Source organism: Mytilus trossulus, chromosome 1 (assembly GCF_036588685.1).
Source record: "Mytilus trossulus isolate FHL-02 chromosome 1, PNRI_Mtr1.1.1.hap1, whole genome shotgun sequence".
NCBI classification, from domain to species: domain Eukaryota; kingdom Metazoa; phylum Mollusca; class Bivalvia; order Mytilida; family Mytilidae; genus Mytilus; species Mytilus trossulus.
In genome coordinates, this window is record NC_086373.1 from 104,294,794 (window position 1) to 104,438,972 (window position 144,179).

Consider the following 144,179-nt stretch of genomic DNA (forward strand, 5'->3'; position numbering starts at 1 on the left):
ATTTAACCTTGAAAAAAATAATCGGAAGTGACCTTGTGTAAACCGGAAGTAGCTATTTTTTGTACTTTATTAATAAAAAGTATATAGAACCAGATCTTTTTGGAATCACTGTCAATTAAATATTCAAATATTATCGGAAGTAACATTTTTCAAACCGGAAGTAGCAAATTATCTCCCTTATTTAAAAAAAATGTATAGAAACCATATATTTCTGGAATCAGCGTACAATAATCTATCAGTTGACGATTGAAATGACATTTTAAACTTAATTTTACAACTTTCATATTAAAAAACATTGTTTTCAGTGGAAAGACCTTCAATTGTTCTCTGAACAATTGGTTTTTAATTACAAAGGCATTTATTCTCCTGATACTTTTGAACACAGTGTCGAAAATAACAGTACAGATAATTGTGATAATTGATGAAGAATACAATCCTGACACTGCCGTAGAAATTTTACATGGGGAAACAAAAACACAAACAATCGTACTAACATTTACCAGGACATATCAGTAGAGATGAAATTTTTTTTCTGAAATCGATGCATAACAACAATATTCTGAACATAATAATCAAATTTCAATTGCTGTGTCGTAAGTGTCACGAACTGCGATGAATATTCATTTCTTCTTTGTTGTTATGTTTTAAAATGTGCTCCATACTCATTATTACGTAACATAAAGATCCGTTCATTATATTCATAATTCCATTAATTGTCTATTATTTAGGAAATCGCCAACGGAGAAACGGAGTTGTATTTTAAAAGTAAAATAAAGTAAAATATTGATTCTGAGTTATGTCTTAAATAATTTCAGTGATTGTGTTGACAAGGACTACGCAACAATATGTATAATGTTCTGAATACCATAATGATATTTTTCTTTTTTATAAACTGTTTATTGTATTATAATTATGTTTATTATTGTATATTTACCTAATGTTACACACTTATATATATATGTGTGTCTGAGCGTAGCTAAAATATTTGAATCCTAATTTTTCATATGTAAGAATATCGTTACTAAACCCTTTAACGAAATGTACAAATCAATGTCGATCTATGCATAGATGTATAAATTCATGTATTCATTTCTTTGTGAGAACAATTTTTATTGATTTAAAATCCTGAGTGTACTTTCTTTTATATTACCTAGTCATTCTAAAATAGATATTTTCATTCAGACTTTTAACGTGCTGAGTATCTTTTATGTGTCTTTTGCCTGTTATCTGGATTATCATTCAACACCTCATTGACAAACTGGTTCATGTCATTATCAGAAAAGTGTGTAAGCCATGACAACTAACATATAACCTTTGAAGTCAGTCTTGAGCTTCATCTATGGGTATGTACATTTAACTAACCAACAGTCGGTACACATACCGTATAGCGGGTTATTTTCGTGGGGTGCAAATTTTCGCTTATTTTCGCGGACAGAACTTTATCGCCAAATTAAATTCCGCCAAATTAAAAGTGTACATACAAAGGTATTAATAAAAGTTTTTAATCCGCCAAAATAATAACCGCCAAAATATTTCGTATACCTTGTTCAATGAAAATCGCGAAATTTTACACCCGCGAAAATAACCCGCTATACGGTATATTTTATGAACTACTGCAAATGCTTTTTATACTTTACTCACTAACTTTATAAATTCCTATTTGAGTTTAACTGTATATATTTTATATACTTCTTTGTAAAGGAAACATATAAGAAGCCATTTTCAATTGATTAAGAAAATGTATTTTTCTGGTAGAAATTGTTTGCATTTTTAAGTATCGTTAACATTTTTAATCAATTAAACATAACTCATTTAACTCTAAAACATTTGTAGTTTTAATTCAGTAATAAACATTATAAAGGGCTTATAGCCTTTGTGATATTTTTGACATATAGCTCTTCAAAGGTTTCGGTACCTATACATCTTCGGATTTCAGATGATTGACTTTGAGCGTTCCTTATGAAGGTAAATCAAGAAAAGCCCTTCGGACGCAAGAAATTATGAAACGTGTTGTTTTCAATTTTTTACATCACTGGGTCGATACCTCTGCTGGTGGACTATCAGTCCCATAGGATATCATCAGCTCAGTAGTCAGTACTAAGCTGTTAATTTCTGTCTCATTTAATTCTCGGAGTTGATTATGACGTCCAGTATCACTGAAATAGTTCACGTTTTTGTTAAGAGGCCTGCTGAAGCACGCCTTTGGGTGCGGTATATTCTCGTTGTATTGAAGACTCATTGGTGTCCTTTTGCAGTTTTCTGCTCTTTGGTCGAGTCCTTGACACATTCCCCTTTTCCATTCTCAATTTTATGCTGAAAGGTATGGTTAGCTATTAAGGTGAATGCCGATTTTTTTCTGCTTTGTAAAAAATACTACATTTTTTTTCAATATCTTGTTGGTTTCTTTTGCCTATCCTTCAAAAAGAGAAAGCTATAGGCTAATGTATGATAAGTTTATTTCAGAAAATGAATTGAGAAGCAATGAAGAATAATATAAAAATATAAAGCACAAATAATGTGTATGAATATATGTTTTCTCGCTCACTTTTAAAAACCTTTTCTTCTATCGAAGAATAAAATATTTGAAAATAAGACAATTTACTTGAATGTAATTCTATTTATCCATTATAAATTGTATTTAAAAATGTCGTCGCTTACTGGAAGAATTTTCTTTTTTGTCTGAAAATTAAAATTTGAAACAACAAATTAAATTTTGGCTTCAATGAATAGTTTTTCCAAGCTTAATCAAAATTTTGATAAAACTGACGTGCTTTGTATGACATTTACAAAAAATAGTATTACTTGTTGGCAAAATTAGAAATTGTTGATGTGTTGTTTCAGACCAACGCTTCTTTGAGGCTAGAAAGATATTGATGAGACACCTCAAAGTTGTAGAAAAAAAAGCTTTAGGATGTGGATATATAGAATAGTGTCCCTTCCTTACATGTTAAAATTTAGTTAGCTGAATTTGTCTGGAACGGACACTAGCTACGATATATAACATATATCTTTTGTAGAGTTGTCACTGGTTCAGACGTACTTATAGATATAATTATTTCTGTGGCTGTATCTTGCATTAATTTCTAGGATCCTTTATATTAGACACTTCAGCTGATCTGTAACAATTCCATTTGCATGCCTTATGTATCATGTACTGTATTACGACGCTAGATTAAAACTGACAAGGAAAGGTAACAACCGGCCACCGAAAACGTTTGTTTCTGTGAAGCCCAGGTGGTCGAGTGGTCTAGCGCGTTGGATACAGTGCATTGTTAGGCTGATGTTAAGACGAATAATATATAAGTCTAAATTGAAAACTACGTTTATATATATGTTGTGAATAAGATGTAAGGTAGCACAATACAAAGATATCATAACTCCAACTCCCTAGTTTTAAAAGGCTGTAACTTTTTTTTAATAATGCTTGAAAATTCATAGAAGTTGTTGTTTTGGATAGCTTACAGATTACTCTTTCAAATTAATGCAATGTTAGTATTATGCAACAATTATGTAACCAATTATAATGTTAACTGTGTCTAAAATATTTTTCACCAAATTTGCACAAATAAGCTTCTGCATAGGTATTTCTAGAGGGTTGATTTTATCATATGTTGTTCCTATGGCCATTATCTACAAAATGATTTCAGATAAAATGCATAGAACAAATTTTACACCTAATTAAACATTATCTTTTTTATGTGGTTAGAATGTTTACACTCATTACAGATTTTTGAGAGAATGGAATCCCATAGGGACAATTTGAGACATCCTTTTGAAGCCCATGATGTGTTGGTTAAGATTTCGTTAAAATTTTCTGTATAGTTAAAGAGATGATAGAGTTAAATTCATTCAAGTGAACTGACCGAGATTTTGCCACTAATTATATAATTATTGATTACATAATGATTACATATTAAAAATATTGCATTCATATAAAAGATTAATCTTTTATCTATCTATATACACCTCTTTTATTATTTTTTATGCATTCATAAGAAAGTTACAGCATTTTAAAGGTTGTTGATTGGAAGTAAAACAATCTTTGTATTGTGCTACCTTAGTTTGTACAAATTATAATTTGTAAAGGGTTTTTGTAGTTCTAAGTTCTAAGTTTTTTCAGACATACCTTCTTGCGCCAGATGATACAGATTTATCTTATTAAATGTGTCAATATAATGTTTTATATTCAAATTTACATACTTAACAACCTAACATTTAATGACATTATCCTTGTCTCCAAACTAGAAATAAGGACACCTGAATTGATTAAATTCTAATTTCATTTTTCTCATTGTACCAAATTCATATCCATAGAAAGTCTTTTTTTCTTTTTGTGTTCTGATAATGTTTTCAATATTAATGTTCATAATTAGTCTGTATCATGTAGTTGTGGAAATATGTCAGAAATATACGAAACAAAAAATTTTGTGCTTGCATCATCAATTTGTGTTAAGCGGTTCATTAAACAAAATTATAATTTGTACAACATTACAACTTGTACACAACATATATGTACAAATGTATATATAAAGTAGATTAAGATGTGTTTTGTTTAATCATTAATGCAGTGTACTAATAAAATAATTATTCGCTTTTAGCAGGATGCAAGATTCAATTTTGTCAAAATAAGCTGATGTTAAAATATTCACTTGCGAGTTAAAGTAAATAATTCGAACTCATTGAATCTGTTATCATATGTACTTCAATTTAACCCCTCAGCTAGAGATGGATTACGCATGATTTATGCTTGTAACGTTATTGAAAGAAAAGAGAGTCAACACTGAAAGTGATTCGATCCAAAGAAATCATTTGATTATAGATAAAATTAACTTATGTTTATGCCCCATCTAGTAGAGGGGCATTCCGATTTCTAATATGTGGGTCCGTTCGTCTTTTCGTGCGTTCGTCCGTTCGTCCTTTCGTCTGTCCTGCTTCATGTTAAAGTTTCAGTCAAGGTTGTTTTTTTGAAGTTGAAGTCCAACCAACTTAAAATTGAATACACATGTTTCGTTGTAATTTAAATGCCAAAATCACTTAGAGTTTTACCCCAATTTAAAGGTCCACTGAACATAGAAAATAAAAGTGCGAGTGGGGCATCCGTGTACTATGGACACACTCTTGTTATAACTTATAACATGAAATCAGACAGACATTAAGAAAATCGAATTACACGAGGTCGTTATCTATTTATATTTATGTTTATGTTTAATTCGTGTTATTTGACCGTCATTGGTTTTCAAATGTCATCTTATAATTAATTAAATGGCGTGTAGACTTAAATGCACACGGAACTCTGATATATGCTATCTAGTATATGCATGGTTACCTTGTTATTTAAAGGGGGAACCAGATATTTGAAAAATCTAAGATATGATTTTTTTTGTTCAATCATTAATGAAAGTAAAATAAAGAAATATAATTCGCTTTTATCAGCCAGCAGGGTTTAACTTTGTCAACATAAGCAAAAAAAAACATTGATAAAAGAGGGACGAAAGATACCAAAGGGACAGTCAAACTCATAAATCTAAAACAAACTGACAACGCCATGGCTAAAAATGAAAAAGACAAACAGAAAAACAATAGTACACATGACACAACATAGAAAACTAAAGAATAAACAACACGAACCCCACCAAAAACGAGGGGTGATCTCAGGTGCTCCGGAAGGGTAAGCAGATCCTGCTCCACATGCGGCACCCGTCGTGTTGCTTATGTGATTACAAATCCGGTAAATAGTCTAATTCGGTAGGTCAAATTCATGAAAGGGAAGGAGATTGTAGTTACGACGTGAGGAACATATCCGATATCATTTGTGAAATGGTTATTCCATAACGGTCAACCAACTCGTGATGGCGTCCGTGAAATTTACGAAGGGATGATTTCAACTTCACCATTTGGAACTCTTGATTTAATAGCTTCCTTGTGAGCAGTAACTGTATTATTCACTTACTAGTGAATAATTCGAACTCATTCAATTCGTATTCATGTGAACTTCAATTTAACCCATTAGCTACAGATGGAGAACGCATGAATAGTCCGTGTATAGTTAGTTAAAGGGAAAGAATGTCAATATTGAAAGTGAACTAAAGGTAAATCATTAAATTGACTAATTCGATCCACAAAACAAAATCATTCTTATACAGGTAAAACGACGATTAATAAACATATGAAACTAAGCAGACATAGAAAAAACCAATTGCAACATCTATTTTATCTTAATTTATGTTGTTATCACTAATATTACCATCGGAGGTCTTCGGAGGTAAACTCGATAGTTAATTAAATGGTGTCTAGACTTAAATGCACACGAAACGAAGCTGCATGTTCTCGAGCCCGTGCCTTGAAAATTGTTTATTTCAGACTATGTAGGATAGTTAACCAAATAGGTTAATATAAATTTGACAGCTAATGCCCCTTCAAGAATTATCATGATTTGGATATGAATTTTATTCTGTTATAAATCAAATATGAGACAAATCGGTAAACATCACCGTGACAGCTAGTGCCCGGATAAGTCTATTCAAGATATATTGTCCAGCATGAAATTGCTTCGTATGTTTAATCATTATATCGTATTTGTCGAAAGCTATGACAAAATCTTTCAATATCATGCAACTGATACTTTGTTATAGTTCATTTCTATTCCCTTTCGCAGTTATGATGAATATACACTACCTTCCTAACCACTCTTAAATGCTAGATTTTGACCAGGAAGGAAATAAACAATAAAAAGAGGACTTGTGTATTCTTTGATATACTGCAGTTTTCGCGTCACCTTTTTTTGTTTGAAATTTATTCTTTCGTATTGTGCCCGATAACACTACACAATGTAAATGACGCATTGATGTGTGTTAAACATTTCAAATATACATAGTTTCTATTTGTTCTTATGTTATTAATTTTTATTTTAGATTGATATATTACTCTGGAAATTAAAGCGGTATAGTAAGAAGGAGTTTACAAAAAAATACTGACTCCTCAGCAAATTCAAAAGTAGAATTACATAAAAACTGACAAAATCAAATGCTATCAATCAACTGACCAAATGAAAAACAACTGCCATGTCTTTTATATTTGAATTTCTAAAAAAAAAGGAGCCATGTCGTTGTTTAGTACGAGAAATAACTAAATGATGGCGACTCAAGATAATTTACGATGTGTACGATGTTGCATGGTAGTTTTTGAAGTATTTTCAGACATTATGCAAGAGCTCTTAGAACACAGAAGGCTACCTGCCCGAAATATATACGATATTGTAATGAATGATGTACCTTTCTTACAAAAATTGAGAGACAAAGAAAAAGAAACATTACTAACTTTACGAACAGATGGGTTTTCGAAGTTGGATGCTTCATTAATATATAAAATTATGATTTATTTCAAAAATAAGCAATTCATTCCGATGCCAACAAAACGTTGGGGAGAAAGACCGCTACCGAACCATATTGATATTGGTGATGATGTAGAACGGATCCATTTCACAAGAAATGACTTTGCACATAAAACAAATGCATCTACCAGTGAACCGGATTTTGAAGAGTTTTTTAATACATTTCTTGATGTAGGACAACGAGTGGATACATATCTTAAAAAGGATCCTATCTTTGGGCATGCGAGGAGGATTCGAGATTTAAAAACCACTCAACTGGATACTGGAACATCAGAAAAAGTCCTAGAGCAAAGAATAGAAATAGAACAACTTCAAAGTAAGTAGAAATATCATTGGAAGTATATTAGATATAAATTTTTTTTAATTCATTTTCCTTTATACTATTACATGACTCGAGAGGCTTTATTTGTATGTTCTCGAACATATGTTATGATATTTAAGTATAAACTTCTGATTCACACATCTCTTAAAAATGTAGTAACTTTGGAGCCCAGTTCGATTGCTCTTAAAATATTTACCAACGATGCCAGGCTTATTAAAGAATTGATAATTGAAAAAGATGACTAGTTAGCATTAAGTAGACCCTAAATTGGTGTACCGGATTTGTTATCACATAAGCAACACGACGACGGGTGCCACACATGGAGCTGGGTCTGCTTACTGTTCCGGATCACCCCTAGTTTTTGGTGGTGTTCGTGTTGTTTTTTCTTTAGTTTTCTATGTAATTTCATGTGTACTATTGTTTGTCTGTTTGTCTTTTCATTTTTAGTCATGGCGTTGTCAGTTTATTTTCGATTTATGAGTTTGACTGTCCGTTTGGTATCTTTCGTCCCTCTTTGGCAACAATATAGTTTTGTTTGTAATGACAACTTAATACACTTTGATTACATATGGTTTGCTATGCACTTCGCAAATTATTTTTAATTCCATTTTACATCCTTACAGATTGTGGTGAATTCCATTGTCGTCTCATATTTGAAATGAAAAAGAATCAAAATTGATAACTATTTATCAATATACACACTACAAAAGCCTTACCATTAAACAGTAAAACACAGATAAAAAAAATCATTAAAGTGAAATATTGAATTTTGCATTTTGCGTAAACAGAAATTATTTTTTTGGCATCTCGTTCGTAGTGTTATATTTGATTTCTATCCCCACTGCATTGTTAATTTTGGCACATTAGTATTTGAAAAAAGAACGGATAATTGTTGAGGCAAAGCCTAATCGTTACCTTGTTCGTAAATTTCTAGCTTTGCAAATGGTTATAGGTCATCAAGATTATTTTAACAATTTTGTTACTTAAAGCATCATTTAATTATAATTCTAATTATTTCAACATGACATCGGAAAAGAAGGACAAGTCGGCGTATTGGTTAACCTTTTGCACAATAATTTTCAGTAGGTGAGTTTCCCTGAACTCATTTTGCATTTTAATTGTTCCGTATCTTCTAAAGTCGTAAGCTGAATCCGCATTAAATAAAAAAAAATCATATAGACAAATAGAAGAAATTCAAAATAGTCTTCATCTTATAAAGGCCTGCCATTTTTTTAAACGTTTCCAAAACGACAAGGAAGAAAATGAAAACTGACGAATAATATAAGGCTCTAACAAAATTTCACAAAATATATGAAACAAAAGCAATTCTTTAGTACCACACATAATAAAACAAAATCTAGAATTCAAGTTACCCAAATCCTAACCTCATTGTTGTCGGTAGTTTCAATAAAATCGAATACTCTGTAGATTCTATCTTTCACCTCATACTTATACCCTGCTGATTGCAATCATAATCAGAGTTTAAACCAAACCAAGGGATACAATCAAAATCACGTGATGGATATACACACACCGGAAGTTACAGTCGAACTCGCCGCTTGAAAGGTTAGTAGTTGCATTTTCTTGTTTATATCAATTAAATTTTGATTAATAAGTTGACACACCGAATGTCGGATAGTATGTAGTTTTAAAATACACAATTGTTTTTGCTAGAAAGCGTGCAGTTATTGCAAACACTTCGACACAGTTATCTGGTGAAATTTTGGAACTGTGTCGAAGTGTTAGCATTAGCTGCACGCTTTCCAGCAAGGATAATTGTGTATTTCAAAACTAGATAGATAGTATCCGACATTCGGTGCACTACCTTATTTATTAAAGTTTATTGATATAAACAAGTAAATACGACTTCTTACCTATCAAGCGGTCTACTAGACTGTTACTTCCGGTGTGTGTATATCCATCACGTGATTTTGATTGTACCCCTTGAAAACAAAAGGTATAAAACTCCAAAGACAAATTGCGCATAAAACCGTGTATCATTACTAAACTTTTTCGCTGAAAAGATTTTTTTAAATTTTACATTGTATGAATTTCTTATATTACATGCTATAGTTAACATATTCAGTTTGAAGTTTACCTTTGGTAGTGCAAACTTTTATTTTCGAAGTGAATAGACTAAACCATTTAGGTTGTTAGGGTTGTCGTATAGTTAGTCGTGCCAATTTGACATACTTAAATCTCATACGATCTTTTCGGATTGAAAACAGTACCTGGTACCTTTAATGAATGTATTAAAATTTCACAAGTGATATATAAGTGGTATAATATTCATCACATTAGTTTTGTTTTCCACAGAGATATAATGAGCGAAAATATCGTTATGCATATAAGTTAAACTTACATTTAGGCCAAATATACCAAAGCTCATTCGTTTTTACACCAGACGCATATATATTATCTACCATAAATTCACCAATGACGCTTGAATTAATAAAGTTAAATATAGAAGACGTTGATGATCATTGAAGGCAAAAAAAAAAACCCATGGGTCTTGCAAAATAAGTTAAAGAGGCACTAGCTGTCAAATTCATGTTCACCGATTCTAATCGAATTCTCATATTTGATGTTTAACAATCCAAACTATAAAAAGTATTTTTTAAAAAAACAATAAACCAGGCACAGGCATGGAATTACGTAGCTCCGTTTCGTGTGTTTTTTAGTATAGACGCCATCTAATTATTTATCCGATGACCATATAAGCAATGTTAACATAAATATTGATATAAATAGATTAAGCAAACACTTGCTGTAGAACTATTCTAGGTCTATTTATTTGCATATTACAGATAAAAAATAAATGTTTATCGTCGTTTTTACCTGTATTAGAATGTTTATTTGTGGATCGAATCAGTTAATGAAATGATTTCTCTTTGTTTCATTTTCAATGTCGACATTGTCTTCCTTTAAAAAACTTTACACATACAATTCACATGTTATCCATCTCAAGCTAAGGGGTTAAACTAAAGTTCACATTTATACGGATTCAATGAGGTCGATTTATTCACTTGCAAGTGAATAAGTCATAATCAAAAATGTTTTGCTTATTTTAACAAAATCGAACCTTATTATCTATTAAAAAGGAGTTATTATTGCACTATTTGTATTTTAATACTGATTGAGCCAAAAAAATGATATATTAGGTTTTTCCTATATCTCCTAGCAAGTGCCCCTTTAAGGTAATCTGTTCCTGGGGAAAAAAATCTTTTCTTATTTTAAACCATTCAATTTTTCAAACAATTAATTTTTATATATTACAATATCAATAATAAGTCATACAATTACAAATGTGCTTGCTATTGGGCTGGTTTTTCCCTCGGGGATATAACTCTACCATCTATATAATCGATCGAGTAATTGTAAGGACACAATTTAGATTTCAGGCTTATAACTTCGTTTCAAAGACGCGTATTTAATCTGACGCCTAAATGACAAATTTAAAAGGGCAAAATATAGTCCGAAGTTAAAAAGCACTGCGGGTAGAAATTCCGAAAAGTTTTGCCAAATACAACTAAAGTAATCAATATCTGGGATAAAAAAATCCTTAAAATTTCAAACCATGAAAAGTTTTGTAACCAGTTTACTGATGAAGATGGAGATATTAATAATAATAATAATTCATGTGAATAAAAAGTGCCGATTACTTGCCTGGTGATATCATCATAGCGGAAAACAGCAGTGGCATCGACTCTGCGACTGCAGAAACTCATAAAAGATACTTTAAAAGCTTTTAAATGTGTACCACAGATATGCGATTCCTGTACAAAGACATAATGAAGCTGAAATAAAAAAAAGTTATATGACAAATATAGAACGAAGTTGAAGAGCATTTAGGGCCATACATACCATGAGGTTTTGACGTATCAACTTGTTTTTCAACAGTGTCATAATGAGCACATAACTTGTTTTTCAGTTCGAAGTTACATAGAAATTCTGCTTACATTTACGAATATTGGTAACGTCTACTTTTCTTTATAATAGACACATGCTTCAGTAGAATATTTGTTTATTTTTTACCATTTTAATCGAATGCATTATGTATGAAGATAAAATTGAATAAAACTGTATACGAAAGCTTCGTTAATTTTTTTTCTTCTGATTTTCCCGGGTAATTTGATGATCAATTATCTGACAGAAACAAAGTTAAGTACAGGGCGGTTTAAGGGTATAATGCATGAACTCTATAACATTTCTAGAAACCTAGTTTCACCCTGTAATTTGCAAATAATACGCCGTCGTTGCAACAATAAAGCAATGACGACACAAAGCAGTTACTTTTAATCAGTTCGGTTTTAACAATTTCGATGTCACAGCAAACGAAAACGTTTAGAAATTTTCACAATTTATTACTCAGTTGGATAAATTTCACTGTTTAATCAAACACTGTCTTTTTTGCTTTAACTTTTATTTCCTCTCTTTCTTTGTTAGTCTTTTATAGTGGTTATTATGCTACTTATTAATTTCATTTGCAATAATGTTTTGATATCATATGAACATAGCTCTTAGGAGTTGCATTGTACATTTAGTTTATTTCTATCTATTTTGTATTTAACAAATAAAATACATTTAAAAAAAAATAACTGATGCAACTTTTCTTAATAGAACAATTGGTAATTAATCACAATAAGAAGGAAATAGAGATCTACTGGGGCATTGGTTTAGAAGAATTGAGAAAAAGATTGACAGAACTAAAAGATCTTGGAGGTAAGGATATTTTCCTTCTGTAAAATGGTAAATAACCATATACAAACGTATGTAATCATATCCACTTGTGTTATACAGATAGGTTTGATTACTTTCAATGTAAATGATTTAATTACAATTGTTGTCAATTGTACGATAAAATGAAAAATAATGATTACACCATTTGTCAAAGTGAATGATTAAATTAATGATTACATTGGCAAGAAATCCCGATTACATCTTAAAACGCAGGTCGTTCGTATGCACGAAAATCAGTATCATGATTTTGTTTGCTTCAGTATATTGCGACACTATCTTTCAGCTTTATATGAAGTATGAAATTAAAAGCAACGAAGCTCGTCGTGAGAGAAAGGCGAATGTCAGACCGATGTATCAAACTATCTGTAATTATTTAACGAACTGTTTCTTGTTTTCAGAAAATAGTCCAACCCGATTGAAGTTGATTGTTGAAAACGTTATGGATAGCGATGAACAATTAAACATACTGAGAGAATTGGTTGATAAAATCAACACAGAATCAACCATCCAATTGATCAGTGTCGAAAAACAGTGCATTGAATTAATTGTCGAAGTCAACAGTAATTATTTGAAGAGCAAAGATTTATTGCTAGAAGCAGTAACAAAATTTTTCAATTTTCTACTGGAGGAAGAAGCATTCATATGGAAAGGCAATATTACAGTAACAGTAGTAATAGTCATTGATGAAGGTATTACATATAACTAGTACTTTTTATTACATTTCATACTATTTTTGATCAATTTGCTCTTAATTCTATTAGTTTAAGTTGATGTTTTAAACTATTTTTCTAGCGATGCAATTTATGCCAGTTGGTAATATTTCAAATACAAGATCTATGCCTTTGCTTATTTGAATGTACTCAATGAGATTAGATCAGACAGTTAACCATTTATATATAAGTTATCCTGCGTTCATGCGCCGAAAATGTTACTATGTAATTATGTTCATCGAATTGTCATGAGAACAAAAATGCGAGATGTGTGCCTATCAATTTTAATACACGAACCGAAACTCATCCATGAAAAAGAAAAGAAAATAAGATGTATCGTTCACACTAAAGTATGTATATCCTTAATATTACTGGCGCAATAAAACGTGACGAACCTGTATTGAACTAGTTGTCCAATATGACAAACAGCAGGAAAAGGTCGACAATATAAAAAATACAATTAAATAGTTTTGAGACTGACTGGTTTATTAAAAGCGTTTTAATAAAACATGGTTGTTTTTACTTATTTTCATACTATCAAATGTAATAATAATTGTATCAGCAGCAAAGTTTACAAATAGATAAGATAAATCTGACAGGGAAAATTATCAAATGGTCTATAATTTGTTCATTCTACCAACGTTGATAGATGACACCTTTTAAGTTTCCCTATCAAATTACGATTTTTGCAGAATTGTGATTTCTGGGTTCTATCGTGAGGCACAAAGGGAAACTTATCACAGCAGTGCGAGATCTACAAAACTTTAAAACATTGTTTATATCATCAGCCGATTACTTTTACTATTTTTGCAACTGAATGGCGAAATTTATTCGTTCTCTGTGGGTTTTTTTCAGAATCTGAATAATTTGAAACATATACAGAAACTGTGAATGTTTAAAAAATTTGCAAACTAAGACGTACAAATAAGAAAAATATTGCACACTCTGTGTAGAAGTTAATGTCCCTGAATCCAATTTTTTACACATCAATGAGTAATTTGAAAAACGAAAATAAGGTTCTAAATCTTTGAGTCAAATTTTGACCTTCTCATTCTAGGCTCAATTTAATCATACAGCTATGGAGGTAACTAGGTGTTTTACATCCTTGGTTTTATTTTTTAGGTAATGAACATTCCTGGTGCAGTTTATCCTCAAATTAAAGCACTTTTGACGCAACAAATTCATTCATTGTTATATTCATAATGTTGAGTTATTTCTTAGAAACTTTAAAACTGTATGGTAATGAAATGATCAGCATAATAACATAAACTAAAGAGTTGAACCATAATTGTTATCCATTGTTGTTGGATTTTAGAAACTAGATTAGATAGATAAAAACTATTAATAGCATAAATGGTCAGAGTAATTTCCCTTGGATGACGATTTATGAATTAAAAGTTTTACACAATTTAAGACAAATATTGAGAAGAAATAGCAAGCAAATAAGCTCATAATAGATACCAGGATTGAAATTTTGTATTTGCGCCAGACGTCAAAAGACTCATCAGTGACGTTCGGAAAAAAAGTAGTTGAAAAGGCAAAATAAAAACATTGAGGACGTAAAAAAATCCTAAGAGTTTTGCCACAACGGAAAGTCCCTATTCAAATGAAACAAAAATAAAACGCATCAAACGAATGGATAACTAGTCCTATAAAGCATGCTTTAAATATTCTACACAGACAACCATTCAAACGCCCGAACACACTACATGAGATGTAAAACTTTCATAGAGAAGATGTCTCTGATTGTGGACATAAATTGATAGAGAGAGGCAATTCGTACTGGTAGAAGTACTCATTGATGAATAAATTCGTATAAATTCTTTATAGTTCTAGTTCTCGGTGAGCAAGAATCATTGGAAGAAATCCAAGTAAATGCGTCTTCAGTTGTGGAAGATACAAGGAACTTTGGTAACTATACATTGATTATGAGTAATAATAGTATGCTTCATCTGATGCACATCTATAATGAATAATGATATAATAATGCATTTAATGCACATCTTCTATGTATAGTAATAGTATACTGCATCTGATGTACATCTTTTATGTATAGTAAATAAGATTATGCATCCGATGCACTATTAAAATGAATAATATCCAATGCAAATTTATTATGAATAATAATATTACACTGCATCTGATGCACATTTATTTTTGATAATGATATTATACCTCATCTGATACACATTTATTATGAATATTTATATAACACTGCATCTGATGCATATCTATTATGAATAATACTATTATACTGCATCCGATGCACATCTATTATCAATAATAATATTACACTGCATCTGACACACATCTGTTATGAATAATAATATTACACTGCACCCGATGCACATTTATTATGAATAATAATAGTACACTGCATCTGATGCTCATCTGTTATAAATAATAATATTATACTGCACACGATGCACATCTATTATGAATAATAATATTAAACTGCATCTGATGCACATGTATTATGAATAATGATATTATACCTCATCCGATGCACATTTATTATGAATAATAATATAACACTGCATCTGATGCATATCTATTATGAATAATACTATTATACTGCTCCCGATGCACATATATTATGAATTATAATAATAAACTGTTGCCGATGCACATCTATTATGAATAATAAAATTACACTGCATCCGATGCACATGTAGTATGAGTAATATTATTATACTGCATCTGATGCAAATATATTATGAATAAAAATACTATACTGCATCCGATGCGCATATTGTAAGAATAATATTATTATACTGCATCTGATGCACATATATTATGAATAATAATATTAAACTGCATCTGATGCACATATGTTATGAAAAATAATATTATACTGCATCCGATGCACATCTATTATGAATAATAATATTTTTCTGCATCTGATGCAAATCTGTTATGAATAATTATATTTCACTGCATCTGATGCAGATCTGTTATGAATAATAATATTATACTGCATCCGATGCACATCTATTATGAATAATAATAGTATAGTGCCTCTGATGCACATCTGTTATGAAGAATAAAATTATACTATATCTGATGCACATTTGTTATGAATAATAATATGCATCCGATACAAATTTTAAGTCCAAAATATCTACAAATCCGAAACAAAAACATAGATTTGAGAACTGACATTAACGAAAAGTGCAAAGGGGATACCAAACGCACATAAGTAGTCAGACCTTTAGATTAGGTGCTTTTATCCTTAATATTATATGGCTACCTTATTTTATATCAGATAAGTCAATCAAACAATATACGTATTTTATATGCCAGTACCGAAGTCCGTAGCATGATACCGGTGCATATAAGTAAATCACCAGAAGTATTGAACCAGTGGTTGAAATAACATTAAACGGTTTCGTATCACTACACCAGATGGGCATTTCGGCAATTTATATGTATTTAGTACTTAGCGAAACCACTTTTAAAACTTTACACTTATGAAGAAGATCGTCACCCTATTTTGAAGGTATTAAAAGTTATAAGTGGCCATTTTTTGTAAACAATCTTACGATTAAAATCACAATATAAAAATAAACACATGTGGTATGATTTTCAATGAGACAACTTTCCACCAAAGTGGAAGTGGAAGTCAGTAGTTATATGCAACCGTACGACATTCAACAAAGAGAAAACTCAATACCGTATAGTTGGATATGGACATGGACTTAAAAAAAAATTCAATAAAGAAAACTTAAGGCCTATTTATAACAAATCAATTATCACAACCACGTCATGTGTATGAATTTTTTTTATTATACTTTTAGAGTCGGAGAAATATCCTTTACGTAAAAGCTCTGTGACCCTGAATCTAGAGATGAAAGCCCGAGATTTGCGAGATGGAAAATTGGCACAACAACTAACGTCGTTTGTCGAGAATTTATCAAGAAAAAGCAATGGGCGTGAATTATTCAAAGAGAAGCAGATTAATGCGTCTCTTGTGGTAGAAGATACATGGACATTTGGTAAATGTTACAACTAGTAAAAACTATATATGGTATATAACGACTATTTACAAATGTTGAAGACTTCATAAATAAGAGGCCTGATTGCTAATTTTCGTTCTTCGTGATCGGCGCATTTTCGCTATCGTGATCCGTTTTTCTACAGATTTTTATATATTTTTATATTTTCGTAATTCGTGATTTTCTGTGAATTGCAATTGACAAAAAATCATAGTGACATCATCAAAATAATAATCACAGCAGTGACACTACACATAAAAAACCCAGAAAGACAATTACGTATTAATGATTTGAAAGGAACTAAACAGCCAAACGGACATATAATTAACAAAAACATCTTAAGTCACCATCGCCTGATTACATTTCTGCACTTAAGGGTCCAGTTTTAACGTCGTATTACTAATAGCCGACCGTGCAAGGGCTGTATAGCCAGTCAAGGTCGTTAAAAACTTCCATTTGTTGTTGTATTACTAATCTATAAATCAACATGATTTGGGAATAATTTAAAAAAAGTCTAATGCAGAAAACTGAATTATGAGAAATTATGCTACTGGATTCGAGTGCTGAGAAATTGTAAGCAATATCTGCACTAATGTAGTGAAACTGCGATCTTGGTTTACTGAAGAGACAAAATTGGCGTCAAGTTGCCCACATTTGACTGCTTGAAGAAACCATTAAATTATATATTCAGTAGATATTTACTGCAATATTTTATGCAACTGTTTATAGCCAAATTATTTGAAAATCTTTAACCTAATACAAAATACAAATATGAATGATTGACATGACTGAAAAAGAAAAAGAAAAACATAGCCGAAACACGGAGAGAGAAAGAGAACTTTGCATGATGGAGCTACATTCCTTAATCAAAATAAGTTGTTTTTTTAATTTATGAGAGCAAATTTTATAAGTCTTTTCTTTCCACTTCAGAGGTTAGTACTAAATTTAAGAACTGGTTACTGGTATATCATTGCAGATTTATAAGAAATCTACAAATGTATCGACCCAGTGGTAGAACTAGCAATATCGGTAAAATTACATGAACATTTCGAAAAATAATATCTGTTCAATGATAATCTAGGCCAAAGCACTAGACAAATCAAAATGTAATACCACTTTAGTCTTGGATTTTATGTATAAATCTTATATCTTTTTATTGTCTTGCTGATAGAGGCCACAACTATCAGTTAGATGATTGATTTTTTCCTTATGTGTGAACGTTTTCTTTCTTAAATTTTAAAAGCAGAAGGAGCAGAAAATGATGCGTTACTTGAATTGGCTGATCGCCAGATAAACATTGGAAATAAACAACATGCCAAAGTTACCATTGCTCAAATAGAATCCAGATTAGACCAAGTATTTAACGTAATAAGAACAAGCAAAAATACTTATAAAATTGATAACATGTTGGAGGAAAATATCAAAAGAACTGGAAGACAATACAAAATGTGTTCAGAACTTCTAATAAAGGTGTGCACGTTTATGTTTCAACGAAGGTTACATTTAACACTGTATAGTATTGTTTTTAATCATGCGATGGTCAATCCCTCAATCTAGAATGTGTATGTTTTCGTTTATAGTATCTACTAAAACCTTTAATTGAACATCAAAAAATGCATTGTTTGTGGATATCTGTGAAAAAGTTGCCCATTTTATATATTTCAAATATTTGGCTGGCAAGCGCTTTTATATTTCATTCTTTGTACAATTGGGATAGCTCCTTAGATATTATACAATAATCTTTATAAAGTTCAACTCTAAATGTTATCGAAAAGATAACGCTGCATTATCATTGATTTAACCACCAATAGATCATTATTAACCACTCCCCAAACGAAAAAAACAGAACTATTTATTTATTAGTTTATCAAATCAACCAAAGAACCAATTACGTGTTTTTTTCTTGAATTTTTCCCAATGCACTGTGGATTTCCGTAATTACACCATGTATTATGTATATATAGTTGTGCCAGTCACATTACGGAAGAAATTAACCTTTGATATGTGTATTTATTCCGATCTTCTATATATTGATGATAGTAGATTAAATTGAACAGAAAAAAATTTATTTCAAGTTTCATGAAAATTTTACAGTTTCTCTCACATAAAACTTTTTTCTAACTGATTCAACTAACGGCTACCCGTCTGTTCGTCCGTCCCGCTCAAGGTTCAAGTTTTTGGTCAAGGTACTTTTTGATCAAGTTGAAGTCCAATCAACAAGTACATATATTCACCTATGATATGCTCTTTCTTATTCTAATGCCAAGTTAGAGTTTTTACCCCGACTTCACGGTCCACTGAACATAGAAAATGAAAGAGTGAGTTGGGCATCTGTGTACTGGCGAGACATCCTTATTTTTATTGTTTTAATGGATAAGTTCTGACCACTTGTCTTGGAAAATTCTAAGATTCTAAGATCCCTTTTAAAAACGAAAATTTGTTTGAACTAGGTCTTGATTGGGCGAACATAGTTTCAATTGTGACAGAAAAGTCTACGTTGAGTGTATACCATAGCTATTTCTAGACTTTTGATCTGTTACTTTTTCTTCTTACGCTTATCTTGTAATCACAGCTTTGGGAAATAGGATTATAAGAATTCCTTGATATATTCCAGATGCCAGGAAGTGTCTTTGATGCTGTAAGATGTTTTTATACAGGTATTTATTAATTTAAAGATAATAGAATTAATGACGCAACAATCATTGAGATAAAACAAATATATAGATATCATCATATAGTCGTCGGAATATACATCTGATAGACATTTTTTTGTTTGCAATGATGTTGTGCCTTGAAAAGAAAATCCCATCTAAAATGTCATTTACAGCTGTTGATTATTGTAAATGATTAGGATAAATTCGGTAAAGAAAAATAGGTTGAGAGAATTAATTGTTTGTATATTAACGTCCGCTTATGTTTCATTTTGAAAAAAAAAATGAAAACCGAAAACATTAACCATTAAAATAATACATCTTCCAACACTGTATATACATTAAGAGTCACTATGGGAGTTTTATTTTCACATTAGATATTTACAATTGAGACATTTAGGAAGATTGTCTATTGTTAATTTGAGGGGAGTAAACCTTTAATTTCAAAGAACATTTTATATCTCTTTAAACATATCATTCTAGTTATTGTAAATATATTATATTGTTTACTTATTTGTGACAATAATTATAAAGTAGACTTAAAAATTACTCATATGCGGGCAAAGAAAAAATAAAACATACCTTACATCTAAAATTGAAATGACGTTTGCATCTAAAATCAATCAAATCGGGAATATATTCAGTCTAAATGTTACTTCTGGAAATGCACCATTTAGGATTGATTTGTTACGGGAACCCAGACTTGTATGACCACGAAAAATTAAGTTCAGCTATATGGGAGAAAACTCAAGTGGAAGCAATACAAAATGAAAAGGTAATTGGAAGAAAAGTCATGTAAGTATTTTATGTTTTATATAAATGAAAACAACAGTTTATATGATTTCGGGTGTTCGGAGCCCTTATGGATGATTCAACTTCATTTGTAAACAACTATAGTAGATGTTGTTATTGTATAGTTCTTTAGCTTGCAGAATATATTTTGAACACTGACTGAACGAAGTATGCTAATGATTTGAGTTAACCTCTCTTTTAACTCTGTTTCTTCTTAAGATTAAATTGTGTACGAGAAAACTTAAAATTAACCTAGATGTGTCAAATAAGACAGCAAACCCACACTCATGTACCTAACCTAACTTCTTTAACCCCGCCACATTATCTATGTATGTGCCTGTCCCAAGTCAAGAGCCTGTAATTCAGAGGTAAGCGTTTGTTTATGTATTACATATTTGTTTTTCGTTCATTTTTTTTATATATAAATAAGGCCGTTAGTTTTCTCGTTTGAATTGTTTTACATTGTCTTATCGGGGCCTGACTATGCGGTATGGGCTTGGCTCATTGTTGAAGACCCTATGGTGACCTATAGTTGTTCATGTCTGTGTCATTTTTGTTTCTTGTGGACAGTTGTCTCATTGGTAATTATACCACATCTTCTTTTTTTAACTTGACAATTGTTAATTTTTTACGTGTATATTTTCGTAGAAGTCAGGTGTTGGTTGTTAATGAATTCTGTTGTATCCTATATATTTGGTAAATATTGTTCTTTTTTATAAAGCAACCCAAAATGAGACAAAAGTTAACTGCAGATTAATATACATTTTAAGGCTATATTTAATTGTATCTAGAATAACCAAACATCCAAACATCACTGGCTGTAGTAAATCTTCTAAAGTTTATAGATGGCCATCATTATCTATTAAATCAACAATTAGCAAGACTCTATTTTCAGTCATTTTTTTTTATACAGAACGAATTGATTACCAATCTCAATTGGTTTATTATTCCAAAGATTAGATGCGATTAAATCATATTCTTTCTCGTTTGAATTGTTTTACATTGTCTTATCGGGGCCTGACTATGCGGTATGGGCTTGGCTCATTGTTGAAGACCCTATGGTGACCTATAGTTGTTCATGTCTGTGTCATTTTGGTTTCTTGTGGACAGTTGTCTCATTGGTAATTATACCACATCTTCTTTTTTTAACTTGACAATTGTTAATTTTTTACGTGTATATTTTCGTAGAAGTCAGGTGTTGGTTGTTAATGAATTCTGTTGTATCCTATATATTTGGTAAATATTGTTCTTTTTTATAAAGCAACCCAAAATGAGACAAAAGTTAACTGCAGATTAATATACATTTTAAGGCTATATTTAATTGTATCTAGAATAACCAAACATCCAAACATCACTGGCTGTAGTAAATCTTCTAAAGTTTATAGATGGCCATCATTATCTATTAAATCAACAATTAGCAAGACTCTATTTTCAGTCATTTTTTTTTTATACAGAACGAATTGATTACCAATCTCAATTGGTTTATTATTCCAAAGATTAGATACGATTAAATCATATTCTTTCTTAATAGCTACTTTAGTTTGGAGTTCTGTCCCAACATTAAAAACCTCCTGCCAAAAGGATTTCTTACTTGTGTTCTTGGACCTACATAGAGTAATTTATTTAATGTAATTTGTAAACGCGAGTATGGCGTATTAGATTATAATCCTGGTACCGTTGATAACTATTTTTTACATTTTAACACTGAGTACGAATTTAGTCGTGGATGATGTTAGTACGACACTCGTTCCAATAAGTAATTGACGGGGTCGATATTTAGGTTCCTTGATTATGAATTATTTCAACTCTAGGTCTTGTAAAAAACATGCTGCCATTTATGTATTTGGAATTACTATAATTTCACTGTCACTGATATTAAAACATCTTTACACAGCTCGCTATAAGTAAACACATATTTCCGGGCAGATTTATATAGTACACTTAACAAATAAGAAGGAATTCAACATTATCAAAATGACCAGGACTTTTTTCTTTTACGGAATGACCATTTAGAATGTTCGTCTATAAATCAAAATCTTCATGGACATATTTGATATTCATAAAATTATTAAAGATCTTCAGGGCGATCAATTTTAGAAACAGTTTAGGATAACAATTTTCAATAATGATTTGAACGATTTCATACTTCAATATGGAATTATGTTGCAATCATTCAGATTTTTATGTAATTAATCAACAGGTTAAGAACAGAGCTTGGTTAACATTAATGTACGCCGTTGGTTTTTTTTAATATAGTAACAAATCCAAATATTTGTTTGTTATTACAATTTTTTGATTGCAATTTAGTCTACATCAATGAGAACGAGTTTTAACAAACAGTTTTAGAAACTATATCCAAAATATTTTCATGATCAGGACTTGATATATCACTAATTCCCATGAAATTATTTTTAAGACTGTCTGACATTTTTAGTTCAATTTAATTCAATAATTGTTCGCATAAATTTTGAATGAGATTTTCCAGTGCTTAAGAATTAACAGATAGAATTTGAAACAGGGGATGCATGAACTTAACGGACTATCATAGCTTGTTCTATATAATTCGAAACTTCATCTATTTTTTTTTGTATTTTATAGGCAGCATATCAGGTGATGGAAGATTTGGTTCGTATATGCTATGACCTTTATGAAAGTCATACAAGGATTATTGTATTCCTTGCCTCTCAATTTGCAACCAAGTATTTTCAACTTATGTCAGAGTTACCACATGATTTCAAGATGGATGTTTATACATTAGTACATAGATGCTGGCTAATTTGTGCTAGATGTCATTATAAACTGGTAGGCATAATATTATGTATTGCTATGTAAATGTATAGACAATGAATTGCAGAAGACATAGTTTCAACTGTCGAAAGAATATATATAAAAAAAAATGATGGAATAAATTACAAAATCAGGATTTCTAATGCGGCAATTTGTAAGCATACATAAGGTCTATGATATTTTTTCAATTGTTTTTATAAGTTGTTATTACGGGAACTTTTAAAGCCTTCTATGTTCTATATTGTATGGGTGTTGTTCATTGTGGAAGGCAGTATGATGTTTTTAATCCCATTCTTTAGTCACTTGTGGATAAATGTCTCGTTCATCTGTTTACATGGTTTACATGGTTTGAAGATCGTTTCACATTTCTTGAAAAAACCTAACTTATAAAAAAATAGTTACCTTTTGCAATATTTGAGGCTGGGTAAAATATTTGATAGTCAAATAAGGAAAAGAAATTATATTTTACTCATAACCATACATCTGCTGAATTATCGCAATAGTTGTTTGATCAAAGTCAAAACAAAGATGTGTAAGGGGTTCAGTGGAACACAGTGTATCGCCTACTTTTGCTGTTAATCGCAGGTCAACAAAAATGAGGGGGGGGGGGAATATTCCTCTTCATACTATCTTTTGATTGTAAAAAGCTTCTGGCCAAGTTGTGTAAAAATCCAGGATATTTTATGAATCTAATAAATGTTTTAAAAACTTTAACTGCAAATATTAACTGGAAGAAATTAGGTCATTTATAAGTAAAATACTATATAATAAAAAGGTACATAATGTTAACAAAATGTCCATCTAGGTACTAGCTTTTAATCATAAACAAGTTTTAGTCCAAGTTCTTGATACAAATCCAGGATAGTATTTAAAGATTATTAAAAAAAATAAAAACTTTAACCACAGAGTGAATTATTGTATCCTGGCAGAAAAACATAGTTCATCTATAATTAAAATACGGCAAAAATGGATTTTTTTTAACAAAATTTACTTTTGGATACTATCTTATAATCATAAACAAGCTTCTGTCCAAGTTTGGTACAATTCCTGGCAAGTTTAAGAAAGTAATTAAAATTTTAAAAACTTTAACCACAAAGTGAAGGTTATGTTTCCCGGCAGAAAAAAAAGTCCATTTATAAATAAAATACGGAAAACAGGTATTGGTTTTTATTTACAAAATTTGCTTTTTGATACTATCTAATTATCACAAGCAAGCTTCTGTCCAAGTTTGGTAGAAATCCAGTATAGTTTAAGAAAGTTATTAAAATTACAAAAATTTAACCACAGAGTGAATATTTGTGGACGCCTCCGACGACGGAATGAAGGATCGCTATGTCTCGCACTTTCGACTAAAGTCGAAGGCTCGACAAAAATACAGAATTCCAAGCAAAATTGAAAACAGAAAGTCCCTTATCAAATGGCAAAATCAAAAGCACTAAAACATTAAACAAATAATAAACAACTGTCATGTTCCTGACTTTGTACAGGTATTTCCAAATGAAAATAGAAAAAAGGGGAATTCCAATGGGGAATGGGGAATTCCAATGGGGACTAACTGTGCACCACTTATTGCGGCGGCCTGTTATTGTATTGCAATGAGTTACAATTTATGACAAAAATAAGCAAAGAGCCATCGAAACAACATCTGATACACAAGTTTAATAATACTTTTAGATATTTGGATGATATTTTGGCTTTTAATAATGACGACTTCAGTACCTATACTAAAGAAATGTATCCTGTTGAACTTACTTTAAATAAAGCTAATACTAACAATGACCACTGCCCTTTCCTCAACCTTGATATATATCTCATTAACGGAAATACTAAAATTTATAATAAATGAGATGATTTCTCATTTCCGATCGTTAATTATCCATTTTTAGATGGTGACGCTCCCTTGTATGTAACAATGTTTTAGATTTTAACGAGAGAAATTTATGTTTTACTGAAAAATTATTACACCAGGGTTTTCGATATCACAAACTAGTCAAAACATATACTAAATTTTATCATCGGTATAAGGACAGCATTCGTAAATATAGCTCAACATGCAGACTTCTTATACGTTCAGGTATTTCACATCCACAATTTTATGGAAATTTTCTTTATAAAGCACAAAAATGTCAGAATTCACCTAAGAAGCTAACAAAACCTTTAAATAGACTTATTTAGAAGGGGTATAGTTACGATACTGTTGTCAGGTCATTAAAGATTGCATATTATGGAGTTAATATTGGTTCACTTATATGGTTTCTGCATCGGAACTTAACACATTTGTTATTAATAAACCAGTTGTTGGCATGACACGAGTTATGTTCTTCTCAGATATGTTATGATGGTATGATAATAAACCCCTCACGGGGAGGAATGTGCCTGAAGTTCATATGATGAAGACATCATTTTTCAATCAGTTTAATTGAAGTCTAAGCTGGCAAGTGAGTTAACTGCTAGTAGTCTGATGTTATTTATGTATTATTGTCATTTTGTTTATTTTCTTTCGTTACATCTTCTGACATCAGACTCGTACTTCTCTTAAACTGAATTTTAATGTGCGTATTGTTATTCGTTTACTTTTCTGCATTTGTATAGGGGAGGGTTAAGATCTCACAAACATGTTTAACCCCGCCGCATTTACGCGCCTATCCCAAGTCAGGAACCTCTGGCCTTTGTTAGTCTTGTATTATTATAACTTTTAGTTGCCTGTGTACAATTTGGAGTTTAGTATGACGTTCATTATCACTGAGCTTGTATATACTTGTTTAGGGGCCAGCTGAAGGACGCCTCCGGGTGCGGGAATTGCTCGTTGCATTGAAGACCTGTTGGTGACCTTCTGCTGTTGTCTGTTCTATATTGTCTCTTTGGCACCTTCCCTATATCTATTCTCAGTTTTAATATATCATAGACAACAATCCGACCAAAGAGCAGATAACAACCAGAGCCCCCAAATGCTTCAATGCAGCTGGAAAATCCAGCACCCGGAAGTGGTCCTCAGCTGGCACTTTATTTTATCTTGAAAGTTTAAATAGATACTTTATGAATACGAAATACCCTTTAAACACAAAGTTCACTATTTTCAAAGATAACAACATTTTCAAGCAGTAGAAAATTGTCATTGGAAGACAGGAACAATTTATTCAAATAACATGGGCTTGTTATTGTAAAAATCAATTCATGTATAACAAAAATTGTTATATAGAATTATTTTTTTTAATTTTTAATGGGCATATTTTTATTCTACAGAAAGACTTTGAAAAAGCAGAAGAATTTTTTAACCTATGTAAGTAGCAACAAATATTTTAGGTCACAGTTCTAAATGTACATGAAATGTTTCTAACTTGCGGAATACATAAATAAAAGACTGAAACTTTAAAGAGAATGAAAAATGAATGTCAGACAAATTTTTGTTGACATTTGGTTCTTCGTCATGCCCGCGTTACATTGTAACGATTTTTATATACGATGGACACCCGAATGCGAAAATTGTAAGTTCGTACGAAGTTGGTCCCGATCTCGTTAAAATACCAAAAAGTGACCGAAGCAAGTACAATGAATAACGAAGTCTAAACGATGGTGCGGAAATTATATACGATAGCAAAAGATGGACATACGAAGATTAACCGAAGACGGGAATTTAAGCTGTATATCTCAGCCGAAGCCTACAAGACGGATCACGAAGGCTACACGATGGATTACGAAGGCTACACAATGGATCACGATGATAGCGCGATGGCCATACGATGTATAAAAGACGTCGTGTAAGCTTACGATGCATTTAAATTATATGTCGAAGGCATCACGCAAATTTAAAGACAATATTAAAGGTATTTCTTTCCAGTTACTGAATGTTTTGGTTGTAAAAAATAGTTGATGTATCAAATATGCACATTCAATTTACCATTTTCTGCATGTGTCATTTACAAATATAGTGTCCATATTTGTCCCCAATATGTTACATACGAGGGGATGCTACGCTCAATGCCGTGTTTTTGTCTGAATAATCACCCATAACTATGCCCATGTTTACTGATCTATCTTAAAGGTAAGGTAATGGGTTCTTTGATCCCTTTTATTCAAAAAGAGCTCTTTCAAGGAGAATATCATTATAACATAGACAAAAGGAAGGATGTGGGGAAAGCAATAAATGCGGCAAAATATGAAATATAGAAAACAAAATGGTTATGGAGTAAACATTCGTGTGACAACAACTCAGAAGATACATTAAAAATCAGAGTAATGAAGAAAAAGTTGGTTTCTCTATATACGTATACCTGCAGTGTTGGTGTATGAAGCGTGTTTATGATTTTCATTATGTTACTTGATATGAAAAATTGAAAAAAAAAATATTTTACTTGTGAAAGTAAATCCTGATCCTGTAATAGCTGCTCTTCTTGTTCAATTTGAATTAATAGAAACAACGCTGTCGCCGTTCTTGTTCTCATAGAATCATATGATATGAGCTCAATGTTTTGTGAACGTCTTTCTTAACTGTCGTATTAGACTGACCAGTACATATCGCGCATGGCACTTTAAATGTATTTTAGCGAGAAAATTAACCTACATTTAGCTGGATTTATTGCCGTCGTAGTTCAATCTAGTCGCCTTCGTACTTTTATTCGTTGGCAACACAACGGGATTACGAGGTCTTTACGAATTCGTGTTGCCATCGTATGACCTTTGGGTAGCTTCATGATTCATTCGTGTAGACATCGTAATGTCAAAACTACCCGATGGAAACGATGGAAACACGAATGCAATACGATGTTCAAAGATGCATTCCCGGTGACATTACGATGGCGAGGATGGTGATACGAACTCAATACAAACCCTCAACATCGGACGCACCTTCAGGGATTTTTTAACATGTTAAAAAATTTAGAACCCTTCCCGAAGTTTTCCCCGAAGGCCAGAACAAGTGGCCGATAGTTCTACGATGGTTAAAGATGGCACTAAGAATAGCCCGATCTGGATACGATCAGTCCCGATTTTGAAAATTTCCATAATCGTGTTGACATCGGCGTAAAAATCGGGACAGTGTGACGCGGGCATCAAGAAAAACACTAACTGTTCAAAAAACTACAGATAGAACGACAGACATTTTGATTAATTACAAAAGAATTGGATTTTTATAAAGTTTTGTTTATAATGCTTTACATAGGTACTTAGATATAGGAAGATGTGGTGTGAGTGCCAATGAGACAACTCTCCATCCAAGTAACAATTTAAAAAGTAAACCATTATAGGTTAAAGTACGGCTTTCAACACGGAGCCTTGGCTCACACCGAACAACAAGCTATAAAGGGCCCCTACTAGTTACTAGTGTAAAACCATTCAAACGGGAAAACCAACGGTCTAATCTATATAAACGAAACGAGAAACACGTATACATTACATAAACAAACGACAACTACTGTACATCAGATTCCTGACTTAGGACAGGTGCAAACATTTGCAGCGGGATTAAACGTTTTAATGGATCCAAACCTTCTCCCTTTTTCTGAAACAATAGCATAACATCACAACATAGAAAAACACAATTTAAAATATCAATTGGCAGACTTAACTCAATCAAAAAACGTATGATTACTTAAACTTGATTTTTATTTCTTAAACTAAAATACATATAATCTTACCTACAATACAAGTTTCGAAAGAAAAGCTGTAGTGATTTTATTTCTGGCAATGTGTACGTGTGTACGTGTAAAACAAAAATCTAATACCTTAGGTAAGATTCTTCATACCATAGACCCACATAAAAACGATTCATGTAACAAGTGTATGTTTTTATTCAGACAATTCGACTGACTAGTTCTCGACCAAAATCCATGAAAAGAACGATTAAAGACTAGTTGGCTTTTGCTATAAGTTTAACCGTTTCGAACGTTAGAGCCTTATGACCCCTAAAATCCGTAATACATACTGTTTAAGGACTTTGCTGTACAAAATGTGTTTGTGTTCAATTTTCTGAGTTTTTTTTTTTTAGATAATTGGTAACTGAATTTGATTTCATAGTATCGGAAGCAGGTGTAACAAAATACTTTAATATGATCATATCCTGATAAAATATTGTTAATTTTAATGGTTTCTTAATAATGGTCAATCTGGTTATTATTGGGTTATTTAACACGTGGAAGTTTCAAAATTCAATGGTTAGGGCTTTAGAATAAAGTAGTTAAAAAAGTGTAGGGTGTATGTACATAAGTATAAAGTATAAAGTTAGAAATGTATTGACATTTTTTCACTTTTCAATTTGGTGTTGAAGATCGAGGACAAGAAAGAGGCGAAAGATATCGTAGGACAGTTCAAACAGAGTCAAAATTAAAACTATCATCGCCATGGCTTTAATCAAATAGAAAACAAATGTTTTATTAAAGCTTAGAGCCTCTGAAATATTCAAGTCAAATCAAAATTGAGAATGGAAATGGGGAATGTGTCAAAGAGACAACAATCCGACCATAGAACAGACAACAACAGAAGGTCACCAACAGGTTCTCAATGCTGCGAGAAATTCACGCACCCGGAGGCGTCCTTGAGTTGGCCCCTAAACAAATATATATACAAGTTAATTGTTCACTTTGAAACATAATGAATTTTAAATAATTTTGAAGACACAAACGTTCAATTTCTAAGACTACTGGATTCTTAGGCAATAAATAAATACTAGAATCTTGTACTCGTGAAAATAAAGGGAAACACTAAAAAAAGTTTACTTGGCTAGTATACAGCAAATGTTTTGTGTGCTTTAGCCTATGTTTATATGAATATTGTAAAGAATGTGGTATAATCTAGACATCATATCACCACTTTTGACGGTCTTAGTTAACGATAAGGATAGGATTATACCTCAGTTAACATTCAAAATTCAGTTAGTTTAACCCGTAGATGTTACTCGTTTCGTTTTTTTTTAGTTCTTGTGATTCCCTCAGTTGCTTTTAATTACTTTACATATTGAAAAAAAGATTTCCAACCTTGAAAATAATAAAAATTTTAATGAAACGCGTCTTCTGATTGACTGACGTTATTTTGATTTACCAGCTCATAATTTTGTAATGTAACCGTGCCGTCATCAACGGTTCGGAATACCAGGAATAGATTACCTTAGCCGTATTTGGCACAACTTTTTGGGATTTTGGATCCTCAATGCTCTTCAACTTCGTACTTGTTTGGCTTTATAAATATTTTGATATGAGCGTCACTGATGAGTCTAATGTAAACGAAACGCGCGTCTGGCGTACTAAATTATAATCCTGGTACCTTTGATAACTATTTACACCACTGGGTCGATGCCACTGCTGGTGGACGTTTCGTCCCCGAGGGTATCACTAGCCCAGTAGTCAGCACTTCGGTGTTGACATGAATATCAAGTGTGTGGTCATTTTTATAAATTTCCTGAATATAAAACTTTGAATTTTCGAAAAACTAAGGATTTTCATACCCCAGGAAAAGATTACCTTAGCCGTATTTGGCACAACTTTTGGGAATTTTGGATCCTCAATGCTCTTCAACTTCGTACTTGTTTGGCTTTATAAATAATTTGATATGAGCGTCACTGATGAGTCTTATGTAGACGAAACGCGCGTCTTGCGTACTAAATTATAATCCTGGTACCTTTGATAACTATTTCATGATTTGCTACAGCTTAAAATATAATTTAGAATTAAATTATAAGGAATGACTGTAATATTTTTTCTGTCTATTCGAAATAACATAAAAAATGTGGTGCACACTTTAAAATAACCCAATACACGGGTAACTCAGTGTGCACCACATTTTTTATGTTATTTCGTTATAGACAGAAAAGAATATTACAGTCATTCCTTAACCCTTTTGCTGCCGACCATTTTTCAAGGTTTAATTTCATTTGCCAGAAAATACGTCAGCTGGGCGTATGTGACGTAACATGCCAAACGATGACGTCATTCGATATATGACGTCACGACATAATGACCGTTACATCTGAGACCCATTGGAGAAAACATTACACTGTTTAATCTTTGATCTTTTAATTGAAAGAGATACAGAGATGATGAGAAGCTTGCATAAATTTAACCGTTGACATATTTGATTTTGATTTTACAAGTCTATCATAAAGTATGATTTAACCCTCTTGCTGCCGGAGGGACACATATGTCCAGACCGGCAGTGCCGGAGGGACACATATGTCCATGGTTAAATTTATGCAAGCTTCTCATCAATGCTGTATCTCTTTCAATAAAAATATCGAAGATAAAACAGTGTTATGTTTTTGTCCAATGGGTTCCAAATGTAACGGTCATTATGTTGTGACGTAATATATCGAATGACGTCGTTGTTTGGCATGTTTCGTCACAGACGTTGAGCTGTCGTATTTTCCGGCATATGAAATGCAAACTTGAAAAATGGTCGGCAGCAAGAGGGTTAAAGAGAAAAGTTGTGATTCGTATGTGATTTGCCAACAAAATTTTGTATGTTATGTGTAGAACGGATTACGTGTCGGTTTTTATCCGGGTGACATTGTCCTTTTACAAAACCTTCAGATGCAGGTAATTGCTGCATGTTTATCTCTTAGTTTGTCGACCATTGACACATGTTTCACTTTTGTACATGTACTGTTTGATGATATACAAGATTTGTGCATATTTGTATACGAGCCTTAAACTATGAATTTCATTTATCATGATTTGAAGACAAAACGTTTTATTTCCAAATTAATTTTGTCAAGGTCAAACACAATGCAACACTGCTGATCTATTGGAGCTCTTCGCCATGTGTTTATTGAAAACAGAAAAGTATAATCTTGCTGAACTTAAAGTTAAACAGGCCATACAAGTAGCAAGCTCTGTAAGTAAAAGTATAATCATAATACGCAAGAATATCTACAAAGTAAGCAATCGTTCGTGTATAAAGCATATTTTTTTTGTTACTTATGTCTTCTGTTGATACACGTTCACATGCTTGGTTTGGTTCACGTTATAATGTTTTAATGCTGTGAATATACACTTAATATGTTTTCTCTCAAGTTTGCCATGATTTTTTTTAAAAAATCAATGACAAAGCTTTCAATGACATAAGTGTTTTTCATAGAACTTCTCTTCCTTTGAATAGTAGGTGATTTTTTTTTTTTATCTATGCAATTCTTAATATGTTACGGAACTAAACACATTTATTCAAAAACCAGTTGTTGGCATGACACGGGTTATGTTCTTCTCATATATGTTATGGTGGTATGATACTAAACCCCTAAGGGGAAGGGTTGTGCCTGATATTCATATGATGAAATCATAATCTTTCAATCAGTTTAATTGAAGGCTGGAGCTGGCATGTCAGTTAACTGCTAGTAGTCTCTTGTTATTTATGTATTATTATCATTTTGTTTATTTTCTTTGGTAATTTCTTCTGACATCAGACTCGGACTTCTCTTGAACTGAATTTTAATGTGCGTATTGCTATGTGTTTACTTTTCCACATTGGGTAGAGGTATAGGAGGAAAGTTGAGACCTCACAAACATGTGTAACCCCGCCTCCGTTTTGCGCCTCTCTCAAGTCAGGAGCCTCTGGCCTTTGTTAGTCTTGCATTATCTTAATTTTAGTTTCTAATGTACAATTTGGAAATAAGTATGGCGTTCATTATCACTGAACTAGTATACATTTGTACAGGGGCAAGGTGACGGACGCCTCCGGGTGCGGGAATTTCTCGCTACATTGAAGACCTGTTGGTGACCTTCTGCTGTTGTTTTTTATATGGTCGGATTGTTGTCTCTTTTACATATTCCCCATTTCCATTCTCAATTTTATTAAAAAATATTTCATTCAGATCGGGTTCATTGAACTTAAACTTAATGTCATGGTTCAGATATGAAGTTCAATTTTTAGCTTTAATGCCAGGTTTTACTATATGTAATATATGAAATCAATTAAAACCATGGTTTAGAGAGCATGCTGAACTGAAAGACTTGACTTGATTTTCACCTTAATACATAGCTTAGTGGTCAACGTCAAGATTTTGTGATTACGTCATTTTCTCATTTTTTTACGTAATAGTTGCTACATAAAAAATAGATGTTGAAAATTGGGAAACTGAAAAAGTAAAATACAAATATAAATATTCAAAACGGAAAGTCCCTAATCAAATGGCAAAATCAAAAGCTCAAACACATCAAGAGAAATCATCTCGTTTGTAGTTCAGTATTCGTTTGTAAAAATCTTGATTAAGATGAATATATGAAGCAGATTCAACTGCGGTGTGTATTCTTTATTTAAGCTAGATGGAATAGATGCATTTCACAAAGTCATCAAACTTTAAAATATTTAGTGTGATGACATCAAATATATATATATATATATATATATATATATATATATAGTGGAACGTGAAGTTAAAATATAATGTATGCTCCTTTTTATTCTTCCTAAGAAGGTCATAAAAAAACTGTTGCATATGAATAAATGAATAAGTAAACAGGAAGTGTAGCACAGTAGATTCCAATTATAATGTCAATTTCATCGAGGCTGCGACTTTTGTCGTAAACGCAAGACATAACGACTCTACATGACGTCGTCGTCGTCGTCGTTTGCAGCGGCTGTGTCCGCAATAATAAGGGACCGTTCAATATTTACCAGATGGATGGGCCGGTGCATTCTTAATATTGTTTCATTAAAAACGTTAATGCCCATCCTTTTAAATTTTGAAAAAAAGTCCTTGACCATCTAAAAAAATATATAAAAAAAGTCCTTGCCCCTCTAAAGCTTTAGGACAATCAAAAATGAATTAGGTGCTTTTTCTATTTTAAAGTTTTTAATTTTTTATGTATTGAAATCAAAGAATAGACTTAAAAATTTTCAAATGTGCTAGTTTAATAATTCTTATATGCATATATTTATGTGTGTATCAGAACCTTACATTTTAATGTTTTTTTAAACCAGTATGAATATACATGTACAGATTTGATTTTAAATGTGCAGCCTCAAATACAATATTGATTTAAAATAAAGGAAATAAAATATTATAATATAAATTAAGGGACAATAACTCTTGGACTAGTAAACATATCATTTGCTGAATTACAAAGTATTGTCCTAATAACAGAGCACCTTTATAGTTCAAATATCAATGTCCCTTTATCTTCTTTTCTAAAAAGAAAAAATGGTCTGTTTAAGCAAATATAGGCAGACATGTTTTTGACTATGAAGCAGTTTTTTCGCCTATTAATTAATTCCCTAGATTTTACAGTTAAACAACAAACAATAAAAAAAAACTATCAAACAACCAGGCATTCTGTCATGTCAATATATAACTGAGATAACTGTACAGTTATATGAAAATCTAACATGAATTGAAAAAGTTATAAATGTTTTTAAAGGTGACCATGCGACTTTAGTCTAAGCTTAAAATTGTAGCTTTTTTTTTTTACCTATTAACTAAATCCATTAAAATGACAGCAAAAACCCAAAGTCCTAAACAGCCTGGCATTTAGTAAGATCAATATAGAAATGGTTTAGCAGTAATACTTTGTGGAAAATTCAAGTTGATTTGAAAATGTTATGAAAAAATTTAAAGGTGACTATCTTGAATTAGCCAACACTGAAATTTTTAGCTTTTTTTAAAAAACCTGTTTATTAAATCCATTAGAATGACAGCAATACACCAAAAAACTTAGCATTCTATAAGATCATTATATAAATGAAATATCTGTGAAGTATTATGAAAATCCATGTTGATTGAAAAAGTAATAAAAATATTTAAAGATGACTATCTGGATTTAGCCTTAACTGAAAATGTGAGCCTTTTTTAACCTTTTTATTAAATCTGTAAGAATGACAGCAATACACCAAACTACCAATCAACTTGGTGTTCTGTAAGATCAATATGTATATGAAATAACTGTAGAGTTTTATGAAAATCCATGTTGATTTAAAAAAGTTATAATTTTTTTTTAAAGATGACTATCTAGATTCAGCCGAAACTTAAAATTTCAGCTTTTTTTTTAAGGCCACATCAATTTAATTTCTTGTTCTACGGATTTTTGGACTTCAAAAATTGGGGCGAGCGAGCGATTTGAAAATTTTAATAAAAAAATATTTAATTTGCCAATTTTTGAGGCGAAGCTTAAAAAGTAAAGGCGAGCGATTATAATTTTTTTTTGTAAATATAAAATAGTAGGTTTTGACTATATTAAAACTTGATTTATCACTTGTACCTTGACATTTCTTTAATTTATGAAATATTTTTTTCCCTGTTCAACAAGAAATAATTGAATAGTTAAATCTTGTCTATGTATGTGTGACTGACAATGAGACAATTCTCCATCCAAGTCAAAATTATTTCAGAACAACCCCTTAATGTAATGAATATCCCTTTTATGAGGGGTCATATAAGTTATAATATATTTTTTTGTAAAAACACTTCAAGTACAAAAGTTCTAATATTTTCCCAAAGAACTATACTATTTGGAATTAAATGGTCAAAACGTCAACATGTCCAAGAATTTTGTAATATTCCTGGACTTTATCCTTGTTAACACATTTACTTTAACAGTTTAATATTATTCAAAATAAAAAATATAAGTGGACCCATCCCTCTTTTAGAAAAGTGGTTTAAAATATGATGTATTTCTCCTCTATTTGAGAAAAACATTCTAAGTTGTCAAAGGTTTTGTATAATAGCACTATACAAATCCTTAGTATTTCTATTTTCTTTTCTACATCAGTAAACATGGTAAAATGACCCCTTCAGGGCCCTTGTCTGAGGGAGGGTTGTTCCCAACCTGATAATAACAAGCATAGGTCAAAGTACGGCCTTTTTCACAAAGCTTTGATCCAGACCAACCAGCAAACTATAAGGGACCACAACTTAGTATTGTACACAATTCGAACAGCAAAACCAACGATCTAATTTATATTTCCAATCGGGAAAATACTAATGAACCACATCAACAATTTGAACAAACGATAACGGCTGAACAACAGGTCCCTGAATAAACCTGGACAGGTGCACAAACCTGCAGCGGGTATGACCGTCACCATACATTATAATTGCAGTTGAAGGCAAATCCTTCAGAAGTTATTTGTACTTTATTTTAACAACGAACATTTTGTTATAAGGAATATAAGTTAGGGGGAAAAAAAACAACGTTTGGTTCTGTACTGGTATTTCCGGTTATATATTTATATCGGAGCACTCCCAGGTGAAATAAATTGGTTTCATGCTGAAACAAATATTCTCGCAGATATTTACAGTGTTGTGGGGTACTGATAGGTTTAAAATCGCTATATGAAGCAAAGACTGTGATTTTATAAACAAATGTTGAGATCTTTTTATTATATTTACAAAAAAACGGTGCGGGAAATGGACATGATTTCATTTCCGGCTGCGGGAAGCGGGAAAATAATAAAAATAAAAATATTCGGTTTTGAAAAAAATAGGTGCGGGCGGGTCCGTCGAACAAGGAAACAAATTGGTGTGGCCTAACCTATTTATAAAATTCATAAAACTGACAGCAAAACACCAAGTTACCAAACAAACTGGCTTTTTGTATAAATAATTGAGATAGTTGTTGAGTTTTATGAAAATCCAAGTTGATTTGGAAAAAAGTTTTAAAAAAATTTAAAGGTGACTATCTGTGTTCAGCCTAAAATACAAATTTGAGCTTTTTTGTCTTACCTATTAATCAAATCAATAAATTTAACATCAATACACCAATTATTAAACAACTTGGTATTCTATAAGATCAAAATAATTTAAAAGATAGTTCGGGCAGAAAATTCTAGATTTTTTATTCCTTAATTAAATCCTTAAAATTGACAGAAATGAAACAAGCTACCAGTTGTTGCGACATGTTTTGAGTGCCCGCAAAAGAAATTTCCTATATACCGATAAAATTGATAGCAAAATTTTCCCTATAAAATATGTCCTGGCCCATCCACTAAATATTTGAAAAAAGTTCTTGCCCATCCAAATATTTCCTTAAAAAAGTGCTTGCCCCGCCCCATTTTGCACCGGCCCATCCATCTGATAAATATTGAACAGTCCCTAACATAAGCAACACGACGGGTACCAAATGCGGAGTAGGATCTACTTAAAAACCTTCCAGAGCACATGATATCACCCTCAGTCTTCCTTGTTGTTCGTAATGCTAAGTCTTTGATTTTCTATGTTGTATATTTTGTAAAATTATTTGTCAGTTTGTCTTTTTCTTTTTTAGCCATGTCGTTGTCAGTTTATTTTCGATCTAATTTGAATGTCCCTCTTGTTATTTTGCCCCTCTTTTCACTCCGAGGTTATTTTTTTTAATCTATCCTGGATTTCTAATCTTTAACTTTGACTTGTTTATAATCATAAGATAGTATCCTGAATTAAATTTTGTAAAAAAAACATGTTAAGATTTATTACCTGTTTTTCCGTATATTACTTATAAATGGACTTTTTTCTTCCAGTTACAATTACAGTGTACAATTAAAGTTTTTAAAGTATTAATTACATTGTGTTTAGCGAGCAATGTTTAATGTGTACTTTTTCAAGAGGAAACATACAATATTGCTTGTAATAATGAACACAAAAAAAAAGGGAAATCCATAAAATCAGACAAAATTAAATGTTTTACTTAGTCTATATCATACCGAATGAAAAACATATGTAATATTTCTAATATGTAATATTTTTTTTTACCATATTCTGGTTTCAAAACTAGTTATGACAGTTGTAAATAGTTGACAAATTAGCTGAACAACCCAATAGCTTAGATCCACCAGTCACAACACTGTTAACATGCATCACAGACACATTGAAGCCCCATTTGATTGCTGATAGCATTTATGTTGAGAATTAAGAAAGCAGCTTCGAGAGTCACTCAGACTACCCAGAAATATACCGTTGTTTTTAAGACACGTTTATGTATACAAAAAAGAAAGATCGATATTGTTCGTCTTTGTGTTAAATTCTATATTAACAAAGAAGAGAACTATGATTACCAAGGATTCCTTGCTTGGCATGTGTCATGTGGGTATATATCCAAAATAATTGTGAATGTTTAAAGTACCGGTACCTTATCACGGCTTCGTTAACGTTAGTATATAGCATTTCAGTGATAAAGTTAGAACTTGTTAGTGCACAATATATATATATCAAGAGTCTTACCTAAAAATGAGGGTACTTTTTCTAAAAATGAGGGTAATTTTTATATGGCTTTCCAAATACCGTTTCGATCCCTAACATCACTGAAGAGACATTCATTGTCGAAATTCCGGATCTGGTGTACTAAAAAAATATTGACACCGTATGTTTGTGACATAACATCGTGGCCACAAGTTAAATTATTTTCTGTTTAGTATTAAATGTATATTAAGATCTATTTTGTTACATCTTGTGATCAATTTTATTTGGCAATCGCCAATGGCAGTCAGCAGGGTTAAAGAACATCAGGTGTTCGACCTATTAGTCAAATGCGTGTGCATGTAAAACAAATTTCGTTGTAGAAGGGTATAAAAACAGCACAAACAACATTTTCCAGAAGACCAAACTTTTAAAAAGTATATTTGGTTTGGCCGTTTTTCAGTGTTAATTGCGGGCCGGTTGCCATATATTCACTAAGACCACATCTAGGGTCATTACATTTTGAAACGTTGTATTGGCATCAAGTTTTCAATTTTTATCTTTGTTGAATAACATAATATGCATTCAATCTAAATTAGTTTATATGGTATGAATAAATTACCACTTATATTTGATACAAAAACACAAGCTTATTTCATGTTCTTACATTAACTACACTGTGAATTGGATAAAAAAATCCTTTTCTCATGTTTTTTATTAGAGAATCCTAAAAGTTAAAAACAGGTTAAGAAATTAATATTGCTATTAGTCTTTTTGTTATGGAAATGGATGTTTTCCCTGAAATAATTAATCATTCAAATGCCAAAAAAAACACAACATTTAGAGATTTTTTTTTACTGTCATTCAGAATTAAAGAAGGCAAGCCAGATCAAGACTATATGTTTTCATACAGGAATTTAATTGCATGTCATATAATTCACTATATTTCCTCCTTAATGTTTTCATAGCCAAATACTGTGAGTGCTTAGATTTCTTGTATATTGTTGAAAAACAAACTTTTTAATATCTGTTTAGCTTTATAATGGGAAATAACTCAAAATAATTTGTTTTTGACATGTTCCTTGTACAAATTGTTAATGAATATTCATATTGAAATATCAAAATCGTATTTGAATAAACTATTTTATTTACTCTACATATCTTATATCTCATCCAGTATTCAATTTTCTTTATCTGAAATAATTCATAACATTTTTATAATTTTTATAAACATGATGAAAGTTTTCGAATATTTGTTCATGCTTTTGACTATATAACTAAATTTTCTCTCTATATCAATATTCCGTTTAAATTTACCGTGATATATATATCCCTAAAACAGGTACAGAATTTTGCAATGTTTGATTATTTCCATTATCACATTGAAAATGAGTATCCTCACATTTCAAATTTTTGAATAAGTCTATCCCAAATTCATGTATTTGGTTTTCATGTTATATTTGTTATTCTCGTGGTGTTTTGTCTTATGCTTGGTCCGTTTCTGTGTGTGTTGCGTTTCGGTGTTGTGTCGTTGTTCTCCTCTTATATTTAATGCGTTTCCCTCGGTTTTGGTTTGTTACCCCGATTTTGTTTTTTGTCCATGGATTTATGCGTTTTGAACAGCGGTATACTACTGTTGCCTTTATTTATTCATATATTTTCACTATATCACTTGATTTTATTATATCCACAGCATTGCATTTTTATTTCATATTCCAATTAAACAATATCAGATCCAGAACTTTACAATGATTATTTCCAATTTCACATTCATATTATCCCAACATTAGAAATATTTTGGAATATTTTACTTTTTCATTTCACTTTATCACTACCTTAGACTATATTCACTTTATGAATTTAACATTTTGTTTCATTTCCATGATAATTCCCATGATATATATTCCATTTAAACAGGTGAATCACTCTTATAATAATGTATCCCAAAATTTATACTGAATGTGTTGAAATTATTTCTCCTACTTGCATTCAAATTTGATCTTTTATAACCTTTTAGATAACTTATTCCATATTTTGCAAATTGAATTTCCTTCAGTAAACACAGTTTTTTTTCCACAAAAATCCTCTTATAATAAATTACAAAGAAAAACACCGCAAATATCATAATCCAAAATGAAAATCTTGAAGGGACATTATAAAGAAATGCACAACACATAATCCAAATAATCCATATGAAAATTGAAACTGATACCAACTGGATAGCTCTTTCATGTGTCACTGACAAATGGACAATACTATGTATGAGGGTTATAAATGTAAAGAATCATTTATTATTTAAAAACAGTTTTAATTTTCATACATATTAATATGCAGTTAACAAAATATTTTACTGATTCAGATTTTATGGTAAATATCAATACTGGGGATTTAAAACAATGAAAACCATAAATAGTTCTACCCTTTCAATTTTTTGATAGAATAATCCTAAGTCAAGAAAAATTTCAGGAAAAAAGCATGCTGACATTTTGGGTTAGGAGAATAAAAATATTTTTACAGGTAGATTTAAATCTTACAAAACCAACTGGTCAATTTAAATGTCCCTATTTTTTAATGTTTAAATCTGGTTGAACAAAATCATTCAAGATCGAGAGGTTAAACACTTTTTTTTAAATTACCAAAATATCGTCCACCATCTACAATAGACTGGAAATCGTGTCGTCAATTCATAACTGACGCTCTTTCGTCGTAGTGTAAAAATAAGTGTAAACGGGGAAAATCTTATAGAAACTCCACACTAAAATATACGACAGAAGGAACGATTTTCGTTCCCTATTGTTAATTTTCTTTTCTTGAACGCGGATGTTCCTTTGGTGCTATCTAACCATGTTTATATATCACAACTCGATATGCCCGTGTCTATTGGTTTTTTTTCTATGAGTTCATGTTTTTCACAACAAATCTTTTATGTCAATTTTCTATACAAAGTACAAAAATGGCGTCATTTATCGTTTTAGAAATTCAAATGTGACTTGGTACTTTGCGCGTTGCGCTGGTTTTGGCTTACACGGCTGTGTATTTTGTAATGTAGCCGTTTTGATTATGTAGCTAGTCACCACTTATTTTCAATCATGTATATCTAGTATATAGTCATTTTACAAAATTTGCTGTTTGCAAAAGTATGAACTATTCTAAATAATAGGGATGTTCTTGTCCCAGGCGGATTACGCTGGTCATATTGGCCCCAACTTTTTGAAACTAGTGGTCCTCAGTTATCTTCAACTGTGTACTTGTTTTGGCTTTCAAACTTTTGTCATCTAAGCGTCGCTGATTAGTCTTGTGTGGACGTGACACGCGTCTAGCGTTTTAAACCTGGTACCTTTTGTTGGCTATTTTTCGTTTGTTTCTCTGTCCTATATTTTCTCCCATTTATTTGTATTGTAGTCCTGTCATGTAATGTTGTCATTTTAATGATATTATTAATATTGCCATTAAAGCGGGAGGTTTGGCATGCCGCAAAACCAGGTTCAACCGACCATTTTTTTTCTTTAAATGCCCTGTACTAAGACAGGAAAATGGCCATCGTTATATTAAAGTTCGTTTCTGTGTTTGTTACATTTTAATGTTGTGTTTCTGTTGTGTCGTAGTTCTCCTATATTTGATACGTTTCCCTCAGTTTTAGTTTGAAACCCTGATTTGTTTTTTCTCTATCGATTTATGAATTTCGAACAGCAGAATACTACTTTTGCCTTTATTTATATCAAAACGAACCTAACCTTTTAACTGACTTATTCAGAAAGGATGAAAGGTCATTAAAGATCTCATTTTCTTTGATTAGATAATATTGGTTCACTCAGGATCTTTGCAACGGAAATGAAGACATTTATGCTAGACCTGTTTTTGGCCTGATACAGGTTAAGTTTTTTCTCATATAGTTTATGATGCTAAACCCCGGGATTGTATTTCTACGCCTGTCCAAAATCGACAGTACACAGCCCAATGCACATTCATGGCTCTACAATCTATCGTTACTTGTACCTTGGCATTGCTCAAGGTCAAGTTTTTTCTGGTCGTAGATGACGTCTTTACACTAAGTCCATCGGATGTTATATTTGTTCTGATTGCTATTTTAGTCTAAGATGCATTGTTTTTTTTCATTAGTTGTAATTGGCGTTGGACTAGTTGTCACTAACTGCTAGTACTCTCCATTAGACGTGGACGTAGGTACATCCCCACATCAAAAAGATACTAGGTACACATCTGAGAGTACTCGCAGTTACTGTCAGATTCAAAGCCAACATCAGCTAATAAAAAAAGCATGCACCTAAGTCTTCTCTGTCGCTATAAACACATTGCCTGGCATAATATGGAATTGAATCCTTCAGTATTTTGGAGTTGTGTTTCTAAATGATGGATTTAGGGTCACGATATTTAAAGGTCACTGGGTAGTTCACTTTGCAGGGAAACGTTATCAACAATGTTTAGGTCGCCAACTGTAACATGATTGTGGAAAATTCATTTTGCTCGATTTGTTAATATATTCATTGTAAGTTTTGATGACGGAGTTTATTGAACTTTGTCCCTTTCCTTTGTTTTGTTTGCTGCCATTCAGATATTATGTCAAAGTAAGTTTCTTAGGTTTGAAATTTAAATGACTTTTATTTTACCATCTTTAGTCTATAGAATGAAAAGGTTCATGTCCAATGAAATGTCATCATCTGCCTTTAGCCTCAATTGTATGCTTCACCTATATTCTTCTTGTAAACGAACACAGACTAACCTTCTATATAAGATAGTCATTTAGATTATATATATGTTGTGTACATTTTATTATTTTGTACACGTTATTACTTGTACAAACATTTTGTAAAAGTAATTAATTGTATGATGCCTTCATACAAGTTATTACTTGTACTGGTACAATTGAACAAGTTTTTATTGAGAAAAAGATAATAACTTGCCCAACTCATTATTCTACCATGGCATATTTGTTGTTCACAACAAATCTTTCCCTTTTAACAATATATTTGATATATAAGCTTAACTAAGCACAAAAGTATAAACTTGTAACATGCGAGTACTTTTTGTTGAATTAATATGTTAGCAAATATGTTCAGTTTAGTAGGCATAATTAAATTTTAAAAAATGGAAAATATCGTTGAAAAGAAATGTAATGATGAAAGAAAGAAATTGTTATAAATCTTTATATAATTTAGTATTAACACGTGAAAGACACATTTAGAATTGAAGCCAATTTAAGTTCCAAGAAGACATCACTTAAAATTAGATTCTTAAGACGGTATGATGTTTTAAATGTAGCAAGAATTAGAAAAACTAATTTGCAAAGGAGACGAAATTATTGATTTTCCTGAGTTGGGGTAATTTATCGTAATTTGATAGACTGATATTGTCCCAATAAGTTTTAGTACATTTTTTTTAATACGTCAATTGAAGGTATCTCTCTTATACCAACGAACTAATAAAAAAAATGTTTCAGTTGCTATATAGTCCTAATATTTTCAATATTTCACTGTTTTTAGATTATTATCTAAACATATTTGATTGATATTGTCATAATATTTGAAAATGAATATGTAAATTTGTAATTTAACAAAATCAGGATAAATTCGTAAATCAGTATGCAATTGACCTAATACGGAATGTATCGCGTCGAAAATATACTCGTAACAGGAAAATTACCGGTACGCCCTGTGTCATTAATATCAATGTATAGTTGTTGAATCTTTTCTTCGGATTAGATCAACACATTCTGAATTTGGGCAAACTTATTTGGAGTAGGAAAAAACAATTTGCCAATATCAGCAGAGAACTTTTTAGACTATTCACTCAGATATGAGAGGCCACCAATGGGTCTTCAACGCAGCGTGAAAATGTTGTACCCGGAGATGTTCCTCAACTGGCTCCTCATAGAATTGTTTACTATTTCTGTGAAAATGAACGTCACACTGGACCCAAAAACATCTGAATGAACTAAATTAAACATCACTGTTAAAATTATTGACAATGACGAAGGTTATTTTTTAAGCCGAAATATGTGTCAACACGATTTGATAACAACATCTTCATATAACACCATCTTATATTAGTGTCGTTGTTCAAGAACGAGGTACCGTAACACCGGTCCACCGAAAGCTTTATATTTGTGAAGCCTATGTGGCCGTGTGCCGGATACAGTGCCAGGCGATTTGGTGTTACGATATGTCAGTAGCATGAGTTCGAATCCCGGCGAGGGAAGAACAAAACATTTGCGAAAGCAAATTTACAGATCTAACATTGTTGGGCTTATGTTTAACAATGTCAGCTCTGTTAATTTGCTTTTGCAAATTCTGTGTTACATATGTGTTTTTTGTTCATTATTTTGTACATAAATTAGGTCATCGCTTCTCCTTTCAGTTGTCTAAAATTTGTCATTTTGGGTTCTTTTATAGATGATTTTGCGGTATGGGCTTTAATTAATGCATATTATAGAGGGCCGGACACATAGTTGTTAATTTCTGTGTCATTGGTTTCTTGTGGGGGTTTGTCTCATTGGCAATCATACCATATCTTCTGTTCATATATCGAGTAAACGGATTAACATGTACACATTTTTTTTTATTACATCCTCTTAGTTAGATACCGCTGAACAGTTTCCAATGGCACTGACCTTTTAATTTATGTAGTCTTACTGTGAAGGGATTAAATAGTCAACAGTTTCTTTTTATTCTTATAAAATATTACATATATCTATAACGGTCATAGAAAGTTGTTCATCTGAATTTGTACCAGTATATATATATATATATCATTTATGTTTTCCATTTGTTTTGTTTTTTTCATTCAAAAGAAAGAACAAAGTACCAGGTTAAAACTATTGAAATGTCATTTAGAAGATAAGATTCAACAGGTAAGCCTGTCTTTATGTGTATTATCTCTTTCCTACTTTTGAGTTGAACAAAAATGAAATATGAAAACAGACAGCAATTGAAGTATTTGTTTTCCGCTAGTAGGGTCTCAACAAAACGTTGAATCTCGTCAATATATATCATGCATTTATTGGTAAAATATTTTTTTAAACTTTTTTTAATATGTATGTAAAATATGGTTGTACACTACCTTTTGATGTCTTGTGTCTGTTTGAAAAGGAAAAGGATTGGAGCAATCGTGATGTGAAATACAGAATCAATCGATATATCAATTCAATTCTTAAACATACTATCGAAAATAAAACATTTAAATTGCTCTTAAAGTAAACATTTTTCATGTGGGATTAACATCGATATGTCCAAAATGAGATCAAATGTATCAGTTATAGGTCAAGGAAGTTGTTTCCATCATTTAAAACTGCAATTAGTTTTTATTATAATGTAAACATGCATCTTTTCAAGCTTTTACAATTGTCCATATGCGGTCAGATGTCATCATCTGCAATTTAAGGCAAACTCATATATCGATAGAAAAAAACAAATCCGGGTTACAAACTGAAACTGAGAAAAACGCATTAAAAATAAGAGAACAACGACACAACATTAAATATAAGAGAACAACGACACAACATTAAATATAAGAGAACAACGACACAACATTAAAATGTAACACACACAGAAACGAACAAAGCATTAGACAACATCCGATGAGAATAACAAATATAACCTCAAAACTAAATACATGAATTTGGGATAGAAAAGTTACGTAACACGTCTTATAATAATGTGAATTCACACTCAAATATAAGAGGAAACAAACGACACAAACGAAATCCAACGTTAAAATGAAACACACACAGAAACGAACTATAATATAACAATGGCCATATTCCTGACTTGGTACAGTAATAAAAGAAAATCATATCGTATATTAGTGTATTTATATTATAATCATTTAAAAACTACTGAATTATTAAGACACTGTTAAAATTAATGCCATGGTTTAATCACAAATTAAGTGAATCAATCGAATTGATATTAAGTTATTGCGAAACAAAACATTTGATTACTCTATCTTTTATCTATACAAATAAAAATGGTTAAACAATTTAACAATACCTGAATATAGAAAACATCGATAAACTATATACTTTTGAAGTTTGAACAGACTATACAATTGGATGTTCATTACGCTTTTTTTGTGTTTTTTTTTCTTTTACTTATAGATAATTGATATTATGAAATTTGAGCAAACCAGGAGTAAATCAAAAGATTTTGAAAAAATTTGAGACTTTTGTTCAAAAATATACCAGAAGGTCATTCTTAAGATAAACTAAATATCTAATTAATGTAATACTATGAATTGTCTATCAACTGTCTTTCAGATAAGAACTATTTTTTATTTTTGTTATAGACATCTTTAGGTGTAAAATTAGGAAGAAAAATGTTTTAAGTCTATGTTCAAAACTGAAATATAAAGTCTTATTGGATTTGACAAATTTTTAGAAAGACATAAAGGTGAAATTAGCCATTCATTTTACACTATATTCTAAAATAAACTAAACTATCTGAGTGATATTCCTTTAAAGAGTATTTATTTTGATTTTGACGAAAAATTAAAAAATGTTTATTCACTAGCTTTTAAATGTACTAAAGAAGTTAGACTTTCAGCTTTCCAATATAAAATGTTACACAGAACAGTCTCACACATTTCTGTACAGAAATAAAAAAAAACAATTTTGTAATTGGTGGTATTTAGTTTTTAGAGTAAAAATATTTTTGAATAAGGACCGTGTCTTTTTTTGTGAATAGAGTTCTGATAACTTATTGTATTCTACAGGCAAAGTATTATATTAATTATGTAAAGAACACACAACTTGACAGATTTTTCTTAAATATATAACTTCAAATAAGATCTTAAAAGAAACTCTACCAATGAAATATTTGTTTGGAATTTCGTAAAACGGAAATGAAATGCATATTCTTGAAAATATTTTGCTCTATTTCTAAATTCTTCTACGTTGGTAAATTGCATTCAAGTTCCTAGCGTATAAAGTTAATCATAAAATTGTATATTTTAGTTGAGTGAGTTTAAAACTGAGAAATGTAAATTTAGTATCAGCACTTCAGAAATATTTGTACAGTAAGTATTATTTTTTTTATAATTCGAAATATCAAATAAAAGTTACGAATACAATTTTTTTAACGTAAATGTACTTCTCAGCTACCCCTTCATTTGTCGTTAAATTAGGCATCTAATGTTTGTGCCACTCACTCAAAGTATAGTTGTATCGAAACTCTCAGAACAAACGTATGTACAACTGCATGTTGCATTACACTATTGTAAAATTAGCAAATACCTGCATTGCACATGTCACCGTAAATCAGTCGTGGATGGTTTGAACTTATAACATTTCGTTACTTTTTTTTTCTTTTCAATTTTTTAATACTTTTTTTTTTTAATATATGAAATAACATAAAATATATACAAAATGTTCATCGTATTATTTTTTTTCACTATGAAATAGATTAATAAAACAGCATACTAGTATTCACTTTTAAATTAAGTGATATTCACCGGGTTCAACGCATTAACATGTTTTAAAGTATAGTAACATGTATGATGAACGTTCGGTTTGGGTAAATATTTGTCATCACAAAAACATTACTTACGGTTTTTTTTCTCTTTAAATATAGAACAAAACAATAACTATTACAAGTTTCCTTTCCGGTACATATGTGGTTTAATAGACTTGAAACAATACTTCTGTTGTTGAATCCTGTGAAAATTAATTTTAAAAAGACAATAAAACCACATATTTACCTCATAGAGACGGTAGTTGTATGAATTTATCACAATCTTCTAAGCAATAGATATTCTTCAGAGCTCCAATGGAAAAAACTGAAAAGGCTAATGTGTGCGACAGGTGTAAGGAGAAACAAGAAGTTATATCACTCTGTGATGTCTGCAACCAGTCCTTTTGTAAAAATTGTATTCAAAAACATCACAAGGCTGTCTCTTGTGGGGCAATGCAGCATATATATCAATGGTGCCAGAATAGCGATATCGAACAATCTCGATATGTACGTATGATAACACTAAACTTAATCATAAGTGATCATTCCCAGACTAAATTTCAAAATCATTCCCAGTCATTTCAGTACAGAAAACGAAAACTATTCTTTATAAGGAATATTTAATATCATACCTGAAGTGGCTTAACAGTATATATAAATTTGCTCACCAGCTACAACTCATCAAAAGCAAGCAGTGCAGATCAAAAATTAAATTACATCTTTCATAGAAGCCTGTTGATTATGTTTTTCTTTCTTTTAGACGGACGGAGTCAGAAAAAAACATGATTCAAACCAACGTGTTTTAACAAAACGAAATACATAAAAGCATATAACAAATAGCAACTAACGACAACCTATGACTTACAGGTTTCTGATTTTGAATTGGCACGAAAAATTCTAGTTGCTAACAGTGTTAGAACAGTATTGCCATATTAAAATAACAGTCATAATCAGTTGGAAATGGCTTAACTCAACATGTCGGTGGTACGCACATAAACAATTTCGTAAAAAAAAAACCCAATAGGCACAAAGTGCCGATCTTAGAATATTCAAATTTATTGAAAGTTGATAAAACAAAATCGTTTCATAAATATATAAATCATCATTGTAACTCCGTCGGATTTTATGTTTAACATGTTTTAGAGTTGTTGCATTTACAAAATACGAACTTCGATGCATCAGATATCTCAATACAAAAAATAATAATAAGAGACTGAAATAAAGTGATAACTCATAATCATAGATTGAAATCAGTGTCAGATGCAACTTATGTACGTATGATAACACTAAATTATAAACAAGACCATACCGGGTCTAGTCCTATAAGTATTTTGTTAGAACTATTTTGTTTGCAATGTGTGATTGTTTGAGTTTGATTACTCTCATTACTGACCATTCCAGGTTCGAGGAGAATATATGGCAACGCATCACTTACACACACCAACCACCGTTCCTGGTGATGACAAGGGAGCAGCCTGTACCTTAGGCATGGTTATTCTACCAGATGGTCGTCTGATTGTCATTGATAATCGTCATAAAAGTATGAAACTGTTCAATTCGGATCGGTACACATATGCTTTTAGACGGAATTTCATGCACGAACCAAGAGGAATTGCTGCCATTTCTGGTAAAGAGATAGCCATTACATTTGCTGATAAACATACCGTAAGGATGTTCATTGCGCGTGAAGAAAGTTTTGAGGAAACCGGAAAATTCAAAGTAGAAGAAAAGCCATTTAGTATTTCATACAGTGAAGGAATTGAAAAAAGCTTGGCAATTGAAGTTGGAGAAGGAAAATATGGGGCAATAATAATCACTTCTTTGTCCGGAGTTGTGCTTAAAGAAATCTCGGGATACACCAGGAGCTTTGGGTTATTCACAGGAAATACCATAAGATTGGTACATGATCATGGTAAACAAGTGCTCTTTATCGCAGATCTAGCAAGGAACTGTGTTAATTGTGTGGATTATGATGGAGCCATTGTGTGGAAGGTGGAAGTAGATTCCCCGAGAGGAATTTATCACCATGGCAACACTTTGTTTATAGCTAGTAAATCTGAAAACGCATTATATCAAATGAAAACAGAACTCGGAGCAGAGGAACTTCCAATTGTGAATCTTCTTTTGGACAGCCGAGACGGCATCATCGAACCAAGATTTCTGTCCTACAATGCCCAGGCTAAAAGACTTGCTGTCGAAGTATCTGGAAACCTTATTCAAACGTACAACTGTTCCAATCGTAAATAAGACGTTTTTAAACAACTAACAAACTAAAGTGTTTTGTACTTTTTTAATGACAGAAGAATCAGCATTTCGTTGCATCGTTCGATTTTCCGTGCTTCTAAAACTTAACATGTAGTGTAAGGTTTCGTTGTATATCATTTCTGAATTCATTGTTTTCAAATTGGGTAGGAGGGTATCAATTCAGTTATGAACAATTTGAAATGTGAATAAGTTATACTTTTCGGCATCAATTTTATCGTGCACAAAATTTCTATGGGCGTTTTACAAGATGTAAAAAACGCATAAAATTAAGAAAATGGACTGAATGAATAAAACAGACCAGAAAAGATCTTTATAGAACTCAAATTCTTAAACTTAAATCTGTGTTAGAAATAATATATATTCAAAATGAAATCGACAGATAGGAATCTTACATCATAAGTTCCATAATAAAACTTTAATCATATGAGTTGCAATCATTAATTAAAATTATTCATCATTTGAAGCATGTAAAAATTATTTCAAAAATGATGTTGATTCGACCCTACCCATTAACATGTTGCAATAGTATGGTCTTACGATAGATGTTTGAGCACAGAGTATATCACAAGAGGGTTTATTGTCGCCTCGATTTGCACCATAAAATGTTCTATATATAAATAAATACATATCGTGAATAAAGCACTTCCTACAATCTGCCTAGTTTAAACCACATGCAAACACATACTAATGCAGTCTTTATACAAATATTAGCTGCCGTTCGGAAGTATTTGTTCGTAAATATATCTAATGAGAAATTTGAACAATTAAAAATAAATGGAAAATGTGTCCATTAGCCACAGATGATCCCACTTTTAAAAATGCGTGAGTCAACATCCACATACAAATACAGGATTCACGTTGTTATTATAGTTTTGTGGATATAAATAGTGTGTATCAGTTTCATAGAATTTGGTTGAGGCAAACTTAAGTAAAAGAACGGAACCATAACAATTTGTATGTTTTATAAAGGGACAAAGCTCATGAACGGTAACAGTGACGCCACTATAATTCGAACTTGATCTGTGTTTTGTGGTTATACGCATTGTGAATAATAATATTTGGTTGAGGCAAACTTAAGTTAGAGAACGGAAATCAAAATCGATTATGTATGTAACAGACAGACGGATGGACATGTGAAATACTTAATGATCCCTCCGCTATGGTGAGGGCTTACAAAATTATCACCTAAACGGTCTGCTCGAAAACATGGGAGATCATACAAAAGTGCGAAAAGTCTGCCTTTTGAAATAGTCTTGAAAATGAAATTTCATAGTGAAGCATTTCCGATTCCTCGAGTTAAGCAACAGATAAGCAGTCCCTACTAAACGAAACATTTAAACGATAAAAAATATTTATATCGACCCAACATACCTATGTTTATTACTCCAAATACTCAACTTTATGGTCAATGACATCACCATCTCATTTCAAAAAATCTGCGAAAAAAACTTTTACAAGCAAAATGATCATGATGAGAAAATTCGCAGCATCATTGACAACACGACATATTATGTAAAACCATGCGTTAATCATCTTCTTTAGAAGAAAAGAGAACTGAAATAAGTAAAATAAAAAGATACTAGATATTTCTTCTGACTAGTATTACTTACAAAAGAAACATAACAGGGATGTCTAAATCTGAAATAAGTACCACTGTCAATTTAAGATTTTTTTTTTATAATTTCTGTATTATTTTAAATGGGAATTTAGTTATGTTGTCACGGTTAATACTTTTCAGTAAGAGTAAACACCATATCAAGAGCAAAGTAAAGAAGGGATGAATATCCGGAATTTTCTCTTGGAATAGTTCGAATAGAATCCCCTCATCTATATTCAAGGAGAACAAGAGCCCATACGATGACAGGGCAGTTTATACGCAGACAGGAGCAAAGAGTATAAACCCAAACTTAACACATGAAATGAAACACTAGGGGGAAAAGGTCGACCAACTATGCCTGTGAAATCGAGTAATTTCTGTTTCAGTCAATAAAGCCTCCAATTTTTTTTCTGATTGTAAGGTTGAAAGTCAATCATATTGATCTGTAGATTGAACCATGGTGTCAAGACATGGTAATATACAAGAATACAGCTTGATTTAACAACACATGATTCTGATTGCTACTGGTAGAACCAACTCTAACAACACGCGTTATAGAAATGAACATGAAACAAAAAGGGATGAGATTAAATACTAAAAGTTACCAGATTTAACTGCTATAAGACACATCCTGAGATAGTTCAGTAGGATCAGAATTTCAAGCAACACCATCGGTGCTTAATAAAGGCACCAGTAGTATATAAAAAAAACCGGAATTAAAAGGTCATAAATCGATTGAGAAAGAAAAAAACTAATTCCGGATTACAAACCAAAACTGAGGAATCCGAACTTTGCATGAGGGAGATGCATTCCTTAATTTATAATAATTTCAAACATTTTGTAACAGCAAATTTTAATAACACAAAAAAAAACCGTTTTTTACAAAATATAGCAACAATAAAAATAATATTATATCTGACATTTCCTTCTGAAATGGAGATGAAGTGATTGACAACAGTCTTAAGCTATTCCATAAATGCTGAAACATAATCCAGGTGATTTTTTATGAAAACTTATTTCAACACAATTTTGACAATAAAGCAGCTAAACAAGATTTGTATATTGTGAACTAATAAGTTTATCAGATAAGAGTGTACTGTGATATAACGCTAAAACTAGTTTTTTTTTTATCCCTTGTGCTTTCTCATAAATATACACTGCTAGGTTTTGTTAAAGACCTGGCCTCAGGGTCAAAAAAATTTCGAGCATGATTTTTGTACTCCAGACTCGAAAATCAACCAATCAAATTGCTGGATTTCATGTTTCGAGCATGATGTTTGTGACCAGAGCACTGACCAAAGTTTTATGCTTTCAAGGCCTGGGCTTCAAGTGCACAAACTTCTTTATCATCCATTATAACACAACTGCACATATACAAACATGATATCATTTAACTCCTAACTATCTTATTGCTTGTCAATACATATATTTATGGCATTGCACAAGTCATTTCTTCTTCAGCAGTCCTTTTTTTTTAAATACTAAATCTCTGAGATGTCGTTTAGTTGATTTTAGTCTTTGATGCATGATTTTAATTATTAACTGTTTTCGGCTTTCTACTAGCTGTCAGTAACTGTGAGTACTCTCAAATTGTACTTGCTTGTTAATTTGACCTGTTGATACTACTTGTAATGCTGTTTTGTTATTTAATGTGGTTTACTTATTCAGTGTTATAGCTTGTCTACATACCAGCTTTGAGAAGTGTTTGGTATTGCTATAAATTTTCACTTCTTCGTATTTTGAACAGAAAAAATATTTCCATTCTCCATTTAAACTGTATACCTTACAACAAAATTATTTTCATTTACTCATGTATATTATTATATTTGGTGTTTTTTACTTCAAGGTTATTATTTTTTTGTGTAATTGTTTAAAATCTCACAGTGGTATACTACTGTTGCCTTTATTTCTTCTTCTTCTTCCCTTAAGGAGTTGACCCCATATTTGAGTGTTTTAATAACTTCGCTCTATTTAACCCTTATTGAATGATTTTGTATTTGTAGCATAGATCAAATTTATTCATTCAGTGTATGTTCACTTGTGTTAATATGTCTTTTGATTGAGTTGAGCCATTTTAATTGGTATTTCACAGTGGGTCTTTCTATGTTGTGATGTTAACACTCTTGTTTCAGATAAGGGTGCAGGTTGGTACCTATTAAAACGTTAAACTCAGCTGCATTTGTTTGCACTTGTCCTTACTTGGGAATCTGATTTCACTAGTTGTCGTTTGTTGATGTGGTTCATAAGTGTTTCTTGTTTTTTTTTATATATATTAGACCATTGGTTTTCCCTTTGAATGGTTTAACTAGTCCTTTTTTTTTACCCTATATAGCTTTCTGTTTGGTATGAGCCAAGGCTCTATGTTGAAGACTGTACTTTGACTTAGATGGAGAATTGTCTTATTTTCACTCATACCACATCTTCTTATATCTATGAGCCTCCTTCACTTAATGAACTAGTTGTTTTTTATGCTGCATACTAAAAATATGAACTATAAAGTGAAAACATCTAAACAACTGTAACAAATCATTATATATTTTATATACTTGTTTCTGTAAAACAAGACAGATACTATTGCATGTCTACTCTCGTTTGAGACTTCAGGATAACTGTTATTATTTACAGAAGACATATGCATACTGCGTTATTCACAGATGAAATGAATGTCTATGTTCTTTGGAGTCCTCATGATGGTATTTTTCATCTTCAGTAGACGTATGTTACATTCTTCAGATTCCTCAGAGTAATATATTTTATCTACAGTAGACATATGCTACTGCCTCAGTCTCATATGAAATGAATATCTGTGTTCTGTTGAGTCCTCAGGATAATATTTGTAATTAACAGTGAACATATGCTACCGCCTCAGCCTCAGATAAAATGCATGCCTGTGTTCTTTAGAGACATCAAGAAAATACTTTTCTTTTACAGTAAATATATGCTACTGCCTCAGTCTTAGATGAAATGAATATCTACTCTCTATTGAGTATTCAGGATAATGCTTGATATTAACAGTAGACATATGCTACCGCCTCAGTCGTAGATGAAATGAATGTCTACATTCTTTTGAGTCCTCAGGATAGTATTTGTCATAAAAGTCTAGTATGAACTCTTCTGGTTTAAATCCAAACTTTTGGTAGAGTAACATGGCAGAGTTTGTGGCTGACACATGAAGTCGGACATCTTTACCCATACATGTCTGTAAAATAAATGTATTCAAATCTATAAATGATAGAAATATGTCATAATGAATATCACATAAGTAAGGATATATCAATACATTACAGTATATACACACAATTTGTTACTGTAGAAATTGAAAATATTACAATATGTTTGGTTGGAAAAAGGTAAAATCAGATTGTACATTCCTAAATGTATATAACAATATTTCAATAAAGCAGCAGGATTACTATTTCTGTCCCTAGAATACACGAACATTAAGCAAAGAACAATCAACCTGAATACATATAAATATTTATAATGAAATATACTCATCTACCAAAAGTCAAAGACAGCTGTGCCTATAAATGACATGTTTATCTGTACCATGAGTTTCAATATGATAGTAACTGTTATTAGTATTGTGTGAAAGAAACTATTATACAGATATAGGAAGATGTGGTGTGAGTGCCAATGAGACAACTCTCCATCCAAATAACAATTTAAAAATTAAACCATTATAGGTTAAAGTACGGCCTTCAACACGGAGCCTTGGCTCACACCGAACAACACGCTATAAAGGGCCCCAAATTTACTAGTGTAAAACCATTCAAACGGGGAAACCAACGGTCTAATCTATATAAACAAAACGAGAAACGAGAAACACGTATATATTTCATAAACAAACGACAACTACTGTACATCAGATTCCTGACTTAGGACAGGTGCAAACATTTGCAGCGGGATTAAACGTTTTAATGGACCCAAACCTTTTCCCTTTTTCTGAAACAATAGCATAACATCACAACATAGAAAAACATACGATAAAATATCAATTGGCAGACTTAACTCAATCAAAAAACGTATGATTACACAATGAACGAATAAATTTGATCTGCGATATCTGAATACAAATGCACAGTTAATAAAATATATGAGACAAACATTCATGACCAAAAGGCTAACAAACAAATTCAAACACACTGAGAAATATTTAACCAATCAATGTTCACTTTAGAAAAAAACCGGTTTTTTATAATCTTGAAGTTTATACAAATGTTGTAAGAATAAGTGAAAAATTGAAGATATTACAAATAATCAAAGCTGGTATACAGACAAGATCCAAATAAATAAAAAATGACAAAAAAGCATTATAAACAGTATCAACAGGTCGAATTAACAAGAAAATATAACAGACCTGAATTAAATGATACAACATAAACTTGGCAATCCCTGCCCCTCTCCACTCAGGATGTGTGAAGATAAAGGATATGTAGGCTTCATTATATGACACATCTGGCACCATAAAGGCAAATCCTATAACAATCTTTCTACAAAATATTCAAATATCAAGATGGTTAATTTTTTCTTCTTTGTTAATGATTTTTCATTGAATACATTTTATAAAGCATATATTTCTTCAATGGTTAACTGTAATATACATTTGTCTGCAAAGCCAATTTTCAATGAGCTTGATTTCAATCGTTTAGGACATTTAATAAATCCCTTTTTATCTCTCTCTGCTGTTACCAGCTACAATTAGCTTGGTATATTTTCTCTTCACCATCCTGTACATCTAAGGTGTGTCAAACTAAATATATTTCAATGATTTATAAAGTCTAGTTTTAAAGGTGAGATAAAAAAACAAATATATTCATGTTTCTTTTTACCTGAATAAAGCAATAATACTGAAATCTGGATATTGAAGACACTCTGACACTAAAAAACAATATAAAAGGAAATTTATTGTTTAATTAACTTGAAATAAAATGATAATGTGAATATACTGTCTAGTATTATATGATAAATAACATTCAATGCTTAAAATCTTATATTTTAACAAAACAATTCAAGTATAATTATTACAGCTCACGGTTTTTATACCTTATGCTTCGGCTAGAATGGTTGAATTTGTCATCAAATAGAGTCAGAGATGTTACACAGTCAATACAGAAAGACAACTTTTAACAAAGGTAATATGTGAATAAACTTCTGCCTCCTAAATATAACCATCTATAAAATATAAAGCATTTTAGCATAGGATGATCTTCACATGTATACAACAGTGAAACAATGCTTTTATCTGCATCATTATTTTGCAGTGTATGACACTTTACAGTATAATATACAATTAAGATATACAAACCATTAATTTACTAGCCAAAATTTCAAAACATTTTTCAGAAATCATATTTACTCTACGATCAGTCCTTTACAAATAGTATAGATGTATAAGAATTAAACTTAACTTACAATCAACTCCTGGCCAGAAAAACTCTCGACACAATGTGTTTACTGATGGTATGTGCTGTGGACGTACATAACAATAATCTATTGGTGGCAGTTTCCCAGGTATCCAAGAGGGATCATTTCTATGAATAAGCAGAAAAAACAAATCTTAATTTGATAAGATATATTATGAATTATGAACAGGGGTCGAATTTAAGCTTTTTTGGTTACTGGCCAGTCGAACCAGTGGGCTGAAAATCAACTAGTCCGGCTTTAAATCTACTGGTCCTGCAAACATGACATTACCGTAGATTCTTTGTGCTGTTCTGAATTATGTACAAAATCAAGCAAGTACATAATCTAACATGATATTTGAAGATTCCATAACAAAAAAATATTTCTTATCTAGGTCTGTCACTGCAAATTGTTCACATGTTTTATAACCCATAACATTGCAATGGACTACTATATAATTAAACCATTTACGTTCTTTTTCCCAAGATTTTTGATATTTGCGTTTCCTTTTGATCAATTGTAATACCTTATAGCTCCAGTACAGTGTAATTGAATTTTTGCATGTATTTATCATGTAAACAAACCTCAATAGCAATGCAATCAGTAAATTTCTACTGGTGCGATGCAAATTGTACTGGTCTCGGACCACCGGACCAGAGCTAATTTCGACCCCTGCATATGAATGACATTTAAGGTAGATCTGCCTGCAATTAATATGCTATTAAATATAATGCATGAAGTAATTTTGTTGTTGAATTGATTTTTAAACTAAATAACAACTGATATAAAAAGTTAATATTTGGCTTGATAAACTTCTTATACAACTTTGGTGTGAAAACTACTTAGTACCTGAGAAATAATATTTGCCATACAACTTTTATAATTCAATAAATTAAAAATGCACAGTCAAAAGATAGAGACATATAGTCCAGCGGATATCAGCATAATTGATCACTTTATGGTAAAAGCATGAAACTTGGCATAGTGAAAGATTAAGGGGTATAGACAACATTCAGATATGGAGCCACGAAAAAAAATCCAATATGGCCGCCAAATTAAAGATGGCCGACATAAGTATAACATAATTCACTTGATGAAGTCTTCCAATTTTAATGAGTTCAGAAGATGTCACAAACTTAAGGAAATACAATTAAGATATGCGAATTTTATTTTTTTAAACCTTATAATACAGAAATCATCAAAATGTCTAAGTTTGACAGTATTCGTATGTATACACCATCATTGTGTGTTAGAAAGTTACCAATCCGTGAAACTGGATAGTTTGATATCGACAAAAGCCTACAATGTATCCTTAATATCTGGTGCATAGATACTATTTTCAAAATGGCGGCAATATTCAAAATGGCGCCGTTTAACATGTGAAAATTTGACATTTATTTTTAAATATGGGATAAAAATAATTAAAAAATAATAAATCAATTATTTCAATACAAGCACGTATATACAAACATATTATTATTATCTAATGTAACAGGTGACATTAACTATGAAATAAAAATGGCCGATACAACTCAAAATGGCGTCTTTGACGAGTTCTTCTTTTTCACAGCTACGAGTCACGTATGACCTTAGAAAATTTCACAATTTTCCTGAAATCAAAAAATCCAACATATGCAGTATTGAATCAGTGCATAGAGTATTTTTTTTTTAAGAAATGAAATAAGAAATAAAAAAAACTCACAAGTAACTATTTAACTATATAACAGATCAAAATTATAATTAAAATATGATACTAATGCAGGAAAATCATAAGAAAGCACAGTCTTAATCAGTTTCTCTTTCACAGTCCGTTGAGCAGTTTCATAATGCTGCTTTCAAGAATTTACATGCATGAAATTGAAGCTTCAGCAAGCACAGATTAGAATTATACCATAGATTTTTTGCCAACCAAATAAATCTGGTGAAGGCATACTTGGATTTGCAACTAAACAATTGCCCCAAAAAACACTACCTTTGTAAGCTGCACGTTTCGTATGTTCAATGAAGAAGTGCATCTCGTGTTGGAGGAATATTGTCAATTGTTCTTGTCTAACTGTTTTCCTAACTCATTCACCATATTAGCTGTACTAGACCGATCATACAAATGCACAATATATTGTTCTATTACTGTTAACACTTTTGAAATTTCCACTTCATTTGGAATCTCGATAACCTGCAGAAATGCTTCTGACAACTCCTTATATACGAACTATGTGTCCCAAGATGATTTCTTACCTTTCCCAGAAAAAGCTGGGACTGTGTCACAACTGATAAATGAATGGAACAGTGGAAAGACTTTCAATTTCAATGGTCCTAGATCAAGGCACAATCCATAGATTAAAATATATCGAAAGTTCTTTCCAGTGCCAAATCCTATCCACAGCTGTTTAGCCATTTGAATTCCCCTTTTAATGCAGCTGGAACTAAGGACATGTCAATTGAAAGTTCTCCTTCAACTAATGGGATATCTGGTTCGCTGAATCTTATTACAGCTGGTTGAAGATTTGAATAACTCTCTGGTAAAAGAGGCACTCTCTTTGACTGGCATTTCAACATAGGTTCAGATTGGTCAAATGTTTGAAAACACCTTAAACATCCTCTGAAATATGTTGGAATAAAGATATACTTGTACCATGGAATGAATCTTTTAACGAGATACTGCTTGGATTGTGATCAATGTTGTCTACAACAGATGAAGTAAACACATTTCGTAGTAGATTGGTAGGGTAAACAATACCTTTTTGGACATAACGACTACAAGCATCATTGGACATGGAAGTAGAAATTTCTAACACTCGGTCGTAAGAGACAGACAGTCCAAGTTTGAAGAAAGTATCTACTAGATCACGTTTTCTAGTCTTACAGTCAATACAGTGGATCATGATTCCCAAATAAGCACAAAGTGGAGGTTCATGATCTTTCATGTGACGGTTGGATAGTTTCTTTGTACAACTATACATCAGAAGCTGTAATATTGTTAATGTCGACTGAGAATATGAACGATCCTGAATGTTAGGTCCAAACTGAATCATACTGACCAAAGAAACTTCCTGTCATCCATTTGGGAAGGTTCCTTTAAATTCTAAATTTGATGCGAAACTATCTTTACGAACAAACTAAGCTGCTTTTGATATGTTGACAAACTCATTATCATAGGGTTCTAATCATACTCTCTTCAATGCAGGACCAATGTCATCTTTGAAAGCAAGAATGTTTTCAAGGCCTTGTTTGTAAGCATCTAAGTTAGGGAAATTCGATACAATTCTGTGTTTTAGTCGTGTACTATTAACTGGAGATTAAACATCTGCACCTAGACATGTTATTCTTTCCGTATAAAGTTTACATAGATCTGACAACTTGTAAACACTTATGATGTCATCGCATGATCTTGTTCCATTTATATAAGAGACTAGTTCTGAAAATGCAATACCATGGATTTAACTTTCCTTCTTAGATTCGACATTATGATTTTTCATTTCAACTCGCGATCGAGATGAACGATTATAAAGGGAAACTATGCATTCAGAGTGGTACTTTGCTTCGTGTGTAATAAGATCAACAGTTCTTAACTTTGCAAGTAACAATGTGTCATTTTATTTTACTGCACATTCTCTCATACGTGTATCTTATCCAAACGTTTAGGACTCATGATGGGCTTCTTGGCTATTTTCATTATGGAAAAAGCACACAGACGGGTTACTGCTGAACTGAAAGTAAAAGCTATGTATAGTTTTCTTTACGATGTGGTTGCTTTATTATATATCCTCTCGTGTGAGGTTCGTTTTTCTGCTCTTTTCAACTTTGTCCTGTTCAGTTTTAAGTTGCAAGATTTGTGCGAACATGCCTTTTGGTCAATGAAAGACTGTGCTTTTCCAGATCCCTCGTCTAAGTTTTCAATGCACACATTAATGCCTTCAGGCATCAATCGTTATTCATGAACCTTCTTAATATTGTCAGCTAAAGATTGATAACCAGCACCAACATTCAGATGTTTAGAATCAAATGGGCATATAAGTTTTCATCTATGATTTCATGGCATAGGATGCAATTTGCCCAATCAATATTATTTGATTTAGTCGGTTTGTCATATTCTACACTTCATACCCTGAATGTCTTTTTAGTTTAGTAGCCATGTTGTAAAAACTATGATCGTAAATTGGTTTATATTTTCCTTATGGATAACTTCTGTATGCCAGATGCGTGTTTTGTCTGCAAATGACGTATCAGTGACTCTAATTGCTTTCTAGATATACCCGACATATTTTCTGATAATAATACTTTTGGCGGCCATTTTGAATTTGTCGGCCATAAAGAATTATTTTTGATTGTTCAATATTTAGAAAAGATTAATTAGCATCATAACTAGCAATATGCAAAGTTTTGTGCTTTTATTTTCAAATGATCAATTGTACCATATTTTTTTACTCTGCCTCATGACTGTTGGCGGCCATTTTGAATGTAGCGGCCATTATGGAATTATTTTTGATTGTTCAATATTCATTAAAGATTTATAAGCACCATAACTAGCAATATGCAGAGTGTTATGCTTTTATTTTCAAATGATAAATTATACCATATTTTGGGACTCTGCCTCATGACTGTTGGCAGCCATTTTTAAAACTGGCGGCCATTATGGATTTTTTTTTATTGTTCCATATTCAGAAAAGATTAATACTCATCATAACTAGCAATATGCAAAGTTTTGTGCTTTTATTTTCAAATAATAAATTATACTATATGTTTGACTCTGCTTCATAACTGTTGGCGGCCATTTTGAAATTGGCGGCCATTGTGGAAATTTTTTCGATGGCTCCATATCCAAAAATGTTTATAAGCATCATAACTAACACTGTGCAAAGTTTCATGCTTTTACCATAAAGTGATCAATTGTCCAAAAATATTGGACTTAGCTGCTGGACTAATATAGATTCCAAAAACTGCAACAAGTGTGTTACAATATTTCTCCAGTCGAGACAGTTAAATTTTAATATTTAAAGCTTGAGGCTCTCTGATCATTTAAATAATTTAAATTTAACTGTTGAGAGTGGAGAAATATCGTGATACACAAGTTATAGTGGTGGAATCTGTTTTTCTAATGATTTTATTCTTTCTTTGAAAGACTTCAAGAATGTTGTGTTATTTAGATGTGATGTCATCAGGCATGGTTGCCTTTTTTCATGACGTCAATAGGAATATTCAGAAGAAACCAAGAAAATCATGTCATAATTTAATTTTGACCAATAATATGCAGAGAACAGATATTTTACTAGTGAAAATAGCACAAAAATTAGATAACAATGTTTGTTTTAGGTCATTGTCATACTTCGCTGGATGTATCCTTATGCCACATTATCTGAATATAAGTCAAATAGAACTAAAATCAGTCTTAAAAAACTACAATGTGCATAATAGCTTGAGGAAACAGTCATACTGATAAATTTAATATGGTAGTTTGAGAAATGACACATAAAATATCTGCTCATTAAGTATTATAGATTATGGAATGATATTTACCTGTGAGGGTAGGCTTTGATCTCTTCTAATAATAACATCTTTTTTGCTTTGGTTTCATAATCTCTTCTGATAAAAGGCTTCAGTATTCTATAAGAAAAAAAATATCCTGATGTGCAAATAGTTCCCATAGAAAGGAGTGTTGATTAAAATAAAGTGAAAACATAATAAACATTTAAAAAATGAGATCAGTATTATGACAGGGTATGCAGTTGAGTAGTATTTCTCTGTTATCATACATCATTTAGGAAATATGGGGAACGAAATTGTATATACTTGACAATAAACAAAATGTTTTACACCTTATCTATTACACTAACAATATCCCCCCATTTGGTAAAATCAAGTAACTCTTTACATGTTGACACTGGTGTCGATTCTATGTTCAACTCCATTTTTTTGGTACCTATTTTCAATGTTAAATTTTAGGCCGCAGTAAATGATTACAAACTCAAAGCCAGCATTGTTTTAAATGTTTACCAATGTTAAATGCAAGATAATTCAAAATATTAGAAACATATCAACATAATCTAGCCACAAAATTAAATCTCCAACAAAACAACTTATCAATTAGCCATACACAAACTTACCTTGCTGTATATGGACTAATGATACTCTGTAGCTGGTCATCCTCTGTACCCACTAATCTATTCAGAAAAGACGGTTTATGTTGTGTTAATAGTTTAGAACTGTAGGCAACAGTCTGAAATGTAAAGACAAAATATTTTGTAAATGTATATACATACACAGTAAACACCTGATGCAATGTCCTAAAAAAGAAATATAAACATGTTTGACCCCGCCGCATTGTAGCGCCTGTCCCAAGTGAGGAGCCTCTGGCCTTTGTTATAGTCTGATATTATTTTTAATTTTAGTTTCTTGTGTATAATTTGGAGTTTAGTATAGCATTCATTATCACTTACCTAGTATATATATTAATCTAGGGGCCAGCTGAATGACGCCTCCGGGTGCGGGAGCTTCTCACTGCATTGAAGACCTATTGGTGACCTTCTGCTGTTGGCTGTTCTATGGTCAGGTTGTTGTCTCTTTGACACATTCCCCATTTTCATTCTCAATTTTATTAAAACTAAAAGTCCAATCCCTTCTTTATGAAGGATCTATTCATTCTACTTCTATATTTCTTTCTAACAGAAGATGTAGATTCTTATTTTTAGAATCCTTGTGATTCACGTAAATTAGCATTTTGGCTTTGGGATACATATATTATCAATGATAGCAACCAACAAAATAGTCTTGTGCTACAATCTTATTCAAGATTATTTTCAGGTTTGGTTTCTGTAAGACAGTCTCATTGAAGATGCAGATAACATATATGCCTATCCCTATGAATAACACAACAGTCCTTATTTTAGTAGAGTCCTAAGAAAGGATATTTACCTCTTTCCTGATCCTGTTTAGTTATTTTTCATGAGTAGCATTAGAAAAGTTACATACTAGAGAAATTGTTGATATATGGACAATAATACAGGATGACACTGGTTGTACCCATAAACTTACTTGAAATCTGTCAAGAATTCTGATATCACCTGGTAAAAATCTGTTTGTAGGTAAACCATGTGGATTCAATCTGTTAACATCCTATAGTAAAGAAAGAACCATATTGTTTATAGACTATTCAAAGTAAATCTCCCATATCTAATATTCTCTTCAGCAATGTTGATCATTCAAACAAAATGTTCAACTGTAAGTCTGCTTTAAAGTTATATGAAACTTTAAATTAAAAAAAAGGTTAAATATGTTTGAATTCTACCTCAAAACAAATCTATCAATTCACTCGTTTTTCATGCTTCATGCTCAACAATCATTAAATGACGAAAATAACTAACAAAGTCTGGTAAAATGAAATCAAAGTTCTTTGAACTGAATGTCTCTCCAAAAACCACTTAAAACTATTTGTTATCTGTTTATAAAGTACTTTGACAGTATTAGTATGTACCTCTTGTATCCAGCTATCTCCCCAACATTTCCTTGCCATTTTGTTCATCTCCATGTCAATATCAAATATTGGTTGACCTCTTTCTCTCTTCAGCTGCAAATAGATAATCAGTTAACATATTGTTATTGATATCTATTTCTATTCTTAAGATGAAAACCGTCTTGGTAAAAGTAAAAAAAATTAAAATTATTTAAGTAATTATAATCAAATGACTTCAATTAAAATAACAAACTTAAATCTACACAATAGTTTTGTAAAGGGTCGCTACAACATGAATTAGATTACTCTAGATGATATTAATTATACACTCAGAGGAATGATCTGTGAGAGATTTTCTAATATTAAAAGATATAAACTCACAATGCAAAAAAAAATTGTGGACTTTGCGTCATTTTCTTCTTAGCCCATAACACTTTATATGTTACCTGTCTTATAATTAATTTCCTCCGCAGTCTGTTTATTTCAGGAGGGAGCTGACATGTGTTTGAGGCATCATTCAATTTCTTCAAAAGTTGTCTTTCTTCATACAAGCTCATCAAAGTGCATCTAAAAACAATCATTAGTCAGAAAATACATGTACAAATATTGTGTTTATTTCTATGTACCTGACAGATTATGATCTTTTTACTGACATGATTACAGCCGTTCAAGAATGTCTACTACCATTTTCATTTTGTTTCAACAGTTGTTTAAGTTTACCTGTACTTTTGGATTTAAGTCTATACAATTTGTGCATGTATTGTTACCTTTGTGCCAAAAATAGTGTAATCAGATTCAGAAATAATTTAGAAAGGATAAAATTATCTTACTGCCTAATCTATTCAAGATCATGGACAGGATTTGATACTAATAAATATATGGCAATGACGTCATGTATCAGTGCAACAATGTCGCCTATCTAAATCCATCTTATCAATTCATCAATGAACGGCACACAACTTTATTCATACAACCAAACAACCATCCCAATGTTTTGTACCTGTACAGTCATTTTACTAACTATTCTTAACAGAAAAAAATAGTTATATCAGATTGCTGAAAAACAGAATAATGGCATTTTATTTTTTTATACTGACTTCATAAGCTCCAATATCAGATCACCCTCACATGCTTGCTGATAAAGTAAGTATTAAAAAAAACATTATCCCTGGTCATCTCTATCTAGGTTCATATTATTTCTGCAAAATAATTCAAATTTTGTAATTACTTTTCTTCTTGTATATTTTCCTTGTTTTCTGTCTTATTTTCCTTTTCTATTTTTGTTTTGCCTGTAGATTTTCCTCTATCACTGTGAACTGTACTTTCATTTTCATCAGCACTACTGTTTTCACTTTCACTTTCTGAATCCACAACAGAATCATTATCTTCTTCTTTAACTGATTTTACTTCCTCGTTGGTTTCCATTGGTAACCCTTTCCCTTGGATACTAGCAGAATCATGGACAACACACATGTCAATATCTTGAATTTCTTGTTGGATTTCAACTTTTCCTGTATGATAAATTATCTCATCTCATTTAGCATTTAAAAGTATGTTTCTAATTTGTCCTTTTATACAGTTTATTAAAACTCAATGAGTCTGCAAATAAAAACCTTTTTAAGTATTTAAAAAACTGGTATCTTTCCAGATATGTTCCGTTTCTTATACTGACTGTTGTTAATTGATGTTTCACTTCATCTGTGTTTTTTGTTCTTATTCAATTATTAGATAGACATCATTCTTTTGATATGATATGTTTTACTACATCTATTCTAATTTTCTTTTTTCTATTCATTGATTTGTTCCAAATGATACTTTACAGTTTTTATAATGTTTTTGTCATCGGATTTGTACCTTAAAATAAAATTACGTATGGTCACATTGGAAATAAGTAAACTACCTTCAGTAGCCTGAAATAACATCTCAGTATCTACAGCATTATCACAGACTGTGGACAGAATGTCATGTAACATTGGAGAATCACACTGTCTAGGTGACCCTGGTGGAGGAGTTATGGTTCCTGGGTCTATCTCTAAATCACTGTCAGAATCATTCACGTCTGTATTATCAGCTGACATCAACAAAGAAGGAATATTTACTGGGAAAAAAGACAAGTTTTATATAATTGGCTGTTGATACAAACTTTAAAAAGGAAGGGGTGGGATAAAAAATTTTGTTTCCAAAACAAATTTGGCATATCTTAGAAAGGCAAATCCATATAAGCGTTCAACAAGAGCCTGAATCGTTCAACTGGTAAAAATTTGTCATTGTGATACTAATTTAACTTTTACTGCAATCATGAAACATTTTAAAGTACCCCGGTATCAAATGAACCAAAATGTTAAATAAAAGAATACTTACACTCTGGTTTAAGTTCATTTTCTGTCAACCATGAATCTGTTTTAGAGCTGCTCGCATGAGAGAACTGACTGTCATCATCAACTTCACTTTTCACAGAACAAAATGATGAGTTTACAGGAGAAAAACTATCCACTGAAGACAGAGTACTTCGACTCAATGAGGTGTTAGTATTATGAGACCATGAAAAGCTTGGATCTACAGGTTCCTGTTTGATATACTGCATGAATGTGGTTACTAGATTGTCTTGACTACTACTCTGTACAGGACTAGGACTCGGCTGAGAGAGAGACTCAAATATCTGTTTATCTGAACTGGATGTATTCAGTGATGTGAAACTTTTTGCTCTCCTGATGTCCTTAGCTTCCTGAGAAGAAGCATTATCTATATTATTTCTTGCTTGCTAAAGGTATTGACAAATACAAGGCCTACTCATGTTTAAATGAGATTTAAGCATGGTAGCATTATTTCCTAATTCAGCCTAAATTTGCAAAGAACATTATTGTAAGCTTTAAGATTAAACATTGTTGGTATTCTTAAGAGTCATCTATAATTCGTATGTGACTTCCAGTGCAAATAACATAATTCATTTGATATTGTGGTTCTGACTGATTCTAAGTAAAGCAAGGATATTGCTGATGATGTACACCCTGATTTAAAAACACAGTAATGAGTATAAAGGAAGTAAAATGTATTTACTGTTAGAGTTTCTCTTTTAGCTTTCAGTTCCATGGCAGCTTCAATGGAAGTTTTGCCTCGTCTGTTCCTGAGTCCCTCCACTTTACTTAGACTATCAACAGGAGATACAGATAATCTCTTTCTATTCTGTCTGGCAGTTTGTATGGAAACTAAAAACAAATCAACAAAACATCTTACATTCATAAACATCACACAAAGTATCACTTATCAACTCCAAGGGGAACCCAAAATATGGAGGGGAGACATTCAAAAATATTTTTAGCACACCTTCTGGTAGAAGTGAACACTCATTTACCAAATATAATATATTACCTACAAAGCATATTCAAGGTTAAGTGCAGACAAATATTGTTGCTTTATGAGCTGCTATTAACAGTTTAAGAATAAAGTGTGCCCTTGACAAACTCTTTTAGATTGAGACAAACATTGTTATTGGTTAATTCAATCAATATTTAGATAATTACTCACCATGACTGGTATATGGTGGTTTCATCTCTGTAAGTCTCCACCAACCATTTTCTCCTAATTCCTTGGCTCCTGAGGTAAATACTTGAGGACAACCAGATGACAGGGTACCAGCTACTGTTCCATGCCATAATGAGGTTTTCTTTCTACAAGAATAAAAATAATGGTACGAATATTACTGCGCCAGATGTGCATTTCAACAAAGTGTCGCTTCAGCCAAAATATTTGAAAATAAAAAACAGAGCAGATACAAACCAAAAGGGACAAAGGGAGATGATATTTGCAAAGTCTGGCATAACTCATTTCTTTTCACTAATAAGTGTTCGTCTGAATCATAAAGCAAGTCTTTGATATATTCAAGCATATTTAAAGAGTAACCCTTAATATATATAATAATTTGTTTAATATTCTCAATCAAATATCATTTTTAGGCATGATATAAATCAAACTTAAGAATTATTTGATACAACACAAAACAATGGTATAATTTTGTAGATGACGTTTTCCTGGCAGTACTTTCAGTATTATGTCCTTAATTATTTTTTGCTTTTGATACAGTCCAGTTACATCAATTAATACCTGGTTTATTACAGAAGGTAAAGTACCTTGTGAAGGATCAAATAAAACACCTCAAGCTAGGTATACTGTCATTTACATGATTGTTTTTCTAAACTTTTCGTATAAATATTTGATATAAAGATGTGTCATCACACATGTGTTCTTAAAATAAGATATCTATTAACTATTGCTGTATATGGACAGAGTAGTGTTGCTTTAATTTATGGTAGTCAACATAAGATATCTATTAACTATTGCTGTATATGGACAGAGTAGTGTTTTAATTTATGGTAGTCAACATCCAGTGATTAACAAACCTTTGTCCTCCAAACAAAACTGTCCAGTGTTTGTCTATGTAGGCACATATATGTTCCTTCCATCTGAAGTAGCCATATTTTCCACCACCTCCAGATAACTGTAAGTTATATAAGGCCAGAAGTACAACTTGAGACCTACAATCAGTCAAATGTTTATCAATTAACACAACCATAATCAGTTAATTGTATTATTGAATGACCATGGCATGGGTAAGGGTTATGGTCCCAATGTTCAAGTCTCTTAATTTAGAATGAAGTGTTTCAAGTTAATGAAAATACATTTTGTAAAAGAAAGTCAAAATTGGACATTTTGTTAAGTTTTCCTCACATATACATAAAATAAAACTTCAGGATTTCTTCCACAATTAGGCTTTGGAAGCATAGAGCGCATGGTTCTACAAACTAAACAATCAAGTCAAATGGTTTTCATTTAAATTAAACATAATGTTCAATATCTTTTTGGTTGAAGCATGCGTATACGCTGCCATAGAGTTAAATAGACTTTTCATTGACTTTTCCTGTTATCATTGTTGAGCTTGTATGTGGTGTTGATTTGAATGCAATCAAATGCGTTTTTGTTTTTAATGCACACTGATGTATGTTTTCCTCTTTTCTACAGATTTTAAAACTGTTTATATCCTGTTCCTTTTGGTAGATGGTTGTCTCATTGATAATCATACCACATCTTCCTTAGTATCATGCATAAACAGCTCTATTTTCAGTACTGTATAAGAAATGCTATATATCCTATATTCGTACCTTCCTATGGGGTATAAGAAGGTATATTTAATCAAAATTTGAATTAAATGCGTATAGCCCACCAAAAATATCCAGTTATTGTAAGAAATGTACAAGACAATGAAAGAAGAACTGTTAAAGTCTTTACCATTGCATCTTTAATCTATCTACTTCTTCTTCTCCATTGTTATTGCATTCAGTACAGACCAAGTGAAAAAATACATCACCTGCCAATAAGGAGGGCTTTCCTGTCTTCAAACAATCTGATCAAAAATAGTTTATACAAAATAAACAAAACATGTATATGCTATCAGGATTGTTCAATATACACATAGATGAGTCTGTTAGAAGAAAGATTAATTGATACATAATTCCATTATGTATATTTGCAAATAGGTAATGTATATATAGTATTATCTAAAATAAACAACAAGCTATATATGTATTAACGGCAAATCCTGAGTTGACCATGTGACCCCTGGGTGCAGGACTTTCCCATTGTGTTGAAGACCCTGGCATAGGCAGCCTTGGCTGTTTTCTGTTCTTTGTTGGGAATCACTCTTGGTGGTGAATTCTCACAGTGAATGAGGACTGGAGATTTTTGTTGATACTCTGCCATTTTTGGCACCATGCCCCTTCTTTCCTTCTTCTTTTAAAAAAAACCCCTACTGTACCATATTTTCAAGAATTCTTCGTTTACATGTACTCCAAATTTAATTAATACTTTGTATTTTGAATTCTCTCTTCTCTTTAATTTTTTTTAACATATCTAACTGTCATTGACTCCATAAAACTGATAAAACATACCTATATGGAACTGTCTTCTACATTTCATGCATGTTAATTTTGGAGTCTCTTCATCAATATCCTTTACTTTACAATAACAATGTGTTGCCTCAGTTTCCATATTTACTTATTTCATCAATCATATTACTTGGTTATGTCTGTAACAGAAATTCAGAATAATATGAAATAAAGAGGCATTACATTTAGCTACATGTATTCTTTAGTATTGATGCATTGCTGGTCAAAAGAAGAATTCAATTCAATTCAATTCAAAATATTTTATTGCTCAAATATCAAATGAACATTTAAACAAAAGGATTGGACAAAAGGCAGTGCCTATACAAATCCTTTCCCATACAAGATGGATTAAATAACATGCATGATAGTATATAATTTTCTGATAAGCTAATAGATCATACGTTGTTGCAGTGAGTCAGGGGAGGCAATTCCCCCACTTCTTGAAGTATTTTTTGTGTACATACATATATAAATAACTATGTTAACAAAGTCAAAGCAAGATTTACTGAAGGTAATGTCGAATTTTATACCACATTAATAAGTGTTGGTAAGGAATCAAGTAGATCATTAAGTGATTTTTACTCAAATTTACAAACTCACTGCAACAAAGTTGTTCTATTTATATGAATAACAAGAATTGATTGGCCCTTTTTTGCAATACATGAATAATTTAGTGTACCATCTTATTACAAGACTTTTAATTTCTTGATTTTTGAAAATATAATTACTAATACAAAAAATAAAATAAAATATATATAAATTTATTTGCAAAAAGATGCTAAACACAATTGGTTGTTTTTTGTGTAAAAGTTAGGTTTGTCTTTAATTAAGACTAAAGAGTGGTACACTGTGGTTATAGGCTCATTTCTAAACAGTATAATATCACATGAATTATTATAAAAATCTTCCAGTTTCATGAATATATTGTTGTACATATGTATTAAAATATCTCTGTGTTTTCATCAATATTCAAGTCTGAGCAACCCTGTAGTAGGACATCTAGATTGACATTATCAAAGTTACTTATTTTTCGAAAGAGCTCATATCTCTGATAGATGTAAAATGGACAAACATAAAAGAAATGAAAATTATCCTCTACTGGATCTCCACAGGCACATATAGAGCTGTCCGACAAATGATCACAAAAGAAGAAGAAGCTACTTGGGGTTAAACTGTTACAGAAGTAATGAAACCAGGGGCACATCCTAGTCCAAATAATAGGGCACATCCAGGAAGGATGGTGTAATTCCGCTGTTACATTGTATTGGGAGGCAAAACAAAATTTAGATGATTTTATGCAACAACAAAAAATGTGAAAAACATGTAATAATAAAAAAAAAATTGCCTTCAAACATGTAAAAGGATGGTATACTCTCTCTTTGTTCTTTCCCTTGATCACCATGAGAAACATTCTTATCGCTTATACATCCCATACCCGTAGCCAGGGGGGTTCGGACGAACCCCCCCCCTTGAAAAGGAATAAGCACTGTTAAAGTCAATGTTCTGTTCGAATTGTGACTGTTAAAGTCGAGTTTGTGAGTCCAACGAACCTTCCTTTGGAAATTCCTGGCTACGGGCCTGCATCCACAGGCACTTGTCTCAATTTTTTTCTCCTCATATATACCTTAATATAACACAAGGTACTTAACTTAATTTTTTGAAAAATGACACCCAGTCCCGAATTCACGTTATTTTTTTATTTCTCGGTTGTCAAACCTACTTAAAGTTAATATGCCGTAAATCTAAATTGATTTATCTACACAATGGTATGTGACACGACTATCATTGTTGTCGGGATCATTGGTCGCAGGCCTCAGAAGTCGGTCAACGGGATGTTTTTTGCATTCGTCTCAATTTTTGGCAACACCCAGCCCGCAGTGATTGAATTATTATAAAAAAATATTAAAATAAAAACTGTTAGCTTCCCTCTGACTATGAATTATTACCTTTATTGTAAATTCTTTACAGATTATGTGAAACAAACCCAAATAACTTTCTTATGAAACACACGTGTACACAACGACACTAATGTAGAGTTATAAATTGACCAAAATTTCCCACATTTATTTTTAGCCAGACGATTGACCAATGAGAAACCAGTATAAAATTACATGCGGACCGGGTGTTGCCAAAATTTGAGACGAATGCAAAAAAACATCCCGTTGACCGACTTCTGAGGTCTGCTACCAATGATCCCGACAACAGTGATAGTCGTGTCATATACCATTGTGTAGATAAATCAATTTAGATTTACGGCATATTAAGTTTAAGTAAGTTTGAAAACCGAGAAATAAAAAAATGACGTGAATTCGGGACTGGGTGTCATTTTCTAAAAATTTAGTTAAGTACCTTGTGTTATATTAAGGTATATAGGAGATTTTTTTTTGAGACAAGTGCCTGTGCCTGCATCCTGTAATTTATAATTAATTTCCCCAAACGCTCTATTGATATTTTCTAATAAGGGTGATAACTGTAACCTTTCCTGCATGTCTATTGATTATTACCAAAAGATGGCAAAAGCAAAACAAAAGAACCATCAAAAAGAAAAAAAAAGCATGACTAAAAAAAAGAAAAAAGGGGGGTGAAACAGAATAAAGAAAATACATACAAAGTCATTCATGATGTTTAATCATCAATATACTTGTTGACACTTAACCTGATTGGTACTAAAGCATTTCCCTATGTGTAAGAAAAAGAAAAAAAATTGTTTTGCGGCAAACCCAAAACACCGGAAATTCCAATTCTAAACGTAAGTACAAGTTCGGTGTAGACGTGAACGATATTACGCCTGTACGTCTGTGAATTATGTCTATTTATATAAGTTTTGGAACATTTTGAATAAATTAAATAGACAAAAAAGTAATAACAAAGAAAATGAATCTTTACCACAAAAAGATTTCATCCAGTTTTATAAAAAATTAAATAGCTGTGACATAAATCACAATATTTTTCACTCTAAAATTATTAAAGATTTTGACTCTCTAAAAGAAAAGTTTAATTTATCACATGTTACAGATGACTTAACTCACTTGAGTTCAGAGATAACAATTGAAGAGAAAGTAACAGCTATTCGTTTAATTAAAAATGGCAAAAGCACATCAGCCGACATGATTTCAAATGAAATGCTGAAAAATGCAATCCCTATTTTAATAAAACCACTTCATAAACTCTTTAATAGCATATTCGAATCTGGTCAATTTCCGAGAATATGGAATGAAAGCTTACTTGTTCTCTTGCATAAGAAAGGGGACAAATTTGATCCAGGGAACTATAGAGGTATATCTATTAGTTCCAACCTGGGTAAACTTTTTAATAAAGTTTTATATAAACGTTTAGTAAAATTTATGGATATGATCTGAGACTACTATATTTATAGTAGTCTCAGATATGATCAAAAATTTAATAAGTAAAAATCAAATAGGTTTTAAAGAGAAAAGTCGTACAGCTGACCACATATTCACTCTTAAGAGTTCTGTTGTTCATATTCGTAAAATCGAGAACAAAATAAGAAAAACATAATACCGTTGGTAGGTTTTGCATCAGAGTTGACCGAACGGTATAAAGTGTGAAACAGTGAACTTCCTAAAAAGAAATAGCGTATCCACGTGGATCAGAGGAGACATTTTTTTTTGTAATAGGCATCTTTCGGACCACTCGTGCAGGATGTGTACGCTACTTATATCAAAAGCCTATCAAATCAAATAAAACATATAAAAATAGTTAAATAAACAAATTAAACCCTAAACAAGTTTGTTTTCGATTGAGGTTTTCGATGTTTTGTAGCATATTGTCTTGAATGCACAACCGCTGGAAAAAGTTAACACTATCTTTACAAAAATGTAAAAAAACTCTTTGATCATTGTAGTGTCGAGTCGATTTATGAACCAATGAAAACACCCGACATATCAATTACGTCTAATGTGCATACTAACGCATCCGTTAATAGCGCACCCGTTATCTCAATGTTAACGGACACGTTTGTGAATACCACGTTAAATTTTAACGGACGTACCCGTTAACGTCTCCGTTAAGTTAACGGGTCCATTAGTTAACGGATGCTTCGTGAATAAGCTCCCTGGTAACCGATCGTGAAAGACATTTAATCGAGAAGACATATGAAAGGTCAGTAAATATTCTAATTTTATTAATTACACCGACACATTAACAACAAAATAAAATTGTCTGTCAAAATGGTTCAACATTATGATCAGTATTTCAGAATATCCAGTTTCAAAAGTACATAGTTATTACAAAACGACAAAAGGCAGATTGCTTCTCGACATTTCAATGGCACAAAAAATGTAAACAAACACTATTTTTTTCACTAATTCGACTAGATACACTACGTTTATCATAATAAGGGCATTGTATTTGAATTAATTGAACGGTTCTCATAGTTATTTTGTATATATATAGTCCGAAACTTGGAAAATAAAGAACTATTTACACAAAATTGATTTTTTAGATCGTGAAAGATCACGTACCGCATTTTTGAAGATCGTGAAAAAGATCGTGAAAGATCTGATGATACGAAGGCGTTCAAGTTATTCTTCCATTATATGATAATTGATATTTGTTATTGGTATAGAGAAACGCTAGATAGGTCAACATCCTCAATAGGTTTAAGCATTTCAAAGTATTAATATTTTCAGAAAATGAAAAGAAACAACAACTACAGCAATAAGAAAAGGCAATGAGTGACAATACGCCAAAAAAAACCCAGTGAAGGCGAGCCAATGGAAGAGTTTGAAGATACAAATAACATTACATAACATTTATGTTGTTTGGCCTTTTGAATATATACCTGTATGCTAAAGCGACAAGGTGTTTCGTGTATGGTGTACATGTCTGTCTGCATGTTTCTTATATGACCATGCTGACTACAGTTATTTTGATTTCTTAAATGAAAGTAATATGTCTATGTCTGGCTGTCGGTCATAGTTCATATACTTTTGACCTTATGTTCCGAATTAATTGGCCAAGCATAACTTTTACATTTGTCAGTTTCTAAGGCACTGTAAGGATCGGAACACATTTATTTGGTGTACGGGATATTTGTAGGGATTTGTATCGCATGGTTCATCTGACTTTGACCTTTTTATGAAACATTGACAATCTTTTAAAGCGTATTTGACACTTCTAGTAAAACCCTTGATATTATAGACGTTCAACAAATAAACTATCATAAGTAAAGCAAACAAGACATTACAACATTTGCGCTTTGGTATTCTATAATATGTACTATATAGTTAAATCAATCCTTATCTGCGTTGTTAATAAAGAACTTAAGAAGTTCTGTTGCACAACATGTTGGTTATCGTTCAATCCAAAATAACACATGAAATGAGCTGTTTTTGCTATGATATTTTGTTTGATGCCTGAAGTGCACTAGACCGATTCACAGAGTTGAATCTTTCACACTTATTTAGACACGTTATTAGTTGTTTGGTTTTTTTTTAACTTTCAAGGTAAAGTGTGGAATAGAAAAAAATATGATAGCTTTAATGTTCATCCTAATCAAAATAGTTACAGGCTTCAACTACTTTCAGATTTATCAAATGGTAAAAAAAAACTGATTTCTGATTTCTAGTATTAAGTCTGGTGACGCATTTTCTTTCACGATCGAAATAATACGTTGCCTGATCTTTCACGATCAAGTTTGATGGAAATTCAACAAATTCAAAGTTTTCATAAACAAATTAACGCTTTTAATGGAAGAACATACTTTAATTTTACTGTACTATCAGATACACCAAAGATTAAATTTCAAATATATCATGATATTCTGAAATATTATAGGTACAAAAAGCGTACAGGTACAAAAAGCGTGTTATTTGTAATTAATTTCATAGACACGCATTGCGCCTTTTGTGTTTTTTTTAAAAAGTACTTCATATTTTCTTTATCTTCTTTCACAGTTATGTTGAGAAAGTTAAACCATTTTGACAGACATATTTTTTTTCGGATTTGTTCCGCGTTTGGAAAATTAAGCGTTTTTTTCAAAGATCCTGAACTAGAATGTACATTAAATGTCTTTCACGATCCATTACCAGAACTTTCCTGATCCGTTACCAGAACTTTCACGATCGTCTCTCAATATTTGACCGCCGTAATAGATATTCTCTCACGATCATTTCTCTCGATAAACCGAATGACACCCGTGTTAAAGTCCTGTATGGCAGTTCTCAGTTTAACTCACTGCTAGTAACTTCCAATTACAAACTGTATTTATAGATTATCGTTGATCATCTTAACGAGATTGATTTTCTCACTTGAGCCGGTACGACTTACATGTGCTCAAACAGGGTTTTAAATACATGATTATGTACTATAGTATAAGCAAACTGGTAAAATACATGTTGAATGTATGGGACAATTGTTAGATAGCTGGCAGGTACTATCTGACCTTGACCTCATTTCATGGTTCATTGGTCAATGTTAATTGTTTTGTGGTTTTATGGGTTTGGACCCTTTTTCAAGTTCTATTAGCAATAGGTCAAATATATTTGGTGTAACGTGCACAAGTCAGTTTGAGGTTTTTTTGTGCTTTGGTTGGTTTTCCAAATACTAATAGCAATACGTGGGGTAAGTTTGATGTATGGGACAATTGTAAGACGTCTCATAAGTATTATCTGACCTTGACCTCGTTTTCACGGTTCATTGGTCAATAATATTTTTTTTGTAATTTTGTCAGTTTATCAGTTACTTTAAGGTTTATGTACCCTTCTGTAGCCATTTTTGTAAGAATTTTTCAAACCTCAATTGTATCAAAACTACAGATATAATGAATAATAGAGATAGGCCATTTAGTACATATTCCAAGGGGAAACTTGATTCAAAGCATTATTTTTTACTGTTTCATTGCATTTGATAGAAAAAGAGGACTTTGTGGCAAATAAATCAAGATTTTTATAGAAAATGCTTTGCGTCAGATTTCCCCTTGGAATATGTACAAAATGGTGTATCTTTATTATTTATTATATCTGTAGTTTTGATACAATTGAAGTTTGAAAAGTTCGTACAAAAATGGCTACAGAAGGGTACATAAACCTTAAGCAAGAGCTCGAGGTTGACGATATTTGGTGTTAAATGATTGTCATGATTGTATAGTGTACATGTCTGTCTGTCCATGACTCCACAGATAATGTTAAACCAGATGCTCCCGAGGGCGCAGCTTTATACGACCGCAGAGGTTGAACCCTGAACGGTTGGGGGAAGTTTGGACACAACATTCAAGCTGGATTCAGCTCTAAATTTGGATTGTGATTTAATAGTTGACACAGCATAGGTTTATGACACAGAATAAATGTGTTCTAATGCACTTAAAAATTTTGTTTTGCCTTAACTCAATTTACTATGCTGTTGAAAATTAATCCTTTAAAAAAATGTTTGAAGAAATTTCCTTTTACTTTTTTGAAATCTGAAATGAGAAAAATTGAACCTGCCCCCCCCCCCCCCCCCCATTTTTTTTCACATCCCCCTTTCCCTTATCCCAAAACAGATCTCAATTCAAAATTCTAATTAAGAATTGAATGCTTCTTTTTGTAAATTTATTGGGGTGTAAAAGCGTTGACAGAAGTACATTTTGTATTCCGCGCTTCATTCTAAAAATGTAGGCACGGTCAACGCTTTTACAACCCTATAAAGTTACAAAAAGAAGCATTCAATACTTATAATTACATTTTTTAGCTAGGATCATGAAAACACGATTTTTATCCAGTTTAATTTAATTCACCTGTGCACTTTATTGTGGGACCTCCTGTCATCATGCATGATAAATGTTATTGTATCATGCAATTGTTTACGGAATAACATGTGATGTGCTGTTAGCCAATCAGAATAACGTATTATAATGAAACATACATCTAATGTAATTATTGGAGTTTGCAACAATAACTACTCATTTAAATACATCATAAAATATTAAAATGTAAAATAAAGTGCTTGTTATCACTGAATGAAAAAGATTGTTTTAATTTATCAGTTGGTAGTAAAAGTGTATATATACATTGTATATTGTATAAAACAATGATTTCAGTTGATTCAACTACTATTCTGGACAAAGAAAGATAACTCCAATTGAAAATTTCTTGCTATTGCACAATATTGTGCAATTATATTTTTTTGCTATAGTGCAATACTGTGCAATTGAAAATATTTGCTATTGCACAATACTGTGCAATTGAAAATTTCTTGCTATTGCACAATACTGTGCAATTAAAGAGTTCTTGCTATTGCTGAATACTGTGCAATTGAAAATTTCTTGCTATTGCACAATACTTAATATAATAATTTTGGATCCTGGTATGGACCAACTTGAAAACTGAGCCCATAATAAAAAAATCTAAGTACATGTTTAGATTCAGAATATCAAAGAATTCACAATTTTTGTTAAAATCAAACTTAGTTTAATTTTGGACCCTTTGGACTTTAATGTAGACCAATTTGAAAACTGGACCAAAAATTAAGAAACTTCATACACAGTTAGATTTGGCATATCAAAGAACCACAGTAATTTAATTTTTGATAATATCAAACAAAGTTTAATTCTGGACCCCGATTTGGACCAACTTGAAAACTGGGCCCATAAAATAAAAAATCTTAAGTACATGTTTTGATTCAGCATATCAAAGAAGCCCAAGAATTCAATTTTTGTTAAAATCAAACTTAGTTTAATTCTGGACCTTTTGGACTTTAATGTAGACCAATTTGAAAACAGGACCAAAAATTAAGAAACTACATACACAGTTAGATTTGGAATATCAAAGAACCCCAATTATTTATTTTTTGATATTATCAAACAAAGTTTAATTTTGGGCCCCGATTTGGGCCAATTTGAAATCTGGGCCAAAAATAAAAAATCTGAGAACATTTTTTAGATTCAGCATATCAAAGAACCCCAAGGATTCAATTTTTGTCAAACTAAGTTAAATTTTGGACCCTAAACTGTTGGGAACAAAACTCCCAAAATCAATGCCAACCTTCCTTTTATGGTCATAAACCTTGTGTTTAAATTTCATAGATTTCTATTTACTTATACTAAAGTTATAGTGTGAAAACCAAGAAAAATGCTTATTTGGGCCCCTTTTTGGTCCCTAATTCCTAAACTGTTGGGACCTCAACTCTAAAAAATCAATCCCAACCTTCCTTTAGTGGTCATAAACCGTGTTTATATTTCATTGATTTCTATTTACTTACACTAAAATTATTGTTGAAAACCAAAAATAATGCTTATTTGGGCATTTTTTTGGCCCCTCATTCCTAAATTGTTGGAACCAAAACTCCCAAAATCAATCCCAACCTTCCTTTTGTGGTCATAAACCTTGTGTCAAAATTTCATAGATTTCTATTTACTTAAACTAAAGTTATAGTGTGAAAACCAAGAAAATGCTTATTTGGGCCCTTTTTGGCCCCTAATTTCTAAATGTTAGGACCAAAACTCCCAATATCAATCCCAACCTTCCTTTTGTGGTCATAAACCTTGTGTTAAAATTTCATAGATTTCTATTTACTTTTACTAAAGTTAGAGTGCGAAAACTAAAAGAATTCGGACGACGACAACACCAAAGTGAAACCAATAAACGACCAAAATTTTTTCAATATTTGCGGTTGTATAAAAGAGGAGTGAAAGACACCAGAGGGACAGTCAAACTCATAAATCTAAAATAAACTGACAATGCCATGGCTAAAAAGACAAACAATACTACACATGACATAACATAGCAAACTAAAGACTAAGCAACATGAACCCCACCAAAAAGTGGGGGTGATCTCAGGATTGTAGTTACGAGAAAAGGAACATATCCGATATCATCTGTGAAACTATTATTCAATAATGGTCATACAACTTGTGATGGTGTCCCTAAAATTTACTGAGGGATGATTTCAACTTCACCATTTGGAACTCTTGGTTTAAAAGCTTCCTTGTGAGCAGCAACCCTCTCAAATCATGATAGGAAATACAAGCACAGGAATATGGTATAAATTGGGAGATATATACTCCATATGCACGTGCTGCTGGAATGTTGCTACTTGGAAATGGAAAGTTTACAATTGGAAAGCTGAAATCATCTCTTTTGTCGTAAAGTTTTGTTTTCAGCCAACCATCATTGTCAATTTCTAGATGTAAGTCAAGATATGAGGCTGACTAAACTATATCTGTTGTATTCTTTACCTCTAGTTTGATGGGATAAATTCATTCAACGTAGCCACACAAATTTTGAGTTATTAAGTGAGAGAACATCATCTACATGTATATAGTGGAAAGTAAAGTTAAAGGATATTGCTAACTTCTTATCTTTCTTCACAAGAAGTTCCTGTATGAAGTCAGCCTCATAAGTTTATATGATACTTGCTGTTGAACCTTTGTGTTACAGACTTTCAACATAAATTCAATAAGTAAGACAGGCAGGACATTTCACAATGTGCACTCTGGTTAATCTTTCAGTCAGTCTCCTTATGAATGATAAAGCACTATGATATGACCTTGACCGTAACCTAACTAGAGACTTCATCATCAATAGAGATTTCCCTCTCATTCAATGAGATCATGTATCCCAAAAAAGTTGCAATCTGATAAAAAAATCTTAAGATTAGCATCTGCAAACCACTTCTTTGCACCAATTCAGTTTATTCTAAGTAAACATTACCTAGACCCCAAAATCAATAGGGATCTTTATTTCATTAAATGTGACAATATATCAATGTTTATTAAAGCTTATATCTGTGCTTTGTTTGTATTCTTTCCAGTGCTTCATTCTGATATATTGAGTTAACTGCAACTGATTTTTAGTTTGTTCTCATGTTGCAGTTTTAACACTGTCCCAGGTTAGGGGAGAGTTAAGCACTCACCCACATGTTAAATTAGCTATAAAAAGATGTGGTATAAGTGCCAATGAGTAACAACTCTCTGTCAATGTACGGAACTATAAAAATCAGCATAAAATGACACTAAATATCATTGGGAGACATTTGAAATGGAGATGACATAACACCACACTGTTGTTAAGCTTCATATTATGCTTTCATAACATTCAGTTTGAAACAACTCTTAAAATAACCTAGGCTGACAGTATAAATATGTGGATGATGCCTTCAATAGCATGGGTAGGCCTAATATCTTTGAAAAAGAATACCTTGTTAGACAAAAAATTTATTAATATATTAATCTCTAAATGGCTCTTAAAAAATATGGGAGAGGAATACAAATTACCCCTTTTTGTTGATTTCGTGGTCTATGACTTTTTTTTTGGTTAAACAGCCTTTCCTGTTTCAGAGAGCTATATTCAAATTAAGAGCACTTTATGGAGGCAGATGAAAACTGATTGATAGTTATTGATATTCCAGTCTTTAATGATAAAATCAGGAAATAAAAATAAAATTGCCCAAAAATTATCAAATGTATTACAACACCCCCTAACAAAAACGTCATGTACATGTAAAATGCTTCACAGATCTATTTAAAGTTCTTTTTCTATTTCTCTTTCTTTTTTTCTTCTTTTTCTTTCTCTTCTTTCTTTTCATCTTCTGTCTTTTCTTCTGAGTGATCCTCATAGCTACAATGTATATAAATTAGTGTTACAGAATTGACTTCTTATAGCTCTTTAGTACTATTCAAAATAACTATGAAACTGACCTAAGCTTGAACAATCAAAGTTGATCTTTTCCTTATTTTTGAAGTATACCCCATATCTCCTTTCAGTCATATTCACATACAAGAAGGTAAAGTTCAGTTGTGTCTATCAAATGAGGAGCATGTTCTACATGGACAATTTCATCTTTCAATGTTTCTATAGACATATTACTCATAGTAAAATTGAAAGGAGCAGAGCCAATAACCCAAATTAAAAGTCTAATGAAGGTGAATTTTAAACTTCACTTGTTGTAAATCTAATGTGTTTGTATTGCTCAAACATTATTTTTGTAAATATATCTACTGAAGTATAATATTCTAGAAGGAACTTGGTATTAGTATTTTTTTTATATCAGTACTTAAATTTGTCCATTTCATTAAAATGTGCTGTATAACTGTAAAATGTAAAAAAAAAAGTGTCCTTATCCAAATTGTATCAGGTGACAACATTTCCTTCATTCTATGATACGTGTATACAGACAAATAGACTCTGTTTAAGACACTTTTTTATTGCAACTTCACATAAGTGTAAATAGAATTTTGAGTAACTTATCTAGTTATGTTGAATATTTCAGTATTTATACATAATACTTACTTAAACATGGCCTTGACCTCTCCCTTTAACAATGCAAGAGCAATTGGGATTCCTAGACAAGCTGGTACTAAATATAACAAGGCAGGCTGAAAAATATACATGAAATATATTAAAACAAGCTACAAAATACAATGATTATATAGAAGTAGTTGACTTGTCATTTGTTAATGTGGTTAATAAATGTTTCTCGTTTCTCAATTAGTATATAGATTAGACCATTGGTTTTCCAGTTTGAATGGTTTTACATTAGTCATTTTTAGGGCCTTTTATAGTGTGCTGTTCAGTGTCAGCCAAGGCTCAGTTTTGAAGACACTATAGGAGTTTTCTTTTACAAATTTTGACTTGGATGGAGCATTGTCTCATTGGCACTCATACCACATCTTCTTATATCTTAGGGCTAATTGAGGTCACAGCTTTTGTTCCTTAATTGTCATACATTTGTAAAAGCATTCAATCATTTCTTAAGGTTTACTAAGATCATTTAGAATATAAAAGAACAAACTTGGCCTGTATCTGAAAGTTTGGACATATATTATATGAACTAAGTTTTGGAAATGTATTAAAAGACATAATTTCTTTAAAACCAAGTCTTGTAGTTTCCTACAAATACTGAAATAGCATACCTTTACTAATTTATATAGAATAACATCTGAGACAATGGTCTGAATAGAAGATGATTTCAATTTTTAAGCATTGAAATATAAGTTGATACCCTTAAAATCTAACAAAAAGTCTTTATAACTTATTAAAATTATAAACATTCACACTACTCAATCAAATTAACATTACCTGTGCGTGCTTGAAGAAATGCATTACAAATATGGTCATTACTAGTCCCAAGAAATAAGCAGCAAAACTAGCATAAAAATATGTCCTTGATTCTTTCTTCTGACTGTAAAAACAAAATCAAAATTTAAACATACTCTTACAAAGTTAAGCCATTGTTTCACCATCATTGTTTATGATTCAATAAGTTTATGTAGAATTTATTTTTAACAACACATTTGCACACAGACTAAAAGATTTTTTTTTAGAACTTGATCTACCATATTTCACATTTCTTATCTGCTTTTCAAAATGTCCTGAGAATAATAAAAAGTTACAAACTTAATGTGAAATTAAAGACATAAATCCTTCAGAGTGAAAGGATGAGAATGTAACATTCACAACAATATGGTCTTAAAATAGTAATACTCTCTTAGGTATCTCCATATCTTTCTAATATCTTTATCAATTATAAAGCTTCTAGGTATAATTACTCGTGGTGGAATATCCCTTTTTTTACCCATAAGAAGTATTAAATCTAAATAGTGAAGCTATAAAGATCCCGAGGATTTGCTCATGTTCTTCTCAAGTGTAAAGGCGAAAAGTATAACAACTCTTGGATATATAATAGTAAAGCTATACATAAAATGAATATTCCTATACCTACCTAATATCAAATCTCAATAGTAAAGCTATAAATATCCCTGGGATAACTATGTCTCCCAGTCCTAACATGGCAAAGTTATTGGCTTCTAAGCCTTTCTGTAACAAGTCTTGTGGGAATACCACTGAAATCACAAAATAAATGCATCTTACAATCATGCTGTATACAACTGAAATAGTAACAAATTAAAACTTTAAATGTCTTTTATTTTTTATCAATGTATTAACCTCTGACACAGTTAACAATCTAAGAAAGCATGTTTCCTGTATTTCAATTGATTTTTACGCAAATCTCTATACTTTGTACATGTATTTTGTAATGGTGGAGGTCTAGTTTCAAGGCAGTTGGGTGTCTTCAACAATTGCTTTCAAAGGGGATCATGACTCTATCCTTTCCTCAAAATTTGACCCTTACTGAATATTTTAATTATTTTTAATATATTTTTTTTTAATCTTATATCTATTTGAGCAATAGTGGAAATTAAATTTAGTCCTTAATACAATGCATTTGATTGGACTTTCGAGTACTTACATTTGATTGGTGCTTCAAAGGACTTAGCAACTGTCACCATGACATTGGTGCCAAAAACCTGAAAATGAAAAACAATGTACTAGATTAAAGTATGCATTTTTAAAAAGTTCTTTGACATAAAACGTTGAAACTCATCAGCTGGTAATACACATTGGGCACTCTCTCTAGTTTTACAATGTATTATGTTATTTTATTAGGATATTTATTTAATCTTGTTGTGACATTACAAAATTTTCCCTAAAATAAGTTAAGTTTAGCATTCGGTTTAACAATAAGCACCAGCTTCAAAACTGGAACTATAGGTTAAACTACAGAAACAAAATATCTAAAGGGTAATTATAAATATTATCAAAGATGAACAAATACTGGTTTCCACTAAATTTTTCATAAATGTATAAGTTTAATTATATAATTATTATGTGAAAATAACTACAAATATTGATCATGACGTACCCAGAATATATCATAAACAAAGAGTCCACCTAACAGTATGCATCCAGTGCTCACTTTGTTCAGTGACAGGAGTTCTACACCATTGATAGCAAATGCCAATCCAAACAGGTTGTTGGCAATCCAATGCTGAAGATAGAAAAATGATAAACTTTAAATATATGGAGTTACATGCTAAGTCTACTGAACTTCAAGAATTGTGTTATCTACCGGTTACCAGATTGACAAGGATGCAAACAAAATAATTCAAAACATTCATTGAGTTTGGGTTTTTTTTACAAAAAAATGTATGTAGAATTTTTCAAAGCTTTATGAAAATTCTTTTAATCAAAATGACAGATGAAGTAAAATTTATCCCATTCTGTCAAAAGAATGTGTGGTTTAACTATTCTTACATACAATATAATATGTAGAGACAACAACATCTGGGTTACCGCAAGGTGATAGTTTTATTGAGTCGACATGTTTCGCCAGCTAATGCAGCGTCATCAGGACAATATTACAGAGTTTACATGTTCATAAAGTGTATATAATGCGGTTTTATTAATTCTGACGTAAAAGAATAAAAGTGAAAGTGAAAATTTAAAATAGTGTTCATAATGTAGCAAGAATAAAAGTTAAGTTTCTAGTGGTAATATTGTAGAAATGATGGAAGTGGCTCATAAATGTCAGTTCATTTCCAAATTGGACACCACCCCATTGGCCATCCCATACCAATTCAACTGGCTTCGCTTCAAGGGAGGTACTGCTTCCATTGAATTAGTAAAAGGTGAAGTGTATGATCGCCGCAATTCTGGGAATTGTAAATCTTGGTAGATGTGTTCGAGGTATTGTAGGTGGTTCTGGCTGCGGATGAATTTAATGTTCAATTTCTGTAAGGTTCTAAAGTGGGCTAAGTTTTTCTCTTGGATGGTTATCGTAGTAGGAGCGGGTGCGGTTGCGGTTGTATTATCCTCCATATCTTCGTCGCGGGTTTTTCTTTTCTTCGAGGTATGGGCGGTTTCTTCAGTGAGGTTGGTGGTAGAGTGAAACTGGTCGGTAGACATGAGACTGACGGTTGTAACTACAATGCAGGACGGCTAAGGTGGATTGTGTGCGGATGCAGGGGTTCACAGAAAAATAAATAATATGTGACGAGTGAACCAACACCTTCTAACGGAAAAGCTGGTAGAGTAACCAAGATGGATACCGAAGTATGCTGTGGTTGTCTTAAAACCTCATGGAAATATAATATGTAGAGACAACAACATCTGGGTTACCGCAAGGTGATAGTTTTATTGAGTCGACATGTTTCGCCAGCTAATGCGGCGTCATCAGGACAATATTACAGAGTTTACATGTTCATAAAGTGTATATAATGCGGTTGTATTAATTATGACATAAAAGAATAAAAGTGAAAGTGAAAATGTAAAATAGTGTTCATAATGTAGCAAGAATAAAAGTTAAGTTTCTAGTGGTAATATTGTAGAAATGATGAAAGTGGCTCATAAATGTCAGTTCATTTCCAAATTGGACAACACCCCATTGGCCATCCCATACAAATTCAACTGGCTTCGCTTCGAGGGAGGTACTGCTTCCATTGAATTAGTAAAAGGTGAAGTGTTTGATCGGCGCAATTCTGGGAATTGTAAATCTTGGTAGATGTGTTCGAGGTATTGTAGGTGGTTCTGGCTGCGGATGAATTTAATGTTCAATTTCCGTAAGGTTCTAAAGTGGGCTAAGTTTTTCTCTTGGATGGTTATCCTAGTAGGAGCAGGTGCGGTTGCGGTTGTATTATCCTCCATATCTTCGTCGCGGGTTTTTCTTTTCTTCAAGGTATGGGCGGTTTCTTCAGTGAGGTTGGTGGTAGAGTGGAACTGGTAGGTAGACATGATGCTGACGGTTGTAACTACAACGCAGGACGGCTAAGGTGGATCGTGTGCGGATGCTATATTACCACTAGAAACTTAACTTTTATTCTTGCTACATTATGAACACTATTTTACATTTTCACTTTCACTTTTATTCTTTTCATCATAATTAATACAACCGCATTATATACACTTTATGAACATGTAAACTCTGTAATATTGTCCTGATGACGCCGCATTAGCGGCGAAACATGTCGACTCAATAAAACTATCACCTTGCGGTAACCCAGATGTTGTTGTCTCTACATATTATATTTCCATGAGGTTTTAAGACAACCACAGGGTACTTCGGTATCCATCTTGGTTACTCTACCAGCTTTTCCGTTAGAAGGTGTTGGTTCACTCGTCACATGTTCTTACATACATTTAAATGTCTTTAAAATACATTCTGAAACACAACAGTTTGGTTTGAAAACTAGTTCTGGATGTCAGGCTGCTGATATTTTTTAACAGAACATAAACCAGAAAATTTTAAGATATCATCTTCACTTACCTTCTTGACAAGATACCAAATGCCAATAAGACCACAAATGACTAGACTAACTACATCTTTTCTGTCAAACATGTAATTTAACAACTCTGAAAAACAAACATACATGTATAAACTATCGATCACAATTATAGATATATCCTGAAGTATGAATTAAATTGTCTTTTTAAAGCCTAAAAGTGTACCTGTTAAAAAGAAGTCCTCCCCCCTTTACTAGTAAATTGCAGTAAATGTAGACTTAAAATAAAACATGTGGACATAATCATGATAATGTGTGTAGTTTTATTAGTATTAGATAAACGTTATTGAACAACAATTACAGATAGACTGCTCAAATAAACTTTATAAGTGACTACTGTTCAAAGGCCTTATAAATGGGAGACACTTTTCTTATTCATAAAACATGAAAAATAAGGAAAGTTTTGTTCATCAAAGAACTAGGGAAAACCTGAGCCCTTAGGTCAAACACATCAATTTCATCCTAAATTGTTGTCAAGAAAATAGCTACATTGTATATTCACTTGTTTATACAGTTAACTCTCGTTGTCTCGAACTTGGTTGACTCGAAATTTCGGATGAGTCGAAGTTTTCACGTGGTCCTGAACTTTGTTCCATATAAACGTATGTAATTCGACTCCTGATGAGTCGAAATTGGATGTGTCGAAATTTCAGTTGAGTCGAACTAAATTTACGATCCCAAGGTTAACAAAACCATTCAAAATTCATTATTTATCTCAAACTAATACACATATGTCAAAACATGACCTCCGGCATTTAAATGGATTGAAGAGTTAATCTGACAATACACGTGTAATTAAATTTCCAGTAACTGACCACTGTATTGATTTATGACATGCTGTTTCCACGAGTGTTTACCTAAGATTATCTTATATAGAATTTTTATAAATAATGAGTGATATTGTTTATGTTCATGAAAAAGTATTTAAAATGTTTACAAAACAATTAATTGTCAATTACACTAATGAGCTTGGGTGTGTATAAAGTAAGGATTATGACTTCCGTTGATGATCACCTAAAAATTACTCAATCAGCGTCTTTAATCTTGTTGTATTTTCTTTTATTAAAAGAAAGAGTGAGATAAAACAAAATGAAGAGGAATTTAAATTTTTTAAAGTCTTTTGTATCCGAGAATAAACAATTTTGTCAACTTTAAACGACCTGAATAACGAAACTATCGATTGGAAATTACTCTCTCGGATAAAAGCCATAGGAAACAATTGTAACTGAAACAATTGAATAAGTAAAACAATGTTATTATAATAACGAAAGACCATGACATACAAATACATCGATCTGATACCAGAATATCTATCCCCTTCCCATATTCACCCTGATTTATTTTAGCTTTACCATGCTAGGCAAGAGTTGTGTCCCTTGTTCAGTCAAACTTCCGGTTTTCGCTTGAGTCGAACTATGTGTATCTCGAAATATTTCTCCGGTCTGGCTGACTTCGAGATAACGAGAGTCGACTGTAGTTAGTTTTATTGGGATTTAAGTGTGAAGTGGGATTGGCAGATTTTTTGTGAGTGTGACATGTGAAAGTTAAATTGTTTAGCATGAGAACAGGAAATGAAGAGGAACACATGAAATTACACTCATTATTATTTGAATGACAAGTGCAATATAGATCTGACAAAACAATAAGAAGGATCTAGAATCAGACCCCCTTATTCACTTTTTATAATCAAGTTCCCATTGTAAAGTATCTTTTTTGTAGAGAAATAGATGCTAAAAAGTTTGATTTACCTTCTTTCTTTTCTTCTTTGCCTTGTGTAAATATCAGGTGGTAATCCATATTTGGAAATGAAGGTGGGATGAATTTTGATATGATTGGGCTGAAAAATATCAAATTAATGATAATTGTCCAGTATAGTATAATCAGTCAGATAGATTTGTTACATCAAAAATAAAATCTCTGAAAGTAGTTTCACTTTCATACTTTATTAGAATTTTTATACATTTAACATTGACATCTACATGTATTGTATTTCAAAATCTACCAAAAAAATAACAAAGACTTTATAAGGTTTTCAAATTCTTCTTTTGTAGCTATTTGTCATTAAGTTATGAAAAGAAAAGAAGGGGTTATCAGGCAAAATGTTTAATGCTACTATATGCCATTGGATAAAACCAAAGGATTTGGAAAAATCATACAAAAAAAAAAAAAAAAAAAAGAGGATTCAACATCCTTTTCGATATTTTTTTTGTACATTAATGAGGCTGTTAGTTTTCTTGTTTGAATTGTTTACATTTGTCATTTTGTTGCCTTTTATAGCTGACTATGTGGTATGGGCTTAGCTCACTGCCATACAGTGACCTATAGTTGTTAATTTCTGTGTCATTTGGTCTCTTATTGAGAGTTGTCTCATTGGCAATCATATCACATCTTCTTTTCTATATCCTTAAAATTTATAATTTAACTAGAAATAAAAAACTCATACATACGTTCCAATGTGTGCTAGAGCCATTACCCCAAGTAAGAAGAAATAAAACGTCAGTAACAAGTTAATGTAGTCTTTAGAAAATACCTGAAAAACAAAAAGTTTTATACAAGCATGAAATATGCAGCTATACAATGTACCTTGAAAATTATAAGTAAACAAGTAAATTATACATAATTCTTATAAGTTGATGAAAAGACATCCCAAGTTTCATATTGGAAATATGTCATAATTAGAGATTTTTGCAAAATTTGTCATGATTTCAACATAATTCAGGCCTAGGAACATTAAGTATAAACAATATATATTCAAGTAAGATATGTAAAATATCATAATAATCAGTATGTTCTATGACTGACATATGGGGTTAAGGGATGTATATACCGGAATATACATTGTATACTAACAAAATGCAAAGTACAACAGAGACATTTTCAAGGTAAATATGGGGAGGTCACTGGAGATAAGGTTTCAATAGTCAAAAGATGTAGAGAGTCCTATCAAGTACAGATAAAAAAAAGAACATTCATCAATCATCATATTGATGTGGTATTCCAATTGTCTATCTATACACATGCTATAAGCAGATGCAGTGAGTGACTGTCACTCAGTCTGTGAGTCTGACCTGTCGTCATCTTCTGACCCCAAAAAATCAATAGACTACAGGTCTTCCTTACTCCATGGGGCATTATAAAACCAAGTTTGGAAAGATACTTATTCAGGGATCAAAAGAGTTTAAATAAGGGGCAATTTAGCTTATAAGGTATGAACAGATATGATCATTAACTTGAAAGCGCCTTTATCTTGACTTTCCCTGGCTACATTTTACATGTACAACAATGATTTGAAATGTGCCAAAAGATATAAAATCAGAAACGTTGTCACATAAGATTCAATACACAAAATTAAGGGTACTATGTATCAGATGAACCTACCTGGAATACTAAATAAATACCAAACAGTGTACAGCTAGCAATAATAGGAAACATCGCAGCATCTTTACCCGTCATTGTTTCAGGTTTTTCTCCAGATTCCTATAAAAACATGAAAATGATAAAGAATGAAAATAGTCAATATCAGAAAGACAATTTCAATGATTATTATGGACATTGACAAGGCTCATCTTAATCAAGAGTGATATGGTGTTCATTTGTATTCAAAAGGTTTAAAACTATAACTATGATAGTACAACTACATATACCATGGAACCCAAAAGAACTGCCATGGCATTGAAATCACAAATACAAATGGCTGCCTCACATGACATATATACATGTATGTATTGTCACATAAGGAAGTGTGCAGATGTCACTTCAGGAAGCGTGCAGAAAAATCTTTTCTAAATTCTTGAATGATTTTTTTTTTCTTTTTCTTCTTTTGATATACTGTTTTAGCTTTACACATGTAAATGATTGAAGAACACTTCAATATTGCTGTAAAATACCAACTACATGTATGCATGCATGCATGCAGTATGTGAAATTATTCAAATGAAAGTTATAATTAAATACAAAAATTATGAGTTTTCTTGATAAAAAAACCAACACAAGTTCACTGACAAATGGCTGTAAAGCATAATTAGCACTTCTTTAGTGTTTCAGTGTTATCTATTGGGCTTAAGCTAGGTAATTGGAAACTTTATAGATGTTCCAGACCGTATGAGTATTTGGACCGTATGTGTACTTTTTCAAAATACTCATACGGTCGGACCGTACGCGTACGGTCTGACCAATATTAAGAAGGTAGTCAAGTTTATTAGATACAAGTGCATATAACTGATCAACACAACTTAACTCTAAAATTAATATAAAAAATTCAATTGTGATTGAAATACAAACTTTAGATTTTAATTACTTTAAAAAGCACGCTAATTAAATCTGGTAATCTTTTATAATTAGCATGTTGATGTAATACATTACATTTTTTTTCTGTATTAAATTATGCTCACTGAAATTGAAGATATCGGAAGTAAGCATAATGTGGGAGGACAATTGTTTTAGAATAACACAAAAACATAGGAACATGCATGAACTGCAAACATGTAAATGTAAAAAAAAATATTACGTTACTTGTGGTTGCAAGTGTCACCTAGTGCGAGAGTATAAACATAGGATTCAGATCTACACTTCAACATGTTCAACAATTATTTAATTTCAATTGTTCGCTTGTTCACTTTATCCATCTTATTGTAATAATAAAAACAATTTGTAAAACTAAAAATAAAGATTTTGATAAATGTTTCTTTAAATTTAACCCATTTAATTTAATAACATGTATTGCCAGCTGGACCGTATGCGTATACTCATACGGTCCGACCGTACGCGTATGGTCGGACCGTATGGGTATACGTATACGGTCCGGACCGTACGCGTACGGTCCAAATACTCATATGGTCTGGAACATAGACACATACACCAGCCTCTTTATACTGTATAATATGCACTATAAATGCTATATAATTAAATGTCCCTACAACTACAAATGTAGCAGGGAAATATACACAGAAAACATGTTTGAAATCCTAGAATTAGTCTTTAGATTTACCTTTTACACTGATAATTATGATTTGTTTGTTTAGAACAAAAATTTAGAACTTGGTAATAGTCCATATGTCACCAAGTATTACTGCCTAAAGAGGCATGGACAGTTATTTCAAGCAGACTTTTCGTAGTCAGACTGCATTATTTTTCATCCTATTCCTAATACAATTAAATCTGTCGTCATGGAGAAATAATGAAAAAAATCATGCCAGACAAAAATAAAAACACAACATATGTCAATCTACCTTCTGGTCCTTGTGATATTTCACTGAGCGGAAAGCTCCTACAAAGATCGGGAAGATTGCCATTAACAGTAAACTTCCATATGCAACCGCCATTCCTTCTGGGGTTGCTGGAATTTTGGCTGTAGCATTTGCAGCTGTGTCATTTCCAGTAATGTTTACAACCGGTGCTTCACTCACGCTGTCTGCCATTTTCAGTTTTCTGTATAAAAATTGAATGACTACTTCCGGTAAACGTCAGCAAACATAAATCGGAAATTCCCTTTTTCTACTAGAGTTATCTTTCTTTGATCAATACCAAAACCTAACTCGATCTGGAATAACCATGAAAACGATCAATAACGCCCGTGAAAAAAACAATTTTTTTTTTTAATTAATTCATAGAAAATGAACCGTTACATTCGTAGTGGAATTCTTTAAAGACAATAAACTCAAATTAAAAAAAAATCACCTGCTCTATTTAAAAAAGATTTCTAAAGTCTATTGGAACAAATACTACTGAGTAATTCAATTGGGAAAGAGTTAAAAAAAAATGCAAGTTATACACTTAATTTTTACTGTAAGGACTATATTCGACCATAACTGTGTCCTGGGACCTTATATCTATGATCTTAGTATACATTTCCTAGATACTACGTATTCTATTACATGATTAGGATGATATCCAGTTGTAACCAAACAAAAGAAAAAAACTAAACTAAATATTAGAGTCGGTATAACCTGAGACTACTATAACAATATATACTGTGTTAAAGTAGTCCAGGGTATAACTAATTGCCAAGTCTGTTTAATGACCTGAAAGGCTTTTGATGGTCTGCAACCTGACAAAACAGAAAATATTTCAGAGTTTTTTTTAAATTTGACTTGTTTTTGTCGAGCCTGCGACTTTAGTGCAGAAAGCTCGACATAGGGATAGTGATCCGGTGGCGGCGGCGTTAGCTAACTTCATAAAAGCTTTATATTGTAGAAGGTGGAGGACCTGGATGCTACATACTTTGTATATAGATGCCTGATGTTACGAAGTTTCCGTCAGTCACATCATCCAATGTCCTTGGCCTAATTTTTATGGTTCAGTGACTACTTGAAAAAAGTTAAGATTTTTTGTAATGTTAAATTATCTCTCATTATAAGTAATAGGATAACTATATTTGATATGTGCGTACCTTGCAAGGTCCTCGTGCCCGTCACACAGTTTTCACTTGACCTACCTCATTTCATCGATCAGAGTACAGGTTAAGTTTTGGTGGTCAAGTCCATAACTCAGATACTAAAAGCAATAGGTCTTGTATATTCGGTGTATGGAAGAACTGTAAGGTGTACATGTCCAACTGGCAGGTGTCATTTAACCTTGACCTCATTTTCATGGTTCAGTGGTTATAGTTAAGTTTTTGTCTTTTGGTCTGTTTTTCTTATATATTGTATGCAAAAGGTCAACTATATTTGTTGTATGGAATGATTGTAACGTGTGCAGGTCTAGCTGGCAGGTGTCATCCGACTTTGACCTCATTTTCATGGTTCAGTGGTCAAAGTTAAGTTTTTGAGTTTTCATCTTTTTTCTTATTCAATACGCAATAGGTCAACTACCGGTATATTTGATGTATGGACATATTTTATGACCTAAATGTCATTCTAATATGACGTCCTTATTACGCTTTGTAAACACAGCCGTGTTCTAATTCAAATAGAACATGGGCTGCACGTGATTGACGTCACAATTGAAATTGCAACGTCAGATGAATTTTGAACAACGCCAGAGATCATAAATGGACATTTTTGTTGGTGTTGCTCGCTAGGAAATTAAATAAAAACATTCTAAAAGTAAGTTTAAATGCTTCTGTTCTTTTTTTATTGATAAACTGCTGATTTCCTATAACGTTTTGGGCTTATGAAATCAAAATGGTGACATTCCTCCGAGCGTCTACTATAGGTCCGCTTCGAAGTGAAAGAGTTCAAATATTCCTATTAAAATCGAAATAATTCTATCCTGCCATGCTCTATGCTCATTTTAACATGGGTAACGCTCAGTATTAAGATATTAACAAATATAATGCCTACCCATGTTAAAATGAGCATAGAGCATGGCAGGATAGAATTATTTCTTAAGTCGTAAGGTTTTATTTGACCTTGATCTCATTTTCACGGTTCATTGCTCATTGTCAATTTTTGTTTTTTGGTCTGTTTTTGTTAATCTATAAGCATTAGGTCAACTATATTTGTTGAATGGAAGAATTGTTAGATGTATATGTCTGCATGGCATTGTTCATCTTACATTGACCTCATCTTCATGGTTCATAGGCCAATGTTTATAGTTTTCTTGGTTAATGTAAAGTTTATGTGACAGTTGTAATAAATCTTTTTATTTAGGACTATCAACATAATATCAATGATTAGTAATGAAGGCGAGTCATTTCAGCGTGTGCATTCTTGTTTGTAAAAGGAACTTTTTAATCTTTCGGTTGATCTGTAATCTCTGCTTTACACGAAGAAACAGGAGTACTTCAATTTAGACCCCTTAGTATTATCAAAGATATAATGATGTACTAGGTGATGTATCTCAAGTTGACAATATAACTCCAAAATCTATATATACTACCAATTTCATTGAGCCGCAACTCCTCTGAAGCCATACTAAGTCGGAAATATTTCATATAAATGTAGTGTTTTATACTTCCTAAATTTGTCTTTGAAAACAATCTTTTTTCAACAGAAAACGCCAATTTTGAAAAAATAACCCAAATTCGGAAACCGCTATCGATCCGTGTCTAATACGCTTCGCAGGATGAATTACCCGCGAAATTTAAAAACCCTTTGTTTCAATACTTGAATTGTACCGCGATTTCACGGGCAATGTTCCAACACTTGTCCAATCGACTATATAGCACTGCGGGCAACTTCTTCTTTCTACTAGAAGAGTAAACAATTGGTTTTAATTTAATTTAAAAGTGTTGTGGGTAGTTTTTCGCTCCCATTTTATGAAATCTTTGATTCGGGTTGATGCTAAACGATACATGAAAAGTCTAGCATATATCTTTCTAATATCCTAATTTTTATAATAAGCATTTCTAATTAAACCGAACTGAGCATGCACACAAGATAAAGCTTTTTTTCGGGGACGGAATGTGTAAGTTTATGAAATATCGGGTGAGGGAGGATAAGTATAAAAACAATGAGCATTCCGGTTATAACAGGAACATATCTATTGATATGATGCTGTTATATATACTGTTCCCAGGTTTAATGACTAACATAATTTTACTTGAGGTCACCAGAACACAATTTTTCAGAAGAAATCAGATAGTTTTGTAAGTGGAGTGAAGAGATTTTGACAGCATAAACTTCGCCTTACGAGGATATCTTTGTGTATAATTATTAAGGTCTTTCCTTTTACTAAAGGGAAAGACCTTACTGTATTTCTTCTGACTATTATTATTCTTTTTGTTCCGCCAAACTTTGACAAATTCATCCGCGTTAACCGTAAGACGTGTCGCTTTCATATTTACACTTTGTATCGGTGTCATGAATACCTATCCTGAACTCACCCTGTGAGTCAAAATATTTTGTCGGTTTGGAGTAATCCCTCCGAAACCCAAAAACCTTGTTATCGTTCCAACAGCGTAACCGTAATAGGTAGAAAAAAACGAAGGGTGAAATTTGTTCAGGACCTGACCCCGGTTCTTCGTTACATTTGGATCGAAAAGATTCAACGACTCATTGGTAGGGTTATGCCCCTATGAAAATTAACCGGTGTCGGTTGGCCACCAAAACTCAGAAACTGTAAGTCGTAGACACCTAGGATCTTCACCAATCATCATCAATTTATGTATCTTTGAAAAATACCTCAAGGTCAAATTTGTATGTTGACCTTGACCTTTGACCTAACACCTTGTTATGGGATAATCTCATGAACCATTATACTAACAGAAGTTTTAAATAGTGGAAAATGTTTGGATCATTATGGCGCAACTTTGTTACATTTTGACCAAAGAGATTTGACCTTTCTATAAGGGGCATAACCCCTGTTTTAGGTTTCTGAAAACACAAAATCAGCTTTAACTATATAACCAAAGGTCCTAGACCCTTGGGGCTTCAGTAATGGCATTGGGGAGTAATGACCTTGACAAAGGTCAAAAGGTCAAAGGTCAAGGTCATGTCCCAGATAGCGAATTTAGTGGTTTTAACCTTAAATAAAGGAATTTTAGTGTGTTTTCGAGCTTTTTAAGGTTGACCTTGACCTTTTCAATACATTCTACGTCTGTTGGAACATGCATTTTACATTACAAAAGGAAAGACCTCTCAATTGTTCAAGAACAATTGACAGTTTAATTATATTTATATTTCACTGATACATTAAAAAAATATTGTAAAATTGAATGTTCTATAAGCTGTATTGTCTCTGAATAAAGTATTATTATTATGTCTTCGTTTAGAGCGTCTTCCTCCATCATGGATTTTGAAGTAGCAGATAACAGTTGGTCTAGATCTTTAATGAAATGTGCAAATTTTGAGAGTAGTATGTAATTCATTTGTAAGACTTTAAGTGAAAATATAGAAAATTATGTGTTTCGTTATATTTACGGCTGTAATTTCTAAATTAAACACCATATTTGTGTTTCATGCATTTTTTTCCCCACAACTTTGTTAATTAAGTGGAGATAACTCAGATAGTACAGGAGATAACTCGGATACAACAACTTTATAATAGAAAGTGTTGTGAATTTACATATTTTAATTTGTAGCAAGAAAACTACACTGTCTCTGTGTCATTTGATTTATTGTGGAGAGTTTAATCTTTGACAACCATACCAAAAATCCTCTTTTCTAATATGAATCAGATTGTCTATTAATTTTATCGATTAATGGTTTATTTAGCCTAGTGTGTAATCGACCTCGATGAACTTACTCAGTCCAGTAACTGTTCGACTGGTGTTTTATCGAGCTAGGTATGTATTCGACCTCGATAGAGTAAACCAGATTGCCCAGTTGTTTTATCGAGTCGGGTATGCTATATACCTTGGTAGACTAAACCAGATTGTCAAGTGATGTTTTATATGTTCTAGTGTGTAATCGAACTCGACAGACTAAAAATCAGATTGTCAAGTAATTTATCGACTGATGTTTTATCGAGCCAGGTGCCTCGAAAGTTAATTTTTCAATCAATTTAACTGAGTTTTAGGTGTAAGTTTCGAAACGAATCTCTGTTTAGCACCTTAATTTATATTAACTCTGAAATGTGAGAGTTTGGTTTGGTGAATCGCAAAACCTTAACGTTTTGCTCTCCAGACAATGCTTAGTTTGTATTTGTACCGATGTCTATGGTTAATTAAATTTTAAGATATCTGAGTTACAGTTTGTTTGATTATAAATTTCCTGTAAACATGCTGTGCAACATATTTTTACTTGTTTACTATAAGCTATGAATGTTTACAACACATGATTAATTAACACAACAAATACCCGTAGTTGCGGATCATTTATTAGACGAGGCAGTCGTTTAAACAATCTTACAATGATGAGTCTATTTCACGCTTTTTGCAAATTCTCTTTTGCTTTACATCTTTTACAATGTAAATATTTCACATCTGTTGCCCGTCCTCACCTATTCCTAATAATTTTTCGTTGAATATTAGATACGGAGGTGGAACGTTACCGGTTCGAGATTCATTTACCAGACTTGTAACTACACAAAAGTGATCAAACGTACGCAAACTGCTTCATTTAATTTGACAAAAGATCATACGTCACGCGCAATTTGTACCGTAGTTTTACATAAGAGAAAACCATCAGCTTTTTGCTGTGCGCCGCTTTAACAAAATGTTGGTCTTAGTGATGAATTATATTTGCATACCTCTACGGCGAGTTTAGACACAAAGTGAGCGAAATCGTCAGCTGTCTATTAGGCTATGTAAATTAAAATGTCAAGACTGTAAATGTTATTACATAGAAAATACCTATGTTTCCTGTACCAACTGTGCAAACAGCTGCTAATTGTTGGTCTAATTATGATTACGTCTTGATTCGTATCTTAATTAACCGTGTCTGTCAAACTACTCTGACTATTTGTAAAGTAAATGATCTGAGAAAATATAATGAGTTAATGAATGAGTTTTCTGTTAATGAAAAATATTTGTTTTACATCAAGAAAGAATATAACTGTTAGCCAGAAACTGTAATAGCGTTACATGAAAAAACAGTATTTTTTTGTCAAAAAATTATCATTTACTGGTTGTTAGAGAATCGCTTGTCACATCTAGTTGATATATAGATTTTGGACTTTGAAGCTTTGGGTTTTTGCTATCAAAGAATTTGACTTGTAATAAAAACGCCGTAACAAAACTTGCATTAGAATACTAATTTTTTAAAAACAGATATGCATTTTACAGAAAGTAACGATGAGGTTGACAAATAATGCGTAAGTGTAAAAAATTGAATTGGATAATGGAGACAGTTCATGCAAATATCCTAATTTTAAATTTCCTATTGGACAATTATGAGCTGTTTTATGCATAACAATGAAAGAAGTTAAACCAAATTCTCTGATATACCTTTCCTTCTTGTGATAATAGGTCTCCAGATATTTGTACATTAGACAAATAAAGGCTCTTTGACTGCAGCCAAGTTGGTTTTGATTTACGACCACTTGACCATTCATTATCTGTGCTGGTATATAGATACGTTTAGTCTTGAATGGTCTCCGCTATTGCATCAAATTTATGTCGTTTTATACATTTTCACTCATTATTAACTGATAGATATGGTAAATTTGTACAAACGAAGGTACAAAGTGAATCAACTTAGACAAAGTTGACATTGTATTGGTACATCTTCATCTGGTTTTATTCTTTTTTTCAATGTACATTACCGATTACGAATGAATAGCGCTTCGAACACAGAAACTACAGTAAGTTTGACTTTTTCCGTATTATCTCATGTACGATTTCTTGTTACTCAATCAACACCTCAACCAATCTTGTCGCAACTCATGAATTCTTCCAAAAAATATCAAAAGGAAACGCGTGCATTTTATTTCATTCATTTATTGCCGGCTTAAAATGATAAAAAATACAAAGTCTGTTTGCTTTAAAGTTTGAGTGTTTATAACAAACGGGATATCCCCATATTTTTTACGGTATGTTGTCTACGAAGCACATGCGTGTGCATACTATTCATGCTAACTTATTGATTCATTTTCTTTAAGGGATAGTATTTAACAAGTCAGTTATATTTTTGAATATGTTTTCCCGGTACTAACATTTCTTTTGTTTTGATAAATTAAACATAACTGAATATATTTTGCTCAGCTTTTATGAAGACATATAGTCTTACATCATGACGATGTCATTGCACTTATAGTTTGGCATTGCACAACGTCGTGGTTGTCTCAAATTGTTTATGATATTTTTACAATAAATCCAATTCATGTGTATCTGTTGATGCTTAGCCTTTGTCTTAGTTTTTTGTTTGCTTCGTGTCAATCTTACATATGAGTGAAGCAACTTAAATCTGATGTTTAAACTTTATACTTGGTTCTTATGTTGTGGTGTTACATCATTGTTCTATGTTATGGTAGGGTTGAGGGATCACAAACATGTTTTACTCCACCATATTATCTATTTGCCTTTCCAAAGTCATCAGTTTGAATTCACTAGTTGCCGTTGGTTGCTGTCTGTTGTATCTGTTTTTCGTTAATTGAATTATCATTCAGCGGGTCATTTGCTTGAGTTGTTTCACATTTAGTTATGCAGGGGCTATTTGTAGCTGACTATACGGTATAAGGTTGCTCATTTTTTAGGCCCGTGCTGTGAAGTATAATCACATAAACCCACGATATAAGGATTCTGTTTGATAATTGTCTCATTTGCATTCATACCTTCATCACCTTATCTTATATTAATGTTTTACTTATTTGTATTGAGCATTGATACTGAGACTACTTAGTCTCAGATTGATTTAAAAATAAACATTTGGACGAGAAAAGATTGATTGATTGTTGTTTGCTTAATAACGTTCACTGGAGAAAAAAATGGTAGAGAACTACTGATAAAAGCGAAGCTTCGAACCTTATCTGCTTCGTGATTTGATTAATTTTCTACACAATATATTACAAACAGTAAACAAGTTGTATGCATCCTTATTGGCATTCACTGAATTCGTGACTTGACAAATTGTTAATGGCCAAACTCAGTATGAGATGTGTGTTAACCATATTCAATAGAAATATAAAAAAATAACTCTTTTAATTGCATATACTAGTACATTTTTTGATTTAATAGTACAAAATTCTCCTAATCATTCTGCGAAAATTAACAAACATCATTTAAACAGCAAAAATGGTCGTTTACTTCAATTTTCAATTTCAATTTTCACACTTTACACGCAATAAAAGAGACGATTTTTCGTTTCCAATTATTTTTCGTTGCTTTAAACAGTGATGTTGCTCATATGTCTTCTTATGGTGTGCATATTTCCTACTCGTTTGCTATTTCCCTGTCTTTATAATGCATTTTTGTTTAAATGAACATAATCTGTAAAACCGATAAATCCTTTTCTCAGAGATTTCGTTTCCAAAAGTCAATTAAAACTTTAACTTTATATATCTGATACAAAGATTTTTGGAAGTTTCGTTATCCCTGAAGAAAGCTAATTACTAACGGAATATCGTATCTCATTTTTGACGGTGCATGATGTTGTTTAAAGAGCTCGTAAACTTGGATACGATCCCGGTAAACTTATTTCTATCCGTCATTTTTGTTTTTCGTTAATTGTTTTGTTAATCCAGTCAAGTGTACAGAAGTAAAAATAACCATCATCTTTATATATATGCCTGTCAAACGGCATACAGGAGCCAGTATTACAATGGTTGACGTTGGTTATGGTCTGCATGTTTGTTTTAGTATTGTATGATAAGCATACATCGAGCCGTTAGCTTTCCCTAAATTGTTTCAGATTTGTGTCATGTCGGGTTTTAAGACTTATTATACGGTATATCGGTTTTTACATTGTGGATAAGTATCTCATTAGCAATCATACTAAATCTTCTTAATTTTATAAAACAAAATCAATTGAAATATGTTCAAACGAAAAGATAGAAGAAAAAATGCACACAGACACATACGAACACAGAAGACATCAAAATGGAAAACTGAACTAAAGGCCGTACTTTAACCTATAATGGTTTAATTTTTAAATTGTTATTTGGACGGAGAGTTGTCTCATTGGCACTCACACCACATCTTCCTATATCTATAAGCTTACACAACCAAAAGCAGCGTCAGTCCTAATCTAGGGAAAGGGGATATAGTACGCACAGTATTGGTGAACCCTACTAGTTCCGCGTTTTTTCTCCCTAATTTGAGCATGTCTTTTAGAATAAATGAAAACTGGTATGATATGTAATGTCTAAAAGACTATAGTTTTATAGTAATATTTTTGAAATAATAAAATTATAACATAAAATTAAATCAAATAACCCTAAAGGGAAAAAAACGTCAAAAAATATGAGCGTAACTTGTAACATGGAAATCGAGTTTTTTTAGTAATTTGAATCAGAAAATCTTATTTTTGCACGCAAATTAGAAGGAAATGCTATGCGAAATTTTAGCACAATTCGCTACGACGTCGCATCCGACGTTTTGGGCATTTTTTCAAATATGCGAGTTAAAAGATGCATTGAAATGTTCAAAAGAGGATGTAACAAGACATATGAAATAAGGAAATTGATATAACGTAGTTTGATTTTGTTTTTCAATGTTTAATATTCATGAATTAAGCTTTTGGGCTGTATTCACCAGTGCATTATCGAGTGGACCATTTGCATGGTAAGTGAAGTACAGTTATGACATGACTTTGACACGGTGTCTCCATCTGATATCCGGTACTACACAGCTGTTGTATGTTCATTCTCTTATAACAATTCAATTTACTAATAGCTAATGTTTAAGAGAACAATTTTCCGCCACTAGATTCCTATTCATGGTCTGAAGCTAATCCCTGTTGTAGTAGGAACAACGTTATCTATTAACTACCCTTATTGAGTCAATCTTCTGAAGTAGCCAGGCTTAAGTAATCATTGGAAATCTTTTGGTATAACAATAATCAAATTTACAATTGATATCGGGTGAGAATGGAAAATTGTTTATTAACAGAGAAGGCTGAGAGAACAACAATCCAGCAGGCAATTTATTCATCCGTTTATCCACAGGCAAAGCATAGATGTAATTAGTATGAAATGTAACGCGATAAATAGGAAAATATTAGTTGAAGTGGTTGTCTCTGTGGTGAATGAAGTGGTTTTATTCCTGTCAGTATCTTTTGTCGTATCGAGACAAATCCATTTGTTATTCAACAAAGCCCCAGGTTAAACTTTATAATGTATATTATGAAGTTGCAAACTAATTTCTGAAAATGCTTTAATTCTTAATGACGTATTGTAAGATTAGTTTAATAAATTCAATTTACAAGAGGAATATCAAAATTGATTTGTTCTGCATATTTCATATGACACTTTTGAATATAATTAATGCATTCAGCATTAGGAGTACTTCCTATATTCGATAAAGTATCAAAGAGAGTTTGTCGTTGATTTTGAAAAGAGAAAATAATATTAACCGCTATGTATATATTAACATTTTGACAAATAAAATAAAATAAGAAATTCTATTCATATTCTGATATTCAATGAGCAAATTTAATAGACAGTGAAGAAACATCTCCGTATCTATACTATTAAACGAGAAGACCTCATTTTTGGTGTCGCTTCTCCTCCTTCCACAATAAATTGATCATTGTAACTGTATGTCCTATAGGTACAATGCATAGTCGCATTTGTCATCCATTCTTATGATTATTCAGTTTCGGTTATTTTGGGAGAAAAACGGAAAAAAAGAAGTCCGGATATGTGTCCGTCATCACCCCGGCTTTTATTCATAGACAACTTCCTCTTCCGTTTATTTTTCCAGAAGTTTTGTAAATTTACATTACATACCCTATATAAGCGAGTTCGGAGTTTCGATTACTTCCGGTACATAGGAGATTTGCCGCTTTGCATTGTGGGATCGGACGGAAGATAAACAAAGCATGTCGGCGGTTACATTTTGAGGAGAGAGAGTTTGTTTTTATCGAGATGTCTGAAATGACACCTCGATTGATACTTTTAAACGGTGGACGGTACCAGTGCTGCAACAGTGTCTGCGGATACGTGGTTTGAGAACATCTGGGAAGAAGGAATAACTTGTAGCACTGGTTTATTCCGCTGATTTGTTGAAGATTAAGCCAGTGCCGGCTGACACCCGCCGAAGAGAGAAAACTGAAAGCCGATCAGTACTGTGACAAATTGAAGGCACCAAAAGGTTACATTTATAAAAATACATTTACTTTGCAAAATACCCATAGCTCAAATAAAAAAAATATAAGATATACAGACAGCCTATACCAGGTTGGGAACAAACCCTCTATATATGGTGATTATACATGTGTAGAGGGATAATCCTTCTATAGAGGGGTATTTTGTTTTGTCGACTGTCGATATATAAAATGCAAGGGAAGCATATATCACAATGGGTATATTCTGCCCTTAATACTTATTGACTACCTCTGTATTATTTGGGATGAATGTAAAAATGAAGGGATTTCAAGTATTTTAAAACTCATAAAAAGGGCAGCAAGATTAATTATAGATGCAGATCCTTTCCCCCCCTCAGCCCCCTTATTTAAAAAAAACTTTGGTGGATGACAGATGACAATAGAATCAAATAACACAAATATTTACTTCTATGTCCATATTTTCATGGACACTTTTTCATTCCTGAGGACATATTTTTATAGGAAATTGTGTCCTGGACACATTTGAATAAGTAAATATATTGTCCATGGACAGTATTTATTACAAAATTATGCCTGCTTGACATTATTTCATGGGCCTGGGACATTATTTAAAAACTCCTACATAATCAATTATATACTGCCAGAAGCTTGTAACCCTATCTATTTGAAAATGGTTTATCCTATGGAAGTACATGTAGCAAAAAATAGCTTTACAGTGTTATGAATAAATTTAAATTAAATCATTTAAACAATCATGAAAATCTTCTTCATAGGTATTATTTTAAGAACAGATATATTATTTTAAGAACAGATATATTATTTTAAGAACAGATATATTATTTTATTGTAACATTGGCAATGGATCACAGCGAATCTGTGATCAAGATATTTCACTAAGAATTTCAACTGAAAATGGGGAATGTGCTAAAAAGACAACAACCCGACCAAAGAGCTGACAACAGCTGAAGGCCACCAAATGGTCTTCAATGTAGCGATAAACTCTCATACTTGGGGGCTTGCTTCAATTGACCCCTAAACATAAGTTACTAGTTCAGTGATTATGGACTTCATAGTCATACTAAACTGAAGTGAGAATTATACACAAGAATCTATAATTGAAAATCATACAAGACTAACAAAGGCCAGATTATCCTGATTTGGGACCAGGCGTAGCTGTAGGATTAAATAGTGCCCCCCCCCCCCATGAAATGATGTCCCATTGACAAAATTTCATGGTTATGACATGTAAAATTTTGTCCAGGACAGAATTTTATTATAAATATTGTCCACCTCAGTTCTGTGTAAAAGTGTCCCTTGATAAGTTATTCCATTTTGACCTTTGTTAGATATTTTTTCAAAGTGAAATCATGTCCAAATTGCATAAAAGTCTCCGCTTATACCAAATAATTTAATTTACAAAAAATAATAAATCTAAATCTACATTTGTTTTTAAATATACAGTAGGAATAAATGATTTGTTTTAACATCTTTGGATTGCCATTTTTAGCAAGATCAATAATATTTATGTCATGAATAATATTCATAAACACTCAGTTTGTCCTTATGAATAACAAGTTTTAATATTTTCTCCTGTGTTTTTTTGTTGTCTACATGTATATAAAACATTTCATTGTTTTTAATTTCAAATTGCTTGGCCTTCCTTCTAAATGATCTTCTTTCATTATTATTAAACTCTAGAGGGTATTGACCATAACACAAACAGTCATATAGCTGTTTATATTCACCACTTTTTTGTTTGTTTACACCTGTGTTGTCTTGATTTAAATGTCAATTATGATTAAACTAATTGATAAAAACATTTCAATGATTGCTAAATTATTTTCCTTCTTTAGGGACAGAAAAAAAATAGCTACACTATGAAAAATTGTCCCTTGTGACATATTTATATAAAATATCCATGAAATTATGTCCAAGTACTAGGGACAATATTTCACAAAGGGTGACACTATTTTATAGTTTAATAATGTGATATTCTGTCCCGTGAACGAAATTTCACAGATGAACTGTGAAGTATAGTTCAAGAAGACACAATCTCATGGGACACTTTTTTGGCTTACATAGCAACCTGTAAGCAAAATACAGTTACATACACATCGAAAATTTCACCCCAAAAAAAATATGGTAAATCTACATGTAGTAAGACTATAACCATGATAACTAAAGTAAGGAAGTTAATAAAAAAAATATATTCAAATATGTTAATCTAAATGATCTGACACTCTGTAGCTATATTCTTCTGAATAAGGGCCTCAATGAACATGGACAAAACTATAAAGATTTTAGACATGAAGCCCTTTTGCTGCATTGTATATATATGTTAAAATTTTAAAGCAATAATATTATACCTACATGCATTTGTATTTGTTTTTATTTCAGCTTGATTCCAATCTTTGGCAATGGCTTATACAAGAAGAGGCAAGGCATACGTGTACATTGTATATGTACAATACATGATTCTCTGTAGCAATTGGATTGTCTATTCACCCCTATAAATGTAGTTTCACAACAACAATGAAACTCTAGACTACTACATGTAGGATGATAGGAAGTTATTTACATTTACATATACATATACCTACAAGTTCATCTACATATATGAATAATTTTGAAGATTGTTTATGCCAGGGTAATCATGTCGACTAGTACAACAAGTTTTGATTCAGCTTTCTGACGGGAATTATTTATAAACTTGCCAGCAGTTACAACAAATGAATATTGTTAATTGAGTTAAAAATTAAACTCATGTGAACAGTGAAGTGATTTTGACGTGTATTGGAGTAGACATTAAACATGTTAAATATTCAAATTCATATAAAATTATGTGTAAATGCATATCATGCATATACAGCATTAATTTATTTAAGAAATTGAGAATATAGAAATATTAAAAAAAAGATGGACAAAATATTTGTATTAAATTTGTTTGAATTTTTGTCTTGCCAAAGATGGCAGTCAAAAAGAGAGGCATATATATATATATATAAAGGTGTGTTGTTTTGGCAGCATCAACTATGTATAATAAAAATATAGTTTGTGATTTTGTGATTAGGTCTAGTTTATGGGAGGTCTATGATATTTAGTCAGCAGTTGTGTTAGCATAGGTATATCATTACAAGAATATTTATCCCCACCCCCTTTGTCATTGTCTATTGACTTTGAAACTTAGTTTACCATGTTAACATGCATTAGTTTTTGATTAGGTCAGTTATTTGGGAACCACTAGTGAATGGTCAATGATATTTTGGTGTGCAGTTGTATAAAACTTTCAATTCTATTGAGGATATTTGACCCTGCCCCCTCAATTATTCTCTTTTTACTTGGAAACTTATGTTACTTTGAAATTTCATATAGCCTTTGATTATTTTACTATGAGGGAATCGAAACCAATTGTCGTAAGTCAATGATGATTGCCATGCCAGTGAAGAAACATTAGTACATTTTTTTTGTACATCTCAGTTCCATAGAGGATATTTGGTCCTTACCCCTCAGTCATATGCATGATCTATTGACTTAGAACTTTTAACTAGTTTACTTGAATTAGTTTGTTATTATCATAATTATGTCAGTTTAAGATACCAGTAATCTTAAGTCAAAGCCATTTGGTATGCAAACATATTTAAAAGTTTCATTTCCATGGATATTATATAACCCCACCCTCTCATTGTTGTTCATTGATTAACTTAGAAATTAAATATGTGTTAAGGTTTGTTTAAAGGAGACAACTTATGAAAAGTTAATGGTATTTGCATTGGTAAGCAGTTGTATAAGTGTTGGCAGCTTATTTCTATAGGGATTGTTCAGCCCTGTACAATCAGTCATGGATCATTGTCTTTGAATATATTTTACATGTTAATGCATTTCTATTTTAATTGTATTATTTGCATTATCAAAATAACAAATAGACAAAACATGCCTCTGCATTAACAGCTGTTTATAGATAAGACATGCACAATTATTATAAAGATAAGAAGATGTGGAATGATAGCCAATGCATCATTATGAGACAACTATATATATATATATATATCCAACAAAATTCAAATGAAGAAAGTAAGCAGTTATAGTTAGGCAATCTTACAGGCTTCAAAAAATGTTGTATCATTGCTAGGCCATTATAACAACAATTGCATTTATTGTAATATAACTTACAAGAAAATTACACCACATCAGATAATTTCAGCTATGATTTGATGATCGTGCATACAATGTAGGTGCACCAACTGATTCAACTAAAACTGCTCATATGGCATATTCATACTCTAGTATATAGTTGAATTAAACCATACACCACTGCTGGACCCCATTATTGAAATTATTATTCTGAAAGAATATCCCTCCATGCAGCTTGTTGAACTATTAGCAAAACCTACATGTATACTGCATTGTAAGCTTTAAAAGACCAAGAAATTACAAATGTAAAACAATAAAACTAAAGCAGCCTGATTTATGTACAAAACAATTATGAAAAATGGATAAGTGGCAGGATTAGATAGTGAAAACTTTTTGGGTACAAACATTATTCAATAATTGAGAAATAGCAGAGATAAATATTTTGGGATCTCCTGTAGTTGGTGATCGCAATACTGGTATACCAGTATTGTCCACAATACTGGTATACAATTTTTGTACCAGTATTGTATTCCAGTATTGTACCAGTATTGTGCTTTTTTTTAAATAAACAGTATAGGTAATTAATCATTTATTAAAAGTGTCACATATATGCATAATGAAATTAGCATATATGACATGACAATTTTATTAGGAACAATTGTGTTTAACTGATAATGCCATTGATGGTACACTGTGATTGTCATCAAATAAAGTTTCAAATCATTCTGACTCAGCATTTTAACAAACTCTTTACTTTCTTCTATGTTTTCTTCCATTTCTCTCTTTCCAAGACTCAATATTATATTTTAGTGAATTTTATATTGACACTAATTCTGTAATAGCTTCTGTATAAAAAAAAACTATTATCATCATTGGTATTGTCTATTTTTTCTTCTGATGTGATTTCTGCTATCCCTCCCCCTTCCTATATTGGCATTTAGGTATTCAGTCTCTGTGGACTTTCTCTAAAAGTATGTGACTTGACTTTAAATCAACACAGAAACATTATAAATATATGATAACGGATTTGTAATATAATTGTGTGTGGGTAGGATCTCACTGTGTAAATAGTCTCAGCACTGCAACATATTTGGTGGAGGCATCACTGTATATAAGAAAGATCACAAGTTATACATACTAGCGTATGGTTCCTCTACAAAGGGGGTTAAACATACAGAGGTAAGGTACATGTAAGGTAAGGATTATAACCAGGTTCCCCTATACAGCAACTAATTTTATAATCGATATCTTTTGTTGTGAGAGATTAATAAGAAAATAAAGACAACTGAAAGAAATGCACAATATGACCTTAGTACACAAAAAAATGTATACATGTATTAAATATCTGTCTGTAATAATTTGCTTGAATTTATTAAATATTTACTCAGATAATTAATAAGCGTTTCTCCTATTTTATCTATATCATGTATATTGAATTAAATAAAGTAAAGAAATATGATAAATTATTAGCAATTGTTTAAATAATAATGATGATATTAATTGAGTTTATTTCAATAATCCTTTGTTTATTTGTGCCAGTATATTAATGACTTTTAACAGGTTGTTAATTGATTTCACAATTATCCTCTATAATCTTTCTGAGTTCATTTAATCTCCCTTTGATCTTCAATATAGTCTAGTCAACAATACAACTACAATACTGGTAAATCAGTAATGTACCAGTATTGCTGTTTTTTTAATAAAAAGTTACAATACTGGTACAAAATTTTTATACCAGTATTGTGGACAATACTGGTATACCAGTATTGCGATCACCAACTACAGGAGATCCATATTTTGACCAATTTTTCCACAATATTCGTCTTAGCTTCTGCCAAGTTTGCCTCTACTTTTTTACTTAACTGCCTACAGCGCCTTTGGAACTTTGATTTAAAATAAGCCAGCTATGACTTAGTTATATGACTGATAAAGGCCATAACCGGACCCAACGTAGAATCATTCAACATGGAAGACAAATAAATGCATTCCGTTTACAGTTGACACTTGTCATGAAAAAATATAAAGAAAAAAGCTTTACAAGATGCATTATTGCCATCGGTAGACCAGTAGACGGTAGACATGACCGTCCAGTATCTCCGTTTTTTATTTTTCTAGAAATTTTTTCCGTGAAACTCATTTAAAAACTTTATGTTCATCATTCAATACTACCGTTTGTTGCGTAACAATAACTATTTTTCTACCTGCGCAACGATTACTAACGTTTTAAAGCATATTCACGATATCCGTTGTGTGTTTATCCCGTTTGTTTATCTGCAATGACCTTTCGACCTTAGTGGGTGATCTCCCTTGAATTTTTTCGCACCTGCGCATTACAGAACTCCGAACTCGCTTAATAAAGCGAGTTCGGAGTTTCGATTACTTCCGGTACATAGGAGATTTGCCGCTTTGCATTGTGGGATCGGACGGAAGATAAACAAAGCATGTCGGCGGTTACATTTTGAGGAGAGAGAGTTTGTTTTTATCGAGATGTCTGAAATGACACCTCGATTGATACTTTTAAACGGTGGACGGTACCAGTGCTGCAACAGTGTCTGCGGATACGTGGTTTGAGAACATCTGGGAAGAAGGAATAACTTGTAGCACTGGTTTATTCCGCTGATTTGTTGAAGATTAAGCCAGTGCCGGCTGACACCCGCCGAAGAGAGAAAACTGAAAGCCGATCAGTACTGTGACAAATTGAAGGCACCAAAAGGTTACATTTATAAAAATACATTTACTTTGCAAAATACCCATAGCTCAAATAAAAAAAATATAAGATATACAGACAGCCTATACCAGGTTGGGAACAAACCCTCTATATATGGTGATTATACATGTGTAGAGGGATAATCCTTCTATAGAGGGGTATTTTGTTTTGTCGACTGTCGATATATAAAATGCAAGGGAAGCATATATCACAATGGGTATATTCTGCCCTTAATACTTATTGACTACCTCTGTATTATTTGGGATGAATGTAAAAATGAAGGGATTTCAAGTATTTTAAAACTCATAAAAAGGGCAGCAAGATTAATTATAGATGCAGATCCTTTCCCCCCCTCAGCCCCCTTATTTAAAAAAAACTTTGGTGGATGACAGATGACAATAGAATCAAATAACACAAATATTTACTTCTATGTCCATATTTTCATGGACACTTTTTCATTCCTGAGGACATATTTTTATAGGAAATTGTGTCCTGGACACATTTGAATAAGTAAATATATTGTCCATGGACAGTATTTATTACAAAATTATGCCTGCTTGACATTATTTCATGGGCCTGGGACATTATTTAAAAACTCCTACATAATCAATTATATACTGCCAGAAGCTTGTAACCCTATCTATTTGAAAATGGTTTATCCTATGGAAGTACATGTAGCAAAAAATAGCTTTACAGTGTTATGAATAAATTTAAATTAAATCATTTAAACAATCATGAAAATCTTCTTCATAGGTATTATTTTAAGAACAGATATATTATTTTAAGAACAGATATATTATTTTAAGAACAGATATATTATTTTATTGTAACATTGGCAATGGATCACAGCGAATCTGTGATCAAGATATTTCACTAAGAATTTCAACTGAAAATGGGGAATGTGCTAAAAAGACAACAACCCGACCAAAGAGCTGACAACAGCTGAAGGCCACCAAATGGTCTTCAATGTAGCGATAAACTCTCATACTTGGGGGCTTGCTTCAATTGACCCCTAAACATAAGTTACTAGTTCAGTGATTATGGACTTCATAGTCATACTAAACTGAAGTGAGAATTATACACAAGAATCTATAATTGAAAATCATACAAGACTAACAAAGGCCAGATTATCCTGATTTGGGACCAGGCGTAGCTGTAGGATTAAATAGTGCCCCCCCCCCCATGAAATGATGTCCCATTGACAAAATTTCATGGTTATGACATGTAAAATTTTGTCCAGGACAGAATTTTATTATAAATATTGTCCACCTCAGTTCTGTGTAAAAGTGTCCCTTGATAAGTTATTCCATTTTGACCTTTGTTAGATATTTTTTCAAAGTGAAATCATGTCCAAATTGCATAAAAGTCTCCGCTTATACCAAATAATTTAATTTACAAAAAATAATAAATCTAAATCTACATTTGTTTTTAAATATACAGTAGGAATAAATGATTTGTTTTAACATCTTTGGATTGCCATTTTTAGCAAGATCAATAATATTTATGTCATGAATAATATTCATAAACACTCAGTTTGTCCTTATGAATAACAAGTTTTAATATTTTCTCCTGTGTTTTTTTGTTGTCTACATGTATATAAAACATTTCATTGTTTTTAATTTCAAATTGCTTGGCCTTCCTTCTAAATGATCTTCTTTCATTATTATTAAACTCTAGAGGGTATTGACCATAACACAAACAGTCATATAGCTGTTTATATTCACCACTTTTTTGTTTGTTTACACCTGTGTTGTCTTGATTTAAATGTCAATTATGATTAAACTAATTGATAAAAACATTTCAATGATTGCTAAATTATTTTCCTTCTTTAGGGACAGAAAAAAAATAGCTACACTATGAAAAATTGTCCCTTGTGACATATTTATATAAAATATCCATGAAATTATGTCCAAGTACTAGGGACAATATTTCACAAAGGGTGACACTATTTTATAGTTTAATAATGTGATATTCTGTCCCGTGAACGAAATTTCACAGATGAACTGTGAAGTATAGTTCAAGAAGACACAATCTCATGGGACACTTTTTTGGCTTACATAGCAACCTGTAAGCAAAATACAGTTACATACACATCGAAAATTTCACCCCAAAAAAAATATGGTAAATCTACATGTAGTAAGACTATAACCATGATAACTAAAGTAAGGAAGTTAATAAAAAAAATATATTCAAATATGTTAATCTAAATGATCTGACACTCTGTAGCTATATTCTTCTGAATAAGGGCCTCAATGAACATGGACAAAACTATAAAGATTTTAGACATGAAGCCCTTTTGCTGCATTGTATATATATGTTAAAATTTTAAAGCAATAATATTATACCTACATGCATTTGTATTTGTTTTTATTTCAGCTTGATTCCAATCTTTGGCAATGGCTTATACAAGAAGAGGCAAGGCATACGTGTACATTGTATATGTACAATACATGATTCTCTGTAGCAATTGGATTGTCTATTCACCCCTATAAATGTAGTTTCACAACAACAATGAAACTCTAGACTACTACATGTAGGATGATAGGAAGTTATTTACATTTACATATACATATACCTACAAGTTCATCTACATATATGAATAATTTTGAAGATTGTTTATGCCAGGGTAATCATGTCGACTAGTACAACAAGTTTTGATTCAGCTTTCTGACGGGAATTATTTATAAACTTGCCAGCAGTTACAACAAATGAATATTGTTAATTGAGTTAAAAATTAAACTCATGTGAACAGTGAAGTGATTTTGACGTGTATTGGAGTAGACATTAAACATGTTAAATATTCAAATTCATATAAAATTATGTGTAAATGCATATCATGCATATACAGCATTAATTTATTTAAGAAATTGAGAATATAGAAATATTAAAAAAAAGATGGACAAAATATTTGTATTAAATTTGTTTGAATTTTTGTCTTGCCAAAGATGGCAGTCAAAAAGAGAGGCATATATATATATATATATAAAGGTGTGTTGTTTTGGCAGCATCAACTATGTATAATAAAAATATAGTTTGTGATTTTGTGATTAGGTCTAGTTTATGGGAGGTCTATGATATTTAGTCAGCAGTTGTGTTAGCATAGGTATATCATTACAAGAATATTTATCCCCACCCCCTTTGTCATTGTCTATTGACTTTGAAACTTAGTTTACCATGTTAACATGCATTAGTTTTTGATTAGGTCAGTTATTTGGGAACCACTAGTGAATGGTCAATGATATTTTGGTGTGCAGTTGTATAAAACTTTCAATTCTATTGAGGATATTTGACCCTGCCCCCTCAATTATTCTCTTTTTACTTGGAAACTTATGTTACTTTGAAATTTCATATAGCCTTTGATTATTTTACTATGAGGGAATCGAAACCAATTGTCGTAAGTCAATGATGATTGCCATGCCAGTGAAGAAACATTAGTACATTTTTTTTGTACATCTCAGTTCCATAGAGGATATTTGGTCCTTACCCCTCAGTCATATGCATGATCTATTGACTTAGAACTTTTAACTAGTTTACTTGAATTAGTTTGTTATTATCATAATTATGTCAGTTTAAGATACCAGTAATCTTAAGTCAAAGCCATTTGGTATGCAAACATATTTAAAAGTTTCATTTCCATGGATATTATATAACCCCACCCTCTCATTGTTGTTCATTGATTAACTTAGAAATTAAATATGTGTTAAGGTTTGTTTAAAGGAGACAACTTATGAAAAGTTAATGGTATTTGCATTGGTAAGCAGTTGTATAAGTGTTGGCAGCTTATTTCTATAGGGATTGTTCAGCCCTGTACAATCAGTCATGGATCATTGTCTTTGAATATATTTTACATGTTAATGCATTTCTATTTTAATTGTATTATTTGCATTATCAAAATAACAAATAGACAAAACATGCCTCTGCATTAACAGCTGTTTATAGATAAGACATGCACAATTATTATAAAGATAAGAAGATGTGGAATGATAGCCAATGCATCATTATGAGACAACTATATATATATATATATATCCAACAAAATTCAAATGAAGAAAGTAAGCAGTTATAGTTAGGCAATCTTACAGGCTTCAAAAAATGTTGTATCATTGCTAGGCCATTATAACAACAATTGCATTTATTGTAATATAACTTACAAGAAAATTACACCACATCAGATAATTTCAGCTATGATTTGATGATCGTGCATACAATGTAGGTGCACCAACTGATTCAACTAAAACTGCTCATATGGCATATTCATACTCTAGTATATAGTTGAATTAAACCATACACCACTGCTGGACCCCATTATTGAAATTATTATTCTGAAAGAATATCCCTCCATGCAGCTTGTTGAACTATTAGCAAAACCTACATGTATACTGCATTGTAAGCTTTAAAAGACCAAGAAATTACAAATGTAAAACAATAAAACTAAAGCAGCCTGATTTATGTACAAAACAATTATGAAAAATGGATAAGTGGCAGGATTAGATAGTGAAAACTTTTTGGGTACAAACATTATTCAATAATTGAGAAATAGCAGAGATAAATATTTTGGGATCTCCTGTAGTTGGTGATCGCAATACTGGTATACCAGTATTGTCCACAATACTGGTATACAATTTTTGTACCAGTATTGTATTCCAGTATTGTACCAGTATTGTGCTTTTTTTTAAATAAACAGTATAGGTAATTAATCATTTATTAAAAGTGTCACATATATGCATAATGAAATTAGCATATATGACATGACAATTTTATTAGGAACAATTGTGTTTAACTGATAATGCCATTGATGGTACACTGTGATTGTCATCAAATAAAGTTTCAAATCATTCTGACTCAGCATTTTAACAAACTCTTTACTTTCTTCTATGTTTTCTTCCATTTCTCTCTTTCCAAGACTCAATATTATATTTTAGTGAATTTTATATTGACACTAATTCTGTAATAGCTTCTGTATAAAAAAAAACTATTATCATCATTGGTATTGTCTATTTTTTCTTCTGATGTGATTTCTGCTATCCCTCCCCCTTCCTATATTGGCATTTAGGTATTCAGTCTCTGTGGACTTTCTCTAAAAGTATGTGACTTGACTTTAAATCAACACAGAAACATTATAAATATATGATAACGGATTTGTAATATAATTGTGTGTGGGTAGGATCTCACTGTGTAAATAGTCTCAGCACTGCAACATATTTGGTGGAGGCATCACTGTATATAAGAAAGATCACAAGTTATACATACTAGCGTATGGTTCCTCTACAAAGGGGGTTAAACATACAGAGGTAAGGTACATGTAAGGTAAGGATTATAACCAGGTTCCCCTATACAGCAACTAATTTTATAATCGATATCTTTTGTTGTGAGAGATTAATAAGAAAATAAAGACAACTGAAAGAAATGCACAATATGACCTTAGTACACAAAAAAATGTATACATGTATTAAATATCTGTCTGTAATAATTTGCTTGAATTTATTAAATATTTACTCAGATAATTAATAAGCGTTTCTCCTATTTTATCTATATCATGTATATTGAATTAAATAAAGTAAAGAAATATGATAAATTATTAGCAATTGTTTAAATAATAATGATGATATTAATTGAGTTTATTTCAATAATCCTTTGTTTATTTGTGCCAGTATATTAATGACTTTTAACAGGTTGTTAATTGATTTCACAATTATCCTCTATAATCTTTCTGAGTTCATTTAATCTCCCTTTGATCTTCAATATAGTCTAGTCAACAATACAACTACAATACTGGTAAATCAGTAATGTACCAGTATTGCTGTTTTTTTAATAAAAAGTTACAATACTGGTACAAAATTTTTATACCAGTATTGTGGACAATACTGGTATACCAGTATTGCGATCACCAACTACAGGAGATCCATATTTTGACCAATTTTTCCACAATATTCGTCTTAGCTTCTGCCAAGTTTGCCTCTACTTTTTTACTTAACTGCCTACAGCGCCTTTGGAACTTTGATTTAAAATAAGCCAGCTATGACTTAGTTATATGACTGATAAAGGCCATAACCGGACCCAACGTAGAATCATTCAACATGGAAGACAAATAAATGCATTCCGTTTACAGTTGACACTTGTCATGAAAAAATATAAAGAAAAAAGCTTTACAAGATGCATTATTGCCATCGGTAGACCAGTAGACGGTAGACATGACCGTCCAGTATCTCCGTTTTTTATTTTTCTAGAAATTTTTTCCGTGAAACTCATTTAAAAACTTTATGTTCATCATTCAATACTACCGTTTGTTGCGTAACAATAACTATTTTTCTACCTGCGCAACGATTACTAACGTTTTAAAGCATATTCACGATATCCGTTGTGTGTTTATCCCGTTTGTTTATCTGCAATGACCTTTCGACCTTAGTGGGTGATCTCCCTTGAATTTTTTCGCACCTGCGCATTACAGAACTCCGAACTCGCTTATTATCATGTTTTATTTAAGATTCATTGACTGAATCGTTATATAAGAATATTGTCCCAAGTGTAAACAACAACACAGGCCGTGTGAAAATAAACACAATCATTTTTTTCATTCACTTACGTTTATTTTTTGTAAATTTACATTACATACCCTATATTATCATGTTTTATTTAAGATTCATTGACTGAATGAGGGATCAAAAAAAGTCAAAATAGAAAAATACCCACAGAAGACGGCATGATTATCTGGACTAACCCTATATTATCATGTTTTATTTAAGATTTATTGACTGAATCGTTATATAAGAATATTGTATCAAGTGTAAACAACAACACAGGCCGCGTGAAAATAAACACAATCATTTGTGTAATTCACTTATCGTCACGTAAATAACGACACATGCATAGCCTTTATTATCATGTTTTATTTAAGATTCATGCAAGCCATTTTCACATTGCCTGAATGGTTATATGTTGTCCCAAGTATAAGCAACGACCCAGGCCGTGTGAAAATAAACTCAATCATTTTTGCCATTCACTTATCGTCACGTAAATAACGAAACAGGCATAGCCTATATTATCATGTTTTGTTTAAGATTTAAGGACACAGGCCCATGAAAAACAAGAATGTGTCCATAGTAAACAGATGCCACATCCGATCGGCACTATCATTTGCTTTGTTTTGACCGTGAAATGGGGTAAAATCTAATTTAGCATTAAAATTAGAAAGATCATATCATAGAGAACATATTTACTAAGTTTCGAGTTGGTTGAACTTCAACTTCATCAAAAACTACCTCGACAAAAACTTTAACCTGAAGCGGGACAGACGGACAGAAGAACAAACTAGAAAATATAATTCCAATAAATGGGGCATGAAAATTTATTGTTGAAAGTAAAAACTTTAACCTGAAGCCGGACAGAAGGACGGACTAACAAACGAACGGAGGAATGGGGCATACAAATTTATTGTTGAAAGTGAAAGTAGTGATTTGGTCAAAATGAAAGTAGGGTAGAGATTAGCGGGAGGCAAGACTTATTAGGAACGTCGGGATCTGGTGCTATTAAGCTCGGAATTCGGAACTGATTTTTACGGGATGCAGGAATATTTTTTTTTTATTTCGGGATGTCGGGATATGAATTTCGTTAAAATACGCATCTCGGGATCTCACCCATGTTTTTTTAAAGCCCGGGATTTCATAATCAGGGCCCCTCAAACCACCCCTCAAATGAGCGTTAGTCATTTATACGAGATTCAAATCCTACCATTGTCATGTTAATAGGGCTTTCAAATGGAAAAGCACTGATGGAATGTTCTACAAGCACATTTTATTATCTAATAATAATGGTATATAAGCAGTTTCATTTGTTTCATGATTGAAGCGGTGCAAATTTTTAATTTAATTTGACTTTTATCAAAAATGCATTGTACCAAAGAGGAAGAAAAATTGTGGCATAAGGCCAGAAACACACAAAAAAATCGAATTTAACAGAAAGGAAACACATAACGGAGGGCATTTTTATAACTTACTAGAACACACCCATGATATCGCGGGTCCGTGACTGAATTAAAGTATATAACTATGCGCAAGCCTTATTTTAGTATTAGTTTTGTCATCTGATAAAGTCATGCCGATTATAAGATACACAGTTTTCTCTGCTTTCAAATCTTTCTGTTTGAACCCGTCGAACTGGAACTTATCAATTATTGGTAATATTAATTATTTGGAAAACAAAAGGTCCTGGAATGGAGTATTTTTTAATCAACAGCATAGTCGTATATAAGTTATAAATAAAGTTGAATTCTTTGATTTGCTGTTTTACGTAATGCCCACTAACAAATTGAAAACTGTACCTATGCGCCCTATTTTCAGTATAGATTTTTAGTATTCGTATTGTTATCTTAGAAAGTCTTACTGATTAAAACACTTCAATAGGTAACAATTTGACAATTTAGTTGCACATGTCAACGTTACCCTGTGTTTATGACCCGTGTATAATCCTGAATACACCGTTTGGTGGTGCCCGTGATATTATGGGTCCATGACTGAATTAAAGTATATAACTATGCGCAAGCCTTATTTTAGTATTCGTATTGTTATCTCATAAAGTCATGGCAATTATAAGATACGCAGTTTTTTCTCTGCTTTCAAATCTTTCTGTTTGAATCCATCGAACTGGAACTTATCAATTATTGGTAATATTAATTATTTGGAAACAAAAGGTCCTGGAATGGAGTATTTCTAAATCAACAGCATTGTGCTATATTATATATATAGTTTTAAAAAAGTTGAATTCTTCGATTCGCTGTTTTTACATCATGCCCTCTAAAAAATTGAAGTGTATATAGCATATTAATCCTGAATACACCGTTTGGTGGTGCGCCTGGCAGATGCGGAACGTACAGATACGGTAATAGGTAACAGGTGAATATACTATTGGTATCGGTATCGGACTCGACCCGGAACTTCTTAATTATTGGCAATATTAATTACGTGGGAAACAAAAGGGCCTGGAGTGGTGTAATTTTTAATCTACACCTTTGTACTATATTAGTTATATATAAAGTTGAATTCTGTGATTCGTCGTTTTTACGTGATGACGGCTGACAAATTGGACCTCGTAATTTTAGTATTATAGATATGAAATTCCCCAGTCAAAATATATTTTACCAAAAATCATCCTACAACAGTTTACAAGCTGTATATGCCCGCGATTTCGCGGGTGTGTTCTAGTTTATATTAAACTAAAGGAAATATTATGACATAAAAAGTTAATGGACAGCAACCTCGCGATATCAACAATAAACAAAAGTATACACTATGTCATTCTCTAACTAAACCGACTAATTTAGTAAGCGATACTCCACGACCGATTATTTTTATTAGTATTCAAAATATCACCCACACCCACACTATAATCGTTTCAGCTTTATGATTTCATTTCTCTCCAAATAAATTCCCTTCAGCGCATATATACATGTTTGACTTTCTAAAAAAATTGGCGCTGACCTGGCGAATAGAGAAAAACACATCTACACACACAACAAATTTTGCTTTTATGTTCGACATTTTTTTTTTATTCTACAGAAAAGAAAATGTAAAAATGATTCGTGTGCTTTTTAAAAGCTTCCGTCATCAGACTTTTCCGCTACTTTTTTGTTCTTTTTGGAGCATATTTCATTTTTAAAAGTGAAAACTAAAATGTAGATATCGATAATCTTGATGATTTGAATATCAATATATGTATTTACGAAAGAAAAAAAACCCAACAACAATGGTTTTTTTTGAAGATATTAAGATGTAACCAGTAATATTCAAAAATGAGGTTAAAATATGAACAGTTTAAGATAACATAGAAATCCCCATCACCTAAAAGAGAAATGCCATAAAAATTGAAGCAAGGTCTGCAAGGATCTATAAGTCTATGTATATACTATAAAAGACAATACAATTTCATAAATACAAATTTGTGCTTATAACATAGCCAATAACCTTAGATCGTATTTTCATTCTACATATATTTTAACAAGAGGAAACTCTCATCAAATAATGTTAATTATTTATACACATGGTTAAAGGTTATTCACGGAAGCATTAAGAGAAGTGGTGAAAATAATTTAGGATAAAAGACAAAATTTCGAATGTCCCTACACCTAGTGCAAATAATTACAGAATTCTAAATACTCATGCACTTTTTGCCCATGGTGCCGTATTTTTAATAATTAAATTAGTTTCAGCTATATATTCGAGTAATATTAGGAATCATATATGTTTGTAGGTCTATCTGTCTATCTTGTAGATTCGTTTGTGATACTATTTCAAAAAGAATTATCTGTAATGCCATTTTTAAAGCAATATAAACAATGCTGTTACGGAGCATAACTTAAAATAATGACAGAAGACTAGATAAAACATTTAGCGCATTTGGTTATATTGTTAAAAAAAAATGTTGTAAACATAAGTTTTGGTATTTCAACATGAAGTTTTGGTATTTTTACATTTTGTAAATCAAAATTTCAGATAAATATGTATTTATGATCGATGAAAAAAAGAATTATGAAAGGTATGTTGAATGAAAAAGCCACAGAGACAGTTTCACACAAATCATCGGCCTTCTTCACATAAAAAAATACTGTTGAAGTAAAATTAATTAGAAGGTACACATTTATATATATTATAAACGCCTAAAAAGTGTACACAACAACTCCTAATACAAGAAAAGGTAACTATAAATGTATATATATAAAGTGCCTAGAAAATCAACCTAACGATGTTAGAGTAGATTTGATTCGTAACTTCATCCCCGGCGCCGGGGCTGGTACCTGTGCTTTATTTTCTAACTTCTACGACAACACCATATATATATATATATATATATAAGATATGTTTATAAGATATCTCAGATATTATATAATTAAGTTTATAAGATATCTTATAAATATTTTTTTATATAAGATATCTTATAAATATTTTTTTACATAAGATATCTTATAATTTTTTTTTATATAAGATATGTTGTATACTCAATAAGATATTTCATATAAAAAGGAAGGTATCTCATATAAAAGATAAGATATCGAATAAAGTTTATAAGATATCTCATATGGTTTATAAGATATCTTATAAACTTAAGGAGATATCTTACAAAGAAAAGTAAATGAGATTTTTCATAAACTATAAAAGATATCTCATAAACTATAAATAATATCTTATAAACTATATAAGATATTTTATAAACTATATAAGATATCTTATAAAGTAATTAAGATATCTTATAAACTATATAAGATATCCTATACTATTTGAGATATCTTGAAGTAAGAATAAATAGCAAACCGGCTTGCCATACTTTATTTTAATCACAAACAATGATTTACAGAACACAACATAGAAAACTAAGGACGGAGCAACCCGCACAAAACCAAAAACCGGGAGTTGATCTCAGGCATTTCAGTAGAGCAACTCGGACAAAACCAAAAACCGGGAGTTGATCTCAGGTATTTTAGAAGAGCTACTCGGACAAAACCAAAAAAACGGGGAGGTGATCTTGTGTATTTTAATGAAAGGCAACAGTAGTATACCGCTGTCCGAAATTCATCAATCGATTGAGAAAAAAATCTGGGTTACAAAATAAAACTGAGAGAAACACATAAAATATAAGAGAACTTCGACACAACAGAAACACAACACTAAAATGTAACACACACAGAAACGAACTATAATATAACAATGGCTATTTTCCTGACTTGGTACAGGACATTTTATGAACAAAATTGTGATTGAACCTGGTTTTGTGGCTAGCCAAACTTCCAGCTTTTATGGCAATGTTAAATATATTAACATTAAAATGACAACATTACATGCCAGAACTACAACACAAATAAATTGGAAAACATATAGGACAGAGAAACACACGAATAATAGCTATCAAAAGGTACCAGGCTTATAATATGAAGAGTAAAAAGATCCAGCTATATGTACATGCATGTAATGTGCAAGAAGTCCTACTACATGGCAATAAAGTCGAATGATCAAGTATTTGATTTACAGAAAACCAACGATATCGTTATTATTATTATTATTTACTTGAATAAATTAAGGATTGATATATTTTATTCATACTATTTCCGGATTACATATTAAAACCCCATTCTAAATAAGCTGGATCTTCAAGCAATAAAAACCAATTATTGTGATAAACGTCAAAATTTGTAAAAAATGACAGATGTTTTGTTAGTTTAAAAGTGTTTTAATCCTTATCTAAGGGGATATCTTGTTCATTTTGTTATTAACTCAGTTTGACAAACGTTTAAATATCCAATCTGTTATTGTTGCCGAACCAAAGTTTACAAATAACATAGAGATAAAGATGGACCATAACAATTGGGTGGGTGGAGGCAAGAAGTGAAACTAATATTTATATAAACCCAAACACTGCAGCCCTTTAATTATGTCGTGTCTTGAACCGTGAGTTATCCTTGCTAATTAGCACCACGAGAACAGATGACACCAACATTTGATTGTCAATCCACTTCCCATATCAGTTTTAAAGGTTTGGCTTATTTTTATTCCTTGGCAATTTCAGAGGAAGTAAATAGATTGAACTATAGTTTTGAAAGACTTTAATCAATTTACAAATCTAATTATATATAAAAAAAAAAGAAGATGTGGTATGAATGCAAATGAGACAACTATCCACAAGAGACCAAAATGACACAGAAATTAACAACTATAGATCACCGTACGGCCTTCAACAACGAGCAAAGCCCATACCGCATAGTCAGCTATAGAAGACCCCGAAACGACAATGTCATATTTTTTCTTTTGAATCTAATATATATCTTTTCTTTTAAATAGAGAGACGCTGTTATTGTCCAAGTGTTATAACAGATACAGTGTTATCACATAACTAAGAACAATTGGTGATGATGTTTTTTTTACACTGTTGACTATCCTTGAGGGTCTTGCACGTTCGGTATACTGTTCTTTAACAGGCCAGCTTTAAATACACGGACCCTTTAATAAAACAAGCCTGATATTAAATCCCCAAAATATCGTCGTAAGCTTATACCCAGTGACAAGATATAAATAAGTGGTATCCCGGCTACAATTGGCAATAGGACGAACCCATTTCATGGATTTCTATGGAAATTTGTGTTTATTTCAATTTAATTATCTTAATTTTGTCTTTTCAATTGTTTTTTTTTCCTGGTTGAATTATATGTTATAACAATGTCACCATCTTGTTCATTGAATATACGAGGAACGAAAGAAAGTACCTCTTTCAAAAGAACTTACATGAAATTAAATAAAATATTTGAAAGTCCAAAACCTTATTTAAACTTTGAAGAGCTATAACATTCGACTCCTCCGAGAAGCAGATATATTGGGAAGAGGAATCTTTGCTCATAAAGGATTAACAGAGAAAGAATACACCTTATGCATGTACACAGGCACTTTTCTCGGAAAAACTATGTCCTGTATACCTTAATATATTACTATATATATATAGGATTTATTTTCCTAAGACAAGTGCCTGTGCTTATATACATCAATACGATCATAACGATTTGTTAATACCTCTTGTAAATCGATGGGACCAAATTAGGTCCCAACTAAAAGCCATCCTTTTTGATTTGGCTAGGATGAAATATTTTATCCTGCTTTTTTTTTTAGTTGTAATCTCTGTCCTACCTTTTTATTTTTCACTCTATCCGGTCCTGCTTTTTTTTTTTTTAATTTATCCTGCCTTTTTTTACATAAATTGTCATCCGGACTTCAAGTGCAAGTGTCTCATCCTGCCTTTTTTTACTCAAAACTCCTGTCCTGCCTTTTTTTCAAATTTCATCCTAGCCCCCCCCCCCCCCCCCCCCATAAAAATTAAATGGTATTTCCCTTACCCGACAACACCAAATAACATGTTCTATGCAAAGTTTGTGGTATGCAAAGGGGAAATATGTCTTCTAATTTGTTTGCAATACTTTGAATGACTGCAATTTTTGCAAAGACAGGTTCCTTATCATTAAACAAGACAATATTCTGTACCAAAATACTGTTGTTTTTATATTCGCAAATAATTAAACATCGTTAACGAGTTTAGCTATATTTGAGCATGTTGGTTGACCGTTATGGAATAACCGTTTCACAAATGATATCGGATATGTTCCTTACGTCGTAACTACGGGGCGCCGAATGGGACTCTTGTGGTTTTGTACTCAAAATTCAATTTTGTACGGACAAAAGTGACTTTTGTTCAACAAAAATGAGTTCAGTTTAACAAAATTTGTATCATACTACAAATTTGAAATTTTGTCATACAAAATTATCTATCAGCGGACAAAAGTCACTTTTGTCATGACAAAATTCATTTTTGTTACACAGACTTGACTTTTGTTACCTAATTTGAAAATTGAGCGACAAAAGTCAATTTTGTATTTAAATTAGTTTAGTTTGGTTTCTGTGAACTAATTTGCATACAAAATCGACTTTTGTTACACAAAATTGACTTTTGTTACACAAAATTGACTTTTGTTACACAAAATTGACTTTTGTTACACAAAATTGACTTTTGTTACACAAAATTGACTTTTGTTACACAAAATTGACTTTTGTTACACAAAATTGACTTTTGTGAGACAAAATTGACAAAATTGACTTTTGTCTCAACAAAATTGACAAAATTGACTTTTGTCTCAACAAAATTGACAAAATTGAATTTTGTCTCAACAAAATTGACAAAATTGAATTTTGTCTCAACAAAATTGACTAAATTGAATTTTGTCTCAACAAAATTGACAAAATTGAATTTTGTCTCAACAAAATTAACAAAATTGAATTTTGTCTCAACAAAATTAACAAAATTGAATTTTTTCTCAACAAAATTGATTTTTGTCTCACAAAAGTCAATTTTGTCTCACGAAAGTCAATTTTGTCTCACGAAAGTCAATTTTGTCTCATAAAAGTCAATTTTGTTGTTACAAAATTGAATTTTGTCATCACAAAAATGAATTTTGTCGTCACAAAATTGACTTTTGTCTGAACAAAATTGACAAAATTGACTTTTGTCTCAACAAAATTGACAAAATTGACTTTTGTCTCAACAAAATTAACAAAATTGACTTTTGTCTCAACAAAATTTACAAAATTGACTTTTGTCTCAACAAAATTTACAAAATTGACTTTTGTCTCAACAAAATTTACAAAATTGACTTTTGTCTCAACAAAATTAACAAAATTGACTTTTGTCTCAACAAAAACGACAAAATTGAATTTTGTCTCAACAAAAATGACAAAATTGAATTTTGTCTCAACAAAAATGACAAAATTGAATTTTGTCTCACAAAAGTCAATTTTGTCTCACAAAAGTCAATTTTGACTCACAAAAGTCAATTTTGTCTCACAAAAGTTAATTTTGTTTCACAAAAGTCAATTTTGTCTCACAAAATTGAATCTTACCGTACACAATTGACTTTTGTGATTTAATTTCCATATCAGGTAACAAAAGTCAATTTTGTATGCAAATATGTTTATATTTGCATACCTTTAAGACAAAATTGACTTTTGTCATGACAAATATGAATTTTGTCTACAAAAATGAATTTTGTCATGACAAAACTGAATTTTGTCTACACAAAGGAATTTTGTCATCACAAAATTGAAGTTCTCACAAAACAAGTCTGTAGCACATAGTTTTGTAAGACGAAAATGATTTTGTTATGACAGAATTGAATTTTGTACAAAACCACAAGAGTCCCATTCGGCGCCCCGTAGTAACTACAATCCCCTTCCCTTTCATGAATTTGACCTACCGAATTAGACTATTTACCGGATTTGTAATCACATAAGCAACACGACGAGTGCCGCATGTGGAGCAGGATCTGCTTACCCTTCCGGAGCACCTGAGATCACCCCCAGTTTTTGGTGGGGTTCGTGTTGTTTATTCTTTAGTTTTCTATGTTGTGTCACGTGTACTATTGTTTTTCTGTTTGTCTTTTTTCATTTTTAGCCATAGCGTTGTCAGTTTGTTTTAGATTTATGAGTTTGACTGTCCCTTTGGTATCTTTCGTCCCTCTTTTGTAGTCGGTTGCTTATCTTTATGTTACTTTTTTGTTTTTGTCATGGAGATTTTATCTTATTTTCGACTAATGAGTTTGAATATTTCTTTAGGGTCTTTTGTTTTTTTCTCCTGACTGCATGATTTGTCTTCTAAAACATTTCTAATCTTAGTTATTTTTTGTTTCACATGCTCTTGTTTTCAGTAACAGTCAAAATTATTCGTCCTCCCAACTCGCATGTAAACCACTTTTTAGATCCAACTTATTGAGCTATTTTGATGTTGATATCTATCAATCGCCTTACAACTTTTCAGTTTGTTTTCAATTTCATCAAGTTTTGTTTGCTAAATGTACCGACAATAACAGATATATCTGAACAAGTGAGAGTTCTAAAAGGATTATAACAACAAATTAGGGATTAAAATAAACTGCTGGTAATTTTATCGCCATGACAAGATAAAGCGAGAAGGAAAACTGTGTACAAAGGGATTATAAGGTAGGTGCGAAGTCGTAACTTTGATGACCTACCTAATTATTGGTTCTGAGTGTTACCCCGAGTGTTAGCCTGCTGACTGAATTATGCATAAGCCCCGCGCAGTAGTGGTATATTGTAACAGAAATGCTTTAGGCCTCTTGGTATGACTGAGCTCTAAATGAAAGTTGCATACGGCAGGGATATTTTTAGCTAAAGTTTACTTTTTCAGTGTAGCACTCACTCAAAATCTTTATAGAGCGGTTGGTAATGTTTAGGCATTTGAATGTATTCATGGCTTAAATAAAAAAACTATAAAAAAAACTATGTAATAGTCGATAGATAAAAGAAAATAAGAATCAGACTGAAAATACAGCTCCAACATATAATAAAAATTAGAAACGTTCACAATATAGAAGTACCTCTAACTTACAAACGAAACAAATCCTGTGAGGAAATTCTCAAAATTATAAAAGGAAAAACAACTTTAAAATATAAAAGAGTGCATCAAAATACTACGATTCAAACAGAAACTGAAAAAAATAAAATAACTTTTAGGGAAATTCTAAACGGAAAGTCTTCAAACCAAAAACGCAAACACATCAAACGAATGCAGATATCATAAAGGTTAGATAAAAAACAAAAACGCATATGTAGTGTTGCTAGTATTCATCCAAGCAATGCGTCTTGTTCTGTTTTTAAATACAATATATTCTGACATTATTGCTTTGTAATAGCCATTTTTTTATAATTGACAAGCATTAATAATTAGATTTGTTTCAGTTTTTTATTCATCTATCCTAACATCTATCTGAAAGTAACGAACCTTTATAACAAAAGCACCAAGTTGTTTAATTCTGACGGTCATATCGTCTCTGGTGGAGAGTTGTCTCATTGGCAATAATACTACACCTTCTTATCTTTATACCAACATAAGACCAGTGGCAAAATGGCTTAATGAAAGTTTCGTTCAGAAATAAAATGTCAGCTTTTAAAAGATAAATCGAAATAACTCCATGGTATTGTAGTGCATGCATTGATGCATTTTACAAAATCTATTAAAAGAAAGAAGCAAGCATAAAAAGGGAGAGACAAAACCATGGTCGAAAGTAAAAAAAATCTTTTTAACGTATATGTTTGTTCAGCCTTGCACCCAGGGAAACTTGTTATAGAAAATGTAACAAAACAAAAATACTGTTTCTATTGAAACACAATTCTATACTCTTTATTCCGTAAGTAGCAACTAGTTTTATATTTGTTCCAGTGGAAATGATATTATACAGAATATTCTTTTCGAGCTTTATATTTTATCATTTGCTAAGGGACTTTCCGTTTTTAATTTTAATTTTTTTTTGTGATTTTACTTTTTCCCATTCGAGACATGCATTATGAAGAAACTTCTATTTCATGACAATATACCACACACAACGCAGGACAATCATTTCTTTTTTTTATTTTATTGCTGTGTTAGTTACTGTTATTCGAGTTTATATAAGAGTCGCATCTCGTTTTATTCATTAATATCTTTAGTAGAGGGACTTGATGGAATCTTAGTACAGTCATATCATCTCTGTAAACTAAAGTACATAACCACATAAAACCTTACCAACAATGGGGTATATATTACCTTTGTTTTTAAGTATATATTATCACATTCAACACCTTTGGCACTCCTGGCAGGTAAACATTGTTATAATTTTATGAACGTCTTCACCCATTTTATCTTTATAACCAAATTTTATTGCACATCCCAAGTGTGATTTAAACAAATACCATTATCAAAGTTTACAATTTAGGATGTTAATATCTTCACATATTAAAACAGAGTGCTAAACCTAGTTTTTCTTTATATGTTCATATTCATTATTTAGACAGTGACAGGTTGTATAAGAACTTTGATTTTAAACTTTTGAAGAAAAACTTTATGACATTTAGAATAAACACAATAAAGATACGAAACTTGCGAGAAAAGATGACTGTTGACTTTACACCAATACAAGAATGATAACAGTTTTCATATGATGTTATAAATTATTATTTTTGTCTTAGATGTTCATGAGAACTATGAAAGTCTATGATTCATCAATCAGGGTTTTTTTTTCAATAAAAAATATTAAAAAATAACGAATAAACCCACACTTCATGGTTGTTGAGCTACAAGTACTATAAAACATAACAGAAAGTATTAAAATGGACAAGAGGCTCACCAATAATTCTTGATGCACGCAAGTGACGTGTTACTAATTTTATTACCTTTACCTTCAGCGCTCGAATATAAATGTTAGCGAAAAACAGGACTGCAAATAAGAACCCCAAACGCCCAATTCATCGAAGTTTGAAGGAATTAATGGTATCAATTTTAACAAAGAAGAACTTTTCCTTTGCATTAAAAGTGTGATGTAGTTTTAATTATGTTTGATATGCACCATAGACGATACTCCATCAGCAATTTATATACATGCACTGTGATATGGTAGCAAATTGTTTTTCTCCTATTCCCCGACAATGCATGTGTGTTCATCATTTCTCTTGACTTCATCAATTTCTTTTTTATACTTATATATTTTTTCATATCAAGTTTATATATTATTTCTCCATGATTTATGTTTGTACTAACGCGAAACGAAACTGTGGCATTTGCACTCTTAACAATTAGGTTATCAATCTAAAAATCATGTGTCCTTATTAAAAAGGAAATCAATTATATAAGTATAATTGTAAAATATAGATCTTATCAACAAAATAAGAAGTGCATGTTTGACCAGTTACTTATTTTTCCCGTTACGACCACGAGAACAACCTTTTGGATCGGAAGCCAGATATGTATGCAGGAACATGTATTAATGCCGGCAAATCATTTTATTTACTAATACGAACTTCCTTATTTAAGAAATAACTGCTTGACAATATTAATACCATTTTGTCATGATAACTTTGAATTTGTCTGTCTTCTCTCTTATTAAATTGTCACAGTACTTAACCATAACAATGAGTATCGCCACATAATCCTCGTTTATCTGTCTTCATTATCATATGAGGTTTCTTAACAATAATGTTTTAAAATCAAACAACTCTTAAGATGACAAACTTTTTAAGTCATCTCCTTTCTCCAAGCATTTTCAAATTACACAGTTCACTTAACTCTATGCATTAAATGTGACAACACTGTGGAGTAGTACTTGTAGAACTTCGGTGAGTGTCCCCGGGAGATGTCATAGGCATTTTATGTTTATAAACAACATACTCATGGTAGGGACAATTGTGGAGTCCTTTGTGTGTCAAAAAATACAAATGGAAGTTTGATTATTTCAATTTCATAACAAAAATAATAAATATTGATCATAACGACAATCCAGCAGTCTAACAATAAATGGTGAGAACAAATAAACATGATAAACTAGCCCATTTTCGATTTTAACGATGAAAAGGGACGTGTTTTTTGTTAATTGTTAAGCTTCTGATGCATTTTTTGGTATTTCAGCTCACCATGTATCTCATTTATCGTTTGCTGTTTTTTTGGCGCTTTTCGTTCAATTTGAAGGTTTGAAGATCCCCATATATATCAATAAAACCTTAGCCATCTAATTTGTTTGCGCTCGTCGTTCCTTGTAAAAGTTTTTAGCACTCGATGTATCTATACTCATCATTTGCTTGTCCAGTTGCTCAGGCTTTAGTTTTTTGTTTTGGTTTGTACATTTTGTTTTTTTCTGTTTTTGTCGTGGCGTTGTCAGTTTATTTTCGACTTATGAGTATATTACTTTGATATCTCTCGCCGTTCTCTTTGACATATAAAAGAATGCAGACTATTTTCTAAGACTGCTTGCTTTAGAAACACTATGTCTTATAGGGTTTGTTTTTTCAACATATATATATAAAAAAAACATGTGCAAAGTTTATCTTCTTTTATAAATAGAAAAATACCTCATGGCTTGAATAAAGCTTTATCCTGTACAGTACCAAAGTAAAAGTGGCACTGCGTTCTAGTATATATAACTATCAACATGCAGACGGTCAACCAACCAAAGACGTTTCACCCGTTTGCATGTTTACAAGCTTTAGTAACTATGTCGCCTCAAGTTTAGAAAGCTCAAAGATGTGTTAAAGTAACGATCAAGAGAGAGAGAATGCAATGCAATACAGTATACAAATAAGGGGATGTAACTTATGATTTACGATGAGACAATTATCCACCAGAGTTTCAATAAAAAGTGGATATACATCCTTATACAACTGTCAAATTCAAGGGATTATTTAATTAACCCTTTTTACACGTACTTGATATACTGGTTATTTCGAACATCAGTTCAACTGTTTCAGATAAAATTAGAAAATTAGTATTCTGCAAGACGAATATATATATACTAGTCTACAAAAGAAACGATACAAGACTTTTTTTCAAATTAAAGATAAAGTTTTCCGTCCATTGGACCAATATTGAAGGAAGTTATACTTAATCGTTATGGAAATGTAAATCCGTTAAAAAAAAATTTTTTTTTGCTGTTGTGAAGTTTTTTCGCGAATTTTTTTTTTTTTACAAAATTTACATAAAACGACAATTTTAAAAACAGAAGTTCCAACTAATGATGCCAACCCCTCATTTAAAGGTAAAGACAGTGTTTGCCATCAATTTATTTTTAAAAATCATACAGTTTCTTCGTTTATTTGTGAAGCAAAGTTCGGCCCCACGAGAAATCGTTAACATTATCAACTGATTTACCATAGACAGTATCTGTAGAGCGATAATCAAAAAGCGATAACAATCTTAAAACTAATCCGAAAGGTTTCAAATTTACTGTGTGATGTTTTCATATCTAAAGCATTGATTTGAGACGAAAATTAAAAATTATTTTTTTGAAAAAACACTTTTTTCCCCAAAATTAAAAAAAAAACAATATTTCAATCCATTAGTTACAACATGAACATAACTTGATTAGCATATTGAATATTTTTAAACAAATTTGAAATTTTATTCAGAACTTAGAAAATTATGTGTCGATTTTTTATTCAACTTTCCGCAAAACTAATTTGCACCCTATGATCGTTTACACGGAATTTAGATACTTTCCGACAAGTTTTGATTTTCATTATCACATGTGCATACATTGCAAATGAAAGCTTTTTAAAATAGTGTATCTCATTTTATTTTATATTTAATACTTTTTGATAAATTTTATTTCAAAGTCGTGTATCGTTGCTTTTTACGGGGCGCCGAATGGGACTCTTGTGGTTTTGTACAAAATTCAATTCTGTCATAACAAAATCATTTTTGTCTTACAAAACTATGTGCTACAGACTTGTTTTGTGAGAACTTCAATTTTGTGATGACAAAATTCATTTGTGTAGACAAAATTCATTTTTGTCATGACAAAATTCATTTTTGTAGACAAAATTCATATTTGTCATGACAAAAGTCAATTTTGTCTTAAAGGTATGCAAATATAAACATATTTGCATACAAAATTGACTTTTGTTACCTGATATGGAAATTAAATCACAAAAGTCAATTGTGTACGGTAAGATTCAATTTTGTGAGACAAAATTGACTTTTGTGAAACAAAATTAACTTTTGTGAGACAAAATTGACTTTTGTGAGACAAAATTGACTGTTGTGAGACAAAATTGACTTTTGTGAGACAAAATTGACTTTTGTGAGACAAAATTGACTTTTGTGAGACAAAATTCAATTTTGTCATTTTTGTTGAGACAAAATTCAATTTTGTCATTTTTGTTGAGACAAAAGTCAATTTTGTTAATTTTGTTGAGACAAAAGTCAATTTTGTAAATTTTGTTGAGACAAAAGTCAATTTTGTTAATTTTGTTGAGACAAAAGTCAATTTTGTCAATTTTGTTGAGACAAAAGTCAATTTTGTCAATTTTGTTGAGACAAAAGTCAATTTTGTGACGACAAAATTCATTTTTGTGATGACAAAAAACAACAAAATTGACTTTTATGAGACAAAATTGACTTTCGTGAGACAAAATTGACTTTCGTGAGACAAAAATCAATTTTGTTGAGACAAAATTCAATTTTGTTAATTTTGTTGAGACAAAATTCAATTTTGTTAATTTTGTTGTGACAAAATTCAATTTTGTCAATTTTGTTGAGACAAAATTCAATTTTGTCAATTTTGTTGAGACAAAATTCAATTTTGTTGAGACAAAATTCAATTTTGTTGAGACAAAATTCAATTTTGTTAATTTTGTTGAGACAAAATTCAATTTTGTCAATTTTGTTGAGACAAAATTCAATTTTGTCAATTTTGTTGAGACAAAAGTCAATTTTGTCAATTTTGTTGAGACAAAAGTCAATTTTGTGTAACAAAAGTCAATTTTGTGTAACAAAAGTCAATTTTGTGTAACAAAAGTAATTTTTGTGTAACAAAAGTAATTTTTGTGTAACAAAAGTAATTTTTGTGTAACAAAAGTCAATTTTGTGTAACAAATGTCGATTTTGTATGCAAATTAGTTCACAGAAACCAAACTAAACTAATTTAAATACAAAATTGACTTTTGTCGCTCAATTTTCAAATTAGGTAACAAAAGTCAAGTCTGTGTAACAAAAATGAATTTGTCATGACAAAAGTGACTTTTGTCCGCTGATAGATAATTTTGTATGACAAAATTTCAAATTTGTAGTATGATACAAATTTTGTTAAACTGAACTCATTTTTGTTGAACAAAAGTCACTTTTGTCCGTACAAAATTGAATTTTGAGTACAAAACCACAAGAGTCCCATTCGGCGCCCCGTACTTTTGTTAACTAGTATATATAGCGAACCGAGTCGAACGTCTTCGATGATTCCAAATCCCAATATAATATGGGACAATAAACTATCTCATATTCATCGGAATTGACGTTCTATGATTTCGTGCACCACTGATTGAAAAAGCAAAAAAAAAAAAAAAAAACCTGAAACGCAAAAGAATATCCTCGAGTCCAGTTACTGGTAGATGGAACTGATTAAATCATCTGAGATAATTCCAAAGATTTGTGATCTGCACTATGCTCATTTAAAAAAACCCATATGATATAAAACGTTAAAAAAAAAAAGAATATAGGTATGTAATTGCAAACGAGACCATTAAACCTTACTGCCCAGTAGACAGAAATGACACGAAGAGGGGGTTTGACCAGGATGCCAGGCTAATCAATTTGAACAAAAATCCAACAGCCTAATTTATGAATTACGAAAAACAAGTATGTTAGACAACAACAAAAGACAACTACTGAAATACTGTCCTATTATTTGGAGCCGGTACATACAGAATATATCGGAGTTTCGATGGTATACTTCAGCACAACATTAGAACATAGCATACGAATAATTGATAAAATTAAACAAAAGACGACACAAAGATCCGACGTAACAGACCTTGCAGTTATTGAAAGCTAGTTGAACTCCAATTAAAGCTACCAAATAAATCACGTTTCTTATAATGATATATAAATATATGCACAAAGAAAAACGAGCAAAAAAAATAATTAAGTAAATGCATTGAACACAATACACCATCGGCTTTACAATAGCACAGTAGTATGTAAAACATACACACGGCGGGTGCCACACGTGGCGCAGGATCTGTTAACCCTTCAAGAGCACATGAGATCATCCCAAGTTTTTGTCGGGGGTCCTGTTGATTAGTCTTTAGTTTTCTATGTTAATATGTCTTGTGTACTATTATTTGTCTGTTTGTCTTTAATTTATTGTTTAGCCATGGCGGTGTCAGTTTATTTTCAATCTATGAGTTGACTGTCCATCTGGTATCTTATGCCTTTATATATGTAGGCAGTTCTAGTCTTAGTCAGTCTTATTTATAAAAATCATTTGCTTCCATTTTTTATCATAAAGAAATTGGCCAACTTCACAGACAGAAAAAAAGCTGACTTAGTGTTCCAAACAAAGGCGTGTAACATTTACAAGTCATTGCGCTTGTAAAACAATAAATGTTTCAACAAATTTCATTTAAAATATCTTTTATTCTACCATAAAGACTGTGCTATGTTTATAACTTTGATGTGAAGTATATATGTACACAAACTGCCATTAGCTTTCTCTCATTACAAACCAATCATTATTTATTTTCATTTCTAATATAAGCAACAAATCAACATCAAATGTATCGGTGACAGGCTGTTATTAACTATCTCCAAGGTGTTACGGACTATAATGCATAAATACCCTACTTCAAAACAACATTTCAATACTTGGACAAACAAACACTAACCTTTACTGCCTTTTCTAGTGTCATTGTGAGCAAATTACACCACTGATTTATACACTAGGAAATCTTGTATAGCTATCATAAACCTTCATAAACTATAGCTTGAAAAATATTTACCCAAGATTGTAACGTTCTCAATTGATTGAAATATCAAAATTATGGCCGAAGTAATATGTTTACAATCATGGGTTTTATATTCAATATCGGTTGAAATTTATGTGGATTTCTGCTATGTTGTAAATGAACAAAGTCGGTTGTTGGTTCAATGTTTGAGACAATACTGTAACCATAGGATGCGAACCCTATTGCTTCAATTATTGTAACCATAAATGTTTATCCGTTTGTGAAATAGAAACTATAATTAAAAAGAAGTCATTTCATTTATGCCAAAGTAAAGTATAAAAGCTGGGGCCTCAATTTGAATTTGAGATGTAAAACAGTAGTGAAAGCGGTGTTTCTTCGCATTCGTTTTTTGCATAGTAATTGCGTGTCATGAAATTATGCATCTTATCTATTAATTTCCATAAACTTCGTTCTCATGATCTCGGGGAGGCGACACATACATAAATCATTTCATTTTAAATATCGACAAAGATGTTTCGAAAAATATTCTGAATAAAACGAAGAAAACAAATCAGTAAACAGAAAACAGTTTACTACGAATTTGCATTAAAGAAATTCAATCAAACGAAATAAATAAATTAAAAAACCTAACCTAAAATGAAACTAAGCATACAACTGAACGAAACAGAATAAATGACAGATAAAAACGAGAGAAAACGAATAAAAGACACCCAGAACAGAATGAAGATAAGAAGTGCCAGTCTAGGAAGTCGACCAAGCTAAACAAACGAGTTTCCTTTCAAAGTAACCCCATCAGGATATGATATATGGAATAGATAGATGTAGTGTGTTTTATTATATATCCCCATCATGATATGATATATGGAATAGGTAGATGTAGTGTGTTTATTATATATCTCCACATGTTTACTTCCGTGGCACGGTATCAACAGCATGTTTTGTCTTTTTAATGCAGTGTGGTTGACTGATCGACTTAACGTACAGTGGAAAATATGTAATGCTTATTTGACTGCAAATATATAATTAGGGTATATATATATATATATATATACCCTTTATACTCTAGGTTTATACATGTAGATATATAGATTATATAGATACTTCTTTATATAATCTATAAATGCGGTTATTCTTTTTTTATTGCGGAAATATCCGATGAACTTATACACTGCTTCATATAATGTTATAGTATCAAATTATTAAAAAGTTTGCATGTCGACTTCAGATTTTTTTTTTATATTTTCATGCTTAGTTACCTAAAATTGCCAGTATGTATGTGTTTTAAACCATTTTTTTTCTCTTCAATTTGATATTTAAAAAAAAGCAGTCTAAGTTTTTTGGTCGTGTATAAGTTGTGGCATTTAGATAAACCAACGTAACCAGTCGTTCTATTTGGTATGATGGTACTAGCTTTGGCCTCACGAATAATGTTAAACTTATTAATGCTCTTTACTAATTGATCTCACCCTTAAACGTTCACAACGTAATACTTATGAATTATACTAGACTTGGTCTCATTCGAAACATGTATGAGAAAAGTTGAAGAGAATCAGAAAAGTGTGATAATAATGAAGCATAAAAAAGCAAAACCGTATTTCTTGTAAATGCTTGACCGGAAAGTTTGTATTCATAGTTCCGAATATCAAGTATCAATATGTGAAGTATGGTCAGAGACATATTGTATTGAATTTCTCTGGTATATAATATATAGGATAAGTAATTCATGTATGCACCAAAGACGAGAAGGGTGGAATAATAATTATAATAAGTTTTCTGTTTTTAACTGAAATATACTGAAATTTTGGTTTGAAACTTGTCACTGTGTTTAGTATTGAAGATTTGTTTTGTCTCATTAAATAATTTTATGTGATTTTTATAGAATGGAAAGAATATTTCAGTATATAAAAAAATATTTTTTCTGTTACAAATGTATTGTTTTATGTGTTTTATGACATGATGCCCATCATCAAGGGCCCTTGATTTGAATACTAAATATCCATATTCTTATTCTTTAATGTATGAGTATTCCTCATCATTTCAAAAACTATATTCCTCATCATTTCAAAAACTATATTCCGCATCATTTCAAATAAATATATTCAACATCATTTCAAATAATTAATAATAACATATGCATTTTCAATGGTTTGATTGATGATAACTTTACGCTGCATGCATCTGCACAAAAAAAGCTATATCACGGCGATTTGTTCCATGGCGTTGTCAATTTGATTTCGACTTATGAGTTTGAATACCCTTTTGTATCTTTTGCTCTCTCTTATATCAACACAAGTTTGTCTGATGTGTATGTTAACTCCAATGTTTTATAAAATATTCTTATTTTCCAAACTATTTACCTATCGTTTTCGTTTAATTCAGTGTAGGAGAGACGATAACGAATTTGTGTTCTTACCCGGTCTGGCTCGCCCTAATTTGACCTATCTGTAATATTTTACATACGAGTCTTAAGGAACTAGTTAACTTTGTACCGTAGTATAAAAATTATAAAAATTCATCTAAAATACCAAGCTAACACTAGAAAAATTAAGAAGGGAATCACGTTGATAAAATTAAATAAGGGCATTCGAACAACAGTAATGTTAGTGATTTTCATTTTTAAATAATGAATGCATATTTTCTTCATTATTACAGGGTCGTTCTAGTGGAATTAAATTGAAGTAACTGAACATAAACTCGAAGATTGTCTTGAAAAATAGAAGTTTTTATATATCTTAAAACCTGTTAATAACTTTAATAAAGAATGAGACAAAAACATTAAAACCTTTGCACTTTGATAATTTATTTCCCGTTTGAAAAATATAAATAGCGGTATCAATTCTCAAAGACCAATGTAAAAGAAAATGGAGGAAGGTTACAATTGATAGATTTTGAAAGAAAAAGATACTCACATTAATAGAATGGAATCTATTTGGTAAGTTTGTCCTAAATTTGCAAACCTTTTACTATTTTATTTATTTAGCAAATTGAGGTTTTCGAAAGAAAGAAAAGGGTCTAATATATAGGTAAATAAATAAACTATTTAAAATCAAAGTCAACAGATTTTCCACCTATAATTCGTTCATATGTCCTAATCCTGGACACTCAAGTGCGAACTATTTATATTCATGTAATCTTATCTAAAAATCTACACTTTTCAAGACTTACTTTAATAGCATAACAAGATATTATTATTTTTTAAATCATTGGTAATTTATCAATGTTTGTTTTATAAATATAATCCTGTTAAAATGATACATTTTACAACAAAATAAATTGAAGAAATAATTTTATTTCTGTTTACTGAAACTTCTAACATTTTGATGCAACAAGTCATAAAAATAAGACCAGTCTCAACACTAGTATTTCCTAACAATACATATTTGATTTAGTAATTTTAATCCACTTGAAATAAAATAGAGGATAATCTGGGACAAAAAAGTGTGATTAAAAATTTATTTAATCTGTCAAATATTTACTTCTCAATTCATTTAAACAGAATTGAAAAAAGCAAAATAAATACAACATGAATATTTTATTATCTATAAATATAAGCACTTAAACGAACAATGAATAATCTTTGGTCTCAACACAGGGAATGACAATAATAAATAACAATGTTTACTTACACAAATAATAATTATTGCACTAACGCGACCATCCACTTAGTCCGTACATTTGTAAATATTGTCTGTATTTTTCAATGTCTAATGAGTTTACGTGTGGTATAGCAGCTTGAAATTGCGCAAGTATAGCTGCATTTGCATTAACCCTCGAAGCAACGTCTAATTCACTTGTTCTAAACTGGGCCAATGCGGACGTCGGAGAAAGCACTACAGAAGACGGTCTCGACGTGCTAGTTGCTTCAGTCTTTTTATTGTCAGTGTTACCTATAATACTGTCTATAGAGAATCCTGGTTTTGCTGATGTTGATGTTGTCGGACTAGGACTAGACGATATATTTACTAAAGGTCTGGGTAACGATATAGCAGGAAGGTGAGCTCGATTGTTCATCTCCTGAGTAAGGAATGGTAATTGTGATGTCATTAATGGTGAAAGATATGGATAAGTTATTCCTGCCCCGATCATTGCTGGATGGGCTGATTGGAATAGTCCAGGATGATGATGGTGATGGTGAAAGTACTGTTCGACACCAAATGCAGTAGGCTGGTGCATCATGTCCGGATAGGACCTCTTAAATCGCTTGCGTCTTCGAAGAAAACTTCCATTGTCAAACATATCTTCCGATCTTGGATCTAATGTCCAGTAGTTTCCCTTTCCCGGGTTTCCAGGTTCACGGGGAATTTTGATGAAACAATCGTTCAATGACAGATTATGTCGAATACTGTTTTGCCATGCTGGGAACTTTTCTCTAAAATACGGAAATCTGTTCATGATAAATTCACATATTCCTGACAGAGTTAGTCTTTTGCGAGGTGACTGTAGTACTGCCATTGTTATTAATGCTATATAGGAATACGGTGGTTTCACAAGATTTGAACGTTTTTTATTTACATTTGTTAAACTTTTCTCTGCGGTACTGTCCAAATTTTCTTCAGTTTTAATTAGTTCTGAACTTTGTCCCTCTGAAACACAGTCAGAATGTCCCGCACATTCTTCTATATCCTCAATGTCTTCTATATCAATATCTTCCTCCTCACTTTCTATTCCTCCAGACTGCCAACATGTCTTTTCATCATTTAAAAAACTTTGGTTATCAAGTTTGTCTGTAGAATGATGTGCATTGTTCTCCATTGCAAGTTTCATATCACACGGAACCCGACTTCACAGAGTGTCGTAAAAGGTGTGAAAACAGTACAGTTAAGAGGTACCTATTATAATAATTATTTAAATGACGTGCGATTGACCACCACAACTGTTTTATAATGTTTGTAAATATTATAGAAATTCGAACTTGAAGGTGCCAATCACGGCCATTTAAACGTTACATTGTGTAAAGTGGGCGGATACTACCGATTTACTGTTACATCCCACTTGGTTAATCTTGTCATTTTTAAGGTAATTTATTTTAAGAAGATGCAGGATCAATGAGTCTGTTGAAATATTATGAAAATGTTTTAATAACTGTAGAAAAAAGAGCACACTAATTTTGAAACAAAGCAAAAAATGAGTTCCTTATGTAATTTTATATGTTTACTGTTTATTTTCTGTTGAAACGAAATATATATATAAAGTTCTTTTGTAGCAAGATGTTCGACCCGTAACAAATACAATATTGCGACTGATCTCTTCATTTACTAGACATTTATTAAAAAAAAAAAATATGATGTAGAATTGATTTTCTTTCTTTCCAATGGTTAAGATATCTTATATTTCGGCTCTATGGTGAAGATATGTTCTATATATTTGAAAGTTAGTTGCATGACCATTTATTATATATATTTTGAAACTACTTTATTTCAGTTTTCAGTTTGAAATGGTTCATGACTGCTGAGGTTAAAATGTCTGTGTCTTTAACTGAACACACCTGGCCAAAATTTAAACATTCATGGAGAGTATCTTTCCTTAAATGCAATAAATTTTCATTTATTAACTCAAGAATATTATTTTAAATATTCATAAATATAACAATTGTCATCAAAATTTTGAGTGTAACATTTCAATATAACATTAAATATTGACATTATTTTTCTCTTAAAATAGTTTTCAACAGACCATCAAGCACCTGCAGGTTGAGTGTTATAAAATTAAAACGTGTCAATATTTATGTGACTCTTGTATTCTTTTACCCCCTATCATATCTATTTACCTTCTCCCTATCTGTTTGTATACTCTCTCCTCATAAATTTGTCAAAATTTCAAATTAGTTTTTACATCATTACTTATTAGTTTGGGTGGCAACCAAATTTATCTGATTCCTGGGAAAGTTTTAATGAAATGTGTTGATGAGTTTTCCAGTTGTTTAGTCCAATAACTGACCGGTTGTTTGTTTAACATGCTGAGTATCTTATTGACGAAGACAAATGTATTCTGTCAAATATCTCTACTTTCCCAAGGCAGGTTTTTATTTTAGGTTTTTTTTGCAGTTTTAGCAAAGATTTGTTGGTTTAACAAACTAAAACATTTGTTCAATTTTTGAATATTTTTTTTTGAAATATTCCAAGAAACAATGATTTGTATTTTACTATAGAAATCCTTCCATGAAACAAGCACACAAAAAAAAACTTCATTTCAAGAAAAATATAACGATAAAACTTTCAATATACTTTTTAAGCGAAGTTTTCTATTTGAAAATTGTTTTACCGTTTAATTGTTTTTCCTTACTCGATTGTTTAATCTTATTGGTGTTAAATTTCTTAGCTAATAAGATTTTTTTTTTTACAATAAGACCAACAAGTGAACAAACGCACGAACGACAGAATGAATGAACAACTTGTCCGACGTCTCCTTTGTTTTGTTAATACGATGCTTCATTTTATATAATGTAAGAAAACATTTCGGTTGCGAATTTTTTTTTGGTCAACATAAACAAATAATAATTGGGAGTTAATGCATTTTGTATGGTCTTGACAGATCATTATATAAAGAATTGATCCTAATAATAAAAGGTCATTTCTTTAATGGTCAGATTATCTGTATATTTAACAGTAATGTCACTGAAATCTAATTATATTTACGTGTTAAATTTATAATCCTTTGTTATAACATCTAACGTAGTAGAGACCTTTGTTTCTGTAATAGATTACTATAAATCTACTTTTCATCAAGTCACAATAGATTTTGTACGCTGCAATACATGTCATATACGGCTAATGTCGCATTTCCGCACTTTCTGTAATAATGAAACGAAAACTAAACAAAATTGATCATGATAAATAATTGTGACACTAAATATTTAGTTTTATTAATTTATTAAGAAATTGGATTAAAGGTTAATATAATAACGGAAACAACTCGATACATGCTTGTTCTAATGATCAAAGATTTGACAGTTTTATGTGACTGTGCCAAAATGTACTGTTTCCATTTGTATATTTCTATACAAATCCTTGCTCTTTGTAATACATGTATGTGGAAATGTGCATTAAATTTTTGTATTTAGTCAAACAGTTTAGTCGTTTCCATTCATTTTAAAGAATTATGCATTTCTTTTGAAAAATATAACTACTAGTATTTGAAGCTTGGCATGTTGTAAAACGGGTAACCATATTTTGTCGTAGAAAACTGTGTGTTGGCCTCTATATGTCTTTGGCTATATTTTTCTTCAAAGTTTGCTGTCTCTTTGACTTGTTCTCCATACATTCCTCCTATAAATAAACAGATAACAAATAAATAAATAAATTTTAAAACTAAATATAAATAAATAAATAGATAAGTGTAACCGATCCAGCGGTCATATAGGCAAAGCTAGAGCAAAAGTATTGATTTTTAAAAATACGGTATGAACTAGCTAGATATAATTGGTGCTTGCTTAACACATCACTTTAAAGACAGAGCGAACGTGTTAAATTGCAAATGAAACTACTACCAACAAACAGAATGAAGGACGGATCAATTCGAGTGAAAAGACATCAATTTATTTGACAAAATACTTATTTTAGTAATCTAATCTTAATTTGTTTATTTTTGTAACTGTAATGTTTGTTTTATTGGGCTGTGTTTACTTAACAACTTGTTGTATTTGGTTAACATATAATTGTTAACATACAATACCTGGTTATTTTTTGCTACATTATTATTCTTTGATAGAGAAACAATTTTAAATGGAAATGAAATCCAAACAAAACAAGGCTTGGGGATGTTCCCTGACTAACTCGTATTGTATAAGGCACACATTTCAGTTTAGATGCGTGTTTTATTTCACTGTGTTAAAACACTTGATTAATAAAGAAGCAGGTGGGGAAATGGATTTAAAGTTTACCTTTCTAAAGTCTTTGATCGGCGGGTTATCTATTTTCTATAGTTATTTTTTACACTTTTGATTTCGCTTCTTTTGTAGAGCAGACCATTGCGGCTATGTAAATAAATGGTTTATTTTACGAACATGATCCTATGTATCATTCAGAACTATGTAGATCTCACACCGAGGCTGCAGTGTTGACTTAGCACAGCCTATTACAATTAACATGTTTACCTACGCAGCACGATAAAAGCTCGATCATGCAACCTATTAATTTTTAATTAGGCAATTCCACGCAACATTATCAAAATTGCGATTAAATCTTTAGAAAACAAATTCAAGTTAAACAAATTATTATAAAATGATAACAGAATATTTAGTTGAGAATATTTGATGTACTTTGTGAATTATTAACGTGGGTTTTTTCTATGAGATCAATGTTTTTTTTTCAATTCTACTTCAGATATAAAAGTAGTTTTAAAAAAAATCAAATTATTAAACAAATTGTAGCAGTTTT

General features: G+C 31.6%; 4 protein-coding genes and 2 long non-coding RNA genes across 6 annotated transcripts; 3 read left to right on the forward strand and 3 right to left on the reverse strand.

Moving 5' to 3' along the window:
* Positions 1-19,780: 19,780 nt before the first annotated feature.
* On the forward strand, positions 19,781-23,395 carry LOC134711546 (uncharacterized). Its single transcript, XR_010106194.1, has 3 exons — positions 19,781-19,814; positions 20,486-20,583; positions 23,199-23,395. It is a non-coding gene; the product is annotated as an uncharacterized LOC134711546 (long non-coding RNA).
* An 8,698-nt stretch (positions 23,396-32,093) lies between these two features.
* LOC134711553 (uncharacterized) lies at positions 32,094-47,481 on the forward strand. Its single transcript, XR_010106195.1, has 3 exons — positions 32,094-32,207; positions 45,260-45,319; positions 47,420-47,481. It is a non-coding gene; the product is annotated as an uncharacterized LOC134711553 (long non-coding RNA).
* Positions 47,482-49,331: 1,850 nt separating this feature from the next.
* Positions 49,332-50,162, forward strand: LOC134705561 (uncharacterized). Its single transcript, XM_063564282.1, has one exon. It carries the CDS (start codon positions 49,332-49,334, stop codon positions 50,160-50,162), a length of 831 nt encoding a protein of 276 aa, XP_063420352.1.
* Positions 50,163-54,356: 4,194 nt separating this feature from the next.
* LOC134695225 (cysteine-rich protein 2-binding protein-like) lies at positions 54,357-73,303 on the reverse strand. Its single transcript, XM_063556440.1, has 18 exons — positions 73,178-73,303; positions 70,573-70,709; positions 69,914-70,028; positions 69,028-69,162; positions 68,156-68,298; positions 67,688-67,836; positions 66,992-67,355; positions 66,531-66,728; positions 65,859-66,141; positions 65,077-65,197; positions 64,652-64,744; positions 64,213-64,293; positions 63,285-63,397; positions 62,698-62,784; positions 57,193-57,311; positions 56,610-56,658; positions 56,138-56,270; positions 54,357-54,976 (listed from the first exon to the last, which is right to left on the reverse strand). Exons 2-18 carry the CDS (start codon positions 70,670-70,672, stop codon positions 54,803-54,805), a joined length of 2,457 nt encoding a protein of 818 aa, XP_063412510.1. The 5' UTR covers positions 70,673-70,709; positions 73,178-73,303; the 3' UTR covers positions 54,357-54,802.
* An 8,400-nt stretch (positions 73,304-81,703) lies between these two features.
* Positions 81,704-93,078, reverse strand: LOC134695234 (minor histocompatibility antigen H13-like). The gene is made up of 11 exons (XM_063556451.1): positions 92,854-93,078; positions 91,004-91,102; positions 90,073-90,155; positions 89,374-89,462; positions 87,610-87,695; positions 85,210-85,335; positions 84,757-84,814; positions 84,229-84,349; positions 83,586-83,688; positions 82,797-82,882; positions 81,704-82,124 (listed from the first exon to the last, which is right to left on the reverse strand). The coding sequence occupies exons 1-11, from the start codon at positions 93,040-93,042 to the stop codon at positions 82,043-82,045; spliced, it is 1,122 nt and encodes a 373-aa protein (XP_063412521.1). The 5' UTR covers positions 93,043-93,078; the 3' UTR covers positions 81,704-82,042.
* A 46,243-nt stretch (positions 93,079-139,321) lies between these two features.
* On the reverse strand, positions 139,322-140,683 carry LOC134695242 (forkhead box protein D3-like). The gene has a single exon (XM_063556463.1). The coding sequence runs from the start codon at positions 140,566-140,568 to the stop codon at positions 139,450-139,452; it is 1,119 nt and encodes a 372-aa protein (XP_063412533.1). The 5' UTR covers positions 140,569-140,683; the 3' UTR covers positions 139,322-139,449.
* Between the last annotated feature and the right edge of the window lie 3,496 nt (positions 140,684-144,179).

Coding starts and splice junctions, on each gene's coding strand:
- LOC134705561 (XM_063564282.1), top strand. CDS start 49,332: ATGGCAACGCATCACTTACACACACCAACCACCGTTCCTGGTGATGAC.
- LOC134695225 (XM_063556440.1), bottom strand. CDS start 70,672: ATGGAAACTGAGGCAACACATTGTTATTGTAAAGTAAAGGATATTGAT. Junction 56,659..57,192: donor TTTCTGGCCAGGAGTTGATT/GTAAGTTAAGTT, acceptor ATTGTTTTTTAG/TGTCAGAGTGTCTTCAATAT. Junction 54,977..56,137: donor TGTTGTATCATTTAATTCAG/GTCTGTTATATT, acceptor TTTATTTTACAG/ACATGTATGGGTAAAGATGT.
- LOC134695234 (XM_063556451.1), bottom strand. CDS start 93,042: ATGGCAGACAGCGTGAGTGAAGCACCGGTTGTAAACATTACTGGAAAT. Junction 85,336..87,609: donor TTTGGTATCTTGTCAAGAAG/GTAAGTGAAGAT, acceptor TTCTATCTTCAG/CATTGGATTGCCAACAACCT. Junction 83,689..84,228: donor CTATTGAGATTTGATATTAG/GTAGGTATAGGA, acceptor TTGTTTTTACAG/TCAGAAGAAAGAATCAAGGA.
- LOC134695242 (XM_063556463.1), bottom strand. CDS start 140,568: ATGAAACTTGCAATGGAGAACAATGCACATCATTCTACAGACAAACTT.